At 40.9% G+C, this 144179-nt stretch overlaps 4 protein-coding genes across 6 annotated transcripts in view; all 4 read right to left on the reverse strand.

The window, feature by feature from the left end:
- Positions 1-1320: 1320 nt before the first annotated feature.
- si:dkey-6n21.13 (P2Y purinoceptor 3) lies at positions 1321-18048 on the reverse strand. Of its 3 annotated transcripts, none has more exons than XM_049568878.1 (3): positions 17776-18048; positions 15149-15300; positions 1321-5468 (listed from the first exon to the last, which is right to left on the reverse strand). In XM_049568878.1, the coding sequence occupies exon 3, from the start codon at positions 5301-5303 to the stop codon at positions 3846-3848; it is 1458 nt and encodes a 485-aa protein (XP_049424835.1). In that variant the 5' UTR covers positions 5304-5468; positions 15149-15300; positions 17776-18048; the 3' UTR covers positions 1321-3845. The 3 variants fall into 3 exon arrangements, with proteins under 3 accessions (XP_049424835.1, XP_049424834.1, XP_049424833.1); XM_049568877.1 differs by having other exon boundaries at positions 15149-15321; XM_049568876.1 differs by lacking the exon at positions 15149-15300.
- Positions 18049-20258: 2210 nt separating this feature from the next.
- On the reverse strand, positions 20259-41908 carry si:dkey-6n21.12 (schwannomin-interacting protein 1). The gene is made up of 7 exons (XM_049568905.1): positions 41558-41908; positions 37253-37512; positions 32374-32498; positions 31723-31819; positions 27192-27317; positions 26896-27013; positions 20259-26304 (listed from the first exon to the last, which is right to left on the reverse strand). Exons 2-7 carry the CDS (start codon positions 37508-37510, stop codon positions 26204-26206), a joined length of 825 nt encoding a protein of 274 aa, XP_049424862.1. The 5' UTR covers positions 37511-37512; positions 41558-41908; the 3' UTR covers positions 20259-26203.
- A 4254-nt stretch (positions 41909-46162) lies between these two features.
- Positions 46163-94188, reverse strand: ache (acetylcholinesterase). Its single transcript, XM_049568838.1, has 9 exons — positions 93944-94188; positions 68258-68783; positions 65709-65932; positions 65364-65624; positions 64107-64329; positions 63615-63848; positions 60249-60441; positions 54174-54352; positions 46163-52440 (listed from the first exon to the last, which is right to left on the reverse strand). Exons 2-9 carry the CDS (start codon positions 68688-68690, stop codon positions 52319-52321), a joined length of 1869 nt encoding a protein of 622 aa, XP_049424795.1. The 5' UTR covers positions 68691-68783; positions 93944-94188; the 3' UTR covers positions 46163-52318.
- Positions 94189-137395: 43207 nt separating this feature from the next.
- muc3a (mucin 3A, cell surface associated) overlaps positions 137396-144179 on the reverse strand; it is a 14381-nt gene continuing 7597 nt past the window's right edge. Inside the window, exons 9-12 of the mRNA XM_049568886.1 lie at positions 142212-142376; positions 140685-140773; positions 138544-138835; positions 137396-138182 (exon numbers count right to left, since the gene is read on the reverse strand). Of these exons, the coding sequence (XP_049424843.1) occupies positions 138143-138182; positions 138544-138835; positions 140685-140773; positions 142212-142376 (586 nt within the window). The 3' untranslated portion in view covers positions 137396-138142. The remainder of the gene's footprint in view (positions 138183-138543; positions 138836-140684; positions 140774-142211; positions 142377-144179) is intronic.

A 144179-nucleotide genomic window follows, 5' to 3' on the forward strand; every position in this document is an offset into this window, starting at 1 on the left:
AGATGGACATGATGACCCTTAATACACATAATGTCATTCATCCCTACAACAGTAATACTTTTTCCCTAACTTGATATGAAGTGTGTGCTGCACATGTGAGCATTTTTAATGATGGCCTCCATCCAGTACTTTTGTCTTATCGCATTTAACTAAAGTTGTCTTCATTTTTGTTGACAAGCAGTGGTGGCTGGTTTGCGATAAAATTTAGGTTTTGAGCCATGCCTCCTTCTATTCTGGCACACAATAAAGAGTCTAGATGGTCTAAATGGTAAGGCTAGACTATAGGCTTGTTTAGCATTCTGTCAACTTAAGTGGGGATAAAATTGTTGTGCCATTCCTCTAGACTTTTGAAATGTTATTGGACCAACTGGATCAAATCCCAAAAGTGAAATTAGTCATTTCACGGGATTGTGACGCTCAAAAAAATCCATCCACTGATTTACAAATGTCTTTTTGACAATGTAATTCTCTGGGACAAAGTCTTTTTGGACATCAGGAGCCGGAAATTGTAATTCCACTGCCCAGTGCTGTTCCTTGGGTACAGCCACGCATGTGTTTATCCCATTGGCTAGCTCATCACTGCCATTTTGCATAGCCCTCATACAGTGTTTAATGCTGATATCGGGACGTCATTATGGCAGAGGTGTAGTGCCCCCCTCCAGTTCTCCCCCCTTAAAATCTTTAGCTCTGTCAGCACTGTTGCTGTTGTTTAGTGCTGTTTATGGAGTTAGCACTGTTAGCTGCTAGCTGCCGGCTTAACATAAATCCAATGTTTGGTTTGAGATATCAGGCCAAGGGTGGCTCAGTGGCTACATTGTATTCTCTTTTTTTCAAATGTTGTAATTGCAAAATGATAGAACAATAGAGTTAGATTGAGATTAAGCATTATGGTACATTTCCACAGGGTAGCACAGTGGATCTATAATTAGCATCTCACAGCATACCAGAGTCTATATTCAGACCTGTACCTGGCACCTTACTATGAGCATGTAGGTTTCCTCTGGGTAGTGGCCTACTCCGGTGTTCTGCAGACATCCACATCAAGAAGTTTGGAGACTTGGTGTTTACTGCAATTTTAGCCTGTTGGCAAGCTACTAACCAAAACATCCAAGAGCTGCTCTGAGGAAGACAATCTTGAGATGCCCAACATTGCCTTAAACTACAGTTTCTTGTTTTCTGGTAACACACTTTGTCCAGACATTTCTGGTACCTAAAGTGTTGAATCACTATTACTTCAGTGATTCCCTGACCTTTCATCTTGTGCCACCAACAGGTACAGTTTCCAAATGTCCAACACATTAGTTTAAGTTGTAAAGTTTATTTAAGTGCATTATCACACTAATGTGTATCATACTGTATGTACAAAAAATACATAAACAAAACAGTATTAGAATAGGTACTAACACTGTAAGCTGCATTATTAGAGAATGAAGAGAAAATTAGAGCATGTAGAATAAGAGAGTGAAACAGCAATAACTACAAAAATAATGACAATGTATAACAGTCAGTATGTTTACATGCATGACCATTTAATTGGGCCGCTGTCCTTGTCCCAGTATACAAGTGCAGGTGGGGAATCAATTTATTGACCAAAATTATGTATGACTCCGCTATGATAGGTGGTGATATGGCCCCTTTCAGCTTGTTAGTATTGGACCTTTTTGTGGTTGACCTATAATGCACAGACCAAAAACTCGACAAACAAGTTAGCTACGGTTAGCTAGCAGCAAACTGGTACCATGGCCCAATTTTACATCTCTGTACATTTTGTGCTGTTAAATATTTGACTCGTTCAGCTGATACAGCATGAGCTGCGTCTCTTTGTTCCAAAAATGCACGTTTCTGGATGTAGATTTTGCCATTTAGTACTATTTGACTTCCAGGTCAAAGCCCGGGGTGGAAACTGTGGAGCATGCGCTGAGTGCCTTGGCCAGTTTGGGCCAGATTGACTGTATACATGCAAGAGTAATTCAACTCCCAATCGCACTATCTGGGTGTGTTAGTCCGACTATCGAGTAAGTACGATTTCAGTTGGAGTAACATGTTTATATGTATTTTAAAAGTCTGGTTTTAGCCTGATTAACACAATAAATGGATTTTCTCTCATGTCATGCAAACATACTGAATGTTAACAGTTAAACAATGAAACCAGTGTAGATTACTGCTTAAGTGCAGGTTGAGGGTTACAAAGAGGATACTGTTGGTTATACACTTTTTGGGTTCGAGTCTGGTGTTAAAAGTCTTCAAGGAAGAAACTACTCTAATGTAGGTGGGAAGACTAATTTAAAAGTGTGGACTGTGGAAGGAAAAGGCCCTGAAGTCTGGGATGACCTTTCATGCATTCTGAAAAGTAACCCAGACAACAAAGGGTACATACAGGTTTATCTGGTGTAATGAGATCTGAGAGGCAGCCAGGTGCTAGTTAGGGTGAATATTTGGATGTCTGCTCTGACCCTGGCAGTAAAGATAGATCAAGGCTGGTGTGATGGGATCAAATGTTCTGGTTAGGGTTTGGATTCTAGCAGCAGTTCAACTTGCAAGCTTTTGACAGATGACTGAGAAAAAGGCTGGACAGGAGAAAATTACAACAAACAGTCAAGTCTGGAAGAAATGAATGCATGAATCAAAAATTCAATGATCAGATAAATTCAAAAAATATATGCATTTGGACTATGTTGCAGAAGTGGTGATAAAAAGGACAAAAGGGCTCAATATGCCTCAAACACGAGTTCATACAAAGTGTGGTCTGTACATGTCTTAAAACACAAGGGTTAAAATTTACTCCGAAAGGTCACACTTGAAAATGGGGTTAATCTGTCACCATAGAGAAAGGCAAGATGTGACAAATCGTCAAATGAGGACAATCCTGCACACTTTTCAGACAGTCTCTCTTTGACGGCATTTATAGTGTTGCACTCATTTGTACACAGAAAAAGAAACCATATACCTGGCCAATCACCATGTAAAGTAGGCATGAATGTAGGATTGTCACTTTTGGAATGAGTCGTCTGGCACAGAAGACCAATTCTGATGGGGGAAAGATGTGAGGGAAGAGGGCTCCAGACAATGTTCAGTGATCTGACATGCACTTCATGTGTGTGTCAAATATCCATACCATCATCATCAGGGCATACCATCAAGTAAAAGAAAAATCTTTGAGGAAATCACATACATAGTACAGCTTGTTCCAACACAGCTTGTCAGATTGTCTGGCAGCATCTAACCCCCCCACCCCTAACAAACACCTTTACAACAATAAATTCTAACTTCACAACAGCAATTGCCATGGTGTGGAAAGGTTTTCATTGTCTCTTTCAAGCTCTCATTTTTTCACACCACGAATGCCTTCATAGAGAGATTGTCTGACGGCATGTGCCAATATTCCTATTTGACTGACGATTGCTCCTTGTCCCTTTCCATAAGAACAGCATTTTCAAGTGTAGCCATTTGGAACCAGTAGAAACACGTTTACCTTTACATGGGGTTGGAGGGTAGTTTTAAAAACAACTTATAAGAAAATCAATGTTCCCGTTATAGCACACTTCATCTGCAACACATTAAAAACATACACCCTGTAAAACAAAACAACACATTATCACCATAATGAGGCATCACATTTGCATACATGTTGCATTTACCCACTGGTTTACTTTCTAAATATGACTTGTTGCAGACCAACAATCAGGCACGTACAATTAGAAATATAAGGCATAGTAGGATTCTTGGTGGGTCTTCTTTAATCATTGTTTTTGCTATAGTACTTATATTATATTTCATATACTTTGTTTTCCAGTAAAGGTCAACCTACAGTGCATCTAAAGTTCTTTCATTCCTCATGAAACCATTCATTCAACTATATATCTGACTTTTGCTCTGTTCATGTATGAGAGACTGTGAAATGCTTTATTCTCCTTATTGTCATTTCTGTCGTCCAGCCCTCCCTCCTCTGCATCTTCTCCTTTTCCCATCATCCTTAGTGGCAATAGAAGCCCAGCATGTTGTTGGGTGGTGGTGTTTACCGCCTGGCAGCAGTGAGCTCCCCCCTTGTCTTTAGTCAGGAAGTAAAGGAGAGCGTTGAGCCATGCGTTGAACGATGCTAAAGGCCTTGTGATCTTATAGCACATGGAGACCATGGTCATAGTGTGACAGGGGACTCCCTTGGTGACCTTTAGCAGGAGAAAGATGGTTCGAGTAACATGAAAGGGGAAAAAACACAGAGCAAAGAGAAGGGTGATGGTGATGATGGTCTTGATAGATTTACGTCTGCGATTGGCATAAGGGGAATGGGCACCAAGGAAAATGGAAATCCCTTCATTTCTTCCCAGTGCCCTTGGCAGTCCATTACTTCCTCTTCTTCCTCTTGCAACTATTGCAGGACTGCTTCTCTCTCTTCTCTCTATTTCCTCATGTCCTTCATCTCTCCGACCTCTGCAGGATGAGGGCTGAGAATGCAGAGTTCTAAATATGGTCAGGACAACGTGAGAGTAACACCAAGCAATTATGGAAAAAGGGACAAAAAAGCCCAGCAAATGGAGTATGATGCCATAGGGTACATAATCTGAAAATTCCTTATCAATTGCATCATCCCAACAATTCTGGTACTCCTCAATAACCCCTCCCATGTTACCATAGCTGGCATTACCATTTATCAATGATACCTCATGGCTACGGTTGTCAATACTGCTTGCATTGCCACCAAGCACTCCCAATCTTGTCACATGACCAGTCTGAGCAAAACGGAAGATAGGGCAGGTCAAAGCAAACACTACAATCCAAACCAGGACACAAGTGCACTTAACAGCCTTCTTGGTCTCTAGTGTGATGACTTTCATTGGGTGGCAGATACCGAGGTACCTGTGGACAGAGATACAAGTGAGGAAGAAGATGGAGCAGTAGAGGTTAAAGTAAAAGAGAAAACGGACCAGGCGGCACATGAAGTCCCCGAAGATCCAGCGGTCACGCATGATATAACTAGCCACAAGGAATGGCAGTGACAGGCCGTACATGAAGTCTGTAGAGGCCAGGTTGACCATGTAGATCAGTGAAGCATTCCAGCGCTTGGTCCGGCGGAAGGAACGGTAGAGGACGACAGAGTTAAGGGAAATGCTGAAGAGGAACGTAAAAGAGTAACAGATGGGGAGAAAGATGTACTTGTAGGACTCATCTATGCTGCAAGATGGAGATGGAGGGGTAGTGGAGGGTGAGGGCAAGGGGGAACTGAGTAAGTCCTGGAGTACAGATACACTAATGTTGGGAGAAATTCCACCTCTGGATGACATTGTGAGGGATGAACGGATCTTCATGTGAGGGAGAAGTTGAACAAGGATTCAGCTTGTGTGTTTGGGATTCTGTCAACCGTCTTCTGTGTCATCCTTGTACTCTGTACTGTTTAATGGTAATTTTGTATGGTCCTATACAATGGATTTTCTGAAGATTTCAGATGGTCATATCCACAAATGGGTGTAGACCTAGAGATAAAAACACAAATTAGTCATCCATTTGTACTCCTTGAGTATCTCACTTCATCCAATAGACTGTATTAGCATAACAGTGCAATCAGTAGTATTTTACTGGCTCTTTACACAAAATAGCCATGTCTGTGGTTGCTTTCCATTAGTTTTAATTATACTTACAGCAGGTCCTAATCGACTCATTCTGGTAAAATCTGGATTTTGCAAATGGTTTCAAAGCAAGTCTATAAAGGGTTGATAAAGGCACCTTCCCTGCATTTTTCTCAATACAAATATATATATTTTTTCCAATTACAAATGCCATTGTCCATTTTTATGCTGATAATACCATCTCACTCGCTTCAAATGGTATCACTCAATCAAATTGCCGTTGTCAGTGGTTATCAGCCTCGTAGATATGGTTTTAAAGGGGGCTGGTACATCTACTAGTAGGATCAGAAGGCTGTTATTGGTCCATTCAATGGTTGTGTTTATTCTTAGGCAGCTATCTCTGATGGCTGTAGTACTTATGATGAAAGCAAAAGGGGAAACCACGTGATGTAGTATAAAGGTATAGTTTATATGAGTGAATGCAGGCGAGTGACCATTGCCTACCGACACGGTATTCATACAGAATGTAGGCAGTGTCGGATGTGATGCACACGGGAAGCTAGCTTGCCAGCTAACAAATGAATGTTAGCTAGCTTGCCAATAAATACTGCAAAGTATGATGTTATTAGTACATTTTCCACTTTCTTACATTCCATGCATGTTTTGTGTCTCACTAAGAGTGGATTTTAAGACTTTAATGATCACCTATTAGTTTTTTAAGTTCCTCATACCAACTTTGAACTGGAATTGGCTGATTTCTGATATGATGTTAATTCATACTCAAATAAACTGCAAAACAAGTTGAGTTGAAGACACTGATTCCTCTGAGAATCCTTACAGTTCTACCTGTTGATATTTTAATACTTGTGATTGTACTGAACTTTGTTCTAAGGTCTCTCCTGCAAAAGAGATTTTGAACTCAATGATACCTCCTGAGTAATTCACCTTGGCTGCAGAGACAACCAGGCATTAGTAAAACAGGCCAATATCCAATCCAATCCAATCTGCTTTATTTATATGGCACATTTTAAAAACAACAAGGTTACCAAAGTGCTGCACAACAAATTTAATGAACACACACTACCTGGGCACTACTGCAGCATAACAAAGTCCCACTCTTTGAGCATAATACAGGATCATGCATATGCAGCATCACAGGAGACGGAATTCTTGTCACCAAGAAAGCGCAAAAGGGAATCAAAAAGCATGAACATGACCGGGGAATTAAAAAAACAAGGGGCAGCATCGGGGTAGCCTTTCCCAGGTGAGGAGAGCTGCTGAAGGAGAAAGGTAATGCAATCACATGCCAGCACTGCTGTTAGCCGTTAACCGCTTTTAGCCGCTGTTAGCTAACAGCGGCTAGCGGCTAACAGTGACAAGTGGCTCAACTCACACACCTCATCCCTCTCCTCGCTTCACTGCGCCACTGTTAGCCGCTGTTAGCTGTTAGTGCTAACAGCGGCGCTGGCCTGTGATAGCTTTACCTTTCTCCTTAAGCAGCTCTCTCCACGTGGGAAAGACCCTCGTTTTTTGAATTCGCTGGTCACGTTGTCTTTTTGATTCCCTTTTGCGCTTTCTTGGCAACAAGGATTCTGTCTGCATATTGCATAATCCTGCATTATGCTCAAAGAGTGGGATTTTGTTATGCTGCAGTAGTGTTGGAGTAGTACCAGCTCCAGCAACAGCGGCTAACAGCTGTCAGCGGTGCAGTGATGTGAGGAGAGGGATGAGGTGTGCGAGGTTGAGCCACTTGTAAGTTGTCAAAAGACAAGACGTGATGGGAACTGCCCATTGGTTCGACAGCCCATCGGTTCGACATCCCATTGTTCCGACCATATTAAACTCATTGTTCATCATCATGATGCCCTGTGGTTAAGGTCTGGTTAGGTTTAGGCACAAAAACCACTTGGTTAGTGTCAGGAAAAGATCATGGTGTGGGTTAAAATGAAAAAGAAAGTGACAAACAAAAAGCCATGAGCCTGCTCCGCCTCAAGGCGGTCGCGGCGCACCATACGCCTGCCGCGAGCCGTTCAGCACCACGGACAGTCGGACTAATGGGATGTCGAACCAATGGGCTGTCGAACCAATGACGTGGACCCGACGTGATTGGGTTGTTTCGATTTACACCCGCGCCAACAGTCCTACGTTGTAAACACAGCCAGCATGGTGAGGAGGGGGTTTTTCAACTCGCGTTGCGTGTGTCTGTGTAGGAGCATGAATGAATACTCCATGAAGTATCGGATGACATGGTTTCATCATTGTTATCATAGCTTTTTGGTACACAGCAGCTACCGTTGTTGCAATGCCCGTTTGAAACATTGAGGCGCTAGAGTGGACTATCAGTTTGAACGCAATATATGATTTCAACGTTAGATGGGAGAAATTCCTACACACTGTGGCTTTAAGCAATGGGAAACATGGGAATTGGATGAATGAATGGTTTGGTGGTCCCTTTTTTCCGCTAGTGTCACACTCAGGTCAAAATTTAAATTGTCCAGTATTCTGGTTCATGACCATTAGTCTAGTGCAGGCCCGACACCACATGAACCTGCATATTTCTTATCAAGCCCAACCTGACTGCGAACTACACCGTTCAGCCAAAACATTAAAAACCACTGACAGGTGACATGAACAACACTGATCACCTTGTGACAATGCAATGTTCTGTTGATAAACCTTGGGTTCTGACATTCATGTGATTGCCACCTGACATGCTCCCCCCGCCTAAACACCAATGCAGACCAGGTACTCCCCCTTATGGCAGCAGCACTCCCCAGTAGCATCGGCCCCCCAGCAGCACAATGCCCCATGCCACACCACAAAAACTCCTAAGGAGTGGCCTGAGGAACATGACAGAGACCTCAAGGTGTTGACCTAGCCTCCAAATTCCCCAAATCTCAGTCTGATCAAACATCTGTGGGAAGTGCTGTTACCCCAGCTCACAACCCACAGAACCCAAAAGATCTGAAGCTGACGTGTTGGTGCCAGACACCAAAGAATACCCTCCAGAGGTCTTGTGTTCATGCACTGACAGGTCATAGCCATACTCAGTCCAAATAGGACTCACCGCGAATCGGGGGTACCTCTGGTGTACCAGCACGTCCCTCAAATGTTCAATCAGATTGGAATTTGGGGTATTTGAAGGCCAAGTTGACGCCTTGAGCTCTTTGTTCTGTTTCTCAGGTCATCTTTGAGCAGTTTTTGTGGTGTGGCATGTCGCATTGTCCTGCAAAGGGGGTCACTGCCACCGTCAAGTGCTGTCGCCATGAGGGAGTTTTACTTAGTCTGCAACGATGCTTGGGTTGGTGGGGCACGTCAAGTAGCATCCACATGAATGCCAGGACCCAAGGAATCCCAGCAGAACATTGCACTGTAAGAAGATGATCAATGTTATTCACATCACCCGCCAGTGGTTTTAATGTTTTGGCTGATCGGTGCATGTCCTAGAATAAAAGCAAGGGAGGGGAATCCATTTATTATCCATTTATCCGACTCCACTACAATAGGTGGTGACGTGCCTCCTTACAGCTTGTTAGTATTGGACCTATGGACCTATAGACAAACAAGTTAGCTATGGCATACTTTGCAGCTCTGTACATTTCGTCCATCCGAAAATGCACAGCTCTGGATGTAGATTTCCCCATGTTGTTAAAGGCTTTTTCTTCTGTTCTTCTTCTGTTCGCATTTAATGCTTTTAACTTCAATGTCAAAGCCCCGGGTGGACACTGTGGAGCATGCGCCTGGGCCAGTTTGTTTCCGATTGACCGTATACATGCAGGTGTAATTTGACTAATGTGTATTTACATGTATTTTAAAGTCTGGTTTTGGTCTGACTAACACACTAAAGGGATTTTCTCTAATGTCATATAAACGTACTGTATGGCCACGGTTTGGGCCTGAGCCTGAAAAACGTTTTTCTATATATGAAAAGATTATTACAGGCTAACATCTAAAGCCTTCCACTGCAATAACAGACATTTATGATATGATCTCTGACATGTGCCTTCTCCTTCTGAATGTTCAGCACAGCCCCAAAACTGTCATATGTTATAACCTATATAATAAAAAGAGAATGTATAACACTTCTCCTCATTTAAGTCTATTTCATTTGAAGAAAAAAAACATTCAATATACATTTCACAAGACTTTTTTCAAGTTCATTGAATTATAAAAATAAATTGTGGGAAACATGGATTTTTTAATTGCAACAAGAAGACAAAGAGATGAATTCTGAATCAGAGAGGGCTCTTTATTTCATCACAGCCCCTTTTACACTGCCAGATTTTCGGCGAATCTTGGGCGGTTTTGCCGGCAAGCTGCGAGCATTTAGACACACAGAGCTGCACTGGCGAGTTGATCCAAGGTGCCCGATTTTCCGCCTCGTAGGGTAGACATATTGGCGGAACCTTTTTGGTTTAAAAAGAACGAGGCGCACTTCCGCGACGGGAGGGGCTGTTGATGACTTGTGGGAGGAGCTGTTGATGACGCCTGTGTGCAACCCACTGGCGGTGGATAAACAGGAAACAGCTGATAGCAGGAATGAGCAGCTAGTAGCAAGAGGGAAACACAAACCTGAAAGAAACTACAGTAAAGATGAGCAACTAGGGAAACAAAGAATTGCGCGCCCTCCTTGTCCTCGCAAATGAAGAGGCTATTAACCGTCAAATGACAGGGACGGTGAAGGATGGGCCAACTTATGAGAGAATCACAGAAGCATAGATATCATATACAGTAGATACCTCGTTGAGGGCTTCGGCCCATTTCAGCGATGCGTCAACATCGCCGCCATCTTGGGGAGGTCACGGCCGGCTGGCTAGTACTGTTGTGTATGGAGATAAATCTTCAGCAAACTCGGCGTGCTCACTCAAAAGTTTCAAAGTGTAATTGGGTGCCGTTTCAAAAAGCAGAAAAACCCGACAGCACTCGCTAATAAGTATAATACATTTTAATATAGTGGATTGCACAGCAGCAGTCGAACATACGTGTTTCAGCTCATAGCCGTCCTCAGCATTAGGAAATGGCCACTTTAGAATGAAAATACAGATAGTACTTACTGACCCTCATGCCGACAAGAAGTCCAGTGTAGTTTTTTAATCCACAAAACTTGTTCGGGGTATCGGAGGATAACAGCTAGCCGGAATAACAGCTACACTTGAAAAGCATGGAATCCACATTTTGAAAATGTAATAAAGCTCCGCTAATGCATTTCAAAAACATCAGAACAGCTCGTCCGTCGTAATCCAAGTGCCCTGAAGCCTTGGCATGCAAAATTGACTTGAAAAGACATAATTTACTCCACTTTCATAGCACAATTTCTCACTGTGGTCAGTTAGCCTGCCCTGCAGGAGTGCTGTGTTTACATGGCAACTCACGCGAGACTCGAGAGCTAGCACCACCACTAGCCATCAGCTAGTCTCACGCGAGTTGCCATGTAAACACAGCAGTCCTAGCTGTTATCCTCCGATACCCCGAACGAGTTTTGTGGATTGTGGTGGCTGCACCACATGTTACAAAGTGTTAGTACTTTTCTTTTTCCTTTCTTCTACATTCAAACATTTCAGATAATGACTACACATAGCCTTTTGTTTTCATACAGCACACACTTTATTGGTTTTGGACAGTTTGTTTCTGAATGAGTGCACGCATTTTAGTTAACATTCTATCATCATGGTTATTTGCTTGTATTAATTCTATTTTACCTTTTTTTTTCTGTTGCATGATCCCTGCGAGGCCTCCCCTGGTCAAAAGGAAGTGGCGCCCCTCAAGATGGCCTTTTTGTTGTCCACCTACAGGAAGTGGGAGAGGCCAACTTGGTGGTGCCAGCAGGGGAGTCTGTCTGTTGGGGATCCTATTTAAGTTAATTAATTATGGACTTTGGTTTGGTTCTTCTTAGTTTGAACGTTAGTTTGTTCGTAAATAGTTTCTTGATTTAAATGTTTATTCATTTGCAATTTATTTTGGTTGGAGTAAATTGTTTGTTCCTGCCCCCTTTGTGTGTTGTGAAGGCTAGCCTGTGTCTATATAATTTCTCCCTTGTGTGTCATTCAGGAGGTCTGTTAAGTTCAGTTCAGTTCAGTTTGCTGTTTGTTTAAGTTGACCTCAGTTTGAGTTAAAGGGCCCTACTTTTCAAATTATTTTTCTCTAGTTTTTTTTTTTTTTTTTTGCAATTTTGATAAAGTAACTTTGTTTGTGGGATTAATTTGAAACTAAATTATTATTTTTGTTAAACACACCTGGTGTTCTCTGTGCCTTACTGTTTGGTCCCTGACATGGATTAAAAAACTACACTGGACTTATTGTCGGCATGAGGGTCAGTAAGTACTGTCTGTATTTTCATTCTAAAGTGGCCATTTCCTAATGCTGAGGACGGCTATGAGCTGAAACACGTCCGTTTGACTGCTGCTGTGCAACCCACTATATTAAAAGTATTATACTTATTAATGAGTGCTGTTGGGTTTTTCTGCTGTGCTGTAATTTTTTGGACCGGCACCCAATTACACTTTGAGACTTTTGAGTGAGCACGCCAAGTTTGCTGAAGACTTATCTCCATACACAACAGTAATAGCCAGCCAGCCGTGACCTCCCCAGGATGGTGGCAACGTTGACGCACAGTAGCCACAGGATTGAGTCATCTATGATTATATATATCTATGCGCACAAGGACTGACCAGCCACGGCTTCCCTTGGAGTACGTCACTGTTTACGTCACACACTGAGCTACACGTATTGTTACTTGCTCACGCCCCCCATTGCCCCGAAATAGGCACATTCTGTATGAACAAAAGTAGGCAGGCGGCATTTTGCTGCACTCCCCGATTTTGTTTTTATACTGCCAATGCTGAAAGAAGACTGATTGGGCTTTCCTGCTAATTTGTACAATTCCTATTTAAAAAGGGCTATAGACACTCTAATAGCCACACAGGCAGGAAGTCACTAACTGTGTATTTGACTTAACTCATGGTGCAAAATGTCTTATACCACAACATTAACTGTAACCTACTAGAACCATTGTGAAATACATAAACATTAATCACTACGTAGTGGATAAAATGAGTAATTTAGAACAAAATTACTTCAGCTAATGGCCTTAAACACATTGTCTCACGGCATGCTAGGAAAATCCACCTATTTAGCCCCAACACACCACAATATGTTAAGTGCACAATGCTAGTGTTTATTATAAACATGTGAAATCGTCGATATACATTTTTGTCAAATAACTCAAAAACTGTTGATTTAACATAAAAGAAAGTTATGTCAAGCTCACAAGGGATGAGTTTTTGTGTCAGGTGAACACAGTTTTTTTATGTCATTTTGACAATCTGGGGCATTTATATAGACTTTACATTGAAATTTTGTGTCATGGATGGATTGGGGTTTACAGTGTATGTTAGCTCGCTGATGTTAGCATTTAGCTCAAAGTATAACTTCTGTCTTCTTAAAAAAAACACGTGTCGTCTTGGCTTGTATTAAAGGGGAGGAATGGAACGAGGTTGTGCTTCCTACCACCCTACCCTTTTGACTGTTTACTAGGGCCTTTGCACAATCTGTTTGACCTCCTGTTGTATGCTGCTGATTCTTAGTGCTTGTTTGCCTTCCTGTGTACAAGGGTATGCTGCTGATTCAGTCTCTTCTCACCCCATTAACTCAGCAATAAGTAACCACACTTCCCCTAGGTGTCTCCATGCACCCCTCCGTATGCTGGTCTTGCTCTCACTCCAATGACAATGAACTAAATCTCATCAGTGCTGTCTTCACAATCCTGAAAATATTTTATGTCTCATATAGATGGGCTACATCATCATTATAGTCAACACAACTGAACAGGATTCACTCAGGTGATGCAGGGGTGATCACCATCACCCCTGCATATTAGGATCATCAGCTCACAGGCAGGTGCAGCTGTGCGTGCTTGCGTAAGTGTTAAGTGTGACATCCGCAGGTGATACCACCACTTCACCTCAGAGTTCATCCAAATAAGGGTAATGTGTCAACCAGTAACATGACATATTAACAGTGCGATACAAATAAGATGTAATAGGTCTATGCTCCATAAGCTGAACATGGTACTTGCGGGGGTAGTCTCATCAATATGCTGAAGTTCAACAATTCTGACTCAGAGCTAAAAACACAGAGAACGTGTGACATTTAGACTTCCTTTTTGGTGTGTAACTGTCAATGAAATAATCTTTTAATGTAGGAAAACCATTCAGACAATAAGTTTTAGCACCTTACCTAAAATTGCAGATTATCTTTGAATACACAAAATATTTTTTTAGATTTTTTTTTTTTTTTTTTAGATTAGAACAAGATGTTTGAGTGCTGTAACCAGTTGCAGTGTACATCAAGCCTGCATCCATTTTCCTGGCAGATTTATTATTATATGATAATGGAATCAAAATGGAGATACATTTGTCTGCACTGGGTTACCTCTGAACTATGATGTTACTTTGACAAAAATAAATGCGCTTGATGTTCAGTGTTGAAGGATTATGCAACTCAAGCAGGTTTCAAGAGTCTGGATTTTACACTGTAAAAAAATGAATGGAAGCCAAGAGAGATGTTTTGCATGTTTTCGCCCATTAACAAATAAAAAATTGACAAAATATTAAAAGATAATCCATCCATTACAGCCAACCATTTAGCAAACAATGGTGAAGTGTTTTATAAATTTGAATATATTTGTACTTCCATTCCAGGCCTCCAATGGCTTTCATTCATTTTTCTACAATGTGAAAATCTGTTAGGACAGCGAAATGAGAGCAGTTTTTCCTTACAACATTAATATGTGAGAATTTTACAATTGCTGTAAAACTTGAATTAATAAATCACTCAACTCTTTAGGACAGGCGTCTATATGGTACAGGCTTTTATTTCTCTTTTACAAAACTGTTGCTGTGCTGTTGCTGTTGATGAATATTACTATAACTTTTACTACTAACTAATGTCAGCTAAACTGGGTAGCTAACAACCCAGTTTTGTACATCTAAAGAACTACTATAAAATGAACTGCCTGGCAACCAGCCAGGCCTCTAATTGAGACAGGCCTTTATTTGTCAAAATGTGTAGCTATACCCAGCTAGCAAAAAGAGACTGGGCATTTATTTGGGACTAGGCTTTTAATTCAAGTTTTACGGTATTTAGACTGATAAAGAAAACTTAAATGGAGCTCTATATAATATTCAGAACATTAATATAGCAGTAAACAGCTATTTGTTATGTAAAGACACAGTGGAGTAATGGTATCCTGAGCAGAGAATGAGGTCATTTTCCCACTGTGTGTGCTCTGAGTTCCTTCTTTTGTTGTTCTGGTAGACGGTAAAGTCACACATGCATGTTAGTGCATTTGACTTCCTGTGAATTTCTGTGTGTGTATCTCTCCAGCTAGCTAAACGTCTGCAGTCTGCAACTGAGCTCATATGGTAAATGGTAAATGGACCTGCATTTGTATAGCACCTTTCTAGTCATCTAGTGACCACTCAAAGCGCTTTTTACATTACGAGTCACGTTCACTCATTCACACACACATTCCATACAATACCATTCAAGGTGCCACCTGCTACTGAGTTGTTTTTTAACACACTCACACACTGATGGAACAGCCATCGGGAGCAATTTGGGGTTCAGTATCTTGCTCAGGGATACTTCGACATGCAGCCTGGAGGAGCCCGGGATCGAACCGCTGATCTTTCGATTGGTGGACGACTTGCTATACCTCTGAGCCACAGCAGGCGGTTACCTTGGAAGTCAGAGTTCAGAGCTGGGAATGACATTGCACCCAAGTTGACCATGAAAAAAAGCCATCCTTTCATGTCAGCATAATACAAGGACAGTTGCCGTTAAACAAGTGTCAAGGGGGAAACGTGGCAGGACAACAAGGAAAGTAAGGCAGCGAAAATTCTGAGTGGGGCAGGTGGTGGGTGGGTTCAACAATCACCCACTTTCACCCGAAAGGCTGGTATTCATTCTCCATGTGAATGTAAAGCGAAGCCCTGTTCTTTTCTTGTAAACGCAACCATATGCATGTGTTGGCTAAACGTAACCATGTGCATTAGTTCTCTCTCTCTCTCTCTCTCTCTCTCTCTCTCGTATTCTATTACTGCATCTTGCTAACTCGGCCATTCTGGATGTCACTAACTCGGCTTCTTCTCCGGAGCCTTTGTGCTCCACTGTCTCTCAGATTAACTCATATCGCAGTGCTGCCTGGACAGCGTGACGTGTGTGGTTGTGCTGCTGCCGTGGTCCTGCCAGATGCCTCCTGTTGCTGCTGCCATCATTAGTCATTAGTCATACTTCTACTGTAATTATACACATATGATTATTGTCACACATGTATACTGCCAGGTATTAATACATACTTTCAACATATTGTACCACAGTAGCCAGAACTATAACTATAATATTATTACTTTCAATAATGTTGTTGTAAGCTACTGTCATTATTATCTCTCTCTCTCTCTCTCTCTCTCTCTCTCTCTCTCTCTGTGTCATATGGATTACTGTTAATTTATTATGCTGATCTGTTCTGTACGACATCTATTTCACGTCTGTCCGTCCTGGAAGAGGGATCCCTCCTCAGTTGCTCTTCCTGAGGTTTCTACCGTTTTTTTTCCCCGTTAAAGGGTTTTTTTTGGGGAGTTTTTCCTTATCCACTGCGAGGGTCATAAGGACAGAGGGATGTCGTATGCTGTAAAGCCCTGTGAGGCAAATTGTGATTTGTGATATTGGGCTTTATAAATAAAATTGACTGACTGATTGATTGAAAAAAACGTCAGTTTGCAGTGTTGTGACGTAGTGCATTTATTTTGAAAGAGACTGTACACAAACTTCCTGTTAAAACGGAAATGTATTTTGAAAACAGACAGTGCATGTAACAGGCAGAAGTTGACATGACGTCCCAGAATGTCCATGACCAACCGTAGAAATGTGACCGGGTCAGAATGAGAATGTGTTCGTGTTCCAGTCAGAAAACCAAAATTGTTGCTGGCAATACCTGTTCTACCTAGGTTAAGCCACTGGTAGCAAGTTGTAGCCAGTTCTAACCAGGTTAACCATTGTCAGCAATATTAGTTAGTAACAATGCATAAAGCTGTATTTTGGGCATACAAACACCATAGTGACATGTCCACATAGTGTTAATAAACAGAATATTACTACACTTTTCACTACTGTTGATACATGGAGAAGACATTTTGGATTTTGAAGTCAGGGTTGGTGAGGTTCTCCCAACTTTCTGAGTCACAAATATGACTTCAGGGGTTTTTTTCAGTTTACACTCTGAATATTATATAGAGCTCCTAAGTTTGTGTCTGACTTTAAATTAAACTATACTGAAAATAAATATACCAGCTGTGTGTAACAATATTTCCCCTCACCTTGCTGCTCTGCTGCACATGCTAACATTAGGTTAGAAACCTGGTTATATCTATACAAGGTTAAGTTCCTTTAGGAGAAATATAGCTGGGAAACTGGGTTTCACACATACATGACGTTTAAGAAAACATGCTACTGAACAAAGCCAGCTGTTAAACAAAAATAAATTAAGTAGCACTGTGATGGATTATACAACTCTAGCATGTTTCAAGCACTGTTTTAAGTTTGGGATGGGATTAGCTTGATTTTTATGGGTGATCAAACCCTGCTGCTGCTGAAGAAATGTAGTAGTGGTGACCAAACAAAAAAACCCTTATTGTTAAAATAAATTCAAGTTTAAGACTTCCTGTGACTTCAATGGTCTTCTTGAAAAAAACTGAATTGAGGACTTTTTAAGCACAGACACCTTGTTTTGACAAAATAACAAAATCAATGTCACACGTACTGGTTTGTCAAAAATATATTACTAGGAGTGTCCATTTTTCTTCTCTTGACTGCACGGAGGCCAAATGAGAAGTGGCTGTTTTCCAGGAACAGCTAATAGCTTCTGAGAAAACCCACTCCAGCCTGATGTATCATCTGCCTCTGAATTCATTATTCAATCATATCAAGAAATGTTCCAGGGTAAGTTTTTAATGGAATTAAAGTTAGCTTCAGGACAAATCTTCAACAGGTGTTTAAAAATGAACCGTTTTACTGCTTCAGCAAACGCTCTGGCCCAAAAATAACCTCTGTGGAGTCTGGAGAGGTGCATTAGGAGTTTAGGGTTTGTGTAAAGAGAACTGCATCGAACTCATAAATACCTGCATCACTGCAATCTGCTGTCAGACAAAGAGCTTACCTGTGCTGGTGATGTCTTTTACTCCATATGGCTCCTATGCTGTCGCCCATCAGAATAATCACAAGAAAACACAAAAACATCCAAAAGGCTTTGAATTCAGTGAAGCTGTATGTCAGCGGCTACTAAACACACCTTTTCCTGGTTGTTTAAAAAGCTCTGAAAACATCAGCTGTAACCAGTAATCAATGTGGCAGCAGTCTGGGTGAACAGTGACCTTGGCAGTTGGACCACTTCAGCTTTCACCTTTTTCTGCTGCTTCTCTTATCAGTCCAGCCAGTTTCTATGGTAATTCAGTCCCTCCCTCTGTCCCTCACTGTGTGTCATCCAATTCTTCTTACCCGTCTCACCTTTGTGTGTGTGTGTGTGTGTGTGTGTGTGTGTGTGTGTGTGTCTTGCTCTCTTCTCACCTGTTGAGCTGAGCTGGATGTTTTGCAATCGCGGCTGGTCACTCTGACAACACACAGACAGATGAATGGATCCCATCAGTGCATGTACATTTATGTACTCCTGATACAGTTCATTGATTATATTCAGTCAGTGTATACTTACAGGGATCCTCAGTTATTCCCTTGTTTTGTTGTGGTGCCCAAAAGTGACCCTAAAGTCCCAGCATTCCCCCCAAAACTTACTGTTGATGAGCATTAGAGATCATTCTAGTTCAGATGAAACAAGCTTCCGTTACAGATACTGTACTTTTTACGAGTATCATAGTAGAGTCAAATGTGGCAATATCCTTACAATGAAGGAAAATCCTCTTTTGGGTGGCTGTATTTAGTCTTTTACTTTCGTAATTAAAATTATGTGAAATTCGCTTCTGAGGCTGTTCTGTAAATTGTTTTGTAATAAATATAGCAATTTCAACTTCATATTCAACCCTTCTCATTCTCAGGTCATCAAATAATGACACTTGGTGTGTGTTATGAACATTAAAGGCATCCTTTTAATGTCTTTATGAGACGCATTAGGCTTTCAACTAACTCCAGTGTAATGTCATGTTCACAGAGGGCACGTTTAAAATCATTTGCGTGAGTGAATCACATGTAAAGTCCATGTGAAGACGCGTGTAGCATAATTTTGTTGAGATGAAAAATCTTAACTTCAGTGACCAATTGGCGCCCGGATAGCCAGTCAGCATTGAGATCCTCCAGGGACGTATGATGCAGAGGACATACCGGCAGGTTATTCATTAATTCAGCTATTTCATGCACGTATGACGTGAGTATGCAGCGAGTAAACACAAAATATTCTAGTGTTCAAACACTATCTATGGCATTACTTGATGCTGAGAGCAACTGATGTAGTACAAAGAATCAGAAAGTCCACGTAGGGCAGGAGGGAGAGGAAGACACAAGATAACGTTTCACCCCAGGAGCAGTCTGTGCTCTGTTCAAATCCAAAAGTCAGTGTTGTTTTAATGTAGCATTACGTAACTATGTCCTGTGTAAAACCAAAAGTCATAGTTGTTTTAATGTACATTATGTAATTTACGTATGGTTTATGCACACTGATGTCACTCACATGACGTAAATATGTCACGTCAGCCTGACATAAGCCATACATAACGTTACATAATAAACCATTTGTAATGTTACGTAATAAAAAAGTACTTGAACCCAAGCACAATCTTTTTTCTAAACCTAATCGAGTAATCACTTTAGTTGTTCTTTTATCTCAGACATGTGTAAGGTTATTACATAAAGACACGTCACAACCACCACCAAGTGACACTTAAGAGGAAGGCTGTTTCCGCCGAAAGATGTCAAGGTATGTAACACCCTAATACATGTCTGAGAACAACTAAAGTGAGAAATTGAAATTCAGAAATTGAAGACATAATGAACACCATTGAACCTAAGCAAGTAGTTTTGTTGGTTAAATCTAACATTGACCATTTCACAACATTAACTACGTGTTACAATGAGTTTCAGCTGTGTCTCACATAGGGTAAAGGGCTAAGGTTGCCCTGTACGTCGCTATGAGAAATCGAGGGTCGTGACAAAGAATTTGTTAAAATTTCAGCCTGAAAATAACAAGTCCCGCCCACTTGCAGTTTAACTCCGTCCATTTGAGTTTTGACAAAAAAAACAAAACAAAAACAAACAAACAAACACTCAAACACATAATACATATTTGAAGCTTGTAGTGAGGGTAAAACAGTCTATTAAGTTTAGATTAGCCCATCACCAGGAGCCGCAGGCTGCCTACGCCTGCAGCTGTTCAAAAGGTCCGAGGGGCATTAAATTATTTCGAAACCATCCTCAATATAGATATCATGAATTCCAGCCAGCAACTGTCGAGATATTTTGCTTTGGAACTAACTGTTGGACAGACTGACCAAACCCTAAAAAACTGAGGAATACAAAGATTTCCTCGTTTCACTAATTTAACAACACACACCCAAGTTATCTGGAAACAGACAGACAGCAATACATACAAAGAGTCATCAGTGTAAAGACTCTGCTCACACATGTTCTTCTCTGAAACTGACTGGACTAATACTTTATTTAATTCAAAGGCACAATCTGTTATCAATGTAAACAAAATGGTCGAACCACCACCAAAATTTAAAAAACACAGTATTGGAGTGTGCAATCAATCTCAACTCAATTGATTTTTTTCAATACACAGATTAATACAAGACAACAACTAAATCTAAATGATTCATGTTCTTCTGTTGATTAAGATTTCTTTACAGTAAATAAAACAAGTTGAATGAGTTCAACAGGATCCCATTCTTGAATGTGTATCTTAACTCATTCAAATCAACATAATGTTATTCACTGGGTGCAGTAACAACATTAAGGAATTCACCTGTATGATTAGGGAAAGACTGTGGTCATGACTGAATAATGACAATGTCAGCACTGACTTACTCTGAGACAGGCATTAGATTCATTTATTTCTGTCTCTAATGGTGAGTAATGTCCACTCACAACTGTTAAGGCCGACACACTTGACCATCAGCTGCTGGGTGCCAACAGTGCTTAGGTTGTCTTGCTCTTAGGAAATCTTAAGAGATAGTTTAGATTTTTTGAAATGGGGCTGTATCGGGTACTTATCCATAGTCAGTGTATTACCGACAGTAGATGGTGGTTGGCACACCCCCAGTTTGGAGAAGCAGATTAGAGTATTGCCATGGCAGATAAGCATTGTACTGCTGTGGAGGGGTCAGCAGCAAAAAGTATTTTAGCCACCTAAAAAAATCAATATCAGTTTTAGTGCGCACTATACTATGAGTATTTTCAATGCTTTACCTTTCTGTCAGACAGTGATTTCCGGGGAACTGAGGTCGTAATATTGCTGTCTTCAAAGCCAGAGTTTGTGTTATCGTGTGACTTTGGCATTTAAAGTGGTTAGTTCGGACTCATCGAAGTCACACAATAACACAAACAAACAGTTTGAAGCAGAAGTAGACCAGCAGCTCCCATGTTCAGCAAGCCAATATTACTAGTTTTGTCAATAGAGTCTGGTGGCTTTGAAGAGAGCATACATATGTAACTGAAGCAGTTAATGCAGTGGCGAAAATGTTCTTAATGTAGCATACACTTAATCTGCTCTGGATTTTTTTAGGTGGCTATAATATGTGTTGTTGCTGCCCCCGTCTACAGCAGTACATTGCTTAGCTTCTGTGGTGGTACTCCTGCCACTTTCCCAAACTGGGGGTGCGCCAACCAACATCCACAGTATATAATACACTGACAATGGATAGGTACCTCGTATAACTCCACTTCGTAACATTTGAACTATCCCTTTAAAATGCCTTCAAGTTGGTCCATAATGTTGGAAGCTGATATTCAAATAATTGCTGGTTTCTAATAACTGCCAGGTAAAAACCTGGGTGAAATTAGTCGTTTTTCTTACTGTGAATGAAACCCAATACTTTTGGAAGAGGTCTTACACCAACAGCTTCCCAGGAATGAGCTGTTGGATGGTTATTACTGTCAGACATACAATTTGTGCATAAAGTGTTGAGTTTTACTGCTGGTAGCCCAACAGCGTACAAACAAAAAGATGGCAAGGCAGTGACTTCATGAATAAGAGATAACATTAACAACTGTGTCTAATGAAGCTGTGAAAATGTATATGATACAGAATTTCTGAAATCTTAACAGGTAAACATTCTTTTTGTGTAGAGTTTAACCACAAAAATCAAAATCGTGTGCCAAGACTGTCACAAAACTGACTGCCTGAATAAAAAGATTAAAATATTTTTCTTACATATAAAACTAAAAGCATTTTGGTGAAGAAAATAAAAATGTGTTCATTTTTTTGTATGTAAGATCACATATAGTTCTTTACTAACTCCACCTAAATGGCTTACAAATAAAGTGCCTGTTTACACCTGGTATAAAAAAAGTTCCAGTGATCCAAACACAAGTGGACAGCCAAGACACAGCCCTCTCACACCTTTGTCTATGATGTATCTAGCTGACCGCTTGTATTCAGAATGTGTTACTGCCTACGTCACTTACACTCGAAGGTCAGACCAGTTAAAATGTCCACACTCTTGCTAGCATTAGCGGTTGTGATGGTACAGTTGGAGAAATAGCTGTCAGCAGAATCCAACACGTCTCCTTCCCTAGGGCAAGACCATAAGATGGTCACGCAACACTTCGTCCAACTAAGGCAGCATCGGTGGTGGTAACAGAGCCAAAACAATGTCTGTATAAACAGGACGGGATCATGGGTGGTACAGGTATGACATTTTAATGATGTGTTGTGCGTGTGACCCAAGGCAGGAGATTAAAAAGTAGCTGATAGCAGTTAGCAGCTCCCTTAAAGAAGATCAGTGGCCAAAAGTGTCTGCAAATTGGGAAAAAAACTGAGGTCCAGGAGCTCCTTACCCTTACTGCCCTCGTCAGTGTGGTGTGTCCAGCACCGTTTGCTCTTGCTGGCGCTGGCTAACCTTTTTTCTTGCTGATTCAGCATTGGCATAGCAGAGCCCATCATGAGAATTGTAAACAAAGAGCTAAAGTCAAGAGGGAGTAAAGTCAAAACAGACTTATTATAAGATAAGATTATTTGTCTTTAGCCATTGAGCTCTTTAGCAGAAATGTTTCCTGATGGTTTGTGTTATTGTTCACTGGCGCACAGTAAATATGCTGTTCTTTCAATATTGGATTGTGTTATTAAAGTGCTAACTGGCTAAGTAGCGTCAGGACGGTATTCCAGTTTCCATTTTGAAAGATGATTACAGACTACTGCCGTCTGCTGGTGTGGAGGGGTATGTCCTCTCATGCAGTTGCAGAACATATGTGCTTGTTGGCCTTACGTTTGGTGTGTTCATGAGCAACTTTTTGGCCAAGACACGCTAGCTCTCCCACATTTGTTTGGTGTGTTTGGGCCCTTACATGGCATTCCCGCCATGCCTCTTTTGATTCCGCGATACTGGCATGCTGTCTAAAAGCACATACTGGAGCAGAATGATTCTGTCATTGTTTGCTTCTGCGTGAAAATGCAAAGGAGGCATAAAAGAAGGGACTTTGGCCGTATAGCGCGATCACTGTGTAAAAAGGGCACCTGTTGGAGATGCAATAGGACACATCAGCATTTCCAATACAAAAAATGTGGTTAAATGCGTCCCAGACCATCTCAGCAAGTGGTTTGAGTGATGGGATCACAATGTGTCCTGCTGGTTGTTCACATTTGTATTTAGCGCTGTCCACTTGAGATCAGATCAGCAAAGATGTGTTAATACCAGGTATAAACAGGGCCAAAGATACACATGAATAACAGAAGACATTTTCTCTCTTATCAGAGGAGATAACTACACTTGAGACAAAGTAGAAAACAACAGATTGTTCAGTTGGCAATTATAAGCAGCTTCTTAACAGGAGTCCCTTTTATATTGCAGTTTCAAGCCTTTAGAAAAGATGCTAAACACAATGTATTAAAGCATAGCTCCAGAGATGAAAAAAGATAACCCTCATTTTACAGATTGGTATCTCTGTTGTAATGTTGATGCTATTCCACTTTCTGCTTTTAAGTTATTGTCCTAATGTTTTTGTACAGGCTGAAATCAATGGAATAACATCAAACTGTCATGGGGACCTGCTGACCAAAACATCGCTCCATAGTGCTACTAGTGGTCAAAGACACCACGGGGTGCCTTTAAGGGAGAGAGACTGATCTGGAAAATCTGGAAAAAACTTCCATTAACACTGGATGAATCCTTTCAATGAATATTCAGATGTTTGGGGAAATATGCTGGTTTGCCACCAAAACCTGAAATGAGCAATTCTTTCCCCTTAACCAAAGCAAAACTTATGGGATGTTCTTTCTTCATAAAGGTTATTGTCCATACAAAATTAATGACTGTCTGAGGGAGTTGCAAGATCATTTCTCCATATTTCTTGTCCACATCATGTAGTGAATGATGAGGTCACCGAAACAACAAAACCCTGATGGTTTAAGGTGAGTGACAAGAACAAGAAAAAGTGGCTATGTAAACAAATAAAAATATTATTATTACCCCTTTTCCACCAAGGCAGTTCGAAGGCCAGTTTGGAGCCACTGTCTAGTCTCTAAAGGCTCATTTATATTCCCTCAAAAATCGATACGTTCATTTTAAACTTTTACTGTCCACATACTTCCATGCGTCCTTCATGTTTTTATAAATCTTTACACTAGATGGCACTAACCTTATCAACAAAAGCAAACTTTAGCACGTTACTTTCTGAAATTGCCACTGGCTCACCAACAATATTAACATCTGGTTTCACAAAGGATAACACTGTATAAGTGGAAGCTTTAAAGCATTGTTGTTATTTTTGCTGTTGCTTATAAAGTTGTCTGCTATCTACATCGTAGATACTGCATTTGCCAATGTAGGCTCGCAAAGCCAAAAGCAAAACTTGTAATGAGACTATGTAACCCACCATTGTTGTTGTGATTGAAGCTGGTGCTGGTGTTACTGGGAAAGCGAAAACGTATACACCATATTCATTTATGTGATGATATTGCTCAGTAGCCCGCTAATAAAGTTGCTTGCAGCAGAGCGGTTCATAGCACTGTTGCCAACTCCTCAGTAAGAAAAGTAGCTACTGGCTGTCCTAAAAGTCACTAGAAGTCACCAAATGATGTCATCGCCTAATTTGCATAATTGTCCATATGCATGTAATTGTAATGGCTGCTGTAGGAGAGAGGTATAACGTCGTGGAAGAGACAGAAACTGAGTAAAAAACACCCTGAATATGTTTAGAACAACAAATGATTTATATTAGACAAAAATTTTTTTTACATTTACATCCCGCCCTGACTGTAAACCAGGTCGGGATCAGCCAGCAGCGGTTCCACACATGCGCGATTCACTTGCAGTCTGGACGTGGAGGGGTTAACATCTCCTGCTCTGACTGCTGCTGGGAGGGAGGACTGGGCCGTCTGTGAGTGATTTGGGGTGAGAGAGGAGCCCACGGCAGCATCCGCTGCCCGTTGAGAAGAATAAGAATGATACGTGCTCTCACAACAGTCTCCAGAAGTCTTCAATAACATCAGAGAAAGTCGCTAGATTTGTCGCTAGTCGCTTTTTTTGAAAAAGAGTCGCTAGAGGGGTCTGAAAAGTCGCTAAATATAAGTTGGCAACACTGGTTCATAGAAGGTTTAAAACTTGATCCAACGGCGACCAGTACTAGCACAAGCCCAGAACTAGAACAAGGTTTGCTTTGGTGGAAAGGGGATATACGATCAAATCTTAAACTCACCATCCTTTCATCATATCTTCAAGATTGGCTGAGTGACTCTGCATGCTGTACAGATGCATTTTCATGTGCAAAAACGCTTTTATGATGGTGTGTTAAGGTGGGAGCTATCCACTGTAAGGACAAGTTTTTCCCCCTTGCAGTCTGACTGCTAGACTGGGTTTAACATGACCCAGTCCTTAATCTGCTGTGGACTAGAGGAGAAGAAACCGGTACTGACCTCATAATGTGACTCAGTGTAAGACAGCCAAGAAGCATATTTCCCCAAAAATGTAAGTGTGTTCCTTTGAGGCCACCATCCACTGTCTGGATGTTGTGTCCAAATCAGTTTCAGCTACTAACCGTACCCTACCACTCTGACATTGTGACCACACCTGCTGGACAAAGCTGGTCCTGTCACATGTAAGTTTTAAGCCACTGCTGGTGGACACCGTCCTTAAGTGAGACAAAATTTCCCCTCATAAATATACAACACGGACAATAACAACAACAATAAAAAAATACTAGGCATCTGAATGTCCTGGTCCTTTCAGGGAGTGACACTCTTCACAGTGATTGGCTGGTCAGACCAACAGCAAGAGGGGCTGACTGAGATGTTTGTGGAGGCCACTGTGGCACTGTCTGATTCCCAACAATGTTCACAGGCTGTAACACTTGTTCAAATGTTTGTGTAATATTAACCGCTCCTGACTGCTCGGCAGGGGAACTCCAGTCAGGAACAATCAGCAGGTTCACAGCGATGTCAGATCCTGGACCTCCAGCAGCATGGCGTCCTGCTCCGTCCTCAGCTGGTCTCGGACCTGAAGGCGACTCACCAGGTCTGAGCTCAGGTCTGATGGGGACAGATGAAAAATCATAAGTTCAAACTGCAGATCTAAATTAACAGCAGCACTTAAGAGGTATATGTCTGAGAAATATTTTTTCTTACATTAGGATTAGTAGGGTCTAGAGTGCAGCCACTCTTTGTATTAGTTTTAGTGTGTAATGCCCGAGTCTCTTCCCTTTACAGATCTTTGCATTTCTGAGCGGAGCTCAATTGAGTTGTTTTATATGAACATTCTGTTCATGTAAAACCTGGGTCTGTAACTGGGTCTGTAACATTACGTGTATTATTTTTCCATTAAAAATCAATAAACATATTTTGAAAAATGGTCTCAGTCCACAGCAGGAGGATTGTGTCTTTCCTTGACACTAACAGTACTGTCTGTTCAAAATAAATGAAAATAAACAGATTCTTATGCATTTGGTTTGTCCCCTGCTGTACTGAACTCGCACAAACCATGACTTCTGTGGACTGTTGCACAATGCTTAAAATGTGAAAAATTTCTGGTGCACCTAAATGAAAAAAATAGGGAAACCTGTGCAACCACTTCAGGGTTAGGGTTAGTGAGGACTGTGTACTTGCTGTGTGGGTGAGGAGTACCTTGGATGGTCTGGCTGAGAGACGTACAAAGAGCCTTCAGATCCTTAATACTGAAGTTCTGTAAATCGCTGCGCTCCACATGTCTTCTCTGGACTACAGGATCACTGCGAGCTGCAGCCTGACAGGAGAGGAGAAGAGAGGAGGAGGGGAGACAAGGAGGATGAAAGGAGATGGGAGAAGGAGGAGAGAGGAAGACAACAGGAGAGGACAAAGGGAGAAGGAGGAGAGAGGAGCTGTATTAAACTGTATTTGGGATTAAAAGAGAAAAATGGCTGAATGAGAAATTTAGCTCTCACCAGTGTTTTGTGGTCTGTTCTCAGTCGGTCTCGTAGGTTCCTCAGAGTGTTCCTGAAGCCTCTGGATTTTGGTTTCTCTGGCTTGGCAGGAGGCTGAGGATTCTTAAGGACCTGAACAGTCCCTCTCTTTATCAGCGGGGACAGACAACAGAGTGGGAAGAACATGAAGAAGATACATTTGAAATAACAAAAGTAAGGTGTGGCTCTGTTGATATTTCTCGTATTCTTCTTAAAGAGATAGTTCAGATGTTTTGAAGTGGGCTTGTATAAGTTACTGATCCATAGTGAGTTTGTTACCTACAGTAGATGTAACTCAGAACACCTCCAGTTTGGAGAAGCAGGCTGGAGTTTAACAAGGAAGCTCAGCATTGCACTGCTGTGGAGGGACCAGCAACAAAATGTATTTTAGCCACTTAAAAAAAATCAATCAGTTCGGGTGTACATTATCTTTAGAATATTTTCTTTGCTTTCCTTACCACCAGATAGCGATTTATGACAGGGAAGTGAAGCTGTTATTTTTCTCTCTTGAAAGCCTGATCTACCGCTGCCTCAATCAGTTCATTAGTTTGAGGTTTTGTGTGACTTTGGCATTTTTAGTGGCTAGCTCAGATTCACCAAAGTCACACAATAACACTAACTAACTGACTGATTGAAGAGACAGACCAGCAGCTCCTGTGTTCGGTGAGCTTAAATTACTGTTGATCCTCAATGGTGTCTGGTGGCTTTGATGAGATCATAGATGGGGAATACGGAAGAGACTTGCTGCTTCAAGGTAAAGCCGTGAAAATATCATAATACAGCGTAGGCTTGAACTGATATTGATTCCTTTTAGATGACCAAAATACAGTTAAAGTCAAAATTATTAGCCCCCCTTATGAAATCAAATAAAACCCTTATCCTTCCAATGACATAGGCCATAACCTTACGTGTTTATAGTTTGTGTGTCCCCGCAAGAACAAAGACAACATCTGAATAAGGTCAAATGAACATTTTTATTGGTTTGCTGAACTGAAACAAGAAAAAAGCAAAAAATGCAATGGTCAAAATTATTAGCCCTCTGACAACTAATAATAGTATAGCCTTTCTGATCCAAAACTGACAACAACTTCTTCTGGTAGTTTCTAACTAAGTTGGCACATGTCTCCTGAGGGATTTTAGCCCATTCTTCCTTGGCAAATTGTTCAAGATCATGCAAATTGCTTGGTCTCCGAGCATGGACCCGAACCTTGAGCTCCCTCCACAGATTCTCGATAGGATTGAGATCAGGGCTCTGAGAGGGCCACTCCAGAACCTTGATTTTGGTGTCTTTCAAAAAGTTTTTGACTAACTTTGATGTATGCTTCAGGTCATTGTCTTGTTGGAAGACCCAGCGACGACCTTACGCTAGACTGGCTGCAGATGTCTTGATGTTAGCCTTCAAAATACCCACATAATGCTCTTTTTTCATGGTCCCATGCACCCGAACAAGGTTTCCTGTCCCTGAAGCAGCAAAACAGCCCCACAGCATTATGTTGCCACCACCGTGCTTCGCTGTGGGGACAGCATTTTTAGGGTTGAAGGCCTCGCCAAACAAAAGCAGCATCCATATGCCCAAACAGCTCAAGTTTGGTTTCATCACACCAAAGGACAGACTTCCAAAACTCACCCTTATGTTTCAGATTGTCTCTGGCAAATTCAGTCGGGCTTTAATGTGCTGCTGTGAGAGCAATGGGGTTTTTCTTGCACGATGACCACAAAGTCCACCACGATGAAGAACCCTCACAACAGTCTTGCGTGAAACATCAAGTCCAGAGGAAGCCAGTTCAGCAACAATCATCTTTGCAGAGGTCTGGGGATTCTTGTTGACATCTCTGATTATTTTTCGCTGCAAAGTTTTGGAAACGTTGCGTTTTCTACCACGGCCAGGTTTATTTTTAACAGACTTTGTTTCTTTGTGCTTTGCAATGATGCAACGCACAGCTGTTCTAGAAACCATGAAACGCTTGGAAATGGCAGTATATCCTTCCCCCTGTAGATGAAGATCCACTATCTTCTGTTTGAGGTCCAGACTGATTTCTTTGCTTTCTGGCATGATGATATTGCTTTCTTACGAAGATTATAGAGCAACCCTGGAGTATCCCTTTCATTCAAGTGGTCAAGTGATATTAACTCTGCTTCTTGAAGTCACTTAAATAAGGTTTAGTGCTAATTGATTGCTCAGGTGTGTTTTCAAACCTAATTGACTGCTCAGATGTGGTTTCAAACCCAGTTAATTTGTTTTGAAAGCACAAAATCACATGGGGGCTAATAATTTTGACCATTGCATTTTTTGCTTTTTTCTTGTTTCAGTTCAACAAAACAATAAAAAAATGTTCATTTGACCTTATGCAGATGTTGTCTTTGTTCTTGCGGACACACACAAACTATAAACACTTAAGGTTATGGCCCATGTCATTGGAAGGATAAGGGTTTTATTTGATTTCATAAGGGGGGCTAATAATTTTGACCTTAACTGTATGTTTTGTTGCTGACACCATCCACAGCAGTACAATGCTTAGCTTACATGTCAGTACTCCTGCCTGCTTCTCCAAACTGGGGGAATGCTGACTGACATGTACTGTACATAATACACTGACTAAAGATAAGTACCTCATAAAACCCCACTTAAAAAGATATTAATTAATCGGTCTGCGCTCAACTCAAGCGGGCTATCACCTACAACTCAGTTGGTTCAAGGTTCAAGCTTTAGTTTGCTTTCATTCAAACATGGTAAAAAACCTGAGGGAACGAAATCTGTTTCCCAGGTCCAGCGGCACACAGAATAAATAACATTTTAAGATAGACCTTTAAAAATAATTAAGTAACCTAAAAGCCTATAATAAATAAAACACATGATTAAAAAAACAAGCAGCATGTTAAAGTGCATTATAGTGCATCAACAGCAGCATGCAGTCACAGCAGTACAAAGTGCAGAGATGAGACTTCAAGCCTTCATAAGCCTCACAACCTCTGGGAAGAAGCTGTACTTCAGCCTCGTTCTGGCTTTGAGGCTGGGCAGCCTCCTGCCTTAAGCCTAGTTCACATTACATATTACATATATTACATATTACATTTTCACCGTGATTTTGATGTCACAGAGGATCTTGAGAGCCACCTTGGGTCGGAGGTGAGTCGGCAGATAGTCTGCCACGATGAGTCCTCATGTGTGAACAAGCCTACGAGCAAGTCGCCCCCTTGTCTGTGACTGGGACTGGATATCTGGCATGCTAGAAAACTGGAGAAGACTGACACGACTGACAAAGAGCATCAGCCAACGAGAGGCAGGATGCGTCAGCACGCAGGAGGACGGAAGAAATGTGAGGAGGACAAGCCGCAGGGTTGCCACTTGCCAGGTCTGCTTATTAGCTGCGACCTTGGGCTTGTTTCTAAAGCTGAGTTGCTTATTTGGGCTGACACTGACAAGCTGGCAAGCAACAACAACAATGGCGGCGTCCACAGGATCACGCGGAGCGCGTGGCACTTGGACCCAGGATAATTAAGAATATCCATGCATTTATGATGCGTCATCTCCAAGTTTGGCGAGGTCACTGCATTATCTGGGGCTCTGTCAGCGAGGGCTTGGTGGAGAAATCTTGTGGTGTGTACACACAGGTCGTAACGCAGTTGGTGAGACTCCCGCAGACAGAAACACGTCGCCAGGTATGAACACTCAAAAGATTATGACAGTCTCCGCGACGCAAAATCAGAGAAAAAAAAATCGTGTGATGTGCACTAGGCTTTAGGGGAGGGGGGTGAACAGTTTGTGTGTCAGGTGGGTGGGGTCCTTCATACAGACGTTCTGTTTGTGCACCTGCTGACATAAATGTCCTCCAAGGAAGGGAGGCTGCTGTTGGTTATTTTTTGAGCAGATTTAACCACTCGTTACAGCACCTTCCTGCCATCTGCAGAGAAATTTCCATACCAAACAGTGGTGGAGGGTGTCAGTGTGCTCTCTACCACACACCTGTAAAAGAAGGTCAGGGCCTCCTCAAAAAGTACAGGCATTGGTGGGCCTTCTTTATGATGCTGGCTGTGTTGGTGGCCCACGTGAGGTCATTGGAGATGTGCAGGCCCAGGTATTTGAAGGTGGACACAATCTCCACAGCTGCTCCTCCAATGAAGAGGGGAGAGGGGGTGTGGCCTCTCCTCCTAAAGTCCACGACCACCTCCTTAGCCTTCCCCACATTGATGCAGAGATTTTTTGCTCTGCACCAGTCTACAAGTTGGTCAAATCACCGGTGGCTGGTTTTAGAATGTATAGCAAGTCACCTATTTGAACAGTGAACAGTGCTCTCTGTATGTACTTATGTCTCCCATTCATAGAGATGATACACCGTCTCATCTAGCTACACTGGTGTGAAATGGCAGGTTTTTAGAATGTTTTAGAACGCAGAATGGTGCATTACAACTTGTTGCCTGTTTCAACTCATCTAATCCTGAATCTTTGGTCAGAACTGGGCTTAATACAAACTGCTGTATCGTGTTGTCAGGGACTTGTGTAAGGGTCTGTTACCCGTGTGTTGCTGCTCTCCTTCTCCTTGTCATCCTCCTCTTCCTCACTTTCACTGTTGTTGATGAAGCACAGCTGAAGATTCATCTGCGTCTGCAGGCTGGAGGATATACAACAGTCAAACAGACCTCATGTCTGACCTCATGTCTGATTCACTGAATGATGTGTGTTGTCGGAAAATTCACAGCTACTGAGTCACAATTACTGAACATCATCTCAGAGGGAAAGTGTCAAATAAAGATTCCAGGGCTTTGAACACAGTGACACCTGGTGGTTTGTCAAAATTATAACAGCCTCTCAACACTGGAGCCGAAGCACCACAACACCTGTTTGATTTTAATGCTAACAGTCTCATATGTGTGCAATATTTTTTTTAACAAGCATATGTGTTATTACTACAGCTGTAATAGTTTTGTTAAGAAGTGCTGCATTAGATGTAGATGTTACTTTGCAATACGAGTCATAGTAAAATAATGAATAGACACATTGAGGAGCCTAGATTTAAAATATGTTTGGCTTTCTTCCTCTAGTTAACTAACAAAACTTCTATAGTCAGATTTGGGCCTTCGGTTAAGAGATGATACACACTAGAATGACACCATGTTCATGAGTAATAGGTCATGAGTCTTGTGAGGTGTGTGTGTGTGAGTGTACCGAGAGGTGAGTGCCAGCACATGGCTGTTGCAGGCGTCGTCTCCATCCTCCCAGCTCTCTGCTCTCCTCCCTCTCTCCTCCATCCAGCTCAGTGGAGCTCTGCCTCGCTCCAGAGAAACTCCGCTCTGAAGACCACAAGGGGCAGGAGTTACAGAGGCAGCACAACAGGGTTTATAAATATATATACAGTTTATATATCCTTTTTTTTTCATTTTTGTGATTACTTTAGAATGACTGTACTGTAATAGCCTGTTGACTGAGGTTAGCTGAGGTTAGTAGAACTTTATGGTAAGGAGAAAGGTGGACAGGATGGCGATACTGTGCTTTATGATTACCTGGGTCATGATAAGGTTTAGATTCATTAAGGTTTAAGGTTTTTTTAAGGCTTTGATATTTAAAGCGTATACTAGATGATATGATTGTTTTACAGTGTTCCTGCTTTGGTAATTGACAAACATGATTTTCTACATATTACTTTTTATTGTTGTTGTTGTTATGTATCTGTCCTTTATGGCAGACTCCATTCTAAATTCTTTAACTTTTTGTTTTTTTTTTATTGTTTTTTTTTTTATTGCTATTTATAATACTTGATAGACACTGCTGCTACTTATTTTGTATTTATGGACTTTTGTTTTTCATCACTTCATTGCAGTTATATATTTGTATTAGTGTTGCACGGTCTACTGGCAACAACGGTAGACCGCAGTACTTAAAACACCACAGTACATATGATACCATAATGTTGGAGTACCGTAGTACTACGGTACCTCACAGTACCACTACTGTGGGATAAATTCAAAGTCCAATTACAAGAGGGTGAGTGTCCATGCGCCATCCAATAATGGCATGTGCTGGCCATCTGGCACTCAATATGTTGCTGCAGTGGTTTGTTTTCCAGTGACATTTCAGGTATTAGCTGAGCTATTGAGTATCTTTAAGCAGTGAAAGTTATTATTTATTTCGTTTTACTTGTAGGCTAGATTTGTCTATATGTTACACTGATTTGTTTTCCACTGTATTTACGTGTTAAATAAGTTCAGGAACACGCTGTGCGAATATAGATTTCAACCAGCAGCAGAAACGAAAGGCGAACCCTGCCGGTTGTGGGTTGAACGGGGGTCACAGACAGGAATACGGCAGAGCACTATGGCCACCGCAAGATAACGGTTTACCGGCGACCGAGAAGCCCAGCTCCAGGTACAATAATTTCCTCTTCATTGGTGTCATGACTGCCCAGAAGTACCTGAACAGCCGAGCCGTGGCGGCACACAGGTATGTGACGTGTCAGAAGAGAAACGAGCCACTGACATTTCTCTCTTTGTGGCAGGTAACGGTCCACAAACCTCACCGCATTGAAAGGACTGTTCTAAACTTATCAGAGGAGGAGGGTGGCTGGTTGATTTTTATTTTATTTATTTATTTTATTTTAATCCCCCCTATGTTAATCACTTATTGATGCTGTTTTTGAAGTATGAATAAGTCAATAAGTAATTTATTCCATTGAAATATCATTGATGTATTATAGAAAAGTGATTTATCTTTTTATAAATGACAAAAGGCACATCTGCCTAATTTTTGCTGTGGTATTGTGATACTACTCAGAACCAGGATACTTTCATTGGTATCATACCGTGGGTCCCAATTTTGGTACCATAACAACACTAATTTGTATTCGTGCTCAGTCAATTTTCCCTGAATAAACAATGGTTGATGATGATGTTGAAATACAGGGTCTTATCCACCTTATACCTAGACCCCATGTTACATGCAACTTCCAGCACTGAACCAGAACCAGCGTTTTCCAGTGCTAACGCTATGCTAATCCTCTTTTCTAGAGAGGATGTGATCATACCTGTGTCATCTCTGACAGCCATCTCAAAGCATTTTTTGTTTTCCTTTTTAACCAATTGTGTTAGTGATTAGCTTACCTTGCTAGGTTAGCATATTGATAAATTTAATAGAGCTGAGCTGGTTTATGGTCAACATCTCATCATCATAAACAGACGTCAACACATTCAGCCAACATTTAACATAATTCTGTTTTGGAGTTCCGCAAGGTTCTGTGCTCGGACCAATCCTATTTACTCTATATATGCTTCCTTTAGGTAACATCATTAGAAATCACTCTATAAATTTCCATTGTTATGCGGATGATACTCAGTTGTATTTATCGATGAAGCCAGAAGAAACTAATCAATTAACTAAACTCCATAACTGCCTTAAAGACATAAAAACTTGGATGAGCACCAATTTCCTGATGTTAAATTCAGACAAAACTGAAGTTATTGTTCTTGGCCCCAAACAACTCAGAGACTCTTTATCTGATGACATAGTTTCTCTAGATGGCATTGCTCTGGCCTCTAGCACTACTGTAAGAAACCTCGGAGTGATATTTGATCAAGATTTGTCTTTTAATTCTCATTTAAAACAAACCTCACGGACTGCATTTTTTCATCTGCGTAATATTGCGAAAATTAGGCCTATAACAGAAAAGATGCAGAAAAATTGGTCCACGCTTTTGTTACCTCTAGGCTGGATTATTGTAACTCTCTATTATCAGGTAGCTCTAGTAAGTCTTTAAAAACTCTCCAGCTAATTCAGAATGCAGCAGCACGTGTACTAACAGGAACTAAGAAACGTGATCATATTTCTCCTGTTTTAGCTTCTCTGCACTGGCTCCCTGTAAAATCCAGAATTGAATTTAAAATCCTACTGTTAACTTATAAAGCTCTAAATGGTCAAGCGCCGTCATATCTTAGAGAGCTCATAGTGCCATATTATCCCACCAGAACACTGCGCTCTGAGAACGCAGGGTTACTCGTGGTCCCTAAAGTCTCCAAAAGTAGATCAGGAGCCAGAGCCTTTAGCTATCAGGCTCCTCTCCTGTGGAATCATCTTCCTGTTACAGTCCGGGAGGCAGACACAGTCTCCACATTTAAGACTAGACTTAAGACTTTCCTCTTTGATAAAGCTTATAGTTAGGGCTGGCTCAGGCTTGTCCTGTACCAGCCCCTAGTTAGGCTGACTTAGGCCTAGTCTGCCGGAGGACCCCCCTATAATACACCGGGCACCTTCTCTCCTTCTCTCTCTCTCTCTCTCTCTCTCGTATTCTATTACTGCATCATTAGTCATACTTCTACCGTTATTATACACATATGATTATTGTCACATACATATATTATCATATATTAATATATACTTAGAACATATTGTACCACAATAGCCATAATTATTATTATAATATTATTACTTAAATTAATGTTGTTGTAAGCTATTATTACTGTCTGTCTGATTGATTGATTGATCAGCTCTACAACAAATGGAAACATACCAACAACACCAGAAATGACACTTTACACAACTCTCCACTACAGTGACTCAATGTGCAGCACTGGTGAACTTGAAATATCTCAGCCTCACAACCACAAACCAGCTCAGGACCAGCCACCTGAACAACTGATGCAAAAATTGGTTTGCACAACCGAAGAATTTCTACCTAAATGATCAGAAACTGTCTCAGGGAAACTCATATGCATGTTTGTCATCCTCATCAGGGTCTTGACTTGATAACAGTTCATCACTGTAACCATCTTGTGTGGTTGTGAAGCTGGTTGGATGTACTGCCAAATTCACAGAATTGACATTACAGATGTCTTATGGTAGTGAAATTACCTTTTTTTGGTCAGTGTAGATGTAGTGCCTAAAAACACAATAAACCTTGCATCAAATACAAATTAACATCTATATCAACACCATCTCCACCTCTCTCTCCACCTACCGGTTGTTTATATTTTTATGTGTCATTGATTTGTCTTATTATATCAATTCATCTCCTATAAATGTTCATTCACTCTTAATGTATTAATAATGAGATATATGCTAAAGATCAGAATTTAATTTTGAGGAATATTTTTTGAGTTTTTTTCTCAGGTGGAGTTGTACCATAGTCAGAGTAATTATTTTGTACTCAAGACTGCTACATTATCATTTCTCTTCTGAGCTGTATGATCTCATAAAAATCCCACTGCTGAACCGCGCCTGCTGATCTCTCCTTCTCTGGCAGAATGCATTGCTAGGATCAGCCCAGGAGCTGACTGCATAAAGAGCTGATATCTTCAGCTGCTGAATACACACCGATTGTGGCTGCACACAATTGCTCACACCACCAAAGAAAATCTTCCAGTAAGCATGTGAGATTTACAGAGTGTGTTACTACAGTAACTGACCCAGGGTTACAGTGACCACTGTCTCTGGAACTAAAAACTCAGAGTTTCCCTCAACTCAGGGTGACAGGGTGAGTTTTCACTACATCTGCTTTCTGGAACACACCCATGTTCTCCACCAAGAACACTCAAAGTACTTAACTGAGTTGATAGACGTGAGTGTTCCCTAGAGGTGGGGAAAAAACTCAGTACAGCATAGTATCACAATATTTTTGTCTGGCAATATTGTATCGTCACAAAAGTATCGCTTTTTTTTATTATGTAAATTATTAATATTACAAATACAAGTTAAAGTTTTGGTAGCCTACTAGAATAATGTAACCAACTGCTTTTTCTGTCCACTGCATACATTTTGCTGCAAGAAATGACTGAGGTGAGATGAACGGACTGAAAATATATTATCTTATTCGATAATGAAGATGTTGACGAGTTTTCCTCTGAGAGATTAACTGCAATTGAAAAAAAGTAATACACCGCAATATATTGCACAATAATTTATCGCAACACTCAGCATATTGCAACACATTTAAAGTTGCAATAATAATGTATTGTGACCTAAGTATCATGATAATATTGCATCATGGAGCCTCTGGTGATTCCCACCCCTAGTGTTCCCAGGACTAACCAACACCCTCATCCAGACTGCAACCACTGACCTTTGCCCTTTTCTCCTTATTCTCCTCCTCCTGCTTCTCCAGCTCAGCGATGCGCAGACTCAGCGCCTCCCAGTGCATGATGGGAAGGCCCAGATTGTCCTCACCGTAGCCTTCCTGCCAGACCAGCGCAGCACCCTCCGAATCGTCTTCCTCTTCCTCCTCATTGTCAGCGTCATCATCACTCCTCCTGTCATCTTCTGCCTCGTTACTCTCCTTCTCTTCTCGCTGCTGCCGCTGTCTCTCCTTCTCTCCCTCCATCTCTACAGGGATGGGGACAGCAGAATACAGATTCAAATCAGCTACAAGTGTCTAGGACAGAGCACTCTATATATAACATGCTGCCCAATGCTTAGAGTATAAAATGTTGTAAAAACAAGTGGGAAAACAAGATGTTTGCTTGCTGCCTAAAATCTGGACTGAAGCCAGTTAAAGCTGCTGAGGTCATGACCTCTATTTTTGGGAATTTGGAGTTCTTAGCGATCTGGGAAGATCATAAAGTGAGTGATAAAACTTGCCACCTAAGAAAGAAGCCTGTGTTCAAAGAAGAACACACGTTAAAATACAAATGCTGTTATCTGCTATAAATGCCCTCGAGAAGACAAGCCCATCTGCGTCAATGTTTCTTCTTTTTTTCCTTTGTGAAATAGTAGAAATCTATAACAAAGTTCATTTTACATAAACTATATGAACTATGGATAAACTACTTAAAAAAATCCATTTAGTGAATAATTTCTTATTTTATTTGGTATTTTTGTCATATACATATTTGCAGTGATGATTGGTAATATGTATGTTGATGCTGTCCATTGTCTGTATTTTCTGTAACTACAAAATATTCCGTTACGACACAAAATCTTGCACAAGAGCCCGTCATAATAGTGTGCACTGGGGCCCATCCTAACTATCATATGCCACTGCTGATTATAAAAAAAATCCGTAATACTGTGATAATGCGATATTTTCTGAGACGGTTATAGTACTGTGAAAAATTTTATACTGTTGCAACCCTATATTGAACCACTGATCAATATTTTTTTTAACACAGAAGACAAAGTAATATATATTAATTTATACATAGATACATTAAGACTCTGCAGATATCACCTCTCAGTAAATGTTGTTGGGGCAGCAGTAGCTCAGTCCACTAGGACTTGACCTAGGAGCAGGAGCCAGAGTGTGGACTAGGGTTACGATTTGCCAATTTCGCCATCTACTTGATTAAATGTTACTATCCTTGCTAGTTGACATTAGAAATAGTAGTTAATTAAACACATTATAAAGATATTATTTTTTTATATATGTACATATTTAAATTACATTTTGACATAATTTGCACTTAAATGTCATGGCTGCATACTTCAATGTTGACATTAAAAAACGAGCATCTGATAGCCACTAATGTTAACAATGACTGATTTCAGAAAAAAAAAAAAAAAATCAGACATTTCATAAAAACCAGTGCAGTTTGGCAGTATTTTCATTTCATTTCATTGTCATGTTTGGTAGGATAATGTGCGGTGTTCATAATGCACGGTGCAAAATGCCACACATTTTAGCTACATTTTAAATATAATTTAGTTATTGAAAAATGTGATTAAAAATATCAAAAGGCTCTGATAATATAGATTTTTTTTTCCTCAAACAGTGTGAATTTGCCTCAAACAGAGGCATGCTGCCGAGTGGGAGAGGTGTTGCTCCCCATGAAAATATCCTTATTCAAGTGCTGGAATTTATTATTTACATGACAACGCCTGAACGCTACATAGGCTCCACTCCATAGACAGGGCTTGGTTATAATTGTTGGTCAGGAAAATGGGGGCTCTTGTGTGCTCACCTGTGTCTGTAGCCCTTTTTAGATAGGAATTGTGCAAATTTAGTTAATAAGGGGGAAACACGACGGTGGAAAGCGATCACGGATGCAGTCGTGATGTATATTTCAAGAGATATGGTGCCCATACTGTGGAAAAGCCAGGGTTTATTCGCATGCTTGAAGTATTGGAGCCCAGGTACGTGCTACCAGGCTGTTGCTGTTTATTTTTTAGGCAGTATCGCCCAGCCCTACAACAGAGTAAACAAAAATTGATTTCCCCAAGAGGGCGTCATAAAGAACTTCTTCTACACCACCTTCTTGGTTTTTCAAAGATTTCACTGCATATTAATTGCTCAAAAGAAGCAATGTTTAAGTCTGTGACTTAAAGGTAATAGTAAGACAAAAAGCATGTAGGAGAACTACTGTGGCTGTAAAACATGAATGGCCTTATCTAGAGCCAGTCAGTACAATTACATGAAATTAGAGAAAATCAATTTATTGTATTAGTAAAACCGGACTAATACAATACTTAAACTAAAACTTTTAAAATACATCCAGAGCTGTGCATTTTTGGACAGACGAGGAGACACAGTTCATGCTGTGTCAGCTTAAAGAGTAAGATATTTTCAAATACGTGGATGGGGGGGAAAACACAAAGTGGCGACTGTCTGGTCTGTGAAGAAACAAGCTGAAATGGGGCATATGGTCACCTATCATAGTGGGGTCAGACATACTTCAGTCAATAAATTAATTCCCCTCCTCTGCTTGTATAGTGAGCCAAGGATATAAGTTCAATTAAATGGGCTAGTCGAGCTTTAACCGTAGCTCCACCTATTTACTGTGCAAGTAAATGTACTGACTATTTGGTTTGTCCATTCTAGGCTACTACATGGTGGTGGACTCTGTGGAAAAGGACCCGTTCCTTGCGTAGATATAAACAAGTCATTGTAAAGTAATAAAAACATAGCAATTTATATTTTCAGGTTATTATCTACTAACTATTGAAAACATACTGTACTTGTGAATATGATATACCATTTCTGTCAATATATGCCCCCAAATCCTACACACTGGAACTGTAAATACTTTTTTGGTACTATGGTATTATGCATCTGCAGTGCAGACTATTAAAAAGTTCCAAGTACAGAAAGCTGAATGTCTGGTCAGATTTATAATGCTGTTTGCATTTTCCTTGATAAGAACAAGGAAAATAAACCTAGTTTCAGACAATATTTACTTAAGATAAAGGTCTTGTTGGTCTGCTTGTGTTTCAGCAACTTTTAACTTGTTTTGTAAAATGAAAAACAGCTAAAGAAGAAATGCATATTCTTAAGGTGAAGTGTAAAATATTATTTTGGTCCTGAAATGTGTGTTTTGTATTTAAATAGACTCTAGCTACTGCATCAATAAAGATATCCAGTACACTGAGTTCAAACCAATGGTGTAAGGTAGTTACAATGGGCCCTAGTGCACGCTTGTTACTAGTTTCAAGGTGCACACACCACTGGCAACTGTTGGCATAAGAAAGCGAATCTAATTTAGGGGGCTTTGCTACCTTTTCCTCCTGTTCGTTTCTCTCTTGTCCTTTCTTACTGACACTTTCCTGCTTAGAGGACATGAAAATGTGCTCAGCTTGTCAGATTTTGTGCCTCAACTAGCTACTGTATCGCATTATCTTGTCAAATGAACAAATAGAGACTTGACATTAGGCAACAGATATGTTATCCAACAATCATCACTGCATACTTGTATATGACAAAATATCAAAGAACACAAGGAATTATTCATTTAGAATGTATTTAGTCATTCAATAGTTTTAAATATACATGTAATGTATTCAGAGTTTGTATAGTTCATGTAGAATAAACATTTAATTTTGTTCTGGATTTCTACTGCCTATTTTACCCAAGAAAACAAAAGAAAAGAAAGAGAAGAAAGAAAATCATTACAGAGATGGGTTTGCATATTTGAAGGCATACAACCGATAGCAAATGGAATTTTTATTTATCAGATTAAAACAAATAAAAAAGAGAAGATAAGCAGTATGTGTGTAAAATGTTGACGTCTAAATCACTTTCACCAGGCTGCAAGGTTGGTTCTGGTACTGAGCTTAACGGGTATGGCGTTTTCAAAAATGGACTCCTGCAGGAGTCTGCCCCCCACCCAATGGGCCCCAGTGCAACCGTACTGCCTACACTGTCTATATTTTCGCCCCTGGTTCAAACAATATCCGGCCCCAAAAATAAATGAACAAACAAAATGCCAAATAGTTAGAAAAAAAGACAAACCTTGTTCCCTGGTTGTGGTGGAGATTGGGATGCCTAGACTCATGCCCTCGGTACAGTTTTTTTTTTTTTTTTTGTTACAGGCTACGGCCCTGTCTAAATTCACAGTTAGACTAGTCAGCGTGTGCTTGAAAGCAGGAGACCTCAGAATCTTATCCAATCTTAATGCGTCACCGCAAACTGTTATTAGCTGTTAAACAGGTAACTTACCACTTTCTCCACAATATAAACCAGCTCTACTGCTCGAGTTGTCACAGAGGTAGTCGAGAGTTTTGCCACATAACAGTCCGCTCCTTCCTCAACTCCTCCTAGTTATCTTCCCCCTTCCTTTCCTTTCCATCAGGAGTTTACTCCCTCTGTCTTCTTCGTCAGCCAGCCAAAAGAAGCGGAAAAATGTCCTCAACAACCGTTCAAATCTCTTTCGTCTCAGTCTGCGCACTTACTTACATCCTGTCTGGGCTGCTTTATGTTGTTGATTATTAACACGCCTGATATCCAGTCACCGTCGGTTCAAATATCCAAACAATAGACACAAACTTGAGGAATTTCACGCAAAGGAAAAAGTTGGCAATTTTAAAATTTACATCTGAGACTTCCTGTCAGTGCCTTCAAAATAAAAGCCCCATTGTCCCCTCAGCCAGCGTTAGCTAGCACACCGCGGCACGGCACACTAGCTTTAACTTTTAATATTTGCTAAGACTGTTAGCTGCTGCTTGTTGAAGCTTGTGTGATATCTCTGAGTAACAACGAGAAGGACTCTTCCCTCAACTTCCTATCCCTGTTGCATTGTATTGTAGCTAAATACAATCAGTATCAATCTCAGCATCAACTTAAAGTTGAATTCAGTGAAACAGAGAACAATTTTTTTTCACTTTCTTTTTGTGCACAAATTCATTCACAGAAATACAAACAGATACATGAACAAAGTAAACATAAAAAGTAATAATAAGAATAAGAAGACAAAATAAACAAAAGAATAATATATTTACATGTTATAAAAAATACCGAGGTTTTAGACTCAGCTTGAGTCTGTCTAACACAAGCTTTACTGGGTCTTTATTTCCCCCAAGGACTTTTCTTTACAGTCAACAAGGCACATCATATGAAATTTGAATACAAGTTACAATATTACTATAATGAAAGATATAAAAAATGAATTACAAAATAAAACTTACAAGTGGCCATTCACAAACTAAGGTACACAGATATTCATGCAGACACAGGGCAAACTATGGTAAACTGTTTTAGACTCAGTGGATCAAGAATTTTAAAAAAAAAAAACAAAAAAAAAAACAGATGTGTATGTAATATGAGACAAACATAAAGTACAGACTCTGTCAGCTATGCAAGATTGCACTTAAATCAGCACTTTTTTATTTCATTAAAAAAAGGTGCCAGCTCCGTTACTGCCAGTCTTATATATTTGACTCGCAGTGTGTTTCCGGTTGAATTCGATCTTAGCTGTGTGAGCTTGACACAGTCAGCAGAGGAGGTGGAGGTGTCTTGTTTCACTCGTTTCTTCAGTCCTGTCCAGACTCAAATGTGAGGACTGAGCGGTTGGTGGGCTGATCTGCTGGGAATAATGACACACAGCCCTAATCCAAAAGAAACTGGATTAGGGCTTGAATACTGTCATTTGTATCATTAAGAAAAACACAAGAGCAGTAGAGTGAGGAGATGTCGGAAAAATACTGTGGTGTGTCTTTTCTGACAAGTTCCTACATGCTGGTGAGATGTGTCATACACTGCACACCAGGGCCGTAATCACCAATTTAACATGGGGGGACATTTTTGACACCCTCTGTAACCCAGTCCTCCTGTGGGGTCTTGGGGTTAAAATATTTAGACACTTTACAGCTAAACTGTCCATATTAGAGCATTTTGAAACAAAAATGTCGATCAGGGGTTCTTAAAGTCTGAATGACAGACTGCCTTATTAAGGAGCTATATGATTAAGGTTCACACACTATGACTTTTTTTCCTTGTAAATGACATATTATACCATGACATTTTAATGACTTTTTTAATGACATACTATACTATGGCTTTATTATCACCTTTTTTATGACATACTAACACTTTATAAAATATATTAACCACTGTACAGCATACATAACACTCCTATTACATTCTAGTTTTCCACTGTTACATTTAAATGAAATAGAACTAGCATTAATGTACATAGCGCATTTGTTTTATTTTTGACCACTGGACATCATACAATGTCCAGTTAGCTAGCTAACGTTAGCTAGTTTCATATAGCTTACATGCTAACATAAGGAACATGCTACGTGAGTTAGTTGGGGCACTTTGTCAGTCATTTTGAAGAAGACAGCAATTCATCATCTGGATAGGGAACTTCTGAAACTGGAAGTTTTCAGAACGTGGCCAATGTCGGTGGATCTACCTGAGACAGCTGGGCCTTAGTCATTGCCACACATGAAGAGGAGAGCTGATGCAGCCACACTCCAGTCTGAGCAGCAATGGCCTTCATGGGAGTGAGGAAAACTTCACCTGCTGCTATGTATGTCCAACATTCAATAACAACTTAAATTTCTACAAAATCATCAGTGCCTCCTAGACTTGTCTTCAAGGAAGGTCCTGGCCCTACCTTGTGTGGAATGGGATCACACTTTGGAAGGAATACTTCTACTACTACTCTGGGAGGCACTGATAATTTTGCGGAAATTTAAGTTATCACTGGAAATCGGTCAGATGCCACAAACTTTGTAAATGTAAATTTTCTTGCCATGAGTACAGAATGTGAAGGCCCAAGAGTGTGCACTGGTATTACAACAGTGACAGTAAGTGTACTGGATGACAGAGTGCAAAATGATTTGTGCAGTATATAATACAATCAATTACAGTAGTATGCAAAAGTTTGGGCACCCCTGGTCAAAATTTTGTTTACTGTAAATAGTTAAGTAAGTAGAAGATGACCAGATCTCCAAAGGACATGAAGTTAAAGATGACACATTTCTTCAATATTTTAAGCAAGTCTTAACCAAGACTTTTTAAAATGTTTTTATTTCAGTCTTTTACAGTTTTAAAATATCAGCAAAAAAAAGGCCTGAAGCAAAAGTTTGGGCACCTGCCTGGGCAGTGCGTAGCAGTGCCTTCCTTGGCAACTATCACAGCGTCTAAATGCTTTTTGTATCCAGCTAAGAGTCTGTCAGTTCTTGTTTGGGGGATTTTCACCCATTCTTCATGCAAAAGGCTCCTTGCTCTGTGAGATTCTTGGGCCATCTTGTATGCACTGCTATTTTGAGGTCTATCCACAGATTTTTAATGATGTTAAGGTCGGGGGACTGTGAGGGCCATGGCAAAACCCTCAGCTTGCTCCTCTTGATGTAGTCCATTGTTGATTTCGAGGTATGTTTAGGAACATTGTCCTGTTGTAGAAGCCATCCTCTCTTCATATTCAGCTTTTTTTACAGATGCTGTGATGTTTGCTTCCAGAATTTACTGGAATTTAACTGAACCCATTCTTCCCTCTACCTACCTGTGAAATGTTCCATGCACCTGCACCCTTTTTTCTCCAAGCATACCTTTGCTCATGGCATCCAAAAATTTCTATTTTAGCTTCATCAGTCCACAGGACTTGTTTCCAAAAAGCATCAGGCTTGTACAGATTGTTCCTTTGCAAACTTCTGATGCTGAATTTTGTGGTGAGAAGGGTAAGGTTTTCTTCTGATGACTTTTCTATGCAGGTCATATTTGTGGCTGCACAATAGAACAGTGAACCACCATTCCAGAGTCTGATAAATCTTCCTGCAGGTCTTTTGCAGCCAAACAGGGGTTTAATTTGCCTTTCTAACAATCCTATCAGCAGCTCTCAGAAAGTTTTCTTGGTCATCCAGACCTCAACTTGACCTCCACAGTTCCTGTTAACACACTTACACTTACATTACATTACGAACTGAGGAAACAGCTACGTGAAAACACTTTGCTATTTTCCTATATTCTTCTCCTGCTTTGTTGGCATTAGTTATTTTGGCTTTCAGAGTGCTAGGCAGCTGTTTAGAGGAGCCCATGGCTGATGGTTCTTGGGACAAGATTTCAGGAGTCAGAGTATTTTTAAAGCTTTGAAATTTCCATCATCTGGCCTTTCCTAAGGATGACTGTGAACAAGCCAGAGCCCTAACAAGCTAATTATGGTCTGAGACCCTGGTAAAAGTTGTCTGAGAGCTTGGGGTGCCCAAACTTTTGCATGGTGCTCCTTTCTATTTTTTCCATTCTAAAATTGTACAAAACAAAAATAACACACTGATCTTGCATGAAATGTTGAAAACCATATTTCATCTTCAACTTCATGCCTTTTGGATATCAGGTTATCTTCTACTTACTTAACTATTTACAGTGAATGAAGCTATGACCAGGGGTGCCCAAACTTTTGTATGTACATAAAAAGGACACTAGGTGGCAACATTGATCCACTATTAGTGAGTGAACTCACTCACCTGACAGTCCCTCTTGAACTATGCCTGTCCCTCAGGGTCTACAAAACGTCTTCATTATTTATGACAAAAATAAAAATATTCCTGGCAGGTCAAATAAGTATCACTTAGTATTTCATAATGTTGGCATAATATTTCATCTTTTTGACTGACCACAAGTATTTTTTATTTTTGTTGTTCATCAACTTCACATCTGCTTTTTTTTCCTCTCTCTCTTCATTGTGGGAACAAGCATCCACAGAAAATGATGAAAGTTACTGTTACGTGAAGTCAGCCTCTAAACCACATAAGCTTTAGTTCCCTGGCCTGGATCAAACAGCTGATGGTGCATGCTGAGACTCAATAAAAGCTCCAGGAGGACAGAAGCAGCAGGGTGTCTTTATTTCTGTTGCTATAGCTTAACCAAGTCAGCATTCATGATACACAGAGACATACTGGGAAGCTACAGAAGCCTTCAACACTTACAGTACTAGTGACTGGAACAAACAACAATGAGGCAGAGGACTGAAACAAAGTCAAACAAACAGAAAAAAAAAAGAATTCAAGAAAAAAGATTTATGGCACTCATTTTTAGTTTATACTCAGAATAATATTGCTTTTAAAACACAACCTCTATCCATCATCGTTGTTGTTTTTATCACGTTATATTTTCACTGCATTTAAATATCAAATATATTCCTTTACTGATGTATTTACGTTATTGCTAACATTAAAACGTACCTAACATTAGAGATATATTAGTTACTTTGATAATAGTTTTGTTCAAAAGTACAAATTTTACAGAAAATAACAGTCCAAGTTTGGAAGGATATACTGAGGACGGGGTCGACTTCAGGACATGCACAAGGATCTGATAGGAGGGCAGGGTAAGGAGGGCTTAAGCGGGGGTCTCCCATTGGATGAGAGGAGCTGGAGGAGCTGTCACTCACACAGCCAGTCCCACATGCATTCTTCACTGGTACTTTAGACATCAGGTACAATCCTTTATTCATATTTAGTTATTTTTAAAGCTAGACTACTCTACTCCGATCCATAAATAGGAGCTTTACATGCCAACGGAGACACCTAGATGGGATGGCCATCAGCCAGTCAGAGTGCTGATTCACATCCCTCCCAGTGTTCAAATAAAAATGGCGAAGAGGTTGACAAAGACACATACAGTGAGTACATTACCCACACAGGCACACGCGCGCGCGCACACACACACACACACACACACACACACACACACACACACACACACAGTGATATTAAGGGTGGCAGACACACAGATAAATGATGCATAGCTACACACTCAGGTGGAGTGAGAAGACAGCCAAAGTCAAAAGTCCCATTCAGCAAATGGTGCTGTAAATTTATCAAGTATCGTACTGATTATGGTCTTTTCACAAGTACTAGTATCATCCAAGTCAGTGTGCCAATATCTGCGCTCATAAATAATTCTCTTAATTTTGTGATCAAAATGATGAAGCTCAATTCTGAGGCTGTTGTGTTAATGTTTTCTAATAAATAACAACTTCTGATCAACCCATATCAATTTCATGTTTAAGAAAACAACTTCCAGTCCCTCCCCCACACAAATTAGTCTTTCGGAGTATAGCGAAGGCCTGACCCGCCCTTCTCTACCTCTGATTGACTGGTACTTGTTGCCTTTGTTGGTTGGGTTGGTTAGGTTTAGGGAAGAGGAGTCGGATTGGTTACGGTGTGGGTCAGAATGTCAGGGTGACCTAATCAGGCCAGGTTATGCCTTTGCTTCAGAAACGCCAATTTGAAAATTTTATTTTAGTTTGAAGTCAGAATTTTTCACAATTACGTCTGCATCGTTTTGAATTCTCTTTAAAGTCAGAATTCTGACTTTAAACTTAGAAATCAATTGAAATACGTCAATTACATTTTTCACATTTGACCCTAATCATCCTCCGTACGTAAGTAATCAAAATCAGCAAGCCTATTGTTCTTTCTTTTCAATTTACAGACTTTAATGCTGCTAAATAGGAGCTTTCACTCTAGAGTGTTACAACATAAATAAATACATATTTTTCTATAAATACAAATCCAGTCTTTATGGGTAAAAGATTTAACCGTATGCTCATTGTTTGGGTATTGCATGTTGGTTTGTTGTGTTCAGTAAACCACACTATTTACTCCACTACTGTTATCTTTCAACATCGCTCACTTATAATAAAATGATGAGCCAATGTGCAGCTATACTTTGGTGTTGGGGCAATACAAATAATTAACTAACTAAATAAATAAATAAATAAATAAATAAAAACATGTTCCTGCCCTGAAACCCAAATCTGAGAGGGACTTTCTGTCAATTTGAATATGCAGCTTTCAACTTTTAATTACATTTGAATAATTCATCATCAGTGCCACACGTGAAAGCTGAAACTCACAGACGCCGTTCTTTCTAAGGACAAGAGTTACGTAACGATGTTATTTCTCTGACTGTCTTTTCATCTTCCCGTCACATCTCCACCTCTCCTTCTGCCTCGTCCATCTCCCCTCTCTCTGTCCCTTTTCTCCTTGCCTCATCCCTGTGCATTTCCACCTCCATTTTCCATCTATCCATTGTGTCCTGTTGGCTGGCAGGCCAGAGGCTGAGCAAGCGCTCTGTCACATTATCCTGCCGCTGAGTGAATTACTCTGCCTCCATTAGACTAACGAGAAAGCAGGAGGATGGGGAGAGAGAGAAGGGGAAAGGGGAGGGGCGAAGAGCAAGAGGGCTGAGTGGGGAGGAAGGGGAAGAGTGATGCGACTGAGAGATGGATTAGGAAGGATGGAAAGATGATAAAGAGGACCAAAGTTAGATGAGGTAGAAGGAGAAAGAGATGCGAGAGGGGGTGTAAAGGAAGGACAGAAAAGTAGAGGTCTTACACAAGAGTGAGAGGAGGAAGGCAGAGGAGGGAGTGAAGGATGAAAGGAAGAGAGCAAGAAAGACAGGAGGGTGGGTGGAGGTTGATTAGAGAGGAAGATGAAACAGGAGGAAGACTGAGAGGCGGAAAGCAGGGCAACAGGGCGGTGATGGAGGGAGAGGAACAGATGCAGGAGGACAGAGGGGATGGAGGGGGGACGGAGGATGGGGAAGGAGAAGAGAGGAGAGTGGTGGGCAGTTGGTGGAAAAATTGAATGAAGGAAAGAAACACTGACAGCAGAGATGTGAGGTGGAATAAAAGGAGGGAGATGGACAGAAATAAAAGATAAACGACAGGACAGAGCAATAAAGCAGTGAGGACTGTAATGACAGAGAGGGAGATATGTTAATGAAATACATCACAGCTGTACATGACAGGATGACACACACATCTACCACAACACATACACACACATACTCACATATTTCAGTGCAGTTGTTCAGTATCGTAATGGCTCCTGAACAGGGCCATAGCTAAGATTCTAAAAGGACTAAGGGCATAAATTCAACTCCCCCCCTCCCCCCCCCAATACTGATCACATGAGCTCAGTAACCTCATAGCTCCGGCCCTACTCTCGCTTCCACACAAACACACAAACATGTACAGACATACACATTATACTGTATATATTTAAAGGGTTAACTTTAGCTTTCTGAAGGACAAATGAGTCTGAAGAGAAGGTTGCTAAAATCCAAGATATCCCTTTAGTTAGACAACCATCTTCCCTTCCTCAAGCAACTGATTCACTCTCATTGTTATGTAAGGATTTGTCAAAATGTCGAACAAATATACTAAAAACCATCATTTGACAAAGGAAATAGTATTACAGGTAGATATTACATTATAATGAGCATACTGAAATGGATATAATTTAGGGTTTTGGTACAGGATACTGTACAGCATTGAGAGGTACTGCACGACACTGAAGGGTACTGTTGGGAACCTTAGGGTACTGTGGGGTACAGTAAGGTACTGTAGGACATTGTAGAGTACTGTTGGGTACCTTAGGATACAGTAGGGTACCTTGGGGTACAGTAGGCTACTGTTGGGTATCTCAGGGTACAGTAGGGTACCTTGGGGTACAGGACACTGCAGGGTACTGTAGGGTACAATAGGGTACTGTAGAACACTGTAGGGTAACTTAAGGGTTTTTTTGGGGAGTTTTTCCTTATCCGCTGTGAGGGTCCAAAGGACAGAGGGATGTCGTATGCTGTAAAGCCCTGTGAGGCAAACTGTGATTTGTGATATTGGGCTTTATAAATAAAATTGATTAATTGAATTGATAGGGTACAGTAGGGTACTGTAGGACACTTTATGGTACTTCTGGGTACCTTAGCATACCATAGGCTACAGTAGGGTACTGTTGAGTACTGTAGGGTACTGTAGGACACTGTTGGGTACTGCCATTGTATTATTCTGAAGGCTACCAGCAAATTACGCCAAGGTAAGACATTTTTAAAATGCCATATTTAGTGGCTTTAAAATGAGACTAACTTGAAAAAAGAAATGACATCATCTTCTACTTGCAAATGAGAAGTTGAGTCAATAAGCAGTGAAGCACACCCTTGCTCAATTCAACACACTCAGCCATTTTGCTACTATAGTCTCACTTGGTCTAGCATGACCACTAGCTTATAGTGGTTAATGTTAATAGATTTAAGAGTAGAGCTGCAACGATGAATCCATTAGTGGACTATTTTCTTCATAGATTAATCATTTAAGTCACTTTCTAGGCAAAAATGCCAAAACTTGATGGTTCAAGATTCTCTGCTTTTCTTTAAGTACATTGAATATTTGGGGTTTGGGACAGGTAATCAGACAAAACTACTTTGTACTGCAAGATACCAAATTTTGTTTTGTAGACCAAATAATGAATCGATTTATTGAGAAATTAAACATTAAAATACTTTACCCACAAAATCAAAATTTGGAAGTCATAATGGAAGTGAGGGGGTTCCGAGTTAAACAACAGCAGGACTATATTTAAAAAATCTGTTTGCAACAAGTAGCCTGCCTCGGCAAGGGTGTGCATTTGAATTCTGCCCCTGTTTTCCACTGAGTTAACCTGGAGCATTCCTCATCTGTGCATAAGACTTTTTAAGTGGAAGTACTGAGCATACGACTGGATAAATGAGACTTCGATTATACTGCACAAGTTCTGTGAGTGTTTGTAAACTAAAGTTTTGATAAAAATTTGCTGTTGTTAAACGCTGCCCCCATTTGCTCCATTTCATACAGATTTTTTTTCTTCTGCTTTTGGATTCTTTGTTCACTGTGGAGGCATCTGAGAAAAATGTTTTCTTCATGAATTCAGTGTGAGTGACTGATACACAAATGATCATTTTCTGGATGAAGTATTCCTTTAAGTTCTGCTTAATATAGTATTGTTTTTATTGTTGACACCACTGACTTTATGACACAATGCAGTTGTACTCCTGTTGTACCATTTGCTGTTATCCCGCAGTTATCTCGTGTCCAAGTGGCAGCTGTTAAGCAGATTACCCGCAGATTGCCTTTGCAAATGTGATGCATTTGCAGGGATACTGAATCACATTTTGATTGTTTGTATTTTGCATTATCAGCAGACATTTTTAGTTTCTCTGCTCACTTCCTGCACCCTATTTCTGTCTCACTACGCTGATATGCAAATAAGACAGTTGAAACAGGCCATTAACATTAACATGACTTGTTTCTGTTTTTGTTCAACCGTCAAGCAGATTTAGAGTGATCTTCTGAAATGTAAATTAGGCACCAATCAGTTGGGCTGAATGTCATACACCATCCAAAGTACAAATAAAAGATCTAACTTACAAACCGACATGTCACATCAAACTAGCATAAAGTGGTTTTCTCAGTACAGAGAGAAATGTAGTCTAATGTTTCCATGGCGCCTTTTCACACAGAAACACAGTGATTTAACCCAGCTTATGGCTTTACCACGAGTAACAGACAAGACAAAGTGAAGCTGAATACGACAGGTTATGAGAATAGTGGTCATAGTAATGAACAAGAACAAGACTGAAAGGCCTCGACAAAAAGAAACAGTGTTGTTGAGTCCAAAAACACAAAACCCTGATATGTAAAGAAGGAATCCTCAGAAAACAAAAGATGAGTTTATGATATCAACACAAAGACAAGTGAGTCAACAGTAAACCAGCAGTGGTGCAGTGTCATGGGCCTGTCGATTTGAGTGTAACTGGGGGCTTTCAAACCACACACGCTCTCTCTCTCTCTCTCTCTCTCTCTCTCTCTCTCTCTCTCACACACACACACACACACACACACACACACACACACGCCAGAGGTAATGACACATCTTTGACATTTCTAAAATTCCTCCATATTGATGACAACTTCCCTCCATAGCCATTAATTTCCACAGGGACACAGAAATTCAGAAAAACAACACATTAATAAATAGTATAAATAATACAAATGAAGATCAGCAGTGCCTGTGTTTGTGTGTGAAGTAAAACAAAAAACAAAAGTTTGAATGAAGTTAGACTTCACTGAGGGGGCTATGGAGGAAAATGGCCACAGCTTGTTCTCTCTGCCTCCCCCCTCCCTGTCATTCTCTCATCTCTCTGCTGAGGCTCTTAGAGGTCAGTGCAGCGCTCCTGCTTGCTGTAATGGTCAAACTGGCTCTTCCAGTGCATCATGTAGGAGGACCAGCGGTGGAACTCCACCTTCCACTGACGCTCTGCCTCGTCTATGTTGTCTGAAAGAAGGGACACAGAGACACAGTGGAAAGAGTGGTTAGCAGCTGAGCTTTTACGCTTTACTGAAGCTGTTGTTGGGCTTTACACTAATGCTGTCCTGCTGCTTATGTCACGGTCACAGGTTGTTATTTGTGTTTTGTTTGGTTGCTAACCTAAAGAGGATGGGTCTTACGTAATAAAGGCCACTCTGAGGGCAGACACCAGGGGCGAGAGACGAGATTTGAGCGCACGAGAGTGCAGAGGATAGCAAACTTTTGTGATTGATAATGAAAAAGGGTGGATACGGAGTGTACAGTATAATAGGAAACTGGAATGCAATGACTTTAGACGCAATCCTGATGAAGGCAAGATAGTCAAAAATGTTTGATGAATAAGGCCTGGTGTACTGGAAAGGAGTCCCTCAACAGTTTAGTCAGCACTTTGATAAGTGTGTTCTCAAAGTTAGAAAAAGGCATTTAAAGGGGACCTATTATCCTTTTCCTTTATTTCCTGCCATATGGTGTTACAATTTCAGATATTGGTATTAAATGTAATCATAGTTTCATATAATGAGGGAAACATATGTAAAAGTGATCCCTGTGAATAAAAGCCTACAGCTTCACACCGTTCTGATTAGTCTGTTTCCAACATTTTTACTACTTTTGCAATACAGCCTAGCTGACGTCAGATCATGGTGGATTTCTTTATATGGTTATCTGCTTCAATTGTTCACATGCAGTAGCCTACACAGCTACATGTAGCTACATGCTAACGTCAGGGAAACATAATCTTGGTTGCTGTTGGTGTTTTCAGGTCATTCTTCTGCAAGAACAGGTCTGGTTGTGTCTAGAAGCTTTTATTGGTGATTTTTAACAGGATAAAGTGCTGCTATTCAAAATCATTCACTGGCTGTGAGCACACTTTTGCATGTAGCTACATGCTAACATCAGGGAATAATGTCAGCTTGGTTGCCATTGTTATTAATTTCTCCCTGATTACGGATCATTATCTTTCTGGAACATGTCTGGTGTGAAGCTTTTATTGGTTATTTTTCACAGTACAAAATTGCAGCTACTTTGTGTTACAGTCATTCCCTGGCTGCAAGTATACAACTACATGTAGATGCAATGTCAGGAAGACATGTAGTCTTGGTTGCTGTTGTTGTTAATTACTCTCCGATTTTGGATCATAATTCTACAGGAACAGGTCCGTTTGTGTCGAGAAGCTTTTACTGGTGATTTTTAATGGGAGAAAGTGCTACAATACATAGTCATTCATCGGCTGCGAGCACACTGTTGCATGTAGCTATATGCTAACGTCGAGGAAACGTAATCTTGGTTTCTGTTGTTAAATTCTTTCTGATTTACTGCCTAGTTGTGTTTAGAGACTTTTACGGGTGATTTTTCACAGTCTAAAATGCAGCTGCTATTCTCCATTACAGTCATTACCCCAGGAAGGAGACACTGAGATACTGAACACCTGGAAATGCTGACCAATCGGAGGAGACTGGGCTTTCATGGGTGGGGGGCTTTAAGAGACAGGAGCTTCTCAGATTGAGGGTGAATGCAGGTGTTCCAGCACAGATAGCATGTTTTTTTTTTTTTTTTTTAGCAATAAGGCATGTAAACATGTTCTAGCAATAACCCAAAAAACAAGTATGAATGTGAAAATGAGCATAATAGGTCGTCTTTAATATGAAACATTAGAACAGATGTCGTGTGTAGCAGAAGCAGTGTTTAGATGTAGTGTTTACCAGTGATGTTGAGGAGGCGTGGCAGGAAGCGGTTCCAGAAAGCACACATCTGGTTCCTCAGACCTTTGTGGACCTTCAGTGGCTCAGTGTTGAGTCCGACATGTTTCTGCTCGCTGACGGTGAACAGAGGCCAACGCCTCTTGCTCTCTACCAGCCCATCATGGTTCACATTGGGATTTCTGATATGGAGGAAGACAAGGTGGAGGTAAACGAAAAGAAACAAGAAGGGATATTACAATTAAAAAAAAAAGATTTTCAACATTATTTCTGCACTCAGTTGCCAGTGTTTTAGGTTCACTCACCTAAAACAAAGGCAGTCTGATACAACAGCCAATCAACATCGGTACTGGCAAACACTGATTGTTTAATTTAGCACGGCATGACACAAAGCTAACCCATACTGTTCAGTGGAAAATGTGGCTGACTGGGGGCACATTATCTTGATATTACACCAGAAACCAGCTGCACCAGCTAATTAATTCAAACTTAGCCTAATTCTAATGTAAGTCTTTACTAACTTACTAAATCAAAACCACACACAAACTAGTTCTTACACAGAGATAAGCTTTTACTAAACATTAGCACCCAGTCAGCTGTAACTGGGCTAACTGACAAAGCTAACGTTACCTTGCTAATATCTGACCTGTTTAGAGTGACGTTTGACAGAGCTTGTATAGAATACAGTCAACATATCTGACCTGAAACTTGATAAATGCCATTTAAAAAAGATTAACACTACATTTCACTAAACTAAAACAACATACTGTAACTCAAAGCAGATTGTGGATACCCGACATGAGCCCTATGAGAACCAATTAGTTGGGTCGGGTTCAGATAAGTATTTACAAATGGTGTTCACTTTTGGGTCAGGTTTGGCCTTTGATGGACCTACTGTCTGTGTTGGGCTTCTTCTGGTTCAGTGCAGAGGTTTGGTATTTACTAGGGGTGGGAATCATCAGAGGCTCCAAGATACGATATTACCATTATATTATATATTACATATACTATACTATATTATATATAATACTTTAGTCATGATACAATATCATTGCGATTTTAAACATGTGTACACATGAGTATTGTGATGACATACATTGTGATTGCAATTCATTACCTTTTTTCAACTGTAAATTATGTCCCTGAAGGAAAACTTTGTCAACATCTGTATTATCTCATAAGATAAAGTTTTCAATCATTTCATTTCCAGCAAAATGTATGTAGTGGACTAAAAAAAAACTATTGATTTTATTGTTATGGTAGGCTACCTAAAGTTTAATTTGTATTTGTAATATTAATGATCTTTTCAAATCTTTTCCAACCACCTCTATTATTTATAGAACAACAAATGAACGCAACATAAAGGCTTTTTAAGGTGGTAAATATTCATATCAGTTAATGTTATCTGGCTAATGATGGAGGACATCAAACAAATCATGTCATCATTGGTGTACTGACTTGAGACATTCCAAGCCACACTTTAAAGGATAACTTCGGTGTTTTTCAACCTGGGCCCTATTTCCCCATGTGTATGTGTGCGTTTGATTCATAGGTACAACTCGTTTTAAAATTGGTTCAGTATTGAGGGAGGCGGATGCAGCCGGGAGCCGCGAAACGAGCTAAAACGGTAATGGGGGCAAATGCGTCCTGTAAAAGTTTGTGCATTGAAAGTGCTTTTTTTCCGCCACTGACCGGTTCAGATCACCAGTGCTATCTCTGTAAATAGCATACTAAGTGTTTCCCTTACCTCTGGGCTATGTGTGAAGTCATCTCGCGAGAGCTTTGTTTGTTGCTGGAAGAAAACAGAGGAGCCATGCTGAGCGCTGCTCAGAGTGGCGCTGGTTGTCCCGGAGTACAGTTGAGAGTTTTACTGCATTGATTAAAAACAATGGTTCGTGTTTGTGCTTATGCGAATTGCAAGAACAGGATGTCACGCAACACCCCGTACAACTTTCATAGGCTGCCTTTGTCAGACGGCGAGATGCTGAAGTTGTGGCTAGTTGTGCGACAAATGGATGCTAACACTCCTGTCCAGACACTGCGCCTTGCAGACCATCGGGTCTGCAGTGCTCACTTCTCCCAAGATGACTACTGCCAGCCGAAGAAGAGAAGACATCCAATCCCTAAACACCTCTTCCTCAAGAAAATGGCTGTCCCACGAGTAGAGAGCTACAGAAACAGTGGAGCAAAGCTCTCGCGAGATGACTTCACACACAGCCCAGAGGTAAGGGAAACGCTTAGTATGCTATTTACAGAGATAGCACTGACGATCTGAACCGGTCAGTGGCGAAAAAAAGCACTTCTAATGTGCAAACTTATACGGGATGCATTTTTACCGTTTTAGCTCGTTTCGCGGCTCCCAGTTACATCCGCCTCCCTCAACTTATAACAACTTATACATTGGAAGGCATAAAAACAGCAGGGGAATGTCATAAACTGACTTTATATGCCAACGATATGATTTTATATATCATAAACTTGAAAAATAATTATCAGAACTTCTGCAAATCAGTGACCCTGTCTGCAGAGAATTGAAAAAGGATACTTATGGCAATGGGACAAAGATAGAATTAAAAACCTGGGAACTGTGATACCAAAGGATGTTAAATTATTATACCAATATAACTATTACTGCCTAGAAGTACAAATTAGGTAAGATCTGAATAAATGGAGAACTGTTACACTTTCGTTGGGTAGTGGAATAGATGCAATTAAAATGATGGTACTCCCCCGCCTTTTGGTTTTATTTCAGACAATACCCCTGTATCTAGGTGCAAGTCATTTCAAGAACTGGGACAAAATGATGAGTGCATTCTTCTGGGACGATAAAAAAATCAAGAGTTAAAATAAAAATACTGAAACTGGCTAAGGAGAAGGGGGACTTGCTCTGCCTAGTTTAAAGCATTACTATCATGCAGCTCAAATGCAAACAAGACGTACTTGGCTAAATTATAACTCTGTTGCAGGGTGGAGGTCAATACTGCGCCTAAATAAAAACAGTTCCCTTTTGTACAGTGTATCAACGAAGGATACAAATACCTGAAAGCACCCTAATCAGAAATACTCTGGAAAAAATTTAAGAGAAATTGTGAAGTAGGAGAAGATTTAATAGCACCGAGAGAGAAAGAGGAAGACCCTGATTTTACCCCAAATAAACATGACTCTGCTTTCTGGGCAAATAAGGGACTGGCTTTATTTAGACAAAGTCTAAATGAAAATGGAATAATGTTATTTAAATCTCTAAGGTAACTCTACCATTTACCACACTCCTACTTCTTCCGCTATCTCCAAATAAGAAGTTACATTCAAAATTGTACAATAGGAGAGAGGACCAGCAATGATCCTTACTCTTTGGTGCAATTCCTGGTAAAGATTTATACTTAGGATTTGTTCAATAAATATATCAGATGGAGTACTTCACTTATAAATGAGGGAGGATTTGAAACTGTTTGAAAAAAAGATGGTCTAAATGGTCAAATTACTATCATATAGTAGTAAATACTATCATACAGTGGAGCACTTGTTTACTCTTCTTGTATTTGAAATTTATGTATTTATATTTTGCGAGTGTGTGCGGTTAACTTTTTTCTTTCTCTTTTCTTTTATTAATTATTAGCCTTATGTTGCTGCACAGGAAGGTTGAAAGAAGAAAAATTGATTATAACCATGAAATAGAGTAGGCACAACCTTGAATATGAAATGAAATCAAAGATATTTTTCAATGACACCAAAATTATTATAACATACTTTACATTTCAAATGTGTACCATAACTGTTGTTGTTATCCACTTCTGTTTATCATGGTATATCAATAGTCTGTTATTCTCATGTATCACTGAGTGACAGACCTATTCACATAATTTTTCACTTAAAAAAAAAAAAATGTCACCAGTACATGACCTTCATACATGAAATAATATGATGACAATAAAAAAAAGCACTAAATAAAACTTATGATGCTAGCATGAGTTGACTTCCTGTTAACATAGTTGATTTCTCTTGATTGATTGATTAATTATTTATCTTGAACAAATGTTATCAATGTGTAATCAAAATGTAAAATAAATCTTAAGTTCAAGAGGGAACAGAAAGAAGCACATGCTTATCTAGTTCTGCCCCTTCTTTACAATATTCTGACCTAACAAAATAAACTCACAAACCTAAAATACAAATTAAAGTAATAGAAACTTAACAAATACCAAAAAACGTACATCAAAACAATTATATAATTAAAACTCCTCATTTTTATACCTATCAATTCATATTTTCTTATATCTGTCTTTAAACTGCACAAGGTTCTTGCTACTTTGAGTTTCCTCATCTAAGGCATTCCAAACGGTAACTCCACAAACAGAAACACAAAAACTTTTCAGAGTAGTCCGAACACAAGGTTGTTTTAAATTAAATTTGCCTCGTAAATCATAATTTACTTAATTTTTAATTAAACAGGTGTGCGGCACACCCAGCACACACCTGATTAATCACTTAATCCAGTAGTATAGGACAGGGAAGACTCATGCCTACTTCCTTTCAGGAAGTAGTGGAGCTGGTGCACAGAGCCTATTCAGAGGCTGTGTTTTTATAAACAGTAGATTTGTATGCTCACAATACCCAACATGATTTATTATCCTTATTGCTTTTTTTGTAATATACAAATCTTCTGTAGGGAGCTCTTATACGTATTTCCCCATAATTTACACATTTCTGAAGCCTTTGGTAGCTGAGGCAATTCCTAAGTTTTAATTGTGCAACCTGATTTTGTAAACGATGAGTTTGAAATTATCTAATAGTCACTGACAATTTAGGAAAGACTTAAACTAAGTAATGAATTCATAAATAGTTGGTGTAACCTAATCCAGATTTTTTCTCGAAGTTTAACAAAATAAAAATTTCTGTGCTCAAGTTGAAGAGAAACAGCTCACTATATGGCTGTTTTATTGTAAGCCAGGCATCAGCAATGTGCTGTTACTGCAGCAGGGCCATTACTCACTCGCTAAGACAGAAGAAAAAGACACTACACTGTCCAGACATAATTAGATTAGGAGCATTCATTATTTTTAAATCGTGGAGAGACAGATGTAATTTATTCAAAGTAATGTTAGGATGGAAGTTACATTTTGATACAGACAAAATGTCTGGAAAAAGTGGTTGTTTTAATCACTGTGGAGCATGCATTTGGTAAATGTCTCTGATCAAAATAATTTGATCACAAAAGAAGAGATGCTGTCAGCAACCATCTGACTGGGCTCAGCAAATGAGGTTCACTTTGCCTCTTAAACATCTACCTGTTAAGGTACTGTGAGGAACTAACACTGGGAGAGGAACCGAGGCCAAGCCAGAGTCTTCTAGCACAAATTACAGCTGAGGCTGAAGGGAATGTCATTAGTTTTGGAAAATATTGGGTTCGAATCCAGCCTGTGGCCCTTTGCTGCATGTCGTCCCCCCTCTCCCCCCCCCCTTCACACTTAACTATCCTGTCCATTAAAGGCAAAAAATACCCCCAAAAAAATCTTAAAAAAAGAAAAGAAAAAAGAATCGGCCACCAGGCTTTTTCTTATTTTGCACAATGATTGAATATTAAATACACTGAAAAGTATGCTATTTCATGTCTCCATCTGCTGGTGGGCCATAACGATAAGAGTATGCATGCATAATATGATGCTGATTCCACAACAGAAGAGACTTTATGATCGCTGAAATTAAGTGGGGAAAAAAGTGGATATATCAATATTGGTTATTGGTTATTACATATCGGCATATTGGATATTGGCGAAAAAAAACCCCCAATATTGTGCATCCCTACTTTCAATATGAATGTAGAGCCAAACCATGATGTTTTATTCTAAACCTAACTACAGTCTCATATGAGGAAAATGTATGTGTGGACTGATGTTTGCTTTGCAGTAACCAGACTGTGCAACTTCTGGTCTGCTCTGTGACTGACCACCTCATCTCCTCTGTAGCTAAGCAACCTAATCAAGATGGACTGGTCTGTCCTCTCTGCTGTACTTTCTCTCTGCTGCTCATTAGAGTTCATAAGGTCAGAGCAGATTCATTTTTCTGTCTGTGATGCCTCACCCAGTTCGTGCAAAGTTGGCCCAGTACTTCATCATGCGTTGGCTCAGTTTCTCCTCCTCTTGGGTGTAGTTGAGCCTCTTCTCCAGTGGCAGGCCAAAGACAAACTCAATCTCATAGCCGTGGATCACACCCATCCACTCGGGCCAGGCCAGGTTGGACGCTCGATGGTCGAACAGGTAGAGATAGATCCCTCCTTGGGGAGCAGAGAGACAAAAGGTGGAGTGGTTATTTGGGGAAGTGTGTTTGAAATTAAGAAAGACATGACAGATGTTTCCATTTGATGGAATGGTGCAGCCATAAACACACAGAGTATTTGGTTTGAATATTTCATATAGCCCAGCCGTTCTCAAACTGTGGTGTAAAACCCCCCCAAAACATTCTGCGATCAATCATCTGATCCACTTTGTCAATACATAATGTGTTTGTTACTCTGTTCATGAGGACAGATATTTATCATTTCTTTCATTATTTAGAAATAATGGTGAATTATTTTGAGAATATATGAAAAATTTTTTCACAAATTTTGATTTTGATTTATCTTAGATCCTCTGAGGGCTGGGATGGCCCTGGTGGTAAGGTTGTAAAAGTATCGATAGTTTGATATGTTTTTGACAGCATGTGTTTACAAATGATACAATCTACGTTAATTACACATTCAATAGTACTGAAAGTACTGAAGCTATAAAAAACTGATCTAGAATCAGATTTTCAACTCAGGGCTGCACAGATGAAAATGAGAGGAAAGAACATCAACTGGTCCTCAACCTGTGTTTCTTTCAAGCAGTGAACTCACCACGACTGAAGGTGTGTGTGCAGTGATCCTTTCGATACCAGCACTGTGTGCAGATTGTGAATTAAAAAAAATCTATTTTGTGTGCCTTGTACTTTTTTTCCTCTTTGCATGGTACTGAAAGAGGTATCGAGTATCATTTTATGCTAGTATTGTAGTATAATAATAGTATTGTATCAAAGTTTAAATGTAAATTATGTAAGATTGTTGGTTACAGTTTTTAATTACACTAACCAGTGAAAATGAAAGTAAAACCCAACCCCAGATTCACTCTCATTTCGCCTAACTATTGTTTTTTTTCTGTGCTGTGTCTCTTGAATGCCTGCTGCTTACAGTCTGACACCTCATTGCTATTTTTTAAACAAAGTCCCGACCTAACCTGAGCGCTATGGGAGTACACACCTATATATGTCCTAAACAGAAAATAAAAAAATACAGACAGACTGCAGAATCTTTGCAAAAAAAAATACATGCTACACATTTCTAGGTGGACATAAATGATAAAATGAGAGGGATTACTACATTGTTTTTTAGGAAAATCCTGCACAGTATGCCTTTCAAATTCTGGTATCATGACAACATTACCTGGTGGTTCCCCGTTATATATCAAATAACAGTTAGCTTTTGGGGCAATATGAGCAATCAGACAACCAGGATCCCAAGTTTGACAACATAATCTAAAAATAGAGAAGTGTAATAGAAATGCAGCCTAAGTCCTGCATTAGTCTTAGACTGCAGTGTAGACTGTAGGCACACACTAGCAGGTAAGTTAGTAGGCATTGTAGGTCGAACCTGAGAGAGTTCTTCCAAATATACTAGACATGTACAGCAGACAGTTTGTTTTAACCTCTTATAGGGACCGTTCCCCCCAAAATCCCAAATACCTATTGTTCCTCTTACCTGTAGTGCTATTTATTGGTCTAGATATTTTAGTGTGAGTTGCCAAGCATTGGAGATATTGGCTGTAGAGATGTCTACCTGCATTTACTCATTGACAAGAGGCTTGTGATCAGACAGAGCAAGATGTATACATTAATGGCATCTCCCTTGGCCAAGCTGTGATGTTAACTAGCTCAGTAGTGCTAGGTAAGCTATCAACAGAAACATGCTTCCTCCTTCGCAGTAATGTGGTTGGCAGGTGTAGTTTGGTAGAAAGAAAATAGTTCCTACATGAAACTGCTCACAACAAGGTGTGTGGATTATCTTGAGTAACCGGGTCATGAATTGTGCAAAGAGACATTTCTGTTTATCATATGTGTTTTTTGGTGCTGTGAACACCACAAGCCGAGTGCCATCTAGTTCTATCATACTGGAGAGTAGGCAGACATCTCTACGGCCGATATCTCCAACACTCTGGAACTCACACCAGAACTATGTAGACTGGGGTGTCGGTGGCTTAGTGGATAGAGCAAGCACCCCATGTCCAAAGGCTTCAGTCTCGCTGCAGCAGCCCAGGCTAGTCTCCAGCCTGCAGCCCTTTGCTGCATGTCATTCCCTCTCTCTCTCCTCCTCTCCCCCCTCACACTCAAGTGTCCTATCAATAAAAGGCAAAATGCCCAAAAAAATTATTTTTGAAAAAAAAAACCAAAAACAAAAAACAACTGCCTAGACTGATGTATATATATATATATATATATATATATATATATATGTATTTGTTTCAACAGCAGAACACAGTTGGTGTTTGGCTCTAGACTCTGACTAGACTCCAGCCCTTTTTGCTCCCCACAGATATGTTTACTTTGGATATTGGGGAGTGATGATTAAATATTTCCCCCCTTAGCTGGAGCCTGCAGTTGGATGCTGGGGTGGAGGTGGAGTTGAAAGAGTGAGCAACAGTACTGATGCAGGTCAGCAGCGGCACTGACAAGGCCTTAAATAGACCGTCAAATTGAGAGGGTGTGTTTGGTAGATGACATATGGAGAGTGACACATGGTGTGTGTATGAATAAACGGACCTTTGACCACCAAATTCTAATCAATTGACCTTTCAGTCCAAGTGGATGTTTGTGCCAAGTTTGAAGAAATTTTCTCAAGGTGTTCTTGACATACAGTATGACATTCACAAGAAGGAGATGTAAGCAAGGAGACAGTGACCTTGACCTTTGACAACCAATCTAATCAGTACATCCTTGACTCAAAGAGGATGTTTGTGCCTAATTTGAAACAAGTCCTTCAAGGTATTCTAGAAAGATCATGTTTATGAGAATAAGACAGTCCAGGTCACTGACATTTGCCTTTGACATACGACCACCAACATCTAGTTTGTTCATTGTTAAGTCCACATGGACGTTTGTGCTAAATTTGAAGAAGTTCCCGGAAGACATTCTTAAGATATTGCATTCACAAGAATGGCGCATACAACGGACAGACAACTTGAAAACATAATGCCCTTGGCCACGGCCAAAACTGGTGTGGAGGCTTAAAGAAAAAATCCTTCCAATCACAGTGTGCCAGATGTAGTCTGGCTTTGTGAGGAAAGGAGTGCTAGAGTTGGTGACACACAAGTCCCACTGATGCATCAGAACTACACTGCTGACAACTGTGTGAAATGGAACACATTCACATACACTTACCTTGTGAGTTTCCTCCACTGTTCATCACTCCTCCCATGTTAGCCTTGAGGGCGTTGTGCTGGGCGTAGGTGCGGGCAAAGTGGGCCAGCGGGCAGATGACGTTATGGTCGCCCACGATGTCGTCCAACGCTTCGCGGTTCTTCACCCCATTATTCTCATCCATCCAGTCAGTATATTGCAGCACCACCGCCTCCAGGCCAATATCATTAGCATGTGGCACACTCAGCTTGACACCTGGCATAGTGAGGTTTAACGTTAGGATGCATTTCTAATCATGTTTAGAGGTATGCTGTGATTGTGATATTGTCAAGTAGAATCATAGCTGTAATTGTTATAGTTGAATTTGATAATGGGGATTTCTATAATTCTCTTAGATAAGTCACATTAACAGAATGATAATGGAAAACAGTCAAATTCTACAAACAGTATGAGAAAAGAATTTGCAGTATTATTTGTGCCTCTATCCATTCTTTCCGTCTGAGTGAACTTCACCTTCCAGGAAGTCGTCTCTGGAGATGAGGCTCTCGTTGTCCTTGCTGAAGCCTGGAGCTCCGTACAACAGGAAGTAGGAGCCCTCGTCCTGATTGACCCCGAGCAGGATCTGAGTGTCTTTGAAATTGCCTGAGTTGAGCATGGCCTCAGGAGTGTCGGGCAGGACCTCGCCATCCACAACGGGGACAAATGAGAAGCGGAAGAGGGCTGACCACGGCAAGACCTGCTCAGAACAGGATGACAACCTCAATGTGACACTGAGTTGATCTGACTGACTGTGAAAAATCACATACACACATAAAACAAACACATAAAAGACCAGATATCACATGACTGATCTGGTGAAAAAATACCCAGTAAACTCCAGGCTAGCAGACCAATTCACTTATCTCTACAGTATGCTGCATAGTCTGGTAGATGTGCTGCACCACAGCACATCTGGTATGTGCCATAAGTCTCATCATATGATACACCGCTGCAGACCCAGAGTGTTTTGGACCTCTAAAATGAGTGTAGCAACTCCTGGCTGACAAGACCTTAAAGTAACCTCTGAGGAAATGCATTTAAATCCTGAAATCCAGTGGTGCCTCAAAGAGGGTGCTGGGGGTAGGGTCATGACCACCCTAATGCAACTGCTGGCCCCCTCCACCGGCGAAAATAATTGAAAGCTGAAATTACAGTACTTAAGAGGCTGTGGAGTGCTCACTTTTCAGGTTAGTGCAAAGGTAGCCGTACCTTATGAATCTAGACAACCTTGCACCCATTGGTATCAACCATGTTGGCATAGCTTGTCAGGAAGGGGGTTAAATAATGCTCCAAATTTGCACTACATTTTGGCGAGGCAACAAGTGGCATGGAGATTTTCAAAGGGATCCCTTAAACTCTTACCCCAAGATATCTGAATGAAAATGGGTACCCACGAGTCTCCCCTAAACTTAAGAAGGTTTGTTTCCAATAAATGTTGGGTTCTTAAATCAATGTGCTCCTTCAAATTAAATCTGTATATTTGTCTTTTGAAGGTAAAGAACAACCAGCCTATTTGAAAAACAGTGAATCACCTAACATGTATAGATAGGATTGTTGTGGAACTTAAAATGTTAACTGTACCAGTATTACTCTATGCACATCAGATTATTGGTAATATTAACAGTAAAAAAAAATAAGAAATCAAAGTATCACTATGCGAGTGGATTAATCTACATTTGTTGTTATAATTTATTTTGACTCAGTGTGTGGTGATGTGTGGGTTAAGGTTACCTGCCACTCCTGGTCAATAAGCTCCTGTGGATCCTTACTGCGCAGACAGTCCACCAGCTCGGTATCATTGCCTCCATTGCAGCCAACCAGTTTTCCCAGCAGCGTGGCCCGTCTGCGGGCCTCGGCGGGGCTGACTGAAGCCCAAGGACAGTTGGGGACCCCGCTCTGGAGGATGGCCCTGGTGAAGGTAGGCCTGCTATCTGGAGACAAGAGGTGGAATCCTACTGAAGCACCACCAGCACTCTCTCCAAAGATGGTCACCTGGAGAAAAAGAGAGCAAATACTGATGAACAGTGAGCTTGCACTTTATTCTTTGTGTAGAGAGAATAGGATAGAGAAACAAACCTGTTTAGGGTTTCCACCGAAGAAATGGATGTTGTCTTGTACCCACTGTAGCGCCATCCTCTGGTCCAGTAGACCGACATTGCCAGGAGCCTCAGAAGAGCCATGCAGAGCGAGGAAGCCGAAGGCACCGATCCGGTAGTTCATGGAAACCACAATGACGGTCTCACTGTGAGCTAGGTAACGGCCATCATACACGTCCAAAGAAGATGAACCACTGTAGAACCCTGGAAATGATAAATATCACAGAAACAGTATTAACCCATTGTATCCCTATCTGCCACAAACAGACTGAATGTCAAAAGATTGCATGACCTCAACAGTGGCAGGATTATAATTCAAGGACACAGTTTTTGAAGGATATCATTTGAGATGTTTAATGTCTAAAAAGTCCAATATCTTTAAATCTATAAGGACACAGCTGAAAAGGTATCACACTAAAGGCCTTCACACACTAGGGGGTGTTTATCGTGGGGTTACTTCATTTGTCAACATATTTCTTTTTGTTATGAGTACTGTCACAAACATGAATATTACACGGCGAAAGAAAGTGACATAATTCTTTCCATAACAAGGTTGATTTTTTCGGAAACCAACCATCACATTGCAGGATTATAAAACAACACGGAGGCTCTGCAGCAGTGTTCATTTCATTGACAAAAACTATGGCTAAATTTTTCCGTGATGAAAACGAGACAATGACAAGCTAAAAACAAATCTTGATAATAAAAACTTGAGACAAAATTTATGTTTCATATTTGTTGACGAGATGAGGCGTGAGGAAAATGTTTGTGGTGGACTATCAGACATTGAGAGCCAACAAGAGCTGTGCTTGTAATTCTAATGGTTCATGAGTGACAGGCTGGGTAAATAAATAAATAGTCTGCGCCAGGATGTTTCGCTAGCCACTGAATGGCAGTGGAGCAAGCAGCCACAAGTCGATGGACTTCACATCTGATCCCTGCAGGACTGCACTCAGAACCCAACTGTCTCGAGGAGGTTTATAGTTTATTGCTGTTTGGCAGGCAGGTAGGAGGCTCAGTTATCTGTTAGTGTAGTTGTGCTGCAAGTAAACAGTCTGAACCCAGATCAGTTTTCTCTGACAGCTGAAAGTTTAGTTTTAATCACCAAATCTGTGAGTGGACTTGAGTTTAAACCTCCTGACCAACTTGTTGCAGATTACGAAAAAATTCAGGCTTTAATTAAGTTATTTTTCTGCTTCTGAACAGTGAGATGGATAAGTCAGAGTTAACAAGTTTTTAAGAGCATAAATAGAGAGATTTTGAACTTTTCAAATGATGATCAGTAAGTGTTTGCTTGTAAATCACCCCTTAAACCTGTCAAAAACTGCTGGAGGAATGACAGTTTGTAAGTGTGCAGAAATTACTTGTATAAAAAAACTGTGTAAATGAATTTTTTTATACAACCTGTTACCTTGATTCTAATTTCTAATACACAAATTAGTTTAAAGATTAAAAAATACATGAAGAAAACATAAGGACTAAAAGTTGAATAAAATGTCATGAATTTTCAAAAACTAAAACCAGACTAAGACTATGAAGGATAAAAATGACTAAAATGTTACTAAAACTGATAAGCATTTTCATCTCACGACTAAATCTAAAATAGCTGTCAAAATCAACACTGTTCCGCAGTCCAAACCAAGATGAGAGAAAGAACTTTATTACTCCTTTCAACTTTGACAAAAGCAGCACACACCAGATCAACTCACTTTGTTCTTACTTTTCACAATGAAAGCCGCTTGACACAAACACTGCGCAAGTGTTTAACAAAGGGAACTCAAATCACCTCAGAGCATTTCATTGAAAAGACACTCAATGACATACCTTACAGTAGCTTTATATGCAAAAACTTAGCTCAGATATACTGTCAGACGCTGCTCTGGGTCCATGGGATCCTGGCAGATGTCACAAATTCGCATCACTGTCGGTGAAACTATTTGCATCATACCTTCTATTGAACAAGTGTTGCAACTGTTGCAAATTTGCATCACTGCCAGTATGAAAATTTCTGATGTGAAATATTCGCAGGTGTGTATTTCACATTTTGTGTAAAGGCCTTAAGAGACACTGTCATGGTCTGGCTTGCATTATCATACTTTTCATGATGTTTACTTTTTCCCCTGAACTTTAGCCAAATCTCTCAGGCAGTTGCAAAATCATTGGCCAGATGATGCAATCATATACAGTATGCACAAATATACATGTAAGGAAGCATATCATCTGCATAGAATAAAACCTTGTGCTGTCCTTTTACTGTTTCTTTTGTATGCTGCTAAATGCTAATTGCTCTGGCTGGTGGCTCAATTGCAATGACAGTTAATGGTAGCTAGAAAGGACAGCCTTGTCTAGTTCTATTGTAAATGAGACTGTTGTGATATTATTTAGAGTCAAAATCCAAAGAGTTCAACAATTTTAAACAGAAACTGTGACTCCACTCAACCCAATGCCTTCTCTGCTTAGAGAGAAAATGACAACTTTAGATTGTTTATGTACATTTTATCTCATTATAAATAGGTTGTGACCAAGTACCTCCGCCGTAGATCCACACCATGACGGTGAGGTTGTGTGGTCTGGGAGAGGAGGGCACCCAGATATTGAGGTACAGGCAGTCCTCACTCATGTCTCTGTTGGGGTTCCACATCTCACTGCCCTGGAAGCCGGGGAATGACGTGTCCACAAACTGGAAGCAAGCGTTGGGGTAGGCTTTGGCCTCATACACCCCTGTCCACGGACGCTTGGGCTCAGCTCGACGGAAACGCCGCTTCCCTACTGGTGGCTCAGCGAAGGGGATGCCGAGGAAAGAGGTGACGTAGCTTCGGTCCGGCACTGGCATGCGGATGCCGCGGACTCGACCGGAACGTGTCTGAACAATGAGGTCTGCATCGCTCTGGGAGGAGCAGGTGGGGAAGAGGAGAGACAGGAGGAGGACTGGAGAAAGGAGGAGAAGGATGGAGGTCTGCATGATGGAGGCAAAGACAGTCCGTATGGCTGGAGCTGTGGTCGTGAGTCCCTCTCCAATCACAAAGGGCAGGGTCTGCTCTGCTTCCCCTCAGCTCTACAGACAGACAGAGACAGGAACACAGAGAGAGAGAGAGAGAGAGAGAAGGAGAGACAGAAAAAGAGGGAGAGAGAGAGAGAGTAATGTGATTACTGTAAAGGAGAGTGATAGAGAACAGAGAGGGAGAAATCAGATGAGGAAAGAGACAATAGGACAGAGGAAGTAGGAAGTGTCATCAAGGTAGATTCGAAGATTTGTTCAGACAGGCACACAACTCAAATTCAAATGATTATTTTTACATGTGTAATATTGGTCACACATCTCTTAAACCCCACATGAAATTACAACTTTATTCATATTAAAACCAAATTTTGAAACTTTGTCTTTGGATCATTCAAAAAGGTTGTCTCTGAGAAAATTTGATAGCAAAGGTGGTGAACACTGGTCTGGACTGATTGTGCCTGAATGGGCTGTATGCCTGAACTTGTCCCAGTTTGTAAAGACACAGAAGGTTCCTTTTTTCCCTGACATTTCAACATTGTATTTCAGGTAAGGTGGATGTTTTTTTATCTTACATATCTTGAAACAAATTGTTGTCCTAGAAGTTCCATACCTAGTTCAAGTGATGAGGACTGAGCTGATTCCAACTGCTAATAAAGACCATAAGGTGTGGTTGGAAGCGCCCCAAAAAAGGTAGCTAGTGGTAGGACTAGTCAAGCAAAATGTAATTATCTCAATAGAATTTTTCTCAATAGAAATAAAAATGTTCAATATTACTGATGCACCTTTAACACTAGTTGCCACCTGCCATTAAACAGAAGAAGAAGAAAAAGTGGTAGAAGAAGGTGAATGTAACTTGCCCCTTCCCTGGTGTGTCTCCTGCTGGTCTGATTGCCTTCCCTGCCCTGATTGTTTCCACCTGTTCCCCATTATCTTGTGTATATTTGTCTGTGTCTCCCTTTGTTCTGTGCCACTTCGTCTTGTCCTGTGTCAGAGAAGCTCCATGCTCCATGCTCTTTGTCTTGTCAGGTTTTGTATTACTTTGATACTTTGCTACGCATTTGCCAATAGTCAAGTTTTGTGTTATGTTGATACTTTGCCTTGCTTTGCTTTAAGTCTAGCCTTGTTATTTTGATATTTTGTCAGAACTTTTTTGATATCATTGCAGTTTTTCTTCATGGAGTGATTTTTTGTTGTTAAGTGTTCTGAAGTAAGTTTTCCTCTGTTTGAGTGATTTTCTGTTGATACTTTGACATTAAGAGATTATTTGTTTGAACTTTGTTTCCTGGGTCGTGCATTTGGGTTCAGGTCCTAGTTCAGTTGTGACAGACATAAAACTATATGTGATTAAAGTCAGTGAAGAAGCTTCTTTAATTTCCACGCACAAAAATCAGCCTTTAAACTTAATAGAAATAATGATTTGACATTTATCATGATAATTATTGATACTGATGGAGATTGTTATCATGCTAAAATATTTGGCTATTTTGCACAGCCCTAGTAGGGATTTAATTGTGCAGCTCTTCTAAATTTTCAAAATGTTACCGGAAAGAATGGATCAAATCCTGATAGTGAAACGAGTCATTTTGCGGGAGCCCCCACCCCCCCACCCCAAAAAAATCCAATGATTTACAAACATCCCTTTCTCTGTGTAAGTCTAAGGGAAAAAGGAATTTTTGGGCCCAGTGGCATTAAAGGACAACTTCGGTATTTTTCAACCTGGACTCTATTTCCCCATGTGTATGTGTGCTTATGATTCATGGGTACCACTCGTTCTAAAATTGGTTCAGTATTGAGCTGCAAAACAAGCTAAAACTGTAATGGGGGCAAATGCGTCCCGTATAAAAGTGCTTTTTTTCGCCACTGACCAGTTTGGATCGCCTGTGCTATCTCTGTAAATAGCATATGGTAGTGGCCCTGGGGCAGTGGTGAGTGTGAATGAGTGGAGTCAGCTGTCAGTCAGTGTTGGTGCAGAAAGGCGGAAGTTGTCCCTGCTTGGTAATGTAAATGAGTATGTGTGTGTGAAGTGTGTGCTACACTAGAAGAGTCAGAGGACGGAGTCTTTTACATGCTACCCCCTGGAGTGTTACCGGAGTTTTTGGAGTGCTCAAATAAACGGGCCTTTTTACCGAACGCAAGAACAGGATGTCGCGCAACACCCCATACAGCTTTCACAGGCTGCCTTTGTCGGACGGCGAGATGCTGAAGTTGTGGCTAGTTGTGCTACAAATGGATGCTAAGACTCCTCTCCAGACACTGCGCCTTGCAGACCATCGGGTCTGCAGTGCTCACTTCTCCCAAGATGACTACTGCCAGCTGAAGAAGAGAAGACATCCAATCCCTAAACACCTCTTCCTCAAGAAAACGGCTGTCCCACGAGTAGAGAGCTACAGACACAGTGGAGCAAAGCTTGTGACATCACACAGCCCAGAGGTAAGGGAAAGGCTAAGTTAGTATGCTATTTACAGAGATAGCACTGGCGATCTGAACCGGTCAGTGGCGAAAAAACACACACTTCACACACACATACTCATTTACAATACCAAGCGGGGACACCTTCTGCCTTTCTGCTCCAACACTGACTGACAGCTGACTCCACTCATTCACACTCACCACTGCCCCAGGGCCGCTATAATATGCTATCTACAGAGACAGCACTGGCGATCTGAACTGGTCAGTGGCGAAAAAAAGCACTTTTATACGGGACGCATTTGCCCCCATTACCGTTTTAGGTCGTTTCGCGGCTCAATACTGAACCAATTTTAGAACGACTGGTACCCATGAATCATACGCACACATACACATGGGGAAATAGGGCCCAGGTTGAAAAATACCGAAGTTGTCCTTTGAGTGACAGACCCTGAATTTGTAATTCCACGTTTCGCCACCACAACCTGCCTCCTTACATGTGCTCAGGACTGCTTCCTTGTACTGTCAGTGCATTGGTCACATAATCGCAGCCTTTCAATTTACATGGGATATGTACGAATTGGGTACGAAATTACTTTTCTGAGGAAAACAAAAATTTTGTGAGAACAGCCTGAGTCACTCAGAAACAACATGAGAAAATAGGGACCAGGTTGAAAAATACCAAAGTTACCCCATAACAATCCTTCTCATATCATCTGATATGAAATATTGACTTTTGAAATATGGACTCTGGTTTTTGGATGAGAGTCTGTTTGTCTGTGACCCATCCACCACCCAACCTGCTTCCTTGCAAGTGCTTGGGACTGCTCCCTTGTGCTGTCAGCGCAATGGTCCTGTGATTGCAGCCTTTCAAAATACATATGTACAAATTTTGCAGGATTTCGTTCAAAAAATTGTGAGAATAACCTGAATATGAGAACATCAATAAATCAATTGTAAAAAAAATATCTGGATGCTTTATCGAACAGCATTCTTCATGTCTTCAAACACGTGTGAGGGCTTCTTCAGGATGTCTACGCACCCTGATGCAGGTTATCAGTGAATGTGGCTGTGTAGGCGGGCTGTGGCTTCCCAGAAAAGACTTATTAAATATTCAACACAACACCAAGACAACAGAAGTCTGACAGAGTCCTGCTGCTCTACAGCACAGATGGACATGTCAGCGCTACAGCAGACTCAGACTGCTTCTGTTTATGTTCAGGAGTGTCTGCTGTTTGGTGAACAAATCTGCAGGATTCAGAGTTCCATCACATCCCATAACATGACATGGAACCAGCTAAACATAAGGAGTGAGCACCTCTCCGAAGTTGAAACACTGTCAATAGAGATGCTGTGATCCAACGTTTTTGTTTTTTTGACCACTGATTAATTTATTGATTCAGCTGAAGTGATACAAATCACCAATTGGTTCCAGTTCCAAAATATTTTGTAAAGACTGTTCAGCTTCTGTCAAAAATGCTCTGTAAAAGCCACTGAGATGTCCTTACTAATGTGTGACACAATAATGTAGACAGCAAGCCAAACTCCTTTAACTACATGAACCACTTTGGCTGTTCACTGTCACAACACGCAAACTGCAAAACCACTCCACCAGCCAAACTGAGCCCAAATCATTTAATCCTGTGTCTGAATGCAGTTTACTAAGTGAAACTGAGTGCTTCCATGGAGTAATTGAGAGCACCAATGTTGAGACTCCAATAAATTCTCTGTTGCTCTGCTCACACTGCAACACTCTCATACCCCAACTGATTGCATTACTTGATATGGTGATGTAATTTTCATGTCCATTACACTGTGTGTATTTCAGAACATTTGTTTCGCTACATTGTTATACCACTGGTATTTATATCTAGCCTATCTGATACCAACTGAAGAGTAGCTGCAGACTTGTGGTGGAAAAAAAGTAGATTCAGAAAAGAATTATGATTCATATTTTCTACTGTTCTGAATCAGTTTCTCAGTTTCCAAAAATTGTATGTCATTCATCATTAATAACATTATGATTTCTCCTCAAGATGTACAAGAAAGGACATGGCTGCCCCCTGAAAGTTGCAGATTGGAATCATCTTTCTGCATCCCTAAAACATAGTAATGAAACCCTATGGCAACTGCTGAAATCTCTATTACCAAGTTTCCACTGTGAAGGAGGGAAAGTTATTTTCTTTCAGCATGCAGACGTGTTAAAAGCCCCTCAACAAAGGCTGAGACAGATGTGTGGTCATGAGGGAACTATAAAAAGACATCAGAGTAAAACCCTAGTAAATGACACACTGTTTGAGGGATTAATGAGGCACTTAACAATATGTTCTGTCTCTCCTCATAGTAAGAGACTTAATAACTCTAAGATACTGTGTGACATTTATAGTTTGGGGGTGCTGGGGGAGAATCACCAGTTTTTTTATTTCTATTATATTTAATCAGAGGAGCATGGTAAAACAGTGTCTCACGTTGGATAAGTGTCAACAAGTGTATCTCAAATAGAATGTTGAAAAACAAAGTTTAATGTGAAAACCGGACAAAATTTATCAGAAACTTCAACCAAAAGATAGTTGATACATAATGATAGATCAGAGGATATATCAATGTAGATGTCAGTTTGTGGATTGTTGAGCCCAGGGGGGAACTGCAGCACTCTGCTGTATTGCACCTAATAAAAAGTAATCAAAGAAACAGGCATGAGCTCAAGTATCCTCCTGGGCTCCACTTCGGACTGACATCTATGCGGTTGAGCATTATGCTTTCAGCTAACCCTGACTGAGGGTTCTATATGCCCTCATTAATGACACAAGAGGATACAATTAATCTGCAGTGACATTACTACAAATAGCCATATTGTTGCTAAGTCTGAGCCATTATAAAGACTTCACATTTGAATCAGACTCCACTTCAAAGACGTGACTTGGACTTCGCAGTTGAGACTAATGCACATCCCTCGTTTAGGAAAACAGTTGGGGATACTTCAGCGCTTACTGCTGGTGGTCTAGAATGGCTGCAGTTTATAAGGTCTTAACCCCATCAATTTCATGTATGGGGTCAATGTTAATAATCTTTGAGCTATGAAAATAACCATCTGCTGTTTGTTTGTGGTACCATCCCTAGCAGAAAAACTGAGTATCACCACAAACCACAAAAAAATATAGGGCTAAGCAATATATCTATATTATATAGATATTGTAATGTAAGACTAGATATAATTTTATATTGTATACACTGTAATATCACAAGCGTTGTCTTTTCCTCTTTTAAAGGCTGCATAACAGTAAACTCCCCTTTCAATCAAAACTACTGGAACGTGCTCTTGCTTCACAACTCAAAGCCCACCTCTCTGTCAATAACCTCTATGAATCATTCCAGTCTGGTTTCCATTCCCACCAAAGCACTCAATCTGCCCTCCTCAAGGTCACAAATGACCTTCTTCTGTCCTCTGATGCCAGCAAACTCAACATACTCATCCTAATTGACCTGAGCGCATTGACACCATCAACTACTCCATCCTTCTCTCCTGGCTTGAAACTGGCTCTGCACTCTCCTGGTTCAAATCCTACCTCTAGGACAAATATCAGTTCATCAGCATCAGTGCAAATCCTCCAGTGCTTCCTTCTGCCAAGGTGTTCCCCAAGGTTCAGTTCACCCCTCCTCTTCATGCTGTACATTCTCCCCGTCTGTCAGTTAATCCATTGACTTGGACTTCAGTTTCACTGCTTTGTCGACGACATTCAGCTCTACATCTCCACCAAGCTACTCACTCTACCTTCACCAACTGCATCACCAAAATAAAATCATGGCTGCAAGCCAACTTCCTCAAACCTAACTGTGACAAATCAGAAGTCGTCATCATCTGTCCTAAATCTCTTATCAAATGCATCCATAACTTCTCCTACTCCATCCACAGTTGCACTGTACTCACCTCCTCCCATGTCCGTAACCTTGGTGTCATCTTTGATAAAAACCCCTCTCCTTTGACCAACATATCAAACACATCACCAAAACAGCCTTCTTGCATCTCCAAAACATTGCCCGCCTCCTTCCATCCCTCTCCTTTTCAGCTGCAGAGACTCTCATCTACACACTCATTCCACTTATACAAACATGCTAACGTTATTAGCATAAGCCTATGACATTTCCCATTGCATAAAGTAGCTTAGCAGCTAGCAGTCTTTTCATCTACCCATTTGAAACTGGGATAAATCACACACAACACTTAAAATGCTATTTTGTGGGGGCTTAATTGTGTCTTTCCTGTGAACGGTAAGTTAAAAGAAAGCTTAATGTCCACTGATGGAAATAGTTTTCAGTTTAAAAATCAAACAGGAGTTTAGGTATCCGTTGCTCTGTCAGCACCTATACCTTTTCGAAAGGGCAACGGCCAATGGGGAAACACTGATAGCTGGAGTCCATCCAAAAATTTTGCGATTTTACATTTTTTTTCATATTACCCAGCCCTAAAATAATATCCATACTGGTCCCAAGTAAATTCTTTATGAGCTAAGTACAGTGTGACTGCACAGACACATAGTTTGATGTTGCAGTGAATATATCAGCTGGATATATTTATTGTGGACATAGAGTGATGTTAATATTGTGAGAAATTTGTTCACATAAGACAATAAGATAAGGTAGCCAGGCCTAAGAGAATGAATCTCCTCTTTAGCTTTACTCACACTGTCTACATTGAAAACATGTTGGAAGTCCATTGATAACATCATCACCCTGTTTGTTTAAATGTGTAAGTGAGGGACAGAGAAAGGTGACATCACCAAAATAGATTCTCTATACAACTGAGAGGGGAGTGTGTTCAGAAATAGTATCAATACACACACACACACACACACACACACACACACACACACACAGCTGACCCCTATCCCTTACAGCACCTCCAAACTAATCCCGTCACTATGACAGCCATACATTGCGAAACATAAACAGGAGCCTCCAACCTGACAGGTGGGAGCCAACTGTCTCCAGGCATTGTTGTGCATTTATAACAAAATGAGGTACGTCACTGTGTTTATGAGCTCTCGTTGCAGCAAGGTGTTGTATGGTGGACAGACTCAGACTGGGACCACAGTTAAGTGTTCATTAGAGCTGATGTAGCCCATCACATGTATAGCTAGCCTGAAACAGGACCTCACACATATGAAACAATCTTACGAAACCTATATGAATAAGATCTGTAGAACATGCTTAACATTGTGGCTTAATGGTGGTGGAAGTGGAGACTAGTGGTAAACACAACAACTATAATATTATATACTATTCAGGCTTTATTTTGATGAGCATCTGACTTAAAGGACAGCATCAGTGCTAACTCGGCAGGTAGAGTGCTGAGATGGGTTTTCATTCACCTATTTTTTTGCACAAAAATGACCGAGTGCACTGTAAACAGACTTAGTTAATAAACTGTGAATAGGCTTGGGCAGAATCACAATATTATAGTATACTGGGGTCTCCAGAGATACCAACAGTATGATTTTCAATACCCTCAAAAATACAGATGCTCTTCTTTCTATTAACCTCATACTGGAGAGGCTGTATTTAGAATTTTGTTTTGCATGTATTGCACATTGTGTGTCACCAGAGGTCAGTCTGGTGCAACTGGCAGCTGAGCTGACTGTGAGTGGTGGGGATAAAGTAACAGGACTGTCAACAGCTCCACATAAATACCACCATATACCTCAGAGAAATTCCAGGAAGAAGGTATTAAGATATGAAAAAATAGATACCACCCAACCCTAATTGTGACGTAGATGAAGCATGTGACTTAAACGTCCAAGAAGCTTCCACCCCACTCATGAGGGAAAAAGTTGCAGCAGATGAAAACATCACATCTGTGGGGATATAATCATACAAATAACTGGCATGTCTTCATTCGATGATTCTGAAGTATGTTGGCAAATTTAAAAAATGTATATCTATACGTCTGTACCTGTGAGTTTCACCAAACATACTAGTGCCCTGAAAAACGTTTCTGGTTGTGAAGCTGCAGACATTTTTGACACAAACATCTCACACATAAAAACCATGCCAGGTAATTCCCTGATGTTCAGCACGGCAGCCGGGGAAAACTGTTCTGCACTATGTGCAACTCTTTGGTGGAACACCAACAAAAGTCACAGACTGACAAACTGTTTTTCTTACCACAAAACACCTTTGGAGAATGAAACTTGTTGACAGCAGACAAGACAAATCACCATGACAGAGGCTGTTTCCTTCACATCTATGCACATGCTGAAAGAATCAAGGTAAATTAGATTAAATAATCACAGACTCAGAACAGGGAAGTTTATTCTCACTGGAATAAGTTGCCTTTGATTTTTAACGAATAATGCAGAAAAAATACAATACTATATTCTACTATATTATATTATATTCTACTATAACATGATACTCTGTGATACGATATAATACTATAGTATAATCTACTATATATACTATACTATACTATATACTATATACTATACTACCTTCTTTAAGGTCCACGCAGTTCAATGTATTCAGCATCATACTGTTCTATACTATACTAAAGTATACTATACTTTACTACACACAATATATTAGGGATGCACAATATTGGATTTTTTTTGCTGATATACCGATATGTAACAACTTATTTGACCGACAACCAATACTGATATTGATATATCCACTCTTTCCCCACCTAATTTTAGTGATCTTCAGGTCTCTTCTAACATCATACTATACTATACCATACCGTACCGTACCATACCGTACTATAGTATACTATACTATACTATACTATACTGAACTGTACTGAACTGAACTGTACTGTCTGGCCCATACAGCTGCAAATCCACACTGAGATACAAACACTACTGGAAAAGACATGTCTGCTATAGTACAGGACAAACATGAAGGTCCAGGAATGTGGACTCAGATGCCCTTTTCCACTGGCTCAGTGTAGCACACTTTAGCTGTGGGCAACATGTATGGCTGTCACCGGATGTATTTCACTACAGGGCAGCCTGCACGGGAGCACAACTGTAACATTTGTGGTTTGGAGTTTTGTTTCAATCCTTAGTTCCTGTTCCCATGTTTGTCTAACAGACAGCCGTCTCACTTTTTTCTGTTGCCTTATGAACTGTAACTGCTGCTCTCTCACATTTAAAGCTTTTCACTGACAAAAGGCTTTTATTCAGAAGAAGCTGCAGTGTAAGCCCTCATTTCCAGTTGGCTTCATCCACCCTTGGTGCCGTAATTCTAGCTCTGTATTTATTTTCATACTGCTGTGTATTTCCATCTAACACCCCTGCATGTCCTACATGAAAACATTATATTCCTGTCAAGCAACAACAAGCTGGTCTGGAGTCAGCCCCACTGCACTGCTGTAAAAGAAGAGGAGTGAAAACTGACTGGCCACAACTGATGGAAGCCACTGACCCACCTATTGTTAATATATAATAATGAAGCCCTTCTAGTCCTAATTTAGCAGCACTAGTCACATTTGCTACTGAGTTAATTGAAGTTAGTTAATGTCAGTTTTTTCATCATCAAATTCACTTACATTCATACTTGGACTTGGGATAGCATTTTACCAAATCTGTATCCAGTATCAGAGCAACTTGAATCTAACTCCTTTCAGATCCCTTATACAATCCAAGTGGATCCATCCTCCATCTTTTAACATTTGTAATAAGCCTGTCACTTACTACTTGTGTAGTATTAAATTAGTCTTGGGAATTAATACATTGTCCCAGAAATGGTTGTGATAAATAATATTATTGTCATTTTGAGACCATTTTATGCCACTGATATAATAATACAATAGCATAATAATGCAAGTACACCCCTTCAAGGAGCAATTAACTTGTAATTCATCACAATATTCAGACGCTGGAATTTAAATATGAAAAAAATATTTTTAATATTTTTTGAAAACATAATAAACTAGAAAAGCACTCGGAGAGCGCAGACCTCTGCCAAGCAGCTCGGATTTCCCGCCATTTTATTATTTTATCCACTTGGCTTCAACCGATCACCACCAAAATTTTATCATCTGTTCCTTGTCCCATTATCAACCTTTCCTGAAAATTTCATCAAAATCCATCAGAACCTTTTGAGTTATTTTGCAGACAAACAAACAAACAAGCAGACCAACACCGGCGAAAGGTAACATCCATCCATCTTCTAACTGCTTCATCCTCTTGAGGGTCGTGGGGGGGCTGGAACCTATCCCAGCTGACATTGGGCGAGAGGCAGGGTACACCCTGGACAGGTTGCCAGACTATTGCAGGGCTGACACATAGAGACAAACAACCATTCACGCTCACATTCACAACTATGGACAATTTAGAGTTATCAATTAACCTAATCCCCAATCCGCATGTCTTTGGACTGTGGGAGGAAGCCCGGAGAGAAGCCACGCTGACACAGGGAGAACATGCAAACTCTGCACAGAAGGACTCCCACACCCGGGATCGAACTGGCAACCCTCTTGCTGTGAGGCGACAGTGCTAACCACCACACCACCGTGCCGCCCATGCAGAGGTAACAATGTGGGTTAATATTTACAATAAAGTATAAATTAATCAAAGTACCTTTATAGGAGTAGTCCAGAATTACTCAGTTTTAGACTTAATACAAAATTTGCCCAACAAAAACAAAACCACGGGATGCCCCTTGCAACTAATAGACAAGCTTAGTAAGGCTCCAGGAACACCGCTGTTACCTCCTTATTTCAGCCGGTATGTTGCAGTCGGCTTCCAGGGATGGATGGCCTGGGAGTGGAAAATGAAGTTGATGAAGGGTTAAACTAAGGACTTTTTGGCTCGTTGCCAGGGGGTGACAAGCTAACAATTATCAGGACTGTGCCTCTTCCATTCTAAAATTGCAGCGGTAGGCTACTGGTGAGCTACACTGTGTCGTCTTTGAAATGTTGTTCAAGCAAGTCGGCAGGGTTGGAGAGAAAAAAGGGGGAGAAAGGCCACGCCCAAGTCTTGTAATGGTCGGAAAAACCCTGCTGTTTATTCTGGCATCATGTTGGCTAAAATGTTGGTGACAGTCTATGTAAACAAACATCCATGTAAACACAAAGGGCAATATCGAGGTTAGCAAAATGGTTGAGGTCATGTCCATACATCGTACGAGAAGTCAATAATGTGACAAGACTGTAAAGCAGCAAACTGAGATCAATACAATATGAATAATAACAAATAAAAACCAATGATTTAAGTAATGTGAAATAAAATAAATAAAAAGTAAAGCGAATAAAAACAGAAATAAAAATCAACAATTTAAATTAGAATTTAAAAACTCAGGATAAGCTTATTTCAGACACTGGGTCCATGTTGCCGAAAATCAAGGGAGGACCTCATGTAAGAGAGAGGGAAGGGGGAGGCAATGCAGGACTGGAAGAAGGAAAGATGTTTTTATGGGGTGGGTGGGGGGGGGGGGGGGGGGGTGTTATTTATAGCAGTGACAGCTGCGTGGTGGGAACAACAGGGTGGAGGTAAAAAAGTGGACGCAGAGTAAGGCTGCTGGGAAGTAGAGAATAAGGATGCTGGAAAAGGAGAGGAGAGGAAAAGATTAGCCGTGGGTTTTGGGAGCAGTGAAGTCTGATGGCTTGTTCATACTATTTATGTACAATTTTTCATTTAGAGCACCTTCATGCTCAATGACAAGGTAATTTATGTGAAACTGTAAGAAATTTAAGTTGTGGGGGGGATACAGATGTTGACAGCTAACAGTGAGCAGTTCCTCAAGCTTGGATTACCTACCATAACAGGTTTGAGTTAAAGGGACAGTTCACCCCCAAAATCAACTAGATTTACCGCCTTGTGTTGCATGCATCTGCGATTAAGTCAAGTTGAAATTACAGTTTACACCCAGGTCTGTCCAGAGTCATATGTAGCCATGACAGTAAACAGTGTTTCAAATATGGCTGCAAAGAATCTATATATTCTAAAACTTGGATGGTTCACACACATCTTAAACCCGACAGCACAGAAGATCTATACAATCAATAGAGTTTCAAGGTAGACACCAAAGATGAGTGTCACCAATTCTGATCAAATGTCTCCCCTTCTGTTCCTGAGATATGACTTTCATTAACATACAGAAAAATGTTTTATGCAGAACATTATGTCACAGTGAAGCTGACCTTTGATCTTTTAAATATAAAATGTCATCACTTCATCATCTTATACTATTGGACATTTGTGTGAAATGTTGTCATAATAACTTATGAATTATTGATGGTCAAAAACATGTTTTGTGATGTTGAAAGTCAGCTTTCTGACCACCAAATTCTTATCAGTTCAGTTTTGCTTCCACATGAACGTTTGTGCCAAATTTGAGGAAATGACCTAAAGGCATTCTTGAGATACTGAGTTCACAAGAATGGGATGTACGTACGCTGGGACCAGTGCAGAGGCATTCATTCATTCATTCATTCATTCATCTTCTAACTGCTTCATCCTCTTGAGGGTCGCGGGGGGGCTGGAGCCTATCCCAGCTACATTGGGCGAGAGGCAGGGTACACCCTGGACAGGTCGCCAGACTATCGCAGGGCTGACACATAGAGACAAACAACCATTCACGCTCACATTCACACCTATGGACAATTTAGAGTTATCAATTAACCTAGTCCCCAATCTGCATGTCTTTGGACTGTGGGAGGAAGCCGGAGTGCCCGGAGAGAACCCATGCTGACACGGGGAGAACATGCAAACTCCGCACAGAAGGGCTCCCACGCCCGGGATCGAACTGGCAACCCTCTTGCTGTGAGGCGACAGTGCTAACCACCACACCACCGTGCCGCCCGTGCAGAGGCATAAGAGCACATATTTTTCCTTTTACCTGTAGTGCTATTTATTAACCCAGAGTTGCTGAATGTTGGAGATATCAGCCATAGAGATGTCTACCTTCTCTCAAATATAATGGAACTACATTGCACTCGGCTTGTGGAGCTCAAAGCGCCAAAATAAAAAAATAAAAAACATTTAAAAAAACTCCAACAGCAATGTCTCTTTCCAGAAATCATGACCCGGTTACTCAAGATAATCTACAGACCTTGTTGTGTGCAGTTTCATGTAGGAAGTATTTTCTTTTTACTGAACTACACCCAGCAGCTGTATCACTGTGCAAAAGATGAATCCACTGCTGGCACACCTAGCACCACTGGGCTCCCTAACTGGAGGAGGATGTCATTATGTTTACCTCTCACTCTGTCACAAAGCCCTCGTCCATGAGTAGATGCACGCGTCCTTTTGTGCGGTGATATGGTCAGCGAGTGTAGTTTGATAGAAATGCATTAACTATGCATTTGTTTCAGCCCCACTTTAACTTTTGATGACTTCTGAAGGTGATCGCTGAGAAAAGAGGATAAAATTGATTAATACAGTGGGTAAGGAAATAAGAGAGGAGGGCAGAGGGAGACACTGAGTGGAGGGGCCCGGGACTGGGTGGGAGAAAGTGTGTCACTTCTCAAATTAGACTGAGGAATTTGTGTATGAAGTTCACAGGAGGATTGGTTTCACTGGGGGCCGGTGCATGTCACGTGTCTTTCAGAATAAGACACTGGACAGAGAAGTCAATATCAGTGAATGAAAGACAGCACACAGCCATATACTTGTCAATAAAGTTGAAAATCATTACTAATTTTCTGGAAATAGTACTAAATATTTGTTAGATTTCTGAAAAGCCATGTAAATATGGAACAGATCTGTGATCAGTTAGGTGTAGCTTCATTATAGAGATCCTCTGAAGAAGTACGTGAGGTCAGATAATATCTATAAATAAGAAAAACCTTCAAACCACATAAGAAAGATAAAGGACGCTCAAAGGCAAAATTCCAATAACAGAATTGGAAAGTTAAAAGTCTCAGCTGATCAGTGACTGACACTCCAATTAGCTTGTTGCAGATTTCAGTATTTTACTACTAATATTAAATTGCAGCTCTAAATAGTTAAATACTACATTTCACAATATCAGGATACATCCACACTAATACAATTTTTATTCACTTGTGAAAACGCTACTGACACCTTTTAATTTTGTAAACTGCGGTGTTGCCTTTTAGTGTGGACGGAAAGAAACAGACTTTTAAAAAATGTTGCTGACCCCGTTTAAGTTTTTTAAAATGCGGGGTTGGCTTTTAGTGTGGACAAGAAAAAAAACAGGACTTTTGGAAATAATGATGCAGACACCAATGTTTCACTTCCCAAATTGGGTTGTCAAGCCAAACCATTATAGCTAGGTCTACATAGCTTTGGCATGACTGCCTTTGGTGATGGATAATGCTCCTAGTACCGCTCAGATATGTCTCCATATTTGCTTTGTCACAACATTCTCTGTTTTCTGTTGCCTTGACCGGCAAAGAAATCTCTGTCCTTACTTTCCATCATATTTGTATTGTTTTCTGTTACCAAGCAAACAACAGCAGAGAAGACAATCTGCTTCCTGTTAACATCAGCATGCGCATGCCCAGCGTACATGTATAATAATGTGATATGAGTTTTCTTGTGTTAGCATGGGTGGAAATTATTTCTAAAATGGTGCTAAAATGTTCATGTGTCTAGAGATTGTTTCATTTTAAAACACTGTTTAAAAAACGAAACAAAAAAACAATCAGAGTGGATGTAGGCGAAAGTCTGGACCAATGACTACGAGACAAAACTGTTTTTGAACACTGCAGAGAAAAGTTGCAGCGGTGTGAACTGGCTTAAGCCCGTTTATGGTGTCCCTCGCAACTCAACTCGTTAAACTGCCAGCGGCTGGATTTAGAACATAAAGCTCTTCACCTGTTTCAACAGCCAATTAGCTTGTAGTGGAGTCTGCTGGTCAAGTCAAAGTGACTGCAGATGGTGTGTTGACTTGCTGTACATGTGCATGTCCGTCCCCGCTGAGTCCTCTGTTTTTGTCCTCAGTGTGAGCTGGTGTCGGACCGTGGGTCACTGCTGCTGCTCACTGTATGTACTTATGATCATTTTCACAACATTGCAGAACAGTCCATTGCAATTAGTTGCCTGTTTCAACTCATCTCGTCGTGAATCTTCGGTCTGAACTGGGCTTAAGACTCTCCGTCAAAAACATGTTGCAAAATGTTATCTACATGTATGGGTGAAACAAACAGAACTGTGGATTAAATAAATAGAATAAAGGGAAAAAAAGAAAGTAACGTCTAGCATTCTTTAAAATTCAGGACTGTTGTGCTGATTTGTAGTGAGCCAGGAGCATAACACATTATGTGTAATAGTATTTTCCTGCAACTGATGTACAGTAAGTCATCACACACACACAAACACACACACACACACACACACTGTTCTTGAAAGAAATGAATCAGACAAGGTCACAGTGACCTTGACCTTCGACCTATGACCACCAAAGTCATAAATACATCAATGAGTCCAAGTGAACGTTTGTGTCAAATCTGAAGAAATTCTCTAGAGGCGTTCTTTAGATATTAAGTTCATAAGGATGTGACGAACAGACTGATGGAAACACGAAAATATGATCCCTCCTGCCACGGCTATTGCCAGCTCCAGTCATTAAAAAAAAGGTAGAAAATGAAAAGCACACATGAGCAGATATGGATCAGTGACAGTGGCAAATTTTCATACTCAAAGGTACCACTCTGCCCATCTGGCAGCCTACAACCATAAGCCTGAGCAAAGTTATTTCCATTTTAGTTTTGTTATTTCCCATTAATTCCCACAATTTCCTATTAACTTCCATGGAAAGTCTCAACCTTGAATATATATACAACCCTATAATGTACCCTGTACAAGTGAGCACTTGGCCCTGTGCCAGACAGACCGGCAGCAGGGGAATCACTGGAATTTTCCATTTTGCAGTTTAGCCATCTAATGTTTCACACAACATCGTGATTACAGGACGTAAACACTGACTGACACACACACACATACACACACACACACACACACACACACACACACACACACACACACACACACGCAGTGATAGGAAGATACTGAGTAGGGCTTAGAATGGGATAGACCTGAGCCAACATCAGGGATGTCTGAAACCTCACTCATTCCCTGTTCTATCTACTTCTATTTTGGCTTTCTGAGAGCACTATGCCGCCTTTACCCTGTGAGCTGTGAGGAACACTGTGAGAGACCGTCACCTTCAAACCTGAACTGAACCGCAACTGTATGTCCATAAATGGTCCTGGACCCTATTTTCATGGAGTTCCAGAGGATTAATCCCACCCTACTGAATGTCAACTGACAGAGGGGGCAACATTTTCAGGGTCCTTTACAATACCCTCATGTTTCCACATGATCTGTTACATTAGAATTTTGGCATATCCAGCATATCCTCATGAGACCCAGCGGTAACTGATGCCCTTAAATGATGTGACATCACGGCAGGTTGATATGAAACCATCTTCTCTCCATACTGAGACACACAGTTTCATCCATGCTGGTCTTCTGTATTGTCATAATGTGATATAGTCTACCATTACTTGATATATGCTGAATGCTAACATATTATCAGCTATGCAACTCCATAATATGTCTTGGCTGCATGTTTGTCAGCTTGTTTTGCAGTTGTTCTATCCTCCTGTGGCAACAATTAATTGATGCTGCTTTAATTTAATTTGATTTGATTTCAGTTCAACTCAATAAACCTTTATATATCCCAAAGGAAAGTCTTGTGCCAGAGAATGTTTCTATGACAGTAACACAAAATACAGTAACAACAAGTAATGTTCACAAACCGGTAACAACCAGAACAACCAGCAGGTTCCCCAGGTCAGGGTTACACACTGGGCCCAATTTTGAAAACAATAGAGTATTAAATATTTGTCAAAATATTCAAAATATACAAGATATAAAGTGTTTAAGGAGCAAGAGCAAAAACAAGTGCCTAATAGAGTAACAATTAGAAGTAAGGTAATTACAGGAGTTATTAAAACTGAACTAAAATGGTGGAAATATGGTGGCAATAGCTTTAACTTAAGTCAAATTAACTAAAATTTGGGTTTTCACAGTAAAGGCCTGGTCATCCTAGCCTTTAAAATAGCAAAATTTTGCGGCAATTAGGGTGCTTAATATCTCATTCATGATAATCCCGGTATAATTTTTAATATCATATGAAAAATTCATATCAGGATACTTGTGATAAATTGCAGATACTAAATAGTACAGTGTAAAACATTACAATAAAGTAATTAAGCATAACTTCATCTGCTGTCCGTAAAAGGTGTCGGCTGAAGCTATAGCTTATAACGCCTACCCTTTTAACAGCACATCATATTTAGCAATCAGCAACAAAACAAACCAAAACAGGCAAACAAGGAAAAATAGCAACAACAACAAAAAAAGAAAAACAACATACAAAAGGCAAAAAATAAACTTTTGTTTAAACCTACTTAAAGTTCTACATGTTTTCAGTTCCTCACAACAATAGTTCCATAAACTCACTCCTTTAAATGAAATACAATCTAGTTTGGCATTGGCTTTCACCAAAAATGATTTTTTAACATAAAAATACTTTGCAAAGTATGTTAACTTTCTCTCTTTAGAAACTTCTGGATACTTATCGCCCAGCCCTGGTGGCAATTTCACCTCACTCTGACGGAATCACAGTTATTAGTAGTTCTGCTCTCAGTGACCCAAGGAAATCCTAATGTTTTGTGTCAAGTTCAACTTTGGTGAACTTTGACTTGTGGCTTGTGAATAAGAAGAAGCTAACCTTCCTAGTATTTATTATTTTGGAGTAAAAACTGCTCCACTAAAGAGTAATGGTTTGCAGACAGGTATGAGGTCAGGATGGATAGTATAAATACGTCTTTTTGATAAACTGTGTGAAGTTGCTGTCCAGTTAGCAACCAAGCTGAGCTAAATAGCTAATGGTAACTTGGTAGCTGACCATTAGCAGGAAGGGCTTTATTCCCCCTTTTCAATAACTTTTCATTGAATGAAAGTGAATACAATGGTGCACAAAATTCCAGGGGAAAGTAAACACGACAGTAGAGAGACAATAGGGAGAAACTTTGGGAGCTATTGTGAATGACAGTGCAGCTCACCAACTCAGCAATTCACCAAATGACCCTGTACCACCTTTTAGTGTGGCCGGGCCTTAAGCACAGCTTTGCCTTGATTGCCCTCTGGAATACCTCTGTTTTAATAACCTTCGATTAATCCAGGAGGCTCCTTAGCGAGCTCAATGATAGCCAAGCTAACTACTTTCATTATCGATAAGGCAATATAAAATTCCAGCCACTTACCAATATACACACACACATCAGTCAGATACTAACAGTGCACAAACATTAAGCCCTTTAGTTTGAGGGTGGTAGCAGTGAGGGGTATGTGTGTGAATCCAGATTTACTCATTCACAGTAATTTGCTTCTTAAGTGACTTATTTAACCAATTCCATTTCAAATATAACAAAAGCCTGAGCACACTGGGTCCTACTGAAGACGTAAATCACAAATATATTGTTTCATTTATTTATTTAAGCTAAATCATTTTCTAAAACATGTGGACACTGTAGCTTTTAGCAAACCCTAGGAAATCGTGGATTTGTTGGGGACTATATTAGCTTTAAAGCTATTAACATGACTAATACCTTATTATCAATTCACTACTAATAATTTTAAATTTGTAATATTATATATGTATATGTATATTTTTATTATTAATAACTCTAAAGCTAGAGAAAGCAAAAGATTTTTTTTCTTTTCAAGTTCACTTATAATATTCCTATGATATAATGTCATAAGCATCGGTGTAATTTTACAGGGATTATTTTAGTTTTACAGCAGAAAAATACTTTAGCCATTTATTGCATTTCAAACAAGAAATATCCCACTTTTAACTGCAGATACTGCCTTTTTCATAGGTTATAACTAGACTGATATAGCACCATGGATGACGATCTCAATCATTACTCCTAGTGGCATCTGAAGTGGTTTTACATCATCACAGACAGTGCTATCTGACAGCAGAAATCTAACACCCATGTATGATTTAAAGGCCATCTGGCTCCAGATGATGGCAGAATGTTAATGTGGAGAATCAGCCCATACAGCTACAGTAAACATAGTCTTTTCTCTGCCCTCTCAAACATGAAACTGTTCACTGTTTTCTGTCATGACACTTAACCCACCCACAGGCTGTGCGGGTTACAAGTCAAGCTGCACATCCAACACAGCCCCTGCAGCAGCAGAGTGTAGTGTGAAAACTATAAAATGCTATTGCCAAGTTTATCCATGGTATCAGCTCAGGTCTACAAGACACTATGAAAGTGATAGCCCAGTTGTTCTGTGTGATCAGACTTATGTATCATGACCATACAAAAATCCTGCACAAACTGAACAGTGAGCTAAACTGATTGGATGAAAGCCGCAACTTAACTTTGCCATCTTGTTCATCTTTAAATCCTCTCACACTGTGTAAAACAGGCAGCATAATTCAATATTTAATATCAGATAAATGATTACATTAAAAGGAACGTTAAAGGGTAACTTTGGTATTTTCCAACCTGGACCCTATTTTCTCATGTTTTGTGTCTAAGTGACTCAGGCTATTCTCACAGATTTTTCTCATGTTTTCCAACAAAAACCAATGCACCTAATGTCATACATATCCCACTTATTTTATAAGGGTGTGCTTTATAAATAATAACAACAGCATTACATGGAAATAATAATCATTTATCATCCTTGTTATGTGGTGGCTGATCTCGTCCTCTGCTTGGAGGGTAAAGAGCTCCCAGGCCGCATTGTTTTCCCAATTTGCAGCATTTTCAGAAGGTGTTCTCCTTCTTTGCGTTAGTTAACTTAACTAGTAATATTAACTGTTACTAGCTACTTTTGAAATCTCCTGCAGTGGGTCGCATGCATAACATGTTGTTCAAACGTTCAGTCTGTTCTCACAAATTTTTCGTATGTTTTCCTCCGAAAAGCAATGCACCCAAATTCATGCATATCCCACGTATCTGAAAGGCTATAATTACGTGACCGATATGTGAACAAGGAAGCAGAAAGGTTGGGTGGTGGATGGGTCACAAAAGACCGAACTTTCACCCGGCTCATTCATGGGGGACAAATTTGTAGACCATCATACAAACTATTGTCCATGCATTTTTCGTAGGCTATTGTACGAACCGTTCTATGAGAATACGTTGAGTGACTACTGAGAACGGCAATATTTTACACTGGTCCAGTATTGGGTGAATACACTTCAGCCAGCAGTGGCAAAACAAACTGCAATGTAACCACTCAGGCATGTTTGAACAATTTTTGTCCACTAAAAGTGCTTGTTTTTGCCATTGCCAGCCCCAAAAATGCCATCGGCAATCACACCAGACTCCATTTAAATAAAAAGTGAGTTAAGTGCATATAGAATTAGGGGTTTATTTCAACCAAAGCAGGGTTTGTGATTGTTAGAACAGTGAAAAAGACAAACCATTTCTGACTTTTATTTTGTTTCTGTTGACTTTTAATGAAGTGTGTTTTATGATGATAAAAAACTGTTTTTTAAATGGAGTCTATTGGAATTGGTAATGCCGATTTCAATGCTGTATCTGGTTAAACAAAAAGGATCTTACTCTTTGACAAAAAGGTCTCTCTCTGCGGGGATCCTTCCCATAATGTTGTCAGACAGTGAGTAAAAATCAAGCCTGTCAGTGGCAAAAACAAACACTTTTAGAGAACGTAAATTGACGGTGCTTGCTTGTTTGTGGGCATTACATTGCAGCCTTTTTTGTCTCACTTGATACTGGACCAATTTCTTAAAAAAATATTGTTCTGCAGGGTCACTGAAACAGGGTAAAATAGTGTGTGCCTCCACTGGTCCATACTTTTAGATCCATTCCAAAGCAGACCCCCAATGGGAAACCTGCCCAATGTGCATGAATACATTAAATCAAAAGACAAAATGTGGTAGATCTGAACATACCAAGAAAGAGAGAGAATAGTAACACTGGTGGCAGCTTGATGCTCCACCAATAAAAGCAGCCATGGTGGAAAATAGCAGCAATACAGCCATTTTTTCTTCACTTCACAGTTCACACTCTCCCCCATGATGAGAATGGCACACCCTTGTAAAATTTGACATGAGATATTCGACATACACATGATGCAGAAACCTGCAACAAGACAACAGTATGCTAGCAGACCTGATTAGACTGTCAAATCAGCAAAAATCAGGACCCACATTGAGTCTTGTTAGGACTTTACCTTTTCTAAAGTTACATTACTAAGCCTTAAGTAAGTCCTTAGGTACAAAATTCACACAGCCCTTCCACTGAAGCCCACTGCTGAAAGACTGCCTGAGGACAAAGAGAGTATTTTGAAGTGCAAGGACTGTAAATTTAGAAGATATTTACTTGACTTGACTTAAGGCCTTTTCACACCAGGGACAACACAAAAAAATGAAACAAAAATATGGAATATTCATTGGCGATTTTTATTTTTGCATTCTAACCTTTCACACCAAGGCCAACACGAATATTCCAATTCCTTGCCTTACACCGCAAATTACATGGTCACACAATTGTTAATTTGTGTTATTTTTTCATGATAATAAAGCCATTTACCTTTATTTTATTTGTCAAAGAAGACGCTATTTTGTGAGATCAATATTCATATTGTGTGAAGGAATGAAGAGAACTATGACACTGATGTCCAGGAAAATCTATTTACTTTACTGCAAAATCGAAAAGTTTTGAATGCAGCGTGGATTAGCTTGTAGAAATACATGGGTTTGAATTTATATTGATATGTTCTGGGGATCATGTCCCCCATCAATTACATTTGTCCCTTTTACACTGCCTCTTCAAGGTGGGAATTTTATGCCCTTTTGCCGTCTCGCCGTTCTGTATGAAAGGTTCAAACGTGGAATTAGGGAACAGAGTTGTCTTGCATTTAAGCCTTCACTGGAGGTAGTAACAGCACCGAAACCATGTGTGTACAAACAGGACAGCCGGCAGGACAGGATCATGGGCAGCATGAGTGTGAAGTTTCAATGTATTCTCATAGAACAGTTCGTATGATATCCTACAAATTTGCACCACATGAAAAACGTTAGGCTACATCCTTAATGTACAGTAACATAATTAGCTTACGTTACAGAGGTTGGGTTTAAGCAATAAAAGTTACTGTAGTTAGGTTTAGGAAAAGAAACATGGTGAGAGCATACCTTAAAATGGCTTAATGCTCACTCACAGTTCACACGGATTTGGACACGCGACTCCGAGGGGAAAGTCTGGTTTTTGTGACCCATCCACCCCCCAAAACTGCCTTCTTACAAGCACTTGGGGCTGCTTCCTTGTGTTTTGTCAGCACATTGGTCACGTTCCTGCAGCCTTCAAAACACGTGGAAAATACAAAAATGTCTGCAAATTGGGGAAACAATGGGGTCCAGGAGCTCCTTACCCTCTGAGCAGAGAATGAGATCAGCCGCCACATAATAGGAATGATAAATGATTGTTAGTGCTATGTAATGCCATTATTTTTGTTTACAAAAAGTGCTGCCGATGCTGTTGTGTTACATGTCACACCCACCTGTGCAAAAATGTAAAGGTGGTATAAAGGAGGGACTTCGTAACAGCCCTGTAGCACGACCTCTGCGTAAGAAGGGCTTCCGAAAGCACATAAAGAGGGGATCTTTTATTGTCCAGTATGAACAAGTGTAATGATCACAGCAAGCAAATCCTTTTTCACAGGGGCACCAGACTATTGTTTTAAGACAGAAATTTGTGAGCTTATCCTTTAATAGGAACTGCATTTCAGTGAGCTCCATTGTGTCACTGGGTGACATGTTCCTTCATGTTCATGAACACACATACTGTTGTTTATTTGGACTCAATCCCACACACGCTATCTTGCCTAGTTATCACTAAAGCACCAAATGTGGATTGATCTACTGCTGAAAACAGTCCCCATGAAATGCACTTTTTCCTCCTGCTTGAGTAATGTTTGCTAAAAACTAGAGTAGCCATCTGCTTTAGAAAATTCCTGAGACTTCTTAAAGATTTGCATCTTCAGTAAGAACCAATGGGTTTGTAGCTGATTGTCACAGACAGGGTAGGGAAATCTGAAAATATTGAGAGACCGACTAACATATTGTGGGATTTGGTCTTTATATGGGATTTGTTGACAATAAGAGAAAATATAGAATCACACCAGCCTTATCCTTTAATCATCTAAGATTGTCAAACCAGCAAAGCAGCGTAACACAAAACCACAGAATGAAATTACTCCCCAGAGATCAAAAATGCAGAGTCAGAATTCACTTACACATATTATCCCTCCTGCAGAAATTGCATACAAACACAACTTTTAATAAATGAGTAAAACCTGTGGCATTGATTACACTTTGGCAGTCACTCCACTGAGAATGCAGATAAAGAATGTGCACCGCCAGCTGCCAAGACTGCATTAACTGCTATGACTTACAGAAGCAATAAATTCAGGACACAGTGAGCTGCGGCAGCAGAGAGGGAGGAGAGGAGGACCGCTTTGTTTTAACCACACAAACAGAAACATATCATCAAGTAGCTTCTCTCCAGTGTCTTCATCCACTTCAGCCAACAACCAGCATCACTGAGAGCACTATTATGCAGTATGCAACACAGGTGGAGATCTGATCTGACAGAGCTGTTTGAGTGTCTGAGAGATTAAACAGAATGTGCAACTTGAGAGAAAACCACCTCTGTTATAATTGTTGTCACGACATACAGTATTCTACTACAGGCAGACCACATTCAAATGCCTCTGCCAGTAAATAATAATGATATCAAGCAACAATATTTCCACTGGTTCAAATAACATGCAATTACAGTCATACAATTTAATTTAAAAATTGTTATAAATGTTGAGGTATGTGACCCATTTAGAAATGCACAACAGAAGAAGAATGTATTGGGAAGGCAACAAACAGCTGTGGTTGCTGTTGATGGTTGTTACCATCAGCAGCATGATGGTTTTTACAAAATGGTTTGATCTGAGCCCTCTGCAAACCAAAACGAATGCATAGGCTATATAATAGGCTACTGTGTGTGCATGTGTGGGTGTGAGAGAGAGAGACATAGAGAGACAAAGTGAACGTGTGTAAGGAAAGAAGACACTAACATCACACAGCAGCCAGCCACACGCGTCTCGCCATTGAGGCGCGTCACACATCGATTTCCCCGAACAGTCTCCTCCAGCTATAACACATATCCCGCCGTGTTCAATCACACACCTCAGAGGAAACAGTGTGTCGCACAATTTAATTATTTCATCAGTTTAATTTCCCTTTGTCGGAAAAACATATAAAAAAGCGTAACTGAATGCAATTTTCGAAGACGTTTACCTGCTATTCTTTCAAGCTCGTGGGCAGCATAGAGAGCAGCGTCAGTCAAATTACAATACAATTTAACTATTAATGTTACTAGGCTACTTGTTTTTTAGATGCTGTATGTGTGCCGAAAAGACACACCACTCCTGCCGATTCAGAGTTGATATCAAGCTGTGTTCGACAAGCTTTGTAGATTTGCTAATAAATGAGGGAATAATAAATTACCAGAATTTTTAATGGAGCTTGGCGTGTTGGAGAACCGCACGTCCACACAGTCTGACCTGGTATTGGTTCTGTAGAGCCGGGATAAATGGCTAGTAACCATGGCTACCATTGATGTAGCAAAGATTAAAGGGCATCACATCTGTCATGCACGAGCTAAATATTGTTCGAACTGCACGAGCTCCGTGGGCGTGCAGCTCTCGCGGTGTACAGAATGGATGAAAGCACATACAAACCGACTGCTGATATCCAATAAAGGGTCGGCACCAGTGTTTCTGCCTTACCTGGCTACTCCCGCGGAACGAACCCGAGCCGACGACTTGCTCTCGTATTTCTTCCTTTTCCCGTTCTGCTCGGACAGCAACCAACGATACCGGACTGTGGTTCGTGGCCGTATGAAAATGTTCCCTGGAGGTGAAGTGTCTCCGGCCGGCTGTCAAAGACGAAATGTCGGTAGTGCCTCCTCCCAGCAGCGCGTTTACTGAACATTCGCTCGGCCGGACCGTAAAGCAGTGACGGTAGGGGGAGACTGCTGCTAATAAATACTGCTAGTAAACATAGTAGGGACACTTCCTCTCGCGAGAACACCTATGTTTGGTTCTCCTATCAAACAGTGCGGAAATGCCTATGGTGCCAAATTTACAGGGGCTTGACAACCAGTGCCTCTACTGTAATCCACTAATTGGGGAGAAAAAGGAGAAGAGAAAAACATTGCAAGCATATTTTCTTTGTAGAGGACTGTAAAGAATGAATCTGAATCCCCAATGTAGTTGTTAATTAATATCAAAGCCTTAATTACAAGGCCTACTGGCATCAAATATCTAACAAAGCATTGTATGGTTCTATTGTTAATAGTGATTCCAACAGATCAAGAAAGAGTGAGGGAAATAAAGTCAGCCAAAGCACAATGAACTTATAAACAACACACTGACTGTCTGGTACAATGACCAGGCCACTGTCGATTCAGATATTTCTCTTTTAAAAAAAAGAATTTTGTTTGTTTTTCCTCTTGGTGTCACAGCTCAAGTAGCGCCCCTAAGAGGGGTCCAAAGGGGGCCATGGCTGCGCTGATACAAGTGCTTACAATCTGAAGAACAATAAATCACCTAACATGCACATAATCCTTCAAAACAGAATTGTTGTGGAACTTAAAATGTTAACTGTACCAGTGTAAGTCTATGCACATAACACTAACTGTAAAATAAGAAACCAAGGTATGACAGTATGTGATTATTTAACTCATATTGACATAGTTTTCAACTAGCCTATAGACCCTTTTAGGGCTGACGTCATAATGTTGTCATTTTATTAGCTGGAGGCAAAACACGACTCGCCACCACAGGGCTGTAGGCTACATAGGAGTCTCAACGTGTCATCTTATTGTGTTATTGGGAGCCAGAATAGAAGGAGTCATGGCTCAAAACTTAAATTTTATTGCATACTTGCTGCCACTGCCTGTCAACAAAAACAAAGATAATTATGGTTAAATGTGATAAGACAGAAGGACTGGATGGAGGCGATCATCAAAAATTCTCACATATGCAGCGCACACTTCATATCAGGCTAGGGAAAAATATTTTACTGTTGTAGGGATGAATAACATTATGTGTATTAAGGGTTATCATGTCCACCTAATCAGAAATTGGGGAGATATTAAGAGGAATAATGGATTTCTCCTTAACGCTAATTTGTTTAAGCGCATTAGCTTTTGTTTGAGGATACGGAGTGTTATATTTATGATACTACTATATGTAGTTTAACTTGCTATATTTTATTGTTGTTTTTAATTTTTCTGGAATGCCTTTTTACAGGTGGCAAAGGGACTGCCAATGAAAACGAGCCTTTCAGCTAAGTCAGGTGCATTTACATTTGTTAAAATGTTGATTAATGCACACTACCCCTTTTCTTAAATAAAATAAATAGAAAAAAAAAATTAAAAAAAAAATGAATGAACACCTCACTTGAGTGCCTACAGTGAGCCACTGTGAGAGTGCAGTGCTCTGGAAAAGAGCAGTACATTTAGACAACACCGAATTTTCGAATGGTCCAGTTTGTTCCAGAGTGCACTCCGGCACTTAGAATGAGTAGCCTATTTCTGATGCACCACTCGCATCATCTTCCTCCATTCTCTAAAACAAGCCAAGAGAACTTGCTAGCTTGCACTAATTAATGTCTGTGGAGAATTGTTTTGCCTCCAGCTAAGCCCCATCCACCAAAAATAGTCATACTGTTTACTATCAGTAAAGCATAATAGAATTCCTTAAATTTAGTTATGACTTTTGGTTTTGATGTGCCACCCAAAGATTTTCACTGGCCCCAACCTTTACCCCTATAAAACATTTCTGGGGAAGCCACTGCACAGCTTTACCCATTGTAGCACATTCATTCATTCATTCATTCATTCATTCATCTTCTAACCGCTTCATCCTCTTGAGGGTCGCGGGGGGGCTGGAGCCTATCCCAGCTGACATCGGGCAAGAGGCAGGGTACACCCTGGACAGGTCGCCAGACTATCGCAGGGCTGACACATAGAGACAAACAACCATTCACGCTCACATTCACACCTACGGACAATTTAGAGTTATCAATTAACCTAGTCCCCAATCTGCATGTCTTTGGACTGTGGGAGGAAGCCAGAGTGCCCGGAGAGAGCCCACGCTGACACGGGGAGAACATGCAAACTCCGCACAGAAGGGTTCCCACGCCCAGGATCGAACCGGCAACCCTCTTGCTGTGAGGCGAGAGTGCTAACTACCACACCACCATGCCGCCCCCCATTGTAGCACAGTTTTGGTTTATTTTGTACAGGCACTCAGCGGACCACTCAGGGGGTGGGGGTGGGGGGTGAGGGGTAGGTATTACATGAAAAAGTGACATAATGCATATCCTCCATCGAGGTCCTGTTGGAGTTTCACAATAAGGGAAAGATGTGTGTTATCCTTTCACTTCCCCTGCTTAGCTTTGCCCTCAAAATAGCATCCTTTTATCATTAACTTCAGATCAACATATATCTATTATATGTAAATTTAAAAAATGATATGAAAAGTTAATCATACATGTAAAGTGTGGCTACTGATTTGTCAGCACCTCTTGTACGTAACAGACTTTACCTTAAGATGCAAAAAACAAAAGCCATGTCTGTTAATTAGTTTGTCTATGGCAAACACCACACTCCCTTGCGTGCTTTTCTGATCATAGTGTGGCTTAAGGCTGGGGTAGGCAGTTTAACTTTGGCAAAAATCTTATAATACACTTTGAGCATATTGTAATCCAGTAAACTGAGAGAACACCAGGATTCTGAGACTCCTCTTGGCTCTGTTTTCAGGCCTTATAAAGACACTAACCACTGACAGGAGACGGTGGAATTACACCATCACGTGATGCAACTGGTTTATAGAGACATCTGTAAATCACTTGATAAAATTTTTTGAGCATCACAATCCTCCGAAATGATTCATTTCACCACTGGGATTAAATCAGTTCAGGCTGAAAACAATCGGAAAGTCGTACAATTGAATTGTTTTATCCCCATTCAAGTTAATGAAACACTAAACCGGAAGTCACCAGCTCAGCCGGCCATAGTCTTTGATAATTTAGCCCCGGGGTTAATTTAGTACCAGTTTTCAGAACCCATCCTGAGCCATAACACAGGTTAGCACCAGTGCTGATGCTGCCCATCGTTGTGCTGCAACACTTGGCGCTGGGTTATGCCAGCCAAATTTAAGCCACTACAGGCACCAACTCAAGGTCCACCTCCTGAGCTGCTGCCCGCTCTCCTCCCAGGGAAGCAGTACACAGTGATGGGGAGCACAGCGGAGGGACAGTGGTGTTGCTAACGTTAGCTAGTCAATTCTTGTCTCATTTGTGATCTGATAGGCACAGAGGGAGAGGGGCAAGGGGCTGAGTGAACGAGCTGCATGCAACTCTGCAATGAAATTAGATTAAATAAATCAGTGTATGGGGAACACTGGGTTACTGTATGAAGAGTGTGCATATGCCTGTGGTCATTCGGGGGGGAGGGGTTAGGACAGAGAGGGGAGAGCTGCAGGAGGAGGGTGTATTTTCAAATTCTGCCTTTCTTTCTGCCTTTTTGTCTTTTCTGCCTACCCAGCCTTAAAAGATGACTCCAGTAGTTTTGTATTTTACTTCCTACAGTTGGGATACCTCATGAGAGACAGATATAAAAAAAAAAGAAGGATCAAGACTGAAGCAGCAGAGACATGGATAGACCTTACATCTCTATTATGGGCTTCAATACACTGGATCCTATATTTCCCACAATGCAACTCAGTACTGTCTCCTGTTAGACCCTCCTGCCATGTAAATACCCATGTCTCTCAAACTCCACACCCCATTTGTTGTTTGCAGTTTGTTGCACAAACTGGGCTGCCCTCACACAACTATTCCCCATAGATTCTGTCTATAGCCCACCTGCTTCAGTTGTGCTGGCATACCCCAACTCCAACCATGGTCCTGACCCCTGACATCAAACATAAAGGACTGGATTGCTGGATGTTACTGTGTGTGTGTGTATAACTCTCGCCATGGCGAAAGCCACAGGGCTAGGCAAGTTGTATTTGAGTGGTTGTTCCCAGTAATTATGAGAATGGGGCTGGCTGTCCTCGGCCACACACACACACACACACACACACACACACACACACACACACACACACACACACACAGAGCCATGGTCCATCTCTATTCCAGGCTTGCAAAGGGACAACTGTTGGCTTTTATTGGCACTAGGGAAACAACTGTTCTGTAAACCATCCCACAGGCTTATACGACGAACGCTCAGAATTGTGGGAATGTTTTGCGTGTGTGTGTGTATGCCTATGTGGGAGTTCTCAATGAACTACAACAAATAATGAATCCTGACAATGTCACATAACAACTAGTTACAGCAGAACATTTAATGGAAAGAAAAATGAATAAAACGAATATTCACGTCAAATAATAAAAAGCCGATTTTCTTGTAATGATTAAACTGGTCAAATAATGTAAAGTTAGAGGAAACAACAAAGAGTTCGCAAGGAAAAAGTAAATCATAAACCAGATAAAGTAGGTGAGAGTCATTTCACTTGTCAAGGGAAGTCAAGGTCCAGTTGAAGCACTTCCAACACCTTAGTAATACAGTCAGTTGTTTAAGTCAGTTCATCTTTGGATACATTTTGAATGAATACATTTAATGCACCAACTGCAGCACTGGCAAGGCAAGAATATGAGTGCAGCAGTATGTACTTTAAGTGGCGCACATCACATGTAGTAGTGATGGGAAAAAATGAATGAATGAATCTTTTCGAACAACTCTTAATAGTATCCGGTATGTACTGGGTGAGCCTGCAGAACACTGCTCACGAATCCCTAACATGTCATAATGTAATGCAGCAAAGGCACTGAATGGACAAGCAAGGATCAATTAAATAGGACTTGGGTCAAGACTTCTGCCAGCCAAGGCCAGTGGTACAATCATGTGCTCCTTGGATTGTCATTCTTCTACCTTTGGTGTGAGCTTAAAGTTGTAATATGAAAACAACATGGATGCTACAAAAAACCTACCCTGTATTTTAATTCTCAGACTGTTTAAACAACATGCTGACACCAAAGAGCAAGGGAGATGGATCATGTGAGGCATGAAATGTGATTGCTAAATAATTTCTCAGATTCTCATGCCACATGAATGCAACACATCTGTGGAGATAACTGGGACGTCTGCTACTTGAACTAAAAAACAACAGATTTTCAGTCAATGACATTTCTGTAACACTGTATTGAACTTATATAGCCTACTTACATACACATGGAATGCTCAATCAATGCGTTAAAATGAAAAATGTATCTGTATCAATATGTACTTAAAATACTTACACACAATGACTTGTAGTGAAGAGAAGTTTTGTTGGGTGAGCAGCACTAGCTGTTGAATGTACCATAGTGGAGTGTCACAGAGAAACTGATGCCATATTTTGCAAAAAGTATCAAAATTCAAAAGGTTTGAAAGCTTCAATACATTTACACCTATAAACTCGAAGGACCAAATACTGTGAAAAGAATCGGTCTGCCCATTACTTACATATAGGTGAAACTAGTGTTGGAAAGATTACTTTTAAAATGTAACATGTTACAGATTACTTGTTAAACTATTAGAATTGTAATACCTAAAGTGCCTCCATTGCCTAAATCTAACCACATACTCTTACTACCTAAACCTGACTACATGCTTTTGTTGCCTAAACCTAACCATGTGTTTTTGCAACGTAAACCTAACCACTTGCATTGTTGCACAGTAAAATAAAATGCACAATGAAGTCAATACACAGTGTTGTACTGATGTTGTAATTTTATTTTGAAAAAGACAGTATGCATCTAATAAGCAAAACTTGCACATTCTCTGTGAAAACATATGTGTATTTTGAAAAGACATGATGCATGATGGCGTAAATTGACATTTTGTCCCAGAACCTCAACAGCTGACCCAGGATACCTAGCGTGTCATATGTAGGTGTGAAAGTCCACTGACCAAGCGGTGATATGTAATGAGTGGGAATGTTTGTGGAGTATGAAATGTAAACTGCACATGTTAAAGTAAGAGACTAATGAATTTTAAGATTCAGAATGAATGAAATGTAATAAAAGTAAAATTTAAAAGCCAGTTTAAATTCAATTACTAATTCATCTTTTGAGGACAGAAACAGGGAGATAATAATGAATTAGAAAATGTATGATCTTTTCACAATTTTCTTTCACTTTGGGTTTGTTAAAGGAGCAATAAGCGAAATTCATAATTTCTAGATTGAAGGAATTCAAAAAAATTGCTATGTGAAGAACTAGAGTTGTAATTTCATCTGGAGTATAGCATGACCTCACACACCCTCTCTCTGTGTTGATCTCCAGCCCATTGTTTACAAGCCGGTCCGGCTGCGCGTTCATGTACGTTCATGTGAACGCCCCACCCCCCCTCCTCCTCCTCTCGGAGCCCTTGGCCCTCCCTCCCTATAAAAGGCTACAGCCAGTGAGCAATGGCAGCGGTTATTTTCGGAATGAAATGGCAGAGAGCAGAACATCCACCTGAAGAAGACCAGGATCTGACATTACCTCTAAAGAAACAACGGTTGTTGGCGAAGAAGTCAGATAAAGAAAGGGACAGAACTCGGATTAACATTGGCCTTGCATTTCCAAGGTGGAGAGCACTGCGAGAGCTAAAGGGGCTACAATCTGACTCGGAGCTAGCTCTTCTTTTCCTGGACAGGTACAACATAAAGTCAAATGTCTGTTTTAATTAGTGTTACAGTAACGTTAGGCACATGTCGCTATGTTGATTCAGTTAAATTTAATGTTACAATCGTAGCATGGGTTAATGTCCGGAGCTTCGGTCCCAGCAATGGGTCAGGCATTTCGGTTGTGTTAGGTGAGTAGCCCGGCACCCCAACTAATATTTGCAATTAGCATTGTAAAATGTAGCCCGGCGGGCAGCCTGGCGGCTGTGTTTAGCTATTCCCCTGCCTACTTAAATGATGATGGTACCTGCAATAGATGTAATATATTTGCTGAAATGGAGGCAAGGCTCAGTGACTAAAAGAGCTGGTAGAAGCGCTCCATAGCTGCAAGCTACTCCAGTAGCCGTAGTAGCTCTAGTGCTAACTGTGGGAGCAGGGAATGTGGTTTTTGCCATAGACAAACTAATTAACAGACAGGCATTCGTTTTTTGCATCTTAAGGTAAAGTCTGTTATGTACAAGAGATGCTGACAAATTAGTAGCCACACTTTATATGTATGATTAACTTTTCATATCATTTTTTAAATTTACATATAATAGATATATGTCGATCTCACAGGCTCACGGAGAAGAGTTGGAACGTTAGCATAGCAGCCGACTAGTGCTAACGCTAATGTCCCCACGCTAGAGCTTGCCGGAGCCGAGAAGCAGGTTCCCAGAACGTTAGCATAGCAGCCGATTACCGCTAACGCTAACGTCCCCACGCTTCTTGGCTCCAACTCACTGAGCCTGGTGGAGAAGCGTGGGGACGTTAGCACTAATGGGCTGCCATGCTAACGTCCCAACTCTTCTCCGTGAGACCGTGAGCCCGGCTCCCGGCTCAGTTGGAGCGTTAGCGTGGCAGCTGAGTAAGTGCTAACGCTAACAGGAAAGCAGGGAAATAGCTAAACACAGCAGAGGCCGAGGGTGAGTGAAAGACATTGCTAACCGCTAAACTAAGCTGGCTGTTTAGGTTTTATTTCCTCGCCCCTGTGGTGAGTGAATCTGCCTGCAGTGAAAGCGGGGGCTAACCGGTGCTTCCTCCTCATGCTCCACTTCACTCAGCTGATAACACAGCCAGTTAGCCGTTTTTCCGTTTTCCGTTTTCCGTTTGGATCCAACCGGAGCACCAAGCCCTGGTTTGTTATTCAGGTTAATGTGGGTAGAAGCAGCGGGTATATTGGGCGGCTGAGTGAAGCGGAGCCTGTGGAAGAAACACTGGGACCGTCTGGATGTGATAGTCCGTGGAGGTGCTGCGGTACTTGCCGGCACAGACGAGGCGAGTGGGGGGGGTGGAGGTGTTGGAGAGCAGAGGTAGAGGGAAGAGTGGCTCATGACACACTTTGTTTTGCTTTACAGGCAGTGCACAACAGCAAACCTAACGGTGAAACGATTTCGCTTATTGCCCCTTTAAAGCATCATTTAAATGCAAAGGTAATTAATGATTTTTTTAATGGCATTTTTAATCTAGCAACAATGACACAATACCTATCTCCGAATAATGCATTTTTGGCAACTTTCCACTTCCCATGGGGGAAAGAAGTGGGCAGGTGAGGGCTGAAATCACAGGAAATGGTTATAACACTCCCAAACATAATATGAAGGTGAACTGGAGACAGATAACAGGACAAAGGGACAGGAGTTGCCATGACCTCTTTGATGTTGACTCCATAGATTAAATCAATTTTAAAGGGCCAGTGTGTAAAATGGGTTGAAAACAGTGACATCAGTGGTCAAATTCTAGATTGAAATCTAAACCATGTTACGATATTGTAATGAATCCCTCACGAGCAGGAGACCAGAGGAGCGTTCGGGAAAAAGGCCAGTTTATTTGAGCACTCCAAAAACTCTGGTAACACTCCAGGGGATAAAAGACTCCGTCCCAAACTCGATTTTGAAGAGTTTCTTGTAGCGGACACAGACCCAGAGCCATACCTGTTTGAGCCGGAGCATACAGATGAGGAACTCCATGTGTTTGATGCTGAGCGGGCGAGAAGAGAGGCTGAATGCACAGAATGGGATTCGGTGCTACTGCTACCATCGTTGGGGAGATATATCATCAGGAGGAAAAGCGCCGCAGAGAGTGCATCACAAGGAGTGAAGTTGCGTCTTCTTTTCCTCGCAGATGACAGTTCGGGTTCATTCTCTCCTGTTGCGTGGTAAGTGTGGTCCATTCGCAAAGTTTATAACTTAAAAACTTTTCACTACTCTCTATCGACGAACTACTAACACTCTCTGCTGTTTCCTCTTCCTTCTTCCTTCCTTCCGCTGTCTTCATTGGTTCATTTATACACGCGAAACGCGTTCTCTGGCTGGCTGGATTGTCCGCTCAGTCTGCCGTACATACATGGCGGCGCAAGATGGCGACCTCTCTAAAGCAAGGCCCTTGCTATATATATATATACATATATATATATAAAAGCATGATTATAAGGCTACGAAAACCAAACGAATTTTATTTTATAGCGATTATACACTTATATAAACATATTAATGGGTAGAATATTCAGATTCAGATTCAGATTGACAATAAACCATGCCAAATATTACACACTGGCCCTTTAAAGGCAGTACAGGTCCAATAAAACTGAAACTATTCCAGTGGTCTCCCTCTGGAGGTGCTGTGTGGTGGAGGGGCAGCACAGTATGCTGCTATGACAGCGAAGAGATGGAGCGGGTAAACAAATTTAAACGGTGAGTCTGGTTTATCACTGTGACAGTCCCCTGGCTTGTTCATTTTTTCTTCTTGTCATAATGCTGCAGGTACAATCCCAACTTGAATCTTGTGTTCATCCATCATTTTGGCCATCCTTCCTATTGGGAAAAATAACATTGTAGTTATCTAGTTAATTGCTTAGATGTGGGAACAAACCCCAAGTTAAGTCAAACTTATTTGGCAGAGCAAACAAAGCTGTATGGTAAAATGAGTAATCAGATTGACTGTTGTTAATTTATCACACTTACACTGACTAATGCAGTTTTGCACACAATTTTCCTGCAAGAACAAGGAAAACTATACTGTAGACAGTAGGTCACAGCACCACTATACTGGTACATGTTGAACACTTTAATGTCTTCACTAAGAAAAAAAGCAATGGATACATTTTTTTTTATTTCCTTGGGCCGATAATAACAAAAATAAGTTTTTCTCTTCTCTTCTCTTCTCTTCTCTTCTTTTCATTTATTTTCTTTTCTTCATAGTCTTTTTTAAACATAAGACTCCACCAAATGGTTGAGATGTCACTTCATGGTAATTGTAAAACAGAAAGAAAATAATAACAAATTACAAACCATAAACTGTTATCATGCTTGTAGTAGTTAATATATCAACATATATCAATGTTTTTACCATGGAATTTATAATATTATCAGTGCTAGTATTATTTCCATGTATTCATTCTTGATATTTGCTATTACAGTATTTTTGAAAATATTTCAGAAATGGTGAATAATCATATTGATATGGAACGGAATTACATTAAATATATTGTATTAACAACAATGAATATTCATCCTTTTTGTATCTTGTAAAAACTGTAAATTTAATGCCTTAGCATCACTACCATAAAAGAACAATTCAATCCTTTGGTTGAGCACGGCTTTAGACAGTTGCAAATAATACTTCACCATATATATCCACTGTGTTATTGTTGATGAGGGGAAGTGTGGTTGTTGTTTTTTATTAGCTACTGGACATTTGAATTTCCTGTTGGGGATGAATGAAATTCTTTCTATTCTATTCTATTCTATTCTATATGACTGATCATATGAAATGTATCACTTAACAACAATGAATGATGAGAAGATTTTTTTTCTTAGCAAATAGTTTTAATCACATTAGTGTAGCTTCACTGTCTGTACCATAAAAATACAAATCAACCATTTGGTTAATGTCTTTAAAACATTATTGGAACCTCATTAGATTTTTTATGTTTTGTATAAAGTTACATTAATCTGTTTAGTAAGACTTCTGTTAATATTACATGTCAAATAAATGTGCCTACCATTGAAAATTCCACCACACCCCAGCCAACATTTGTACAAGAGCCCCATGTGGTTAGTAAATGAGCTTAAAAAATGGACCCTATATGGTTTTGTTCAAGGGTTCCATAATGGCCCCAAGCCAATTGCCCATATGGGTGGTTTTACTCAAGTACTCAATAAGATGTCCATTTTGGGCCCCTACCCACTTGGTACCCAGGTGGCAGAAGCATGGGGCCCACATACAAACATTTGGCTCAGAAAAAGCGTCTTAACTCATACAGTGTACAGATGCAGAATTCTGTCAAACAAGCCAAATTCCTTGATTCTCCCCAGAATTAGGATAATCTTTGATCATAGCTATGCTACCCAAGTGTTATTAGGAAATTTAGGTGGGCTAAGCAGTACATCCATACAGGTAGCAACCATACTCAGATACTGACAGTGAAGAAGAATTAGTTACTTTAGGGATTAATTAGTACTTGTTTTATTAGATCGTAGTGCGGCGTTTGACACTATTGACCATCAAATTCTACTGCAGAGACTGGATCACTTAATTGGCCTAAAAGGTTTTGCACTAAGCTGGTTTAAATCTTATTTATCTGATTGTTTTCAGTTTGTTGACGTTCATATTGAATCATCCTTACGTACTAAAGTTTGTTTTGGAGTTCCGCAAGGTTCTGTGCTCGGACCAATCCTATTTATTCTATATATGCTTCCTTTAGGCAACATCATTAGAAATCACTCTATAAATTTCCATTGTTATGCGGATGATACACAGTTGTATTTATTGATGAAGCCAGAAGAAACTAATCAATTAACTAAACTCAATAACTGCCTTAAAGACATAAAAACCTGGATGAGCACCAATGTCCTGATGTTAAATTCAGACAAAACTGAAGTTATTGTTCTTGGCCCCAAACAACTCAGAGACTCTTTATCTGATGGCATAGTTTCTCTAGATGGCATTGCTCTGGCCTCTAGCACTACTGTAAGAAACCTCGGAGTAACATTTGATCAAGATTTGTCTTTTAATTCTCATTTAAAACAAACCTCATGGACTGCATTTTTTCATCTGCGTAATATTGCGAAAATTAGGCCTATCCTGACCCGAAAAGATGCAGAAAAATTGGTCCACGCTTTTGTTACCTCAAGGCTGGTTTACTGTAACTCTCTATTATCAGGTAGCTCTAGTAAGTCCTTAAAAACTCTCCAGCTAATTCAGAATGCAGCAGCACGTGTACTAACAGGAACTAAGAAACGAGATCATATTTCTCCTGTTTAAGCTTCTCTGCACTGGCTCCCTGTAAAATCCAGAATTAAATTTAAAATCCTACTGTTAACTTATAAAGCTCTAAATGGTCAAGCTCCGTCATATCTTAGAGATATTATCATATTATCCCACCAGAACACTGCGCTCTGAGAACGCAGGGTTACTCGTGGTCCCTAAAGTCTCCAAAAGTAGATCAGGAGCCAGAGCCTTCAGCTATCGGGCTCCTCTCCTGTGGAATCATCTTCCTGTTACGGTCCAGGAGACAGACACCATCTCCACATTTAAGACTAGACTTAAGACTTTTCCTCTTTGATAAAGCTTATAGTTAGGGCTGGCTCAGGCTTGCCCTGTACCAGCCCCTAGTTAGGCTGACTTAGGCCTAGTCTGCCGGAGGATCCCCCTATAATACACCGGGCACCTTCTCTCCTTCTCTCTCTCTCTCTCTCTCGTATTCTATTACTGCATCTTGCTAACTCGGCCATTCTGGATGTCACTAACTCGGCTTCTTCTCCGGAGCCTCTGTGCTCCACTGTCTCTCAGATGAACTCATATCGCAGCGGTGCCTGGATAGCGTGACGTGTGTGGTTGTGCTGCTGCCGTGGTCCTGCCAGATGCCTCCTGCTGCTGCTGCCATCATTAGTCATTAGTCATACTTCTACTGTTATTATACACATATGATTATTGTCATACATGTATACTGCCAGATATTAATATATACTTTCAACATATTGTACCACAATAGCCAGAACTTCAACTATAATATTATTACTTTCATTAATGTTGTTGTAAGCTACTGTCATTACCGTCTGTCCTGCATCTCTCTCTCTCTCTCTCTCTCTTTCTGTTTCATTATGTCATACGGATTACTGTTAATTTATTATGTTGATCTGTTCTGTACAACATCTGTTGCACATCTGTCCGTCCTGGAATAGGGATCCCTCCTCAGTTGCTCTTCCTGAGGTTTCTACCGTTTTTTTTTTTCCTCCATTAAAGGGTTTTCTCTGGGGAGTTTTTCCTTATCTGCTGTGAGGGTCCAAAGGACAGAGGGATGTTGTATGCTGTAAAGCCCTGTGAGGCAAATTGTGATTTGTGATATTGGGCTTTATAAATAAATTGATTGATTGATTGAGTTGCATTTCAGGTGTGCTCACTTGCGTTGCGGTCTGACCTGCAAATAAAGTGATTTAGATAATCATACTGTCTGAGTGCTTGTGCTTTTTGCCGGAATTATAATATTAAAATCAACATTTTTTTGTCCCCTTGGGAACACCAGAATAAGCTAAAAGCAAACAAACAAAAAAGACAGATAATCACTATATTAGGTTGTTGCAAATGAGTCAGCAAAGAGTTGCCTATAAACTTTCAGCTGACACAGAACATAAATAGCAATCATTTGGAGTTGTGCTTGTGACCATGTGATGAATATAAGTCCAATATTCACTCTCCTTCTTGGTTTGATCACAAGTAACTCCTGAGAAAAATATGTGTCTGTCTGCTGTTTGGTGCTGAGCAGAATGCAGTGGGTTTTAAGACCTTTTTACACTGAAAACAGCTGCCTACTGTAAAAAAGGTTAATGAGTGCAGCGAGACTGAACCTCAATATTAAAGTTATGGGCCAGAAAACCAAAACAGTGAGCTGCACTTGCTCTATGGGACACAATGTGGAAGATCTGGGTAATTTCATGCGACAGAAATGGAGCTTTTTTGGCTTAATGCACCACTGTGCAACTTTCTGAACAGGGCCCAACTTCACCACTGTACCCAGGTCTCTTTATACATCCATGGTGTTGCACCATCCACCTTTATTTAACCTCCTCTGCTCCACAACAGAATAGAGACATGATTTGCACATAGTTAATTCTAATTCCTAATTCATGGATGGATTGGGGTTTATAGTGAACTAGCCCCACAAGTTGATCTTTATGTCACCTGGTTCTAACACCATTAGAAATACATTGAGATTATTTTGTTGTAGGGTACCACTTTCTGGTGTGACCAGGCCTTAAAGGTTAGGACCCTTCAAATATTCTTCAGCTAGGTTAACAGTTTGACAGAAAAGCTTGCAACCCTAAACAAACAAAAAGAAATTGGTTCTTTGGGCAGTCTAGTAACAGAGAGGTGGAGGCCCACTGTAATAAAAAGAAAATGTTGTCTGTCTCTAGCATGAAACTACAATAAAGCTTCATATGTGAGCTTGAAGGAGTCTGTCTATTTTCCTGTCCCCTTTAGTTAACAAGATTGGTGTATTGCAGTATTCTCTGAAAGCAGAGGGAAGAGTAGAGGGAAGGAGAAGAGGAAAGGAAGGGGTAGAGGAGGAGAAGAAGGGAGAAAGGAGGTACTGCAGCAGATAGATTTAATCAATTTAAGTGCCTTGAATCTGAACTGTCCCACCTCTCTCCCCTCCTCAGGGATGTTAAACACACACACACACACACACACACACACACACACACACACACACACACACACCTCATGATGTAATGCAGTTGTAGGGGATCTGTTACAAGAGCAGAATAGGACAAATATTTTGCCATGCTTTCATGAGGAATAAATCAGGTAGTACCTGTCAGTGCCAATAGTCTGTTCAAATAAAGCTGCTTCTCTAGTCACAACACATCTCACATTATGTTTAATTACGTATAATCATTTCATACAGTTCCCTTATAAACCTGTCTTTGAGCGACATCCATCACCGTCACATACATCAGTGAAATGTAAAGATGGTCTCACATTAATTATCTAACTCTGATGACATCTTTGGTCAGGCACAGACAGCCATAAATATCAGCAGTGCAAGAACAGATGATTGATCTTCCATAACTGCTTTATTCTGTTAACCATGGCTCATTCTCTCTCTTTCTCTTCATTTTCTCTTTCTCAATTTTGGTTTCCATCCAGATTTCTTCATTGGTATGCCACATGTAAACACCTCTCACTACAATACAATGCAACATTTTGCACAAAAGTACCTTTAGTATTGCAAAATTGCAGTCTGACTACCTGCAGCCCAATGATTTGGACTTGACTTTTGTTAATGAATGAGTTAATTTAATTAATGGTGACATTCTATGTTTCTGCAAACCATGAATATGTTACATTTGTACATTTCATCCATATCATATCCACATCTTTAAAGCGATGCAGAGCTGTTTGTTGCTACAAAAGCAGGTTCTTCATAACAAGAGGATGGGACATTTTCAGCCATGTTTATAGTGACAAAAGCGGGTATTTTTAGATGAGAGGTCGAGACATATCCAGCTGTGTTCGTAGTAACAAAAGCAGGTATTTCTTAACAAGAGGTTGGGACATTTCTGGCCATGTTTGTAGTGAAACACAAAGTTTTAATATTTTCACTACAGATAAAAATGCACAAATTGTAACATATCCATGCAGAAATGTACAATGCCAACATTTATTCTGGTTACTAACCCTACCCTTGACTAAATGCATTGCTGCTACATAGAGTCAAATCTGTGAAGTTGCCAATGGCAACTGTGGATCCGTAGGAAACCCAGTGCATAAAAAACATTAAAAAAGGGCAACTCTGATTGAGATTTTGGTGTTTTCCCATTGGACGTATGCACACAGTGATTCCACTGAATAGCTGCTCCTCTCTAACGAAGGTTGTGTTGAAACTGGAGCCAACAGTAGGAAGATTTGATATTGTGAACACACACACACACACACACACACACACACACACACACTGAACACACTGTCAAATTAATTTCATTCTGTCCTCCTCCTCTTCTTTATCCCCATCCCTCTCCCCCCTCTTCTTCTTTCCATTACAGTGTCTGTCTCAGCATAATGGCAAACAGCTCTCAGAGAATTAAGAAGGAGTCATTGCAGCACCGCTGGTTGTATATTACATAATCAATATGGTCTGCCCTGAAAGTGCAGACACTGTTCACTGTCATCCACACTGCTGCACAAAACAATCCATCCATCTGCTGAATGGCCTAACCATACATTTATCTAGCTGTTGATTATGGAGAAGAAACTGTATATATTTCTTTAATTCTGATTAAAAACATACTGTAAACCCTTAACCTGGCAGTCTGGAGACTGAAACATAATACATGAAACAACAAAGATGCAATGGAACTTAGAGTTTCTGTTTTGGGGTTATTTTGTTTTGATTGCACTAACCAGTAAGTAACAACTGATTGATTTAAGAGTTGTCATTCTGTTAGCTGACTTTAACAATCTATACAGCTGCATCATTTTAGTGGCAATCTCTCAGTCAACATATTTCTTCAACTGATTTGAAGCTAGCTAAATAATAAGATGATGTCCCCATGCTTCAGCCAGCTCACAATGCTCTGTCTGGTCACCAATAACATCCATCAATACAGAACTGAAACTTGTGTTGACCACTGTGGATTAATCATCACGGCTTGACAAAAGAGGTGAGTCTACAGGCAAGCTGGGAGGCCATATTTCAGAAATGTCTGCAATAACAGCAGGCCAGAGCAGACAAACAGTGTAGAAGATTAGAGAGAGAGAGCAGGAATTTCAGCTAAAAGTTTGACCACCATGCTAGCAAATTTTCATGGGAACTGTACATTTTTGTGCTCACAAAGAAATTGTTGTTCCACTTTGTTGAAAGGTTTCCATTTCTAATAGCAAGTACAATAATGTCGATTTGTCTTAAAATACAGATAGTAAACCTCAGGAACATTTTTTTCCACAGAGGCATTAGTTACAATCAGTCTGTTCTAATCCTCAAGGTTGTCAAATACCGACACTTTGTCATACCCTTCGGCATGTGATTTCAATGCCAAAGGCACCCTTGGGCACTTTATGAGATGCACCAGGCTTTCAACTAACTCCATTGTGAGCAACTGATGTAGTATAAAGAGCAAGAAAGTCCACGTGGGGCAGGAGGGAGGGGGGATGGATGGGTCAAACAAAAGATGACTTTCACCCAGAAGGCCGCTGTTTGCTTTTTGCGGGATTATTTTAATGTTATGTTATGTAATTTACGTACGGTTGTCGCACACTAACGTCACTCACATGACATATAAATCATCTTGCATTATTGCTACTTGACAAACATACTTATTTTAAACCATAGTATAATCTTTTTTCTGAAGATAAGATATAAGATAATAGTTTTGTTGCTTGGAGGTGCTGATTCTCATTCCAGCTGCTTCACACTTGCTGGGCTGCGAACCATCCCAGCAAGAGCCGGAGGTCACTGTTCGATGGGGCTAGGAGAACCACGCCATCCGGAAAAAGCAGAGACAAGATCCTCCTGTCACCGAACCTGACACCCTCCACCTTCTGTCCATGAAAGTTATGAACAGAACTGGTGACAAAGGGCAGCCCTGGCAGAGTCCAACCCTCACCGGGAACAGGTCCGACTTACTGCCGGCCACACGAACCAGACTCACGCTCCTTCGGTACAGGGACTAGATGGCCCTTAGCAAGGGGCCACCAACCCCATACTCCCGGAGCACCCCCCACAGGATGCCCCTGGGGACATGGTTGTAAGCCTTCTCCAAATCCACAAAACACATGTGGACTGGTTGGGCGAACTCCCATGCCCCCTCCAGCACCCTGGCGAGGGTAAAGAGCTGGTCCACGGTTCCACGTCCAGGACGAAAACCACATTGCTCCTCCTCAATCTGAGGTTCAACTATCGACCAGACCCCCTTCTCCAGCACCCTGGAGTAGACCTTACCAGGTAGGCTGAGGAGTGTGATCTCCCTGTAATTGGAACACACCCTCTGGTCCCCTTTCTTGAAGATGGGGACCACCACCCCGGTCTGCCACTCCAGAGGGACTGCCCCGATGTCCACGCAATGTTGCAGAGATGTGTCAGCCAAGACAGCCCTACAACATCCAGAGCCTTGAGATATCCAGGGCGAATCTCATCCTCCCCTGGGGCTCCGCCACCGCGGAGTTGTTTCACTACCTCAGCGACTTCTACCCCAGAAATTGGACGACCCGCCCCCAAGACCCCTGACTCTGTTTCCTCACTGGAATACATGTTGGTGGGATTGAGGAGCTCCTCAAAGTATTTCTTCCACCGCCCGACAATGTCTCCAGTTGAAGTCAGCAGCTGCCCACCCCCACTGTAAACAGTGTGAGCAAGTTGCCGCTTTGCCCCCCTGAGGCACCGGACGGTTTGCCAGAACCTCTTTGGAGCCGATCGATAGTCTTTCTCCATGGCCTCACCGAACTCCTCCCACGCTCGAGTTTTTGCCTCCACAACTGCCGCTGCTGCGTTCCGCTTGGCCAGCTGCGAGCTGCTTCCGGAGACCCACAGACCAACCATGCCCTGTAGGCCTCCTTCTTCAGCCTGACGGCTCCCCTCACCTATGGTGTCCACCAGCAGGTTCGGGAATTACCGCCGCGACTGGCCCCAGCGGCCTTGCGGCCACAGCTCTCAACCGCTACCTCGACAATAACAGAGCAGAACAAGGGCCATTCAGACTCAATGTCCCCCTCTGCCCTTGGGATGCGTTCAAAGCTCTCCCGGAGGTGGGAGTTGAAGATCATCTTGACTGGTTCTTCCGCTAGGCGTTTCCAGCAGACCCTCACTGCTCGTTTGGGCCTGCCAGGTCTGCACAGCGTCCTCCCCTGCCATCTGATCCAACTCACCACCAGGTGGTGATCAGTTGACAGCTCTGCTCCTCTCTTCACCTGAGTGTCCAGAACATATGGCCGCAGGTCAAATGATATGACTGCGAAGTCAATCATTGACCTGCGACCTAGGCTGTCCTGGTGCCACATGCACCGATGGACATCCTTATGCTCGAACATGGTGTTAGTTATGGCCAAAATGCGACCCGCACAGAAGTCCAATAACTGCACACCACTCGGATTCAGATCGGACAGGCCGTTCCTCCCAGTCACGCCCTTCCAGGTCCTGCTGTCATTGCCGATGTGAGTGTTGAAGTCCCCCAGAAGAACAATAGAGTCCCCGGTTGGGGCACTATCCAGCACCCGTCCCAGAATCAGCACCTCCAAGTCTGAGGTCCTCAGCCAGAAAAGGGTGGATTGCCCTCTCCAGGTCAGGGGGGAGGTCCTGCCTCAGGTGGAGGAGTTTAAGTATCTCGGGATCTTGTTCACGAGTGAGGGTAGGATGGAGCGGGAGATTGACAGGCGGATTGGGGCGGCGTCAGTAGTGATGGAGGTGCTTAACCGGTCCATTGTGGTGAAGAGGGAGCTTAGCCAGAAAGCAAAGCTCTCGATTTACCGGTTGATCTATGTTCCAACCCTCACCTATGGTCATGAGCTCTGGGTAGTGACCCAAAGAACGAGATCGGTGGTTCAGGCATCTAGTAAGGATGCCTTCCGGGCGCTTCCCTTGGGAGGTGTTTCGGGCATGTCCAACCGAGAAGAGACCTTGGGGCCACCCCAGGACGCGCTGGAGGGATTACATTGCCCAACTGGCCTGGGAACACCTCGGGGTTCCCTCGGAAGAGCTGACGGAAGTGGATGGGGAGAGGACTGTCTGGACTTCTTTTCTGAGGCTGCTGCCCCCGCGACCCTGACCTGGATAAGCGGAGGACGATGAGTATGAGACGAGTACGAGTACGAGTACGAGTTTTGTTGCTTAAACTGTGACTGTTTCACAACAATAACCATGTGTTACAATATGTTTCAGCTGTGTGTGTTGAGGTGCTGAAGGGCATGACAAAGCGTCGATATTTGACTACCTGGGAATGAGAACAGGTTGTCACAGGAGCTAGTAGAACATAGGCTAGTCCACATGTCAGATGATGTCAGGACAAAACCAGACCTTACTGAACCACAGGGATTAAAGAACTCCACAACAAGCTGACAGTTATTAGCATATAGTTGCCTATTTACACATCCAAAAGACAAACTCAAATCACATACTTCTGTACATAACACTTAATGTTTTGAGAGCATACATGAATTAAGTACATTCACACTGCATAGCAGTGGAAAATGCAGTGTACTACTGCAATAGTCAAAATGGTCCAAAGTCGAGTGTGGAATGATGGACACTTCTCACCCTTAATGGTTGCCATCTTTGTGACGTAGCGAAAACCGTTACAACTTCTCAACTTTTGATGTGGTGGCTGGGGACAACCAGGAGCCTAAACTAGCTACAGTAAAGACCGCCATGTTATACAAATGTACTGTAAAACTTTAGTTATAAGCTTAGTCCCAATTAAACGCCCAGTCCCTCTTACTAGCCTGGTGTGGCTACACATTTTGACAAATAAAGGGCTGCCTCCATTAGACACCTGGCATGGTTGCCATCAGTTGACTTTTATGGTTCTTTCGATTGTGACGGCCCCAGGACCTTGGTCCTTCGATGGTACTGTGTGTGTGCTCTGTGTCTTGCAGGTCCTCAGATGGGTGGAGCTGAGATGGCATCAAGTAACTGGGAACACCTGGCCAGTGTTTCCAGGCTACTTAGCCCCGCCTGCCCAGTCTCCGGGGTTCTTTTGTTAGTGTTCGGCAATCGCAGCAGCAGTAGCAGTTGTTGCGAACATGGCTGCTGCCGCGCTCCTGTCGGTCCCCTCCTCAAGCCATACTGCCTTTTGTTTTGCACTGACAACATGCACCTTACATTATCCAACACATCCATGCTCCCTCATACACCACTGATACTGACTTCCACACCCTATTGCAGTATTTATTGTTTATCGTGTTTAATATACACATACAAATATAAATGCTTAAACTTTTGTCAATATAGAATTGCTACACATCGTTAGCTCAGCCAATTCATTTTACTGGCACCATGAGCACCAGAGAGGACTGTAATTGATTCAGATTTATTTATTTACCAGGTAATTTATTCATATTCTTTTAGTCCGTAAGGGTCCACCAATCAAAGGAATCAAAAGTGTTTTTTTATAGAATTTAATCCGAGTTATGAATATTGCTTTAACAGGAAAAAGTTGTGTTGTGACAGTTTGCGGGGTGCCATAAAATTGAAATGAAACTGTCTGTTTGCCATTTGCTGTTTCAAAAAAAGACCACGAAGAAGAAGAGGTGGTTAAGTCTTCACTTCTGGTATGTTTAAAGTGGCAGTGTACAATTTAAGACAACACTACCCTGCTGAAATTAGCGCACCACACGAGAAGTACGTACATAGTGCACTACATTGAAATGTACTAACGATCCGATTTGAGACACACTCATAGAGCAACATTAACATTTGTGCTCCTATAAAAAATACGTCTCTTTGGTTCCTCATGCAATGGAGCTTTTCTGGTGGACAAAAAGCTACCTGCTGTGGCTGCTGGGAACAGGGCTGACTGGAGACTGACTGACCCTGTGATTACTGTGCCATAAAACCAAATCAATAAGTTAGATTCCACTAAAAGGCTAAAAAGTATAGATAATTCTCAATATATGAGTAAATGGAATAGCCCAATATAAAATTAGTTTTAGGGAGGTTTATTCCAGAACTCCTCACTCGGACTGTGAGCCAGCCTCATTCCCAAACCTCCATTATGTACATAAAAAAATGCATTCTCAACATTCTGATGGAAGAGCTGGAACTAAGAGAGAAACAGAGAGTCTGAATAAGCAGTCCAGCTTCTAATTGTAATTATACTCTGCGTCATTTTTCCATTATATTTTAAAATCATAGCAACCTTAGTGACACATGCTGTGTATGTGTACCCTCTTACACAGGAGCATTAGTTATGTCTTGATAGCACGCCATGGCTGAGAGCGCACTGCTTTTAAAGGCAATGAGAACATTTAATTTTATTGCCCATGATTAATGTCAGCCCCCACCATACCCACTGATAATGTACCCCCATAATACCGCTCCATTACCAGCTGTCTTATGTATCTTTGGCCACAAAAATACCGAGGACAGTGTGCTCCTTAGTGTCTCATAACTTTAAGTCCCTTTGGCAGCATAACCATGATATTACAGCAGTTTTGCTTAACAAAGGCGGGGCCATATTTGACAAGGAATCTAATGGTCTAATGCTCATATTTTCATGAGATATCATCATGAGATTTAGTTTAGTTAATTACATTTAATTATCAGGGACCATATACAAAGCACATTTATCTCATGCAAAGAGAAGGAGGTGTATTTTAAGAGATTTGGCAAGAAGGACCAAAACACTTATACTACTCATGAGACTGATGAGATATGTGCCACTATGCAGCAGCAGAAAGAATGGACTAGGTGTTAATGTTTGAGGAAATGAGGAAAATCAGATTGAAGGACCCCACGAGGTGGACAACACAGTCAAATATCAGATGCTGGTACAGCAGTGTTGGAGGAAGGGGGTAAGAGCATGTTATGTAGCCACAGAGAGGCCTTGCTTACCTCAAGCTCTGCAGAGCATTCACGCAGCTGTACATCAAGGGGGTGGCAAAGAGGCGGCTGACAGAGACTCCAGATGGCTGTAGATCAGCAGGAGTGAGCCATTAGGTAGCGCTGCTGTCAAAGCAGGCAGGATCTAATCAAACCTGGGGTCCATTTCACTAAATTCGCAACATGCAAACTGCAGTTTGCAACCTGAGATGATTTTGTCTTTTTCATCTTGCACTAACCAAACCAAAACACCAAACTAGCAACTCATATATGAGCAGTGCTAGTAAACTCTAAGAATTGTCATCTGTTGTCTATTTTTCATTATAAGAAATGTAAAAGTACACAAGAAAGACAAAAGCCCACATAAATAGAAGCTCCTGACAGAGGCAGGGGAAGCAGATTTTACTAAAATTGAAGTTATTTAATAATATTGATCTTTACAGACCTTCACAGTTCACCACCTATTAATGCCGCAATCCCTGATGTCTATCTGGGGTTTGGAGTTAATGCCTACATCTGTCTGCAATTCAAGAATTTTAAATCTTTGGAGGCACATGTCCAATTTAGAAATGGATGGGTACAGGACCTTCAGATCTGCAAGCCAAATGTCAATCACCTGGACAAAGGTAAGCCAGCTAATGGTATGCTAAGTGAACGCTAATAAATCATGCAATCATGTACATTAATCTACTATCTGGGTCTTCAACAGGGGGACAATGACCCCGAGGGGTCCTCAGAGTTACTGCATGGACGGGCACCAAATCACCTCTTGACAATTAAATTTTTTTATTTTTTATTTTTTTTTCAAAAATTGAAATGTGACTGAAAATATCATTCATCAAGATAAATTGGCCTTTTCATAAAACCTATTTAGATTACACAACATAAATGAAAGGCTAATGGCTGACCCCTGTGCAATCATGTGAGCTAACTAATGCTAAATCGCTGTGCGGCACCTTTTTTTTCATCACACATTGGTCAATTAGTAATCATTATTACCAGTGTGTCAAGTGTAAGGACATTTTCTGTAAGCCACAATGGACTGTTTTGTAACTTTTCCAAGCAAGAGACGCTGACATACCATCTACCTCAGAAACCACAGTCGAAAGTGCAGAGGGTGAGGCTAATGCACCTAGCCATGCCTCAAGTGCTGCCGACTTAATAGCTACTGGAAATGAGAGAGGACCCCAAAATATTCAGCAAACTATCACTCATCCAACTCAGTTTTATACAATATATGTAGTGGGGGGTCCCTGCTCCGTTGATGAGGTGGGTTTACCACTAGGTTGATGGGTAGGTTATAGAGAGGGAGGGGTATACTCTTCAGTATATTCCAATGGCTTTTTGGCTAATAGGTGGGTATATTGTAAACAACCAGGTGAAGAGATGGGTATACTCCATATACCTGCATATCCTCCACTACACTACTGCATCTGCCATGGCGTGGTTGTGTCCCAAAGCAATGCTGGAGTATACAAATAATTTGCAACAGCTAGCTATTTGGGATCAGACTTTCTGTGGAAGAAAAGTGTTCATTCTGAAAGTTACATTTCTAATACTTGAAATGTTCGCTTATGCTACAATGTAACATCTCTTTCCCCCTTCTTCATCTGTTGTTGAATGTACTGTGTGGAGCGACGGTGAATGAGCTGTACTCAGCATGCCGTTTAGTGGTGTAACAGTTAATAAGGATCCCTCTTGATACACTACACAGCATGCATATGTTGGGGTCAACATATATTTACCTCACTCAGCGGCACCATAAATGTTGTTGTCAACACATTAGGCTTCACACAGCGGCACCAAAAATGTTGGGAGCATAAATTCGGGCTTCACATGGTGGCACCAAATATGTTGGGATTTAATTGGCTATCAGAAATAATTAATAATTATTATTAATAATTAATAATTATGTTAAATAATGTGACTTAATTAACATTAAATCACCTCGTGGGGCACCATTCCCATAAAGGGAAAAATGATAGCCAGTTAAAGATATCAGTCTCTTTGGGGCGTCGGTGGATTAGTGGTAGAGCAGGCGCCCCATGTACAAGGCCGTTGCCGCAGCGACCCGGGTTCAAGTCCAGCCTGTGGCCCTTTGCTGCATGTCATCCCCTCTCTCTCTCCCCCTTTCATACTTAACTGTCCTGTCCATTAAAGGCAAAAAATATCTAAAAAAAAAAGAAGATATCAGTCTCTTTGGGGCGTCGGTGGATTAGTGGTAGAGCAGGGGCCCCATGTACAAGGCCGTTGCCGCAGCGACCCGGGTTCAAGTCCAGCCTGTGGCCCTTTGCTGCATGTCATCCCCTCTCTCTCTCCCCCTTTCATACTTAACTGTCCTGTCCATTAAAGGCAAAAAATATCTAAAAAAAAAAAAAGATATCAGTCTCTTTGGGGCGTCGGTGGATTAGTGGTAGAGCAGGCGCCCCATGTACAAGGCCGTTGCCGCAGCGACCCGGGTTCAAGTCCAGCCCGTGGCCCTTTGCTGCATGTCATCCCCTCTCTCTCTCCCCCTTTCATACTTAACTGTCCTGTCCATTAAAGGCAAAAAATATCTAAAAAAAAAAAAAAAAAAAAAGATATCAGTCTCATAAAATAGGCTAAACTATTAATTTGGAGTTCGATTAATAATTAAATTAATGACAACAACCAAAATTAACGGTAATGCCTGAAGGATTTTGGAGTTCTTGACGCAGCAGAGGTTGACTATTCATTCACTCTTGTGCAATATTAAACAGACAGCAGGTATGATTCCAAAGAATTATATTTATTCACAAATTAGCAAAGCAAACCAAAACACACAAATTCTAATGAACTATATACAAGCTTGGTGTGTATATGTGTGTGTATGTGTGAGAGAGAAAAGAGAAAGAAAGACAAAGGCGGGTGTGGTGATCAAAGAGGCGTTTGGCTTACAAAACAAAATGGCTGACAACAGAGAACTACCAAAATGGCCAAATCAAGGCTGGTTTCCAGTCAGGGGAGGTGTTTATCTGACCGCATGGTCAGGACAAAGACAAAGGAAAAGAAGCGGGAACTTTGAGATGCCTGTTTGGGTGTAACTTTGTTGAAAGCCTATTTGTTAATGAGTCTATGTGAATGTGACGTGTGTTGCAAACGGTCTGGATTAGTGCAGAGATTGTTTAGTTGTATGCAAGAATCTATTTATGAACAGCATTAGCAAACTAAACACTTAGCTTTGGCGAAGCCAACTAATCAATGACCTGACTGCAAACGATCATAACAATAACTCAGTAAACAGCATCAGATCACATACAAGTTAAACAGTCTTGCTTAGCCTGTAAAGTTGTGATAAGCTATGCCCAGTTGTTACGTTACCGATCCTTGAGTGGATGGGGGAAAGAGTCACCTGGTGGTGTGCTGCTTTGTTAGCTGGCAGAAGAAGGCTGGGAAGATGATTCCAGCTACAGTCTTTGTTGTGTCCTTTGTTCCAAAGGTTCTGATCCGAGGAAGCCAGTCGCTTGGGGTCCTTGCAGAGTTAGACGCTGGGTGCTAACTCACTTAGTTCCTTGTTGCAAACCTTGTGTTTGCAAGAGAGTCTGTGATCAATTGCCCTCCCTTTTGTGGTTCGGGGCTATGGAGCCAGGGTCTAGGCCTCTGGACTGTTCCAGGCCCAACCGGAGAGAGATGTGAGCTGTTGAAGCTCCAGGGCAAGAAGAAAGATCTGTGGAAGGGAGCAGATCTTGTACAGATGCCTGTGACATCACAGAGTCACATGTCACTGTAAAAGGTCTTGTCCAATCAAGTTTTGGGACTTGAGTCTCACTGAGGTGTGAGGTGAGATCTCCTGTGGAGATGGGTGTCACATAGCTGTCTTTGTTTGGAGAACAAAGAGCATGCAGAGGAAAAAGCCTTTAAATCTACAGTTTAGATTTTACCAAATGATAAATCATCTGTGGTCCTGTGAATCCCAACACATATAACACACTAGAGTTGGGTATGACGTGTTACAAAGTAATGCGTTAGAGTACTTTGATTACTTTTTGCAGTAATGAGTAACCTAACGTGTTAGTTTGCTGTTTGAGTAATCAAATACTTAAGTACATTTTCAAACAAGACATCAGTTACTTCTGTTACTTTTAGAACGCTGGTCCTTCAGCTCTGAAACAGCAACGGCTGTCGTTTGGTTCTAATAACGGAGATAACGTTAAACCTATCAGTCTGAAAGAAGCCATGGAGCTTGTGGCTCGTTTCGTGGTCAGAGAAACGCTGCCGTTGTCTGCGGTGGAGTCTAAATAGGTGGAGTAGGACTTGCTGACAGACATATTTCAGACTCAGGACTTGCATTATGCCTGGTACACGCTACACGCTGGTATTCACCAATTATCCCCGGTCGTCTTTCACGGCGTGTTTGATGTCATCGGGTTATTCTTGTCCTATTTTTATTACTTTCACTATTATTTGAGTCACTGTGTCTGTTCATGTGCCAGCCGACATGTTGTTGTAGTCACCTAAAAGCGTCAGCAGATGGCAGGAGCTACATTTGAAGCACCATACGTAAACTATCAAGCTACTGTATCTTCCACAGGAAGTTCTGACAAATGTTTCAGAATAAAAGCTTATTGAGAAAATGGAGGGATTCTCTCAGCCAATGTTATAGGGGGCTTTTAATTTGAAACAAGTGAGGTGAAAGGACGGTGCGATATGTTAACTTTATAAAGACAACGGAGCGGAAAAAAGTAAGAATATAAAAACACAGAGGGATTAATAAATAACAGACTGTCTATAATGTAGTTTGTTTCAAATGATGCTGGGAGCCTCTGCAGTTGTGGTGAGTAAAAGCCCCGCCGCTATTTGTTAATGTTATTACTTTATGTCCGACCGTGAGGATGTACCATTGTTTGCTAGCTTGATGCTAATGACAGTAACGTTAACTCAGGGGGTTGACAAAGTGCCTCTGCTGTTTCACACCATCATTTCCCCTTTTACTCTGTGTGGTAACATCCCTAGAGGAAATATTAAAAATGCTGGGGTGTTGTTGTCATACAGTTGTCTACGGCAGATCGTTCTGTGTTTCTACTGGTCAAAGTGACGGCTGTGATGGGAGAATTGGATCTCAGTGAAGGGCAAGTGGTCCATAACTTTAATTTTGGAGACAAAAAAATGTAGGCTTAGCGCCCTGTGGTCCATTGCCCAATAGGAAATGTAGAATACTCAAAAGTACTTTAAAAGTGCTTGAGTTACTTTTCTCAGGGAGTAACGTTGGAAGTACTTTTAAAGTAATTGAGTTACTTTACTCAGGGAGTAACGCAGTAAAGTAACTGGTTACTTTTTTAAAAAGTAACGCAGTAACGTACTTTGATTACTTTTAAAGTAACCCTTACCCAACACTGCATACTACTAATAAATATGTCCCATAGATTTCTAGAGGTTGCACTTGAAACTGCATTTCCTTGGGCCCTCAGCAAAAGACAGTTGGATGAACAGTTGTCGAGAAAATCAAAGGACAGACAAACATACAGACAGACACTCCTTGGTTAGTGATTAAAACTAAACTTTGATCTCTGTCCAAGAAAACACTACTACACTTTCAGATAACTGAGCCTCCCACCCACCTGTCAAACAGCATCAACCCATAAACCGCTGAGACAGTGTGGACTGAGTGGAGTCCTGGGGAAATCAACTGTGAAGTCTGGCAGCCAGTGGCTGCTTGCTCCATTGCTGTTCAGCAGCTAACAAGCAGAGCTAATTTCTAACAGCCACTGCTGAAAGTCAGTGAAAATGAAACATAGATTTCGTCTTAGTTTTTATTATTAAGATTTATTTTTAGCTCATCAACATCTCATTTTTGTCATGGAAAAATGGTTATTGATGAAACATTTTCGTCATAGTTTTTGTCAACGCAAATAACACTGTTTTGAAGAGAGATCCTGGTTGGGCTGCGTGGATGAGGGTATCTGATTCAACATCAGACCTGAAATAACCAGTGACCTAAGGTTAAATCACCAATGATGTATCACATGATGTATTTCAAAACCACCTATTGTTAATAAAAATGTTGCTATGACATTGTTCTTGCTTGTGATTGTCCACATTTCTTTAGTGCCATTAGTCCAAAAAGTGTCCCACTGGACCTAAAGACCATTTCTCTGACAGCCTATTATCCCAAAAAACAAGGCCCCATTGCTCCGAAATCCTGTTTCTACCAATATGCAAACTCCCTGAAGTTAGTTTCAGTTTCCCCATGGTGTTTGAGCCACCAATCATGAGTGTTTTTAACAACGCTTAGTGGGGTTTGGACCACTGGCCCTTTTTTTCATCAACCTGGTCCTGCTTTTTTGAGGAGCTTTTGTGCCATTAAATGTGTGTTAGGTCAATATATGATCTTTTCCCAACTATAAGCAAGTAGTTTTCGTGCCTAGCCACATGTTTACCACAGTGTTGTTGGGAAAGATTCAATGATTCCCCTACAAAATAATGCACAAATGTAATGTATCTGTTTGTTACAGAAACAAACTATGCCAACATTTTTTTCTGGCACTTGGGTTGCCTATTTTCAGAGAAATGGGACCTGCGGATGAATGATGAATGAACGTTTGTTTTGGGATAATGGGCTGTCAGAGAAATGGGCTTTCTGTCCAGTGGGGCAGTTTTTGGACTAAGGGTATTCAGCATTTTGGGCAGTCGGAACAATGGCCAGTCTTTCATAGAAATATGACTATAGGAGGCCCATGAGAGAAAGGTGGGCCAAATATGAGGATCTCGTAAAGCAATGTATGAGGCAGCTGTGGAGGACTTGCCATGTACCCATATAGATGGGATGCAGAGGCTCTGCTGGACAATCGCTATGCAGAGCATTCATACAGCTGTGTATCAAAAGGGTGGCGGCAAAGGGAGAGTGATCAGGTCCACATGAGAGGCTGCCGAAAGAGATCCAGGTCTAATCATCCCTGGCTCAGTCGCTGGCCTGATGACCTCAGGTTACATCCCCTATCTTAAATAGAAATTAACAAGGCAATAGAAATGATGGTTTAGTACATATAGTAATACATAGATACAAATATTTTTTTATGCAATATGTCAGTGAATTGTGTTATTTTTGAAAGACCTGCAGGGTTAAACAGGTGCACAGATGCGATCCATAAAGACAGAACAGGTCCACATCCAGCAGGCAGTGAAATAGCTTTCTCAGGCTAATCTCTAATGGTGTTAAGCAGGCAGTGTGCTGCTGATCCAAACCTATTATCTAATTGCTACTGCAGCAACACTGACTGGGCATAACAAAAAAATCTCTCCCCCCCCCCCCCCCCCCCCATATCTGCTGTGTAATTAGTTTTTTTCTCTGTCCATCACTCACTGCTTACTAAGACTGTCTGTACAAACAATACGGGCTTCATGCACATCACCAGAGTTTGTTATATGTTAACCTTTTCTTCCTATCAACATTTTCTTATTTATCTTATATTTTACCTGTTGATAGTTTTAGAATGCTTAATTGGAACCATTTGGTGTACACTCACCAGCCATTTTATTTGTGCACCTTGCTAGAGCCGAGTTGGACTCCTTTTGCCTTCAGAATTGCCTTAATTCTTTGTGACATATATTCAACAAGGTGCTGGAAACATTCCTCAGAGATTTTAGTCCATATTTCTATCATGATAGCATCACACAGTTGCTGCACATTTGTCGGATGCACATCCATGATGCGAATCTCCCGTTCCACCATATCCCAAAGGTGCTCTATTGGATTAAGATGTGGTGACTGTGGAGGCCACTGGAGTACAGTGAACTCATTGTCATGTTCAAGAAACCAGTTTGAGATGATCTGAGCTTTGTGACAGGGCATGTTATCCTCCTGGAAGTAGCCATCAGAAGATGGGTTCACTGTGGTCGTAAGGGGTCAGCAACAATACTCAGTTAGGCTGCGGCGTTTAAACAATGCAAAATTGGTACTGAGATGCCTAAAGTATGCCAAGAAAATATCCCCCACACATTACACCACCACCAGCCTGAACCACTGAAACAAGGCAGGATGGATCCATGCTTTCATGTTGTTCATTTAGAGATGGTCTTCTGCACACCTTGGTTGTAACTAGTGGTTATTTGAGTCACTGTTGCCTTTCTATCATCTTGAACCAGTCTGGCCATTCTCCTCTGACCTCTGGCATCAACAAGGCATTTTCACCCAGAGAACTGCCGCTCACTGGATATTTTCTCTTTTTTGGACCATCCTCTGTAAACCCTAGAGATGATTCAGCAGGAAAATCCCAGTAGATCAGCAGTTTCTGAAATACTCAGACAAGCCCGTCTGGCACCGAAATGCCAATGTATAACAACTAATTTAGCCGATAATTGATACTGATATCGATATATCCATGTAGTATAGAAAATTATGCAGCTTTCTTCACCTACCTGAATATATCTCTCTATCTGTATGCTTGTACCCCTGTATATATTTATTTTTATATGTATTTTCATTTTTGTAGGCTTACTTACGTAATTCCCTGGTTTAAGACCATTTGTGTTTGCATTGTGTGGTACTTTTATTTCATTGTCTGATTTATATGCTTTTAGAAAGGTTTCCTTTAAAATTTGAAAAGCCCAAAGAAAAATAATAATTCACATAATAATTTTGTTTCTAAGGGTTGTTTTACTTTGTGGTGGTTCAAGAAAAAAAAATCAGTTTGTTTTGTTGACAGAAATTGGAATGTTGGCTGATTCCAACATTTTATTTTTAAGCCAATCTTGGCTGATATGACATGCTGATATTATCATGTATCCCTAACCACAATATCCTTTTTTCCTGTTGAATACCGCCCGGGAACATGAAGCATGTTGTATATAGTGAACATAGATCCTTACTTTGTCACAAAGAGTATTAAGATATTAAAGTACTATACAAAATACTATGTAAAAAAAAAAAAAAAAATACTATGCTTTGCCAGCAAAGATATTAAATTATTACTATGTACAGTAATAATTATATACAGTAATTGTATATATAGTGCATATATACAATACATAGGTTTTTGTATGTGTATTTATATATATGTATGTATATATATATATATATATATATATATATACACACACAGTATATACATATGTATAATGATATTTTAAATTAAAGATGACAGGAAATGAGGAGAAAGAGCAAGAAAGGCTGACATGCAGCAAAGGACAATTCATCCCAAATTAAAAATTGGGTGAAAACTCGATTCTTATTGGCTGTAGGACAGAGTCCTGCACGGATCCACTTTTGCAAACCCACACATGTCTATACCCATAAAGCTCAGTCTCAGAGCGAATCTGTTACCTGTCATTATGTTGAAGTCAAAGCCACACCTGCCCATACCTGTGATTAAACACACAGGCTACAGTTGCTTACATAAAGCTGTGGTCTCTATTCTTGAATTACAAATCCAGCAAAGGAGATGTCTTTTTTACTGGCTGCACTCAATGCTGGTATGGCGAAAACATGTAATCTTCAGTGCCTCGTCCTCTGAACACCACAGGAAGGAGAGCGTAACAAACAGTCCCTAACTCGGCTTCTTCTCCGGAGCCTCTGTGCTCCACTGTCTCTCAGATTAACTCATATCGCAACGGTGCCTGGACAGCGTGACGTGTGTGGTTGTGCTGCTGCCGTGGTCCTGCCAGATGCCTCCTGCTGCTGCTGCCATCATTAGTCATTAGTCATACTTCTACTGTTATTATACACATATGACTATTGTCACACTTGTATACTGCCAGATATTAATACATACTTTCAACATATTGTACCACAGTAGCCAGAACTATAACTATAATATTATTACTTTCAATAATGTTGTTGTAAGCTACTGTCATTACTTGCATCTCTCTCTCTCTCTCTCTCTCTCTCTCTCTCTCTCTCTCTCTCTCTCTCTCTCTCTGTCTCATTGTGTCATGTGGATTACTGTTAATTTGTTATGCTGATCTGTTCTGTACGACATCTATTGCACGTCTGTCCGTCCTGGAAGAGAGATCCCTCCTCAGTTGCTCTTCCTGAGGTTTCTACCGTTTTTTTCCCCCATTAAAGGGTTTTTTTTGGGGGAGTTTTTCCTTATCCGCTGTGAGGGTCATAAGGACAGAGGGATGTCGTATGCTGTAAAGCCCTGTGAGGCAAATTGTGATTTGTGATATTGGGCTTTATAAATAGAACTGAAATTGAATTAACACATGCTGCAGGTACTAGACAGACAGGTACAGTGCCTGTCTGAAATTAAGCAATCATCTCACACCCCATTCACTGTTCAACTCGCTACTTCAGGCTGTGGCCGACAGTAACGTTACAAATTGCGTATTGTTTGTTCATAAAAATGTAGATATTGATTTGGGGACATTGACATGGCTGGATAGATAGCTGGTGTTGTTGTTAAACATACTGTCAAATGATTTTTTACTGTTTGTCTGGCTGGTTTGGCTCTGAATCTTGCTAGCATAACATCAGCTTTCTGGCTAATAGCTGAGTCAAAATGTTCTATGACCTGAGCAGTCTAGAAATATCTCCCATTGCTAAGTCATAACTAAGGTTCATCCTACTTACTGGAATATTTTTTATAATTTTATTGAAATGAAAGTAGGCTGTCGTAAAAGCGCAGAAAAAAAGAGAAAAAAAAAGAATTAATAGCAATATCTCTGCACAGAAAACATGATCATGACTCAGCTACTCAAGATAATCAGCAAACCTTGCTGTGAGCAGTGTCATGTAAGAGGGGAAGGAAGGGAGAATGCATCTGTTCATGGACAAGAGGCTCATGACAGCGTGAGAAGTAATCGTTAATGGTGTCCTCCTTGGCTGGGCTGTAATATTAGCCAGCTCAGTGGTGCTCGGTGAGCAAGCAGAGGACAAACACTACATTTGCATGTTATTGTATAGCAGACACATTGAAACCAAATGGCAAAACTCTGAGACTGAAAAATGAGGCCAACATGGTAGTGCCAAAAACTGTAGGTCTTTGAAGAGCCACTTGAGGCTGGTTTCCAAAGCCAGTAAATCCACATACACCCCATTTCAATCAATCAATCAATTAATCAAACTTTATTTATATAGCGCCTTTCATACATCAAAAATGCAACCCCAAAGCGCTTTGCAAACTAAAAACATACAAAAAAAAAAAAAAAAAAAAAAAAAGCAACTCCCAAACTAGGCTCCTGTAGGGGGGTACAGTCTGGGAATAGGGAAAAAAAACACCTCAGCACATAAGCAACATAATAAGACATTACAACAAAACTCGAAGGCTTGCACATATGGGAGGGGGGGAGGGTGTTGGGGAGGGGAGTTGTCGCAGCACAGACACTGGGGGGCGTGCACGCAGACACATTTGGGCGCATCGCATCACCCTCCCATGCTACATCGCAACGAAGGGAGGGAGGGGGGGAGGGAGCCAAGAAGGCGTTGAGTGGGAGGGGGTGTGTGTGTCATATGTGTCTTCATGTGTGTGTGTGTGTGTAAGTCCATGTACTTCATCTCCACTCAGTCCCAACCCATTGTCTCTGCCGTCTGATAACTGATGACGAAGACAGGGCCGTTGCCGTGGAGACAACCTTGGAGAGTTCTGATCCAGAAACAAAGTTCACAGGAGGAGGGGGTGGTGGGGGGGAGATGGGGCCAGAGCATCTTGTCTGCGTAACATCCAGGAGAGTGGAGAGGTAAATGGCCTTGGGAGAGCTGGTTATCTCGGGGAGCCAATGAAGATAACAATTGTTTTGGGTCAGGCCGACACTGCAATTTTTCCGTCTGCCTTTGAGTCTCTCTGAGTCTCCCGGTGGCTTGCTTCCAATATGTCCGAATTGGTGGCCAGTTTCAGCCGAGCCGAGCTGACAACTTCTCCAAGTTGGCATCCATCTTGCGAAGGAGTTCAGGAGTCGCATCCAGCTTGCGATTGAACTCACATATCCCTTGAGTCTGAGTGTTGACAGCCTTGCACATTCCCTCAGTCATGACGGGCAGCTTCTTGATTGCCAAAAGTGCTGCCAACGTCTTCTGAACTTTGCGATAGATCAGGAAGCTGCTAACTCCAAACAGCAGAATGCCTGTTATCATAATTCCAATTATGTAGACGTCTTCAACATCCTCAACGGAAAGGATCAACAAGCACACGATCCTCCACTTCTCCCAGGAGTCCATTGTGTATCCAGCTGCAAACGTTCCATCAGGGCAGCCGGGCTCTCCTTTGCCCAGTCTCGTTGTCGAGAAAATTTGATCAGTTGTGTTGATTTCCACCTAACACTTTCACTATAGTACCTTTGGAACCAAAAATAACCCTTCAGACATTGTATCTAGACCCTAGATCCGTTTAGTGTTTCCACCGCAAACAGTACTCCTAAATGTGGTCGGGGTCGTTGTCACTCACTGCTCCATCCAGCACTCGCTGTATTTCCTGTATTTTCATTGGTGACACAGAGGGAAGTCGGCTCCTCATTTATTTTTCAGGGAACTAGGTTGCACGCCAAAATTTCAGAACAAAATAAAACAGGCTGCAGTGAGAGTCTCTCTTGATGGGATATTTAGAAATAGCGGGTTTGTGCATTTAGTCCCTCTCAGGCAAGTGCAGTGGTGTAGTGTTGCCGGAGCCCACAGGAACAACGCTCTGTGACGATTCTTACGATTCTTCATTACAAGTAAACATTCCAACTTAAAAGTTGCCGGCAGTCGGCCCAGTGAATAGCCTATAGCATCAGTCCATAGCATGTTTGCTGCCTATAACATCAGTCTACAACTGATGCTATAGGCAGCAAAACATCCTTTCAATTTATAGTTACAGTCTACTAATAAAACTCTCCACATTTTATAGTTGTAGTTCACTAATATAATGTAAGACTTGCCACAGCAGTTATATAGACTTCAAAACCAGCCACAACTCAGACCTGAGCAAGAGTGACCATCCAGTTTTGTTGTTTGATTATCTTATACAGTGGCCTGCAGGTTGGTAGGTGTTTTGTCTCAGTCACACCATTCACCATCCCCTCCACTTTCTGATGACAAAGTCAGCTCATATAATTCGTCCCTTTAAAAACATTGATATGATACCTATGAAACATGCAAATGTAATGCATTTGTGGTTTGCAGAACTGACAATGCCACCATTTTTTCTGGTGACTGGGCTGGTCTTTCTGTATATTTGTCCTCAGGTCTGTTTGTATGTTTATTGAAAGCCAACGGCACAGAGTCAAAGTCCTTGTTTGTGTCAACAGAATTGATTCAGATTCCATATCCATCTATTTCATGAATCACGTTTATTATTATCCCCAGGAACACATACAGTGTACTGCAGGTCAGAACAACTACACCATTTACAGAACTTCAGATACTGATATATGTAGACAATTGTTTGATAATAAGAACATTTTAAGTTCAAGGAAGCATGAGGCTAAAATCCCTCTTTGTTGTTCATAAATATAATCTGCTAATCTTAAACCTAACCCTTTTCAAATAAACACTGATTTTAAACACATGAATAATTACGACCAATATACCAACCTAAAGCAGCAGAAGATACAGTGGTATTAAAATAAATGAATATTCTAAATATATCTGCTTCACATTTCTGCCTTTCAGTCACACAGACATTTTTAGCACCCAGTCAAACCACCAAAGATAAATGCACTTTTTTTTTCTCCCCCTCCATTCAAAGTGTTTTAGAATCTCTTTATTGTTGTTCTTCAGCCATGTGGACAGACAGCATCTGTGGCCTGGCTGCAAGGCTCACTGGGTGCATCTTTACTACAATTCACACACTATATTTATGGCACTGTGCAAGACTGGAAGTAACAAATGACATTTATTGTTGTTACTTTTCCACATTTTGTCTCTGCCATTACACCTGGGAGGAATCATGCGTTTGGTGTGTGTGCCAGTGTGTCTATCCCCAGCTTATCTTGCAAACTACTGGACCAATCAGCCTAATATTTTGAGTGCACATGAATGACTTTGTTCAAGGACCTCTCGTGGTTGCGGTGATTTACAATTGTTGTTTATTGACTGTTTTATCCATGGGGCCATGGGGCCATGGGGCCTGGTCAGGCTCAGCCCAAAGAGGTAACATGGAGCTGTCGCCCTGTGGGCCCACCACCTGCAGGGATAGACATCAGGGTGAGGTGCATTGTGTGCTGGGTGGCGGGCAGGGTTGGGGCCCTTGGCGTGCTGATCTCTGGCTTCTCGGACTGGCTTTGGGAACGTGGAATGTCACCTCTCTGGTGGGGAAGGAGCCGGAGCTGGTGCGGGAGCGGTACCGACTAGATATAGTTGGGCTCACCTCCATGCACAGCACTGGTTAGAGAACCAAACTCCTGGAGAGGGGCTGGACTCTCGTTTTTTCTGGATTTGCTCAGGGTGAGAGGCGCCGGGCAGGTGTGGGGACACTCAAAAGTCCCCGGCTGAAGGCTGCTGTGTTGGGGTTCTCCCTGGAGAACTAGAGGGTCACCTCAATGCGACAGCAGGTTGCAAAGAGAAGGTCACTGTTGTTTGTGCGTCCCTTGGCAGTGTCCTGCAGGGGGTGCCAGCTGGGGACTCCATAGGGGACTCCTAGGGGACTTCAACGCTCACGTGGGTAATGATGGAGAAACCTGGAGGGGGTGACTGGGAGGAACGGCCTGCTTGATCCCAACCCGAGTGGTGTTTTGTTATTGGACTTCTGTGCAAGTCATGGACTGGCCATAACGAACACCATGTTCGAGCACATGGAGCTTCATAAGTGTATCTGGTACCAGAACACCCTAGGTCAAAGACTGATCGACCTTGTGGTTGTATCATCAGATCTGAGGTCATGTGTCTTGGGGGGGTCCAGTTTGGGGACCTCAGAATTGCATCTCTGCTTTTTGCAGATGATGTGGTTCTGTTGGCTTCATCACACCGTGACCTCCAGCATGCACTGGGCAGTGTGCAGCCAAGTGTGAAGTGGTTGGGATGAGGGTCAGCACCTCCAAATCTGGAGTTACTGCCTCAAGCGAGGGAGTTCAAGTGTTTCAGGGTCTTGTTCATGAGTGAGGGTGAGATGGAGTGTGAGATGGATTGGCGGGCACTGCGCCGATCCTTTGTAGTGAAGAGGGAGCCAAGCCAGAAGGCAAAGTTTTTGATTTACTGGTCCGTCTACATCCCAACCCTGACCTATGGTCATAAGCTCTGGGTAGTAACCGAAAGAACGAGATTGTGGATACAAGCAGCAGAAATGAGTTCGTCCGTGGGGTGGCTAGGCTCAGCCTTAGTGATAGGTTAAGGAAATTGGACATCCAGACGGAGCTCGGAGTAGAGCAGCTGCTCCCTTGCGTCAAAAGGGGTCAGATGAACTGTTGAAGTTGGTTTGAGCATCTGATCAGGATACCTCCTAGGCACCTTCTGCTGGAGGTCTTTCGGGCACGCCCCACTGGTAGGAGGGATTACATATCTCATCTGGCCTGCAAATGCCTTGGGGTCCCCCAGGAGGAGCTTGAAAGCATTGCTGGGGAGAGGGATGTCTGGGGTGCTTTGGTCGGCCTGTTGCAACCGAGACCCGGCCCCAGATAAGCGGATGAAAATGGATGGATGGATGACTGATGGCTGTCTTATTCAGTCACTGATTTTTGCCTCCCACTCTTCTTTCACTCCATGACCCCAGGTTACCCAGATATTATCTCAGGCTAAAAATAGCAAGCCTTACTGTCTGTTACTTGCCGCATTTTAGCCTTTGACATCCGTAGGAAAAATTGCTCTCATTTTAAATCTCATGAAGTGGTTTGCCTGCCTGAATTTGTTGGGATTAATTGGTCTTTTTTTTATATATATTTGTGCTTCTATCATAAGTAATTTGGCGTTGAAATGGTTTCTGTTTTTTGTCTGTTTTCATTGTGTTTATTGGTTTATTATTTCCCATATAAAAGTCCAGTCATAAATTACATAGATCAAAGATTTGTGACTGAGTTTCTGTTATTAAAAACACATTCAGGGCACCCAGTAGCTCAGTGAGTATAACAGGTGTCCACTGTACAAAAAGGTAATGTCATTGCCACAGTGGTTGTGGGTTTGATTCCAGCCTGCGGCCCTTTGGTGCATATCATCCCCTCTTTCACGCTCAAATAATGTCCTATCCAATAAAGCCAAAAAGCCAAAAAATAGTCTTTAAAAAAAATCAACAGTCCCTCTAGGGTGTTGCGATCGCAACAACTGACCTATTCCCATGAAATCTGCGCAACTTTGAGGTTTTGTCCAATCACCGCAAATTTGCGGTAAAACTAATAAAGTTTTAGATCATTGCAGAGCTGCATGCTGCATATTGTTTTACTCAGCCATTCTCTATTCATCATGAAACTACTGCTGTGGAACGGGAGCTCTGTGCATGAGATAGAGTTACACACACACACACGCAATGACAGGGCTAACTGTCAGCATCACACAGCTAATGTCACCCTGTGGTTTTTAATGGGTTTAACAACAAAAAGGAGCCATTTTGGTGTCAGTGTAAGCTTAACGGCTCAGTGTCTAATGTTAACTGCTGCAGGGCTTCTGCCCAAGTGGCAAAATATGACAAGCAGGGATGAGATCACACTGTGCTGTGTCAGCTTGTGTTAACCGGGGGGACAGTCCTTCAGCACTACCTCAAATGGCAGCAACAACTTTTCATTTGCCCTCACTAATTAATTGCCAAAAAATGCCTCTAAACATTGCAACATAAATCACAGTTTTTTTTTTGTTTTTTTTTTTTAGAAAAGCTGTTATTAAGCCAGGCTTTTCAGGCTACAACAATCACCAAAAACAGCCAATGAAATTCTGAGGGGACTGATTCATCCTCATAGTTATATTGTATGTATATCTCACATACAGTGCTTGTTGGCAGGGGAACTCGATCTGCTATGTGCAACACGCTGCGGCTCAAAAATATGTAAATACTGTGTAGATATAAACGGCTCAATCTAAGGTAATGAAAACACGATTCAGATTTTCAGGTGATTATACACCAATGAAAACATAGTTATTATATAATAATCCATTTTTGCCAATATGTCCCACTAAATATTAGACATTGGACCTTAAACTGGTGACTTTAATTTGACTGTAGTACCTATGAATGTGAGCTCCATAGAAATGCTGCGGCACATCTGCTGTAATTACAAGAACTGTCTAGAGTGGCTGCGATCAGCTTGGGTGGCTGTCTGAATGAGATCTGCACTTTCCTAGCTGACATCAGCATTTGATTTGACTTTAATGTCATTATGTAGTATTTCAATTTATAGTTAGTGGCCTATTTTACTTAAAGGACCCACCTTCAAGACCTGATTTACATTAATTTGTATTACCATTTGAAAATGAACTTGCTTGTTTTTTGAACACAATGAAGAAAACTGGCAAATGCTTTTCCCCCATTTGGTGAATGCTAATGGAGGAAGAAAAAAATCTTTTATTAATTTTTACTAATGCTATTACTAGCCTACTATTATGTTGAATATTACATACGGCCACAGCAACATGACTAGCAAAGCCTACTAGGAGTGTATATGGAGAAAAACAAACATGAAGAAAACAAAACAAAACAAAACAAACAAACACAAACAAACAAAACAGCAACAACAGCTCATTGAGGTTGCGTTGATTTACACTGTGAAGCAGTTAAGCACTATTCAGTAAAAATGGGGCGAAATGAATTGTAAATTGTAAATGGTAAATTGTGACATAACGGGAAGAGGTACTGAGATCTTTTACTTTAGTGAAGGTAGCAATACTACAGCGTAGAAATTCTCTGTTAGAAGTAAAATCCCTGCAGTCAAAGTCTTACTAAAATAAAAGCACAAGAGTATTAAGATTAAAATATGCTTAAAGTACCAAAAGTAGAAGAACTCATTATGCAGAGTGCCCATTTCAGCATCACATTATATCAATGGATTATAATTATTGATGCATTAATGTGTACAGCACTTTTATGTTGCAGCTGGTAAAGGAAGAGCTCATTTTAATTACATATGCTGCTGGGTGGCTTGATCTATAATAATACATCATGATTCTTTTAGATGATCCATTTTTTGCATTAGTAATCTGTGTATCTGTATCGAACATATTTATTGGTGGGTTTTTTTTCACATTTTAATGTAATTCATCATGGCGACGAACAGAATTTGCACACAGCTGTCAATTTTCTTTCTATGTTATATGTGTTGTGTGTGTGTTGTTGTGCGAGCTGTCCAATGAAATTGCTCTTTAAGGGATTAATAAAGTTGTCTTGAATCTTGAATCTGCAAAGTGACAAATTGAAATGTAGTGTGTGAAGTAGTAAAGTACGGGTAAAGTACAAGTACCTCAAAATAGTACTTGGGTAAAAGAACTTTAGAGTTACTTTCTGTCAGTGGACATGGCTGGAGATGCCACCACCTCTCCTAAATAGAAGCAACACACTCAGACTGTGGTGATTTTGCATTGCATTTTTGTAGTTCTTATGCACCTTTTTGTGGATTTGTGTCTCGTTATGGTCATTTTGAGTCTCTTCCCGGTCAGTACTTGTTAATTTGACATTTGACATTTTGCAGGTGAAGGCCAGGGCTCCCCTTTAGACTTTGGGTCCCTGGGCCTGTGCATGGTAGGCACCTTAAGCAATCCATCCATGCCACTGGGCCTCTCACCAAGTCAGTTTCAAGTCTCTGCAAGTCTATTTCAATGGACATCTCAATTCAGTCAATTCCATATGACAGTTACAATTACATTACATTTTAGTTTACATGTAAAATACAACTGTTACAATTCTGTTGCCCTCTTTGAGAACTGTCCCTTACTGCAGTCATAGGAAGCTCTATTGAAACAAGGCGACAATGACCCCCAGTGGCTTCACACTGACACTGCACACAACATACTGTTCGTTTTCACCTTTCACTGTTCTGATTGTCTTGAATAGTTAAGACCTCTTGTTCATGTTGGCTTAAAGGTTAATGTTCACAAGTAACTATTGACCTTGGAAACAGCAGTTGACAAAACAACCACAGTGTTTAGCAGCTGTTCATATGTTCTTAATGGACCTTATGAGCTGAGATTGTTTGTAATTTGTGGATAAAGTGTTGAACTACTTCATCAAAAGTACACAAGGAGAAGTACAAGCAAGTGTACTTTAGGTAAGCTTATCTCCAGCATACACAGAGTATGTTTAAAGTGCACTTTGTTATTTAAAGCTTTTCAAGTTTGGTGTACTCTAATAAGCTAAATCATGACCCGGTTACTCAAGATAATCCACAGACCTTGTTGTTAGCAGTTTCATGTGGGAACTATCATCTGTCTACTGAGCTACATCTGCTAACTGTGTCACTCAGTGGTGTGTGGCCCGCCCAGTGCACGTTATTAATATGGGTTCTAGTTCAAAATTTTGCATCTAAACTAGCTATGTCTTGATATTGGACAACATTAATCAATCAATCAATCAATCAATCAATTTTATTTATAAAGCCCAATATCACAAATCACAATTTGCCTCACAGGGCTTTACAGCATACGACATCCCTCTGTCCTTAGGACCCTCACAGCGGATAAGGAAAAACTCCCCAAAAAAACCCTTTAACGGGGGAAAAAACTCTTTAACGGGACATACATATTACCCAGCAATCATCAGTGCAAATCTGTGTATGACAAAAATACCAAATAAATAGTAGTACAGTATGAATTCAATGACATATTCATTTATATGTTGTTTGTGGTTTTATAGTTTCTGTAAACTAAAAATACAATTTTACTGTGGAATGGATTGCTACTGAATCTTTCACAAAAAAAGAAAAAAGAAACCATGATGGAGATGAGCTTGCATTTATGATAGCATATATAGCGGTTAGCCCCAATTTTGCCAGTCTGACTCTCCATACTCATCCTCTCCCTATGGGCACCCCTGTCCCATGGGCCCCAGCACAACCACACTGCCTGCACTGTCCATATTTATGCCACTGGTGTCACTGCACAGAAGGAAGTGTGCATCTATTGCTAGCTTACCTCGCACCACTGAGCCAGCTAATGTCACAGTTCAGCCAAAGAGGGCGCAACTCATAATGTGACTCAGTAGTGTGTATGGCCCCCAAGTGCCTATATGCACCTGTATACTTTATTGTCCTGTTTGGGACAATAAAGTTTATCTTAACTTATCTGACAATTTCTGGGCATGCTCCTGATGAGCATGTTCACCAGTAGCCTGCTGGAGGTCATTTTGTAGGGCTCTGGCAGTGCTCCTCCTGTTCCTCCTTGCACAAAGGAGCAGATACTGGTCCTGCTGCTGGCTTGATGCCCTTCTACAGCCCTGTCCAGCTCTCCTCATGTGACAGCCGGTCTCCTGGTACCTCCTCCATGTCCTTGAGACTGTGCTGGGAGACACAGCAAACCTTGTGACCTCACGTATAAATGTGTCACCTTGGAGGAGATTGACTACCTGTGCAACCAGATTAGGCTGCAGGTATGCTACCAGTAGTGACAAGGACACTAGCAGAACACAAAACTAGAGAAGAATCAGTCAGGAAGGATAAGGAGAGAGCAACTGTGGCCACCACGTGTAAAACCATTCCTTTTTTGAGGGTTGTCTTGCCTTTGCTGCTCCATTGCACCTGTTGTCACTTAAATATGCACAACTGATACACAATCACCTGTGCTTCATAAATGGACAAAATGATATCAATGAAGTTTAAATGACTTGGTGTTAAACTGTGGCCTTTAAGTGTTCCCTTAATTTGGTAGATTGATAAAAAAAAAAAAAACAGGTTTTGTTTGATTTGGGGTTGAACTGTGCCTTTAAGGAAAAGTCAAGCTTTTGAGTCATGCATATCTTTGCTTAACCATAATCAGACAAGCAAATTACCCCCAGTTTGATTCTGTGTGTCCAGTACAGAGGTGACTACAGACTGGAAGACAGTCAAAGGAACTTGTATTGCCTAAGATGCAAAACCATCATTAACATCAACAACTGTAAATTTTGTGACATGACATTAATCATTATCAAGACATCTGAAGCAAAGAAATTCACAGAGCCATTTCAGTAATGAACTTTTTTTTATTCAGGCTACGTGGTGCATAAAGCATTAAAGCTCAAACAATATTGATTTGCAAAATTATATAAATAAAACTAATTCCTAGTTCAGTAGTGCATTGTTCTGGCAGTCAGCCATTTTATAAAGTGACTCAGTGTCAAAATCAAATGTTTTTATACCAACAATTGGCCAAATAACTGTGTGTAGTGTGAAAGGAGTTACTTGTAGCGACAAACCAACAGTGAATTATTACCAACTCTGCCATTCTGATTTTGTGATACTGTAGTTCTATTTACACCTACATCCTTTAATCCACTGTGGTTCTGTCAAGACCGGTCAAGACATGTCAACATGCACAGTACTACTCTCCCTGTTACTACAGTCAGTCAATAGTTACTGAACAGTCATTATCATACATTAAAACAACAATTTGTCACTGTATCAGGACAGCAGCATGGAGAAACATTTGAAATTCAAGTCCTTCCTTTACGTAAAAAGAGAAAGTATTTTCACTATATAATCACAAAATCATAAATATACTGTATGTAGTGCATTTTGATCACTAACACTTACCCTGCTGCCATTTTACAAAACAAACAAATAAATAAATAAATCAAACAGTGCTATTGACACCTAAAAGCAGCTGGTATAAATAATTTAAATTATATCATAAAGAGAAAGCACCAAAAACAGGTCTGACAGAAGAGCTGAGACTTCATCCATAGTGATGCAGAGTCAAGGCTCAGCTTTCATTGCACAGCTTAGGGGTCCCAGGATATCCTAATCTGGGGCCTGCTTATCCTGCTTAGACAGAAAAAGAGAGAAAGAAAGAAAAAGAGAAAAAAGAGAGAAGATGTAAAAAGAAAGAAAGAAAGAAAAAATAAAGAAGATAGAAAAAGAAAGAAAGAGTGATAGAAAGAAGAAAGAAGAAAAATGAAAAAAGAAAAAGAAAAGAGAGAGAGAAAGAAAGAAAGAGTAGAAGAAAAAATGCAGGAAAAAATAAGAAAAGGGAAGTAAAAGAAAATAATAGAGAAAGAAAGACAGGGAGACAGAAAAAGAAAGTGAAAGAGACAAAAAAAAAAAAAGCAAACATGACATATCAGAACTAAAGAAAGAAAGCTAAGTTATCAGTTACAGAATAAGACTGTGGCTGTGTACTGACCGGCTGAGGTCTCTCAGAGGGGGAGACAGGCTGTCAGACTGTGGATGCTCAACAGTAGAAAATGAGAGAGTATTAGTAGTCAGAGTATTGTGCTGGCGTGGTGTTACTGGCAGGTGGCAGGTTACTGGCTCTGTGTCCAGCCCATGAATATTTGCCGATGAGCTCAACTGTCTGTCATCAGTATCCAAATGTCCAGTGAGAATATCGACAGGTGCAGGTTGTCTGTAACCTTCCAGTTCCTCTCCGTGGACAGCTGCTTCTTCATGTGCGTAAGCAAGGTTGTTGAAATCTCCTAAAGAAGTACAAGAGTATGGGGTTATTGGACAATCATGGGTTCACCAGTTCACATCGTCCACCAGTTGGAAGATCAGCAGTTCAATCCTTGGCTCCTCCAGAGGCCGTTTACACGTACACGGTGATTTTGATAAACGGAGACATCTTCCTTCTTTTGTGCCCTTCGTTTACACGCAAACGGAGATTTCTCCTTTGAAAACGAGTCTTTCTAAAAACTCCGGCCAGAGTGGAGATTTTGGAAAACTCCGGTTGCGCGTTTGCATGTAAACTGAGATAAACGGAGACAAACGGAGTTATAGGCAGCCGACATCACAGTATGCGCCTGTGTCAAAAGTGCGACCTATGTTGCTATGGTGACAATGGATACATGGAAGGCTTGAGCTTCTCGTTACACTGCCACCTACAGGTTTGGCATGCTCTTGTGTATATATACACGGGTAAGTGTAAACGAAGATCTTTTTGAAAACGGAGACGGTGAAATGTCCGTTTATGAAAATAGCCGGCCACGTGTAAACGGCCTCCCAGTTTGCATGTCGAAGTATCCTTGGGCAAAATACTAAACCCCAAATTGCTCCTAATGGCTCCTGATGGTTACATTGGTGTGTCGGTGTGTGTGAATGGTTACTGAGTAGAGGGTGGCACCCTGCATGGTAGATGCGGCCACCAATGTGGGTGTGAAGATGACATGTAGTGTAAAAGTGCTTTCGAGTGGTCAGAAGACTAGAAAGGTGCTATACAAGCCCGGTCTATTTACCATTAATCATTAATTGATTGACAATAGCTGCGTCACTATCCTGCCTCATTATCACTGCACATTGCCCAGCTGACATATAAAATCTAATCACATTGGTAAAACACGTGCCAATGTATCCAATGTGACAGGTGGTGAGAATTACCACAGACTTTGCAGTTTGCCCTCAGCTTGATGAAGTGTTTTAAAATCATAAAACCAAACCAAATAATAAAACACTCCACTCCTATCAGTGTTGTTTCAAGCAGCGGCAGGTTGCTGTTTCTCATAAAATGTTGTCATATACTCATTGTCCACTACCTGCTCAACAACAGATACAGTTAGAGACTAGTTGGTAAATACAGCAGGGCATTTAGTGGCTGAAGAGACAGATTTTTCTCAGGGTAGATGGAGACCAAACCAGAGCTTAAAGAAGTTCTTTCTACTGAACTACACCCACCAACTGTGTCACCACACAGAAGGAAGGGTGCATCTACTCAAGGATGAGGGGCTCATCACAGCGTGAGATGTAAACATCAATGGCGTCCTCCTCGGCTGAGCTGTAATGTTAGATAGCTCAGTGGTGCTAGGTGAGCCAGCAAAGTATGCACACTTCCTTCTGCGCAGTGATTTGGTAGGTGGGTGTAGTGGTGGGTCTGTTGGAGTGAAGGCAGACACCTCTGTGGCTGATATCTCCAACACTCACCAGCTCACACTGAAACAATGTAAACTAAAAATAGCAGGTAAGAAGAAAAACATGTATATTTGATTTCGGGGTGAACTGTCCCTTTGAGTCCTTCCTCTGCACAGTCACATAGGACAAGGAAGCATAAAACATATTCAAATCCAGTGCCAGCAGCAAGTCAGTGTGACATGATGTAAATTTTCTTATTTCAAACAAAACATTTTGTTTGTTATCATATTTTGCGTGTGTTATATTTCTGAGTTTGCAACAGCTAAAGTGCCTAAAACAGACCCTGCCTCACTTAAGACATGAAATACACAACTGTAACACTGCGACATCCAGAACGCAGGGAAAAAAAACTGGTTTGTGTGTGTGTGTGTGTGTGTGTGTGTGTGTGTGTGTGTGTGTGTGTGTGTGAGATAAATAAATTACCTGTATTGTCAATGTCACTGTTGGATCTGGACCACTCAAAGTCCTCATTCAGCCACTGGTTCACCAGTTGCTCTTGAATGTCCCTTCTCCTGTAGACACACCAAAGCAGGTTTCATCATATCTTTACAGAAGAAACATTCATAATGTGGTATTCAAAATATGAATAAAATTGAAAATACCTAAATAAATAAAAGCCAATACTCATATTATGAAATGTTTTTATCATATAAGTGACACAATGCCAAAAATACATGATACATGAAAGACACATGATTTTTCAACACATTTTCAATCTGACCTTGTCACATATCGACATTTGGTCATGGACTTTGCATGTCAAGAAAGAACGTGTAAGGTACCCTGGGTGTGTCGGTAGTGAACGTTCTGGGATGCTCTGTCAACTTCAGCTTATTACATGCATTATCTGTCAAAATACACTTCCATTTTCACAGGAAATGTGCAAACTGTACATTTCACAGGAAATGTACAGTTTGCAGACAGTCTCTTTCAAAATAAACACACTATGTCAGTACAACACCAGGAATTGACCTAATTTTTTCCTTCAACAACAAACGCATGTACATGGCTGGGTTTAGGCAAGAAAAGCACACAGTTGGGTCTAGGAAAAAAGAGCAGGGTTTGGCTATACATTCACACAGGAAGCGAACATTGGCCTCCTGGGTGAAATTCAGTGATTGTTGGACTCATCCACGACCCCTCCCACCTGCACCACTTAGATTTCTGCCAGCTTAACTTTGTTGGTGTTGGTAACAATAACGGCACCCAACCGTGTATCACACGAATGTTTTTTTTTTGTTTTTTTTTATCAGTGTCTGATGCCAGAAGTCATTGAACAAGCACTGGTTTCCGACAACTTTTGCGTGAGACTGGATTTGACTGACCAATGAATGGAAAACCTATGTAGATATACCTAAAAACAAAGATGACAGAGCTTTTTAAGCTTTGTTGAGGATAACCTTAGCTGAAATTCCAAATGAACAAAAATCTTACATTATCTAATAATCTGCCACCTAAAAACTGACATCTCCTAGTGTGTACACTCTCAGAACTAGACATTACAAAGCCATAGCAGACTGAGGAGGCTGATGATGACGACAGTTCTGCTAAACCTAGCATGACATCCCAATAACCATTTTTTTTAATGTTCAATGTTATTTATTATTTTATTTCTAAGAAATCTGCACATGGCAACTCCTACCATGGCACTAAAACTCTTGGTCATGGGCTGATGATGTAGGAAGTGAGAATGTCAAAGATGATGGCGTTGGATGTACATAAACACTGCCATTAAACTTAATTTGGGGTTAAGCAAATATGTCCACACATTCTTGTCTAAGATATTGTTTGTATAAAGTTTAAATAATTTTGTTTAAAATGGATTACAATATTTAATTATTTTTTATGTTTTAGTTTAGTTAACTGAGCTGAAGTAAACTAGAGTTCAGAAGCATTCTGTCACATCTTTGTATGCTGAAAAACTGCCTGTAATATCCATGTACATCTTACCTCTTGCTTTGCCTTTGTTTGTTCCTCAGTAAGAAAGCAGTCAAGACTCCCACTATCAATAACAGACAAGCAAGGGTCACGCTTATCCCTGCATAGAAAGGAGTCCTATGTATGGGGAGGCTGCAGTCATCATTCAAGTACCATGTCTCTTCCACATTTAGACACCTGAATCAGGAGGAAGAACAAGGTTAAATTACAGATACTATGAGACAGCAACAAGCAGTGCTTGTTTTCACTCACACTGAGCCTTGTTTGATCTGTCAGTCTAAGGGATCCATAAAACAGGACCCTGAAATTAAATTGGACCGTATGACAAATAAACCTTGAATTGGTGACACAGGATATGTTATGTATATGTATGTATGTCGCTTTTAGGAAATTTACAGAAATCTTTGGTGATTTAAAATGACTTTAATGTCCAAAAATGTTTAAGGTTTCAATAATGAGGCTAATTTAACCTTCAAATGTTTAATGGCACAGTGACTCTGATGTTTGACTTTTGCCCTTGTGTTTCAGAATTATACTGTACATTGCCAAGCAGCAACCTCCAGGGCTGAAAAATGAGGCCAAAGCAGAAGTGCCAAAAACTGCATTTCCTCTAATGTCCACTTGAGACTGGCTAAAGAAGAGAGTCAATCCCCATAGACCCCCATGGTAAAATGTCCAACTTTACAGCAGAAATAAACATGTTTACAGCCTGGTACAAAAAAATGGTTTTGGTGTCTACAGATAATTTCAGCATTGATTACAAATACGGGGGTTGAACCTGTTTAAATGTTATTATGGCTTAAAGTTATGCATAATTAAGGGCGAGGCCACTTTGAGTCAGGTGGGTGCCATCATCTTTTTCAGTCTGTTTTCAGTCAGTGAAAGTTAGTTGTAATGTTTTGGTTGCCTAAAAAAGTTGTGTTCAGCATTTGGTTGTACTGAAAGACTCTCTAAGGGGCTGTACACATTTTACATTTTTTGCACCCTTAAATTCATTGTTTTCAATGGAGACGCATGGCAGGCGTGCTCAAATGCCAGAGCGATGCTGTAACAGCGCGCATGCGTTCACAAGCACTTACTTTTCAGAGCACAACAGCTGTGCCCTGCGATAAAGAGAGTTCAAATTTTGGAACGCAGTGTGCACCATATGTCATGTGACGAGGACCTACCAGTCACAACCGGTAGATATCCTTCCCTTACTCTGTAAATATCAGTCTGTGGTAAATATGGAGAAGAAGTTGATCATTTTAGTGCAGTGCTACCCAGAGCTTTACATCTGTCCCACAGACAATAATTTTGGCCTAGTACACACCCACAAAACAACACCTGAAAGACGATCAGCTCTACACTAAGGATTTATAGTAAATTGGCTATGGTACTGTTCTGATTATGGTTGCTTAGCAGCCTCAGACGCAACCTGCCTCCATGCCCTTGAAAGTTGGAGTAGAGTTGGCACAGAGTAGCATCCAGTGCCCGACCTTGCGTTTTCCAGGCAGTTAAAGATGCAGCGTAGGCGATGCTCAGTTTTAGTGGTAAGTATTTTGTTTTGATGGTTTTAAGCCTGTTTTTTTTCCAGTGAGATTAGTTAACATAGTTAACTATAGGTATTGCCTTTCATTCATTCATCTTCTAACCGCTTCATCCTCTTGAGGGTCGCGGGGGGGCTGGAGCCTATCCCAGCTGACATCGGGCGAGAGGCAGGGTACACCCTGGACAGGTCGCTAGACTATCGCAGGGCTGACACATAGAGACAAACAACCATTCATGCTCACATTCACACCTATGGACAATTTAGAGTTATCAATTAACCTAGTCCCCAATCTGCATGTCTTTGGACTGTGGGAGGAAGCCGGAGTGCCCGGAGAGAACCCACGCTGACACGGGGAGAACATGCAAACTCCACACAGAAGGGCTCCCACGCCCGGGATCGAACTTGTCTTATGTTAACTAATTTTATACAACAGTTATTTCCGACTGAGT

This window comes from Epinephelus fuscoguttatus, linkage group LG23, assembly GCF_011397635.1.
Source record: "Epinephelus fuscoguttatus linkage group LG23, E.fuscoguttatus.final_Chr_v1".
Classification (NCBI taxonomy): domain Eukaryota; kingdom Metazoa; phylum Chordata; class Actinopteri; order Perciformes; family Serranidae; genus Epinephelus; species Epinephelus fuscoguttatus.

What these genes read in the sequence shown, in the direction of transcription:
- si:dkey-6n21.13 (XM_049568876.1), bottom strand. Translation starts at nt 5,303, where the DNA reads ATGAAGATCCGTTCATCCCTCACAATGTCATCCAGAGGTGGAATTTCT.
- si:dkey-6n21.12 (XM_049568905.1), bottom strand. Translation starts at nt 37,510, where the DNA reads ATGGAGGGAGAGAAGGAGAGACAGCGGCAGCAGCGAGAAGAGAAGGAG. An exon ending in ATAAGGAGAAAAGGGCAAAG is followed by an intron (nt 32,499 to 37,252) that starts GTCAGTGGTTGC and finishes TGTGGTCTTCAG; the next exon opens with AGCGGAGTTTCTCTGGAGCG. An exon ending in AGGAGAGCAGCAACACACGG is followed by an intron (nt 27,318 to 31,722) that starts GTAACAGACCCT and finishes CCGCTGATAAAG; the next exon opens with AGAGGGACTGTTCAGGTCCT.
- ache (XM_049568838.1), bottom strand. Translation starts at nt 68,690, where the DNA reads ATGCAGACCTCCATCCTTCTCCTCCTTTCTCCAGTCCTCCTCCTGTCT. An exon ending in CAGAGACGACTTCCTGGAAG is followed by an intron (nt 63,849 to 64,106) that starts GTGAAGTTCACT and finishes TCACTATGCCAG; the next exon opens with GTGTCAAGCTGAGTGTGCCA. An exon ending in CAGTGGAGGAAACTCACAAG is followed by an intron (nt 60,442 to 63,614) that starts GTAAGTGTATGT and finishes CTGCTCCCCAAG; the next exon opens with GAGGGATCTATCTCTACCTG.